This window comes from Hyperolius riggenbachi, chromosome 2 (assembly GCF_040937935.1).
Source record: "Hyperolius riggenbachi isolate aHypRig1 chromosome 2, aHypRig1.pri, whole genome shotgun sequence".
Taxonomy (NCBI): domain Eukaryota; kingdom Metazoa; phylum Chordata; class Amphibia; order Anura; family Hyperoliidae; genus Hyperolius; species Hyperolius riggenbachi.
In genome coordinates this window covers 474,824,372-474,968,550 of record NC_090647.1, presented here as the reverse complement: position 1 = coordinate 474,968,550, position 144,179 = coordinate 474,824,372, and the positions used below count along the sequence as shown (strand labels likewise).

General features: G+C 45.0%; 4 protein-coding genes across 5 annotated transcripts in view; 3 read left to right on the top strand and 1 right to left on the bottom strand.

The window, feature by feature from the left end:
* NLK (nemo like kinase) overlaps positions 1–34,674 on the top strand; it is a 293,044-nt gene extending 258,370 nt beyond the window's left edge. The window contains exons 7-11 of the mRNA XM_068270246.1: positions 3,896–3,997; positions 17,545–17,631; positions 19,549–19,747; positions 23,873–23,966; positions 26,489–34,674. Of these exons, the coding sequence (XP_068126347.1) occupies positions 3,896–3,997; positions 17,545–17,631; positions 19,549–19,747; positions 23,873–23,966; positions 26,489–26,543 (537 nt within the window). The 3' untranslated portion in view covers positions 26,544–34,674. The remainder of the gene's footprint in view (positions 1–3,895; positions 3,998–17,544; positions 17,632–19,548; positions 19,748–23,872; positions 23,967–26,488) is intronic.
* A 27,171-nt stretch (positions 34,675–61,845) lies between these two features.
* On the top strand, positions 61,846–72,925 carry TMEM97 (transmembrane protein 97). Its single transcript, XM_068270245.1, has 3 exons — positions 61,846–62,013; positions 65,010–65,154; positions 70,110–72,925. Exons 1-3 carry the CDS (start codon positions 61,894–61,896, stop codon positions 70,358–70,360), a joined length of 516 nt encoding a protein of 171 aa, XP_068126346.1. The 5' UTR covers positions 61,846–61,893; the 3' UTR covers positions 70,361–72,925.
* A 7,858-nt stretch (positions 72,926–80,783) lies between these two features.
* IFT20 (intraflagellar transport 20) lies at positions 80,784–107,132 on the bottom strand. Of its 2 annotated transcripts, none has more exons than XM_068270243.1 (5): positions 107,025–107,132; positions 102,532–102,663; positions 101,060–101,145; positions 96,589–96,692; positions 80,784–86,712 (listed from the first exon to the last, which is right to left on the bottom strand). In XM_068270243.1, the coding sequence occupies exons 2-5, from the start codon at positions 102,656–102,658 to the stop codon at positions 86,631–86,633; spliced, it is 399 nt and encodes a 132-aa protein (XP_068126344.1). In that variant the 5' UTR covers positions 102,659–102,663; positions 107,025–107,132; the 3' UTR covers positions 80,784–86,630. The 2 variants fall into 2 exon arrangements, with proteins under 2 accessions (XP_068126344.1, XP_068126345.1); XM_068270244.1 differs by having other exon boundaries at positions 107,014–107,113.
* A 147-nt stretch (positions 107,133–107,279) lies between these two features.
* On the top strand, positions 107,280–143,679 carry TNFAIP1 (TNF alpha induced protein 1). The gene is made up of 7 exons (XM_068270242.1): positions 107,280–107,407; positions 120,897–121,238; positions 125,782–125,951; positions 127,660–127,749; positions 132,080–132,132; positions 133,212–133,407; positions 139,394–143,679. Exons 2-7 carry the CDS (start codon positions 121,025–121,027, stop codon positions 139,628–139,630), a joined length of 960 nt encoding a protein of 319 aa, XP_068126343.1. The 5' UTR covers positions 107,280–107,407; positions 120,897–121,024; the 3' UTR covers positions 139,631–143,679.
* The last annotated feature ends 500 nt before the right edge of the window (positions 143,680–144,179 follow it).

The following is a 144,179-nucleotide window of genomic DNA, read 5'->3' as shown; positions in this document are numbered from 1 at the left end:
CACACCGCTGACAGAACGATCAATTTCCGTCCGAAATCGATCGTTCCCGTCGACCCATCCGTGCGGAAGATTTTTCTCGGTTGCCGGCGGGTCGAGAGTGCGTCATTAGCGGCGTTCGAATGCCCGTACACCGACGCAATACATTACCTGCTCCAGCCGGCGCGACTCCCCTGATCTTCTTCTCCGCTTCGGGCTCCAGACCGTTTCTTCTCCGCTTTGGGCTCCAGAGCTACACAGAACTTCCTGTCCCGGCAGGAAGTTTAAACAGTAGAGCGCCCTCTACTGTTTAAACTTCCCCTGGACAGGAAGTTCAGTAGCCGGAGCGGAGCAGAATACAGCGCGGACTCGCGCCAGCCGGAACAGGTAATGTATGTGGGGGGGGGGGGGGGGGGGGATAGGCAGCAGCAGCTCCACAGATTGTGATCGGTTTCAGGCTGAAATCGATTCACAATCTGTTTGCAGTAAAGGCAGCCATACGATCCCTCTCTAATCAGATTCGATCAGAGAGGGATCTATCTGTTGGTTGAATCTGATGGCAAATCGACCAGTGTTTGGCCACCTTTAGTGTCTAGAACTCTAGGGAAACAGGAACCAGCATGGTGGTATTTCAGATATATGAATGCTTTTATAATCTGGATCTAACACTGTGATCTGAAATAGGTGGACATATTCATACCTTTCTGAAACCAGAAAGAGGGAGCAGTTTTAGTGCAAACGTGTCTGCACAGAAAACACGTCGTAGTCATGGCACCATCACACCTCCAGGGTACTAGAAATGGTCATGAAAAGAAAAATGTTAATTTTGTGCAAATGTATGCATTGTGAAAATGGATCAATCAAATACTATAGATGATATTTTTTGCACTTTGGAATTGGACCTTTAAAAATCAACATAAAATGTGCATGGATTCGAAATGATTGACAGCTCATTGACCTGCTCTACCAGTCACTCTAAAGTAAACCTGAGGGAGAAAAAAAGGTTACCAGATATACTTGCCTCGATCATGTATAGCCTATGTTGGCACCTCCCGGCTTATTACTGTGTCTTGATCTCTCCTCTGCTTAAAAACAAGAAGAGAATCGAGAGCCCAATATGGTGCAGTATTGTCAGGTAAAATAAGAGTTCAACACAATTTTATGTATATATATATACTCACAAACACGGGTTACCCATAGGCAACCACTTTAAATGCAGGTGGGGAGCATTAGGACCTGACCCCACTCAGGTTAAGACGTCGCTCTCTGTAGATAGTAGATGGGGATGCACCCCTCCACCCAGGGTGGACTAGAAGATCAGCAAAAACTCTGTATACAGAGGCACCAGAGTAGAGTAAAATGTTTTAAAAACCACTTAAAAGGAGAGGAGGATGTTAAGGTGGACTCACCTCCCTCTTACAAAAAAAGAAAACTCACTTGAGTCTCAATAAAACAGAATTGTCAAATAATTTATTCAACTCCACAAATGCAATGCGTTTCGCGGGCGTGACCCCGCTTCCTCAGGCAAAAATGGGAGCACAACTCAGTGGGTCAAGCAATAGGTTTGAGCGCCTCTGTCTTGCTGCTGTAGCCTCCTTTTGGGGATGTCCAGTGCACGTGCACAGTTTATCTGCGCACCCTCTATGTATGCGCTCCCACATGGCTGTGTGTAGGTTTCCGAGCCGTCACCAGGAATATCCCAGCTGGGCATGCACAGCTCCGATGTTTTTGAACTGCGCATGCCCAGTACACTCGGCCAAGATTTCTGTGCAGGAGCTTGGTACATGGAGGTGCGCAAAGTGGACTGCGCATGTGCCAGGCTCCAATTGGTTCCAGTTGGAGCTAGGAATGGGCACTACAGCAGCAAGATGAAGGCGAGTGGGTGTCGAGAGATCCTATACATCAGTGAGGTAAGTATATCTCATAAACCTTTTTTACCCACTAATGCACTTTTATCATGCCTCCAGTCACACTTTTATCATGCCTCCAGTCACACTTTTTTATTATGCCTCCCGTCACACTTTTTTATTATGCCTCCAGTTAGGCGTACTATGGAGAATGCATGATCAAAAGACACGGTAATATTTCAGAGCACACTGGTCCTTTATTCCATCACTAATTTTCCCTTGTATTTTACTATCACCGGCCTTAGGAGGGCAGGCTGACATTCAACAGCATATCAAAATCAATGGTTTTCATTAAATTCTACAGTTTTAATTTAAAAAATAAAGAAAGAACTCCTGTTAAACTATGTATGATCCTTTTGTGGTTTCAGTCGAGATTCTGTTTGAATGGAATACATTAGGGGAACAGAACAACCTTTAGATTCACCTTTGACTGTATGTTCTGCTTTGCCTGTTATCTCTTGTGAATACCTTCACATAACTGTAGCCTGAATAGGTATGAGTGCTCTCCCTAAGCTGCCTGCTTCCTTTGTAATAGGGGTGACCGAAAACCCCAAAATCTCAGTAGGGAAGGGGGCAGGTAATCTAGAGTATTGAAGACGGATAGCCCTGTAAGACAGAAGATTTGCTGAGCTCTGCTAAAGCCACATAAATAATTTTGGTCACAAAGCTCTTTTGAACCTGCCTTTCCACCTTCAGATGATGTTGTATTTGTTTTATTCAGGGGAACAGGAGTATAAAAGAAGAAAAAAAAATATTTGGAAAGAGTCATATATGTTAAAATGAACCTCTACTTTGGTTGAAAGAAAAATCAGTCAATTTAGTTGAGCTCAACACAACTGAATTAATAGCAAACATTATTTCAAATTGCCTGCATTGTTTCTGCATATAAATACCCAGAGGATGATCTATTAGGCTAGTTACACACCAGGACGTTGCGTTTAGGGGACATTATAGGGCACATAACGTGCCCCTAACGCAACGCCTGGTGCTCTCTGGTGTGGACGTCGGAGTAAGCCGCGTTGTGCAGCTCACTCTGGCGTCCGTGATGCGTACTCTTGGACGCATGCGGCATCACGTGGTCCCGCTCGGCCAATCGCCGCACAGAGCGGCCCGCTCCAGGAAGTAAACACTGCACGTCACTGAGTGCAGTGAATATTAATTAGCCATGTGCCCGGCCGCTCTCCCCTCCTCCCCAACATGACTGAGCATGTGCAAACAGTCTAACGCGGCTTAGCTGCGCAGAACACACAGCATGCAGCACTTTGCTGCGTTACAATGTAACGCAACGTGGGCAGTGTGAACACCCCACTTGTGTTACATTGGTGTGTGTTGGGGGAGCGTTACAGGCTGCACTAACGTGCGCCTGTAACGTCCCTGTGTGCAAGAAGCCTAAAGTAAGATGCAATTAAAACTGTGGCGAAAGCAGAGTAGTTGTCCAAAGCAGCCAATCAAGTTTGTTGTTGAATTCTGACTGATCGCTCTAAACAACTGTTCCACTGCTACCCCAGCTTAGAAGAATCAGCCCCACAGTCATGCCACAATGATCCTACAGACTGCTGCTGCCAGTAACTAGGTGCAGGTGTAACTAATCATTCACTTTCTAGTTCGACTTTCTGGGAATGTAGTGGTAGTGTCAGTCCTGTTCCTGGGTCTCAGGACGTTTGTTGCAATTTAGACATTTGACTGGGCCTTGACCTTCCCAACTGCCTGTGTTCCTTCTCCTACAAGAGCCACTTTCCTCTTCTCGGTTTCTTTCTTTTTTTTTTTTCTTCTGTATGTCTTTCTCTTTATCGTTATAGTATGCCATATGTTTCCTATTTGATTGAGACACAGATGAATGCATATAATCTATGTGAAGTATGGCTGATTCTTGGACCAGTTGCCTCTGGTTATTTGAGTTAACTTCCTAAATTATAAAAAAAAGAATCCAATAATATTTTTTTTTTTAAATTGACTTTTAAAAAATGTTGCTACTGTGCTTATCGTGTCCATTATGTTTTTTATGTTTCCAGTTGGACTTGATAACAGATTTGCTGGGAACACCGTCACTTGAAGCGATGAGGACGGCTTGTGAAGGCGCCAAGGCACATATACTCAGGGGTCCTCATAAACAGGTAATACTGACTTTTCGCTGAATAATAATTTTGCCTAATGCTTGGATCCGTTAAAGAAAGTCTGTCCTGAAAAGATGCCTTTGGTGTAAGCCACAGTCTGCAGCCTGACTTCTGACTTATAGCTCAAACTGTTTCCATCGACCATATGTCTGGAAGTCTGATATTTGTACGTATGAATAAAGCGCAACGCTAAATTTATGATTTGTTAAACAGTTGCACCAATTTTAGGCATCTTTACACATTTAGAGATTCTTTTCTCTATAGAAAAAAAAATTGAAATTCCAGATTAGTTTAATGGTCATTAGTACCATCTCTACATGGGTTTCATCTAAGGAGGACCTGTTATAAGGGTTGCACACATAACCCAATATTTATGTATAAACCCTCTGATCAAAATGATTGCATTGCTTGTGAATCATAAGTAAATTCTGTACAGAATCGTATGAAAAAGAACCTGTTTCTTAGGTGGTTAACACCTGGATGTGCTGGTAAATATGGGACTGCCCTGCTCATGTTGCACTGCGTACATGCGCTGCTGGCTGAACAGTAGTAATAACTTATAAGTTATATACAGTATAAGGCACTGTTCTGAAGCCCATCATATGCATGTGTGCAGTATGTTGGCATTCCGGATCGTCCCTAATGATTGCTTAAAAAGTTGGATCGGCTTATTTGTAACAGGCCTTAAAGGGAACCCAAACTGGGAAGGATATGGATTTTTCCTTTTAAAATAATACCAGTTGCCCGACTCTCCTGCTGATCCTCTGCCTCTAATACTTTAAGCCACAGCCCCTGAACAAGCATGCAGATCAGATGTTCTGACTGAAGTCAGACAGGATTAGCTGCATGCTTGTTTCAGGTGTGTGATTCAGCCACTACTGCAGCCAAAGGGATCAGCAGGACTGCCAGGCAACTGGTATTGTTTAAAAGGAAACATCCATATCCCTCATAGTTTAGGTTCCCTTTAAAGAGGAACTGTAGTGAAAATAACATAATGAATAAAATTTGCTTATTTTTTACAGTATGCATTTATAGATTGTCAGTGTTTGCCCATTGTAAAAGCTTTCCTCTCCCTGATTTACATTCTGAAATGTATTACTGGTGGTGACAGCTTTTGTTCTGCCAGGTGATCTGTACAGAAGGTTCGTTATGGAGAGTTCTATGCACAGAGGGAGATATTGCTTACTTGGTAGTTGGAAACCGCTGTTATTTCCCACAATGCAACAAGGCTCACAGCCAGCAAACTATCAGGGTCTTGGTCATGACATGACACTGTTGGGAGGGATTTAACCACAATATCAGCCATACAGACATCCCTGATGATCTATTTGAGCAAAGATAGATTTCTCATGGGAAAAAGGGGTATCCGCTACTGATTGGAATGAAGTTCAATCCTTAAAGTTCCTCTTTAAAGAACAAGTGACACCCATGCTAACCTAGAAATAAAAAACACATATAAAAGTAGATAAATAATAAGCGCCCTAAATCCTATGGTTGAAAAGCACTATAGAAATGTTATTGTATTGTATAAATACTAGTTCTACAGATGTATTGCACTGTTCACGTTATGATTCCTGTGAATTTTATAAAGGAAAAGCAGAGAATCCTATTCTAGGCAGTTTCCATCTTGGTTAGCTTTGAATGAAGCTAATCCTGACATAATTTTCTCTTTATTTTTTCTTGCTAATTGCGTATTCGTTAACTGTCCTCCTCCCAGGGTCTTCAGACACTCCCACTGAGGTGTATACTAGGAAGTGCACTGTCTTATGTCATTAGAATGAGGGGGGAATAAAGGGAAGAGGAGGAATATATTATAGATAAAAAGATCCCCCAGCATGCAACTGTTTGGCAATGGCAATTAACCACCCTGGCGTTCTATTAAGATCGCCAGGGCGGCTGCATGAGGGTTTTTTGTAAATTAAAAAAAAACTATTTCATGCAGCCAACTAAAAGTTGGCTGCATGAAAGCCCACTAGATGGCGCTCCGGAGGCGTTCTTCCGATCGCCTCCGGCGGCCAAAATTAACACGGAAGGCCGCAATGAGCAGCCTTCCGTGTTTGGCTTCTCCTGTCGCCATGGCGACGAGCGGAGTGACGTCATGGACGTCAGCCGACGTCCTGACGTCCGCCGCCTCCGATCCAGCCCTCAGCGCTGGCCGGAACTATTTGTTCCGGCTGCGCAGGGCTCAGGCGGCTGGGGGGACCCTCTTTCGCCGCTGCTCGCGGCGGATCGCCGCAGAGCGGCGGCGATCGGGCAGCACACGCGGCTGGCAAAGTGCCGGCTGCGTGTGCTGCTCTTTATTTCGTCAAAATCGGCCCAGCAGGGCCTGAGCGGCAGCCATCGGCGGTGATGGACGAGCTGAGCTCGTCCATACCGCTAAGATGGTTAAAAGGGCCAGTGCTCCTAAGGTATGTGATAACTCCAAACCATAACAGCAGAAAACGTTTTGAATGCAGGTTTAGCATCTTTATCACTTAATACACTCAGACCTGTCGCTGTTGAAATCTGATTTTTATGGTGACAATTCCGCTTTAAGGAGAGCTTTACGTGAAGTTAAGTTACAGGGTTGTCTGGATGGGGCTGGCATGGATCCATTTACACAGCATACTGGACTCTCACCTTCTAACTGTGAGCACAGATACTGATCTGAGTTGCAGACATCAACACTGTCAGGTGCACACTTACCAGAATCTGCAAAGTTTCACATATAGATTAATTACCTGGTATCACATTACACCCCTTGGGATTCAAACGCACATGTGTTCCTTCTGATTGGGAGTTTATTCTATTCAAAACCATCTCCCGTGAGACTTGACAGTAGCAGCTGCTTAGTTTTTTTTTCTGTCTTTATATATTATAAGTATGAGGTGTGGAAAGGTCTGTTACCATTAGATTCAACAAGTGAATGAGCAATACAGAACGACAAAGAACCTTCCAGGTTTTGTGGATATCCACTTTGATGTGAGATTACTGCAGAATGAGGACTGTTGTGGAGACTCGTGTGGCTATAAACGTAGCAATCTGATTTTGGATGCAATAAAAAGAAAATTAACAGAAGATTAATTTACAGGATGTGTACAGTTGATATAAAACAGTGTTTCTCAACATTTTATCGGTATGTACGCCTTTTAAAGCCCTGTACTCACCAAGTATACCCTAGCATAGTAAACATTGTCACAAGTACCTCTTGTCAAATATATATTTAATCGTAGTACATAATTGGTTCTAAACAATTTCAAAGTATTTACTATTGCTTTTAATTAGCTAAAACACTAATTTGGTGTTTAAATAAGATTTGTCATTTTCTAAAACTCTAAATTTGTTATTCTTGGTCGAGTATATCAAGCCCCAGTACACCCCTAGAACGATCAAAAGTACCCCCTGGGGTACCCGAACCACACGTTGAGAACCTAGGATATAAAATGATAGGTTTTAATAGATCAAATTGAAAATGATCTCTTTGTAACATTTAGATAGATTGAATTTCATATCTGAATGATTTGTTGGGGTTAGTCTAGTTTAGGGGATCCAGCAGGAAACCTCATAGAGAAATTCCACTAACCTGATTGGGTTGACAGTACCCTCTGAAACTGCTGGGTTTTTAATAGGTTGTAGTGATCTATGCCCACACTATTTGGCCAATCACAATGCTTCATGCTGTAGAGCTATACTTTGATTGGAGAACTGTTCCCTATGAGGTTTCCTGCTGGGTCCCCTAAAGTAGACTAGTAGGGGTGACCCGGGGGGGTGTCAGACCTTGCTGTGCAGGTCTGACAGTACAGCACTGACAGTACAGCACTGTGCAGGTTTGCCGCAGCACTGACGGTGACTTATGGGAGTAGGGGTGACCCAGGGTATCCGACCTTGCACCGCAGGTCTGATGATACAGCACTGTTAGTCCCCTATGGGGGTTGGCAGGGGTGGCCCAGGGTGTTGGGCTTTGCAGTTCAGATCTGAGAGGAAGGCATAGAAGTGGCCTAACTTCCTAAGTCAAAATACATATATTTATATTTTATTTTTATTGCAGGCACCTTATTCACTTTTTTTAATACAGGATTTTGAAGCACAATAATGTGGAGTTTATGAATGCAGAGATTCAGTTTTCACCCTGTTAAATTATTCAGCAGCTACTGAATAATCTTCTGCACTTGTGCAGATGTGCAGCTGCTGTCCAAAATTCTTATCCGAACTGCCAAGATTCTCTTTTGCAATTTTATCATAATGTTCCTGGTTTCAGAATCAGAAAGACTTCCTATATCCATATATTGGTATTGTAACCCCACCTTCCCAAGAATGCTTAGCCCAAGTCAGGTATGTTAAACTGGTCCTCCGAGGGCCGAGGTCCTCACACATTTTTGACACAGCTCAAATGAATTGATGGGTCTGAATCAGGAAAGGTGTGGTCCATCAGGTAGAACACATTCCTTTCTTTCTCAGTCCATCCTAAACACTGGCATGGATCTGGCACCTGTGGGCAAGGCTTGTTTAGGTATGCAGAATTCTCCTCTCGGAGATTTCTGGGAGACCAGGCATTATTATTACCGGCTTCAGAATTCTCAGAAACAAACATTCTGCAGAGCTGCAACTGACAGGAGTAAAGATGACTACACCTGTTATACATTTTAGAATGTAAATCTTGATTAGGAAAGATTATACAATGGGTACGGAGTAGATAATTATAAATAAATATTGTTAAAAAAAAATGCAATTGTATTCATTACAATATTTTAACTAGTTCCTCTTTAAAAACCACTTAACTACCAGCCAACGCCGATAGGCAGCGGCTGGTCGCATGTGGGTTTCCATGGAAACGGCTCGAGCGGCCGTTTCCTGTCAGTTCACAACGGGGGGCTCCGTGAACAGCCTGCGAGCCTCCGATCGCGGCTCGCAGGCGAAATGTAAACACCCGGGGAATAAATCCCTGGTGTTTACGTCGTACGGTAAATGAGATTGGCGATCCCCGGCCTCTGATTGGCCGGGGATCGCCGGCATCTGATAGGCTGAAGCCTATCTGAGGCGGTACAGGACGGATCGCTGTCCTGTACCGCCTCTAGTGAGGAGGGGAGGGAAGAAGAGAGAGGGGGGAATAGCGCTGCGGAGGGGGGCTTTGAAGAGCCCTCCCCGCTAGGCACAGCAAGCCGGCGGCGATCAGACCCCACCAGCGGGACATCCCCCTGGGGGAAAAAAGGGGGGGGATGTCTGATCGCCCTGCCTGAAACCTGATCTCTGCTGGGGGCTGAAGAGCCCACCCAGCACAGATCACAGAAAAATGCGCCGGTCCTTAAGTGGTTAAAGCGGATCCAACAGGGGGTGATTGGTGAGTGATCAGTGGGTGATTAGAGGCGAGAACAGATGTAAACAATGCACTTAGGAGGTGATCTGAGGGCGATCTGAGGGTGTGGGCGGGTGATCAGATGTCCGCAAGGGGCAGGTTAAGGTCTGATCTGATGGGTAGCAGTGACAGGTGGTGACGGGGGTGATTGATTGGTGATTGACAGGTGATTAGTGGGTGATTACAGGGGAGAATAGATGTATACAGTACACGGGGGGGTCTAAGGGGGATCTGAGGGTGTGGGGGGGGGGTGATCAGGAGTCCCTAGGGGGCAGTTTAGGACCTGATCTAAAGGATTGCGTTGACAGATAGTGACATGAGGATGATTGATGGGTGATTAGCGGGATGATTGGGTGCAAACTGGTCTGAGGGGGTGTTCGGGGGGGGTCAGAGGGGTGCTGTGGGCGATCAGTGTGCAGGGGGGTAGGATAAGTGTGTGTGTGTTATAACTCACAGTGCTGCCGTCCTCTCTGGTGGTCGATCAATCACTGTGACCACCAGGGGAGGAGGCAGCCTCTATAATGCACTTTGTTTACCTAACAAAGTGTATTACACACTTTCTATTGGCTCATTTAAACATTTACAACCTGCCGGCGCTGCTAATTGGCCAGCGGGTTGATGTCACAGGTGGGCGGAGCCTAATGCCGGCAATTGCGCGCGCATATCCCCTCCCCCAGGTGCCGCCGCCGATCGGCGTTATGTGGTCCTGGGGGTGCCACTTTGCCGCCACCAATTTGTAGTGGGCGGTCGGCAAGTGGTTAAGGTCCGATGTAGTTTAAATCGATGCCCTGTTTTGATGGCTATCTGGCTGCCAGGGCGTAGATTTGAACTCACTGTTGCTGCGCGCATCTGCCGTTTTCGTTGCTCTCGTCGCTGAATCCTCGCTGTCTCCTGCCGCAGCTCACTTGCTCTGCAAGTCTCTATGATGGCAGAGCCCTGTGAGAGCGGGTCAGGAGCCGATTTCATTGGCTCTTGGCCCTGTCTTTTAATGTAAGCAACTCCCATTGGCTTACATTGAAAGACAGTGTCAGGAGCCAATGAAAGCGGCTCCTGACCAGCTCACAGGAACTCTGCCATCATAGAGACGGCAGAGTGGGTGGCTCAGGTTCCCGGCGGGTATGTGCAGCGATCATCGGTATTCCACCATTTCTGTACCAGCTGTCTCTGGTCCTTAAAGAGTAACTGTCAGGCTGCAGAAGCTAATTTAAACCTCTAGTCTCCTGTGTTAAACAGTTTAGAAGGAAGCCAAAAAGACATTACTGAAGATAAAGATCTCTCTTACCTTTGATGTATGCTTATCAGCAAAGCTTAGAGCTAAGCAGGACGCAAGCCGCATAACATACTGCAAAGCATTCTGGGGCCCTCCCCTCGGCTGCTAAGGAGAAGACGGGATCAAGTTTCAGCAGCTTCTAAAACTCAGTCCAGCCACAGCACAGATAAATCTCGGGGCAGCGTACACTGCAGGAGTCCGCTATTGTTCCTAGCCACATGGCTCATTAATATTCACTGCAAACTAGTGTTATTCAGTATGAGCTGTTCTGTGATCAGAAGCAGGCAGGACATGACGACACATTTGGCTTCACAAACATGGAACCTGCCATGAGCTGTCAGGAGCATCATTCTCTGCATATACTATATACAAATTCTGTGAAATCCAAACGTGGACAGTGAAATGCATATGTAATGTAAGTACAGCCAATCTTTAGCTACTGATATGTGTTTATTTTCTCTGAGACCCTATACCTAACAGCTCCTCTTTAAAGAAGTCATCAGGCAACATGTTACAAAATGAGTGCTACTTACCGGGGGCTTCCTCCAGCTCCAAGCTCCCAGGACGTCCCTCGCCGCAGCTCTGCAGCCAGCCGGAGCTCCGACCTGGTCCCAGGCGATGACGTCAGAGCGACCTCGAGGTCGCTTTTTACTGCGCCTGCGTGAGCGGCGCTGTCAATCACCGCCACGTGGGCCAGAGCGGACTGCGCAGGTGCAGTAGTTCTGCGCCTGCGCAGTCTGTTCCGGCCCACGTGGCGGTGATTGACTGCGCCGATCGCGCAGGCCCAGTACAGAGCGACCTCGAGGTCGCTCTGACGTCATCGCCTGGGACCGGGTCGGAGCTCCGGCAAACGGCTGGCTGCAGAGCTGCGGCGAGGGACGACCTGGGAGCTTGGAGCTGGAGGAAGCCCCCGGTAAGTAGCACTCATTTTGTAACATGTTGCCTGATGACTCCTTTAAGGGGGCAGAGACCGCTGGTACTTAAGTGATTAAAAAAAATATAATTAATAAAAAAAAGTGGCAGCAGCACTCAGATGCCACCAACAGAAAGCTCTGTTGGTGGCAAGAAAAGGGGGCAAGGTTCATTTGTGTGCTACGTTGAATGGCCGTGCAGCACACTGTTAAAGCTGCAGTGTGCTGAATTGTAAAAAATGGCCTGGCCACTAGGGGGTGTAAGCCTGTGGCCCTCAAGCAGTTAAGATCCTGTCAAATGGCTTCAGACCAAACACGACACAAATGTCCATGTACACAAGCCCTTTTACTTCCATTGTCCCGGTTTCAGGTGTAAATCAGACTTCTTATAATATTACAGATACTCTTTTTCCCCTGTAAGTACTGTCATGTTTCATTAGACTAATTATGGCTTCCATCTATGCTTTTACAATTAGTGAGGCTAAGCCATTTTCCATGTGTCGAGAATAATACTCATGGCAGCTTTAGTGGCGTCTATTTATATACCATGTCTGCTAATGGCTTTTGTTAGATCCGCCTCCAAATTAAAGCTGTTAAAGGCTTTTTCACTCCACTACTTCAAAGCCCTTTTACGTCACTGTCCTCAGCGTTAGCTGCTCTCTCCATACACATGTTCTGTACCCTACATCACTGACTGGCTGAGTGTTCTCCATGGAACACTGCAGGAAAAAGTGTCAGCACTGGATGAATGAAAAAAGATGAAATCCATACACCTCTGACCTGATCCGCTAGAACTAATAAGAGGGTTTTGCTGCTGCGGGGTAATCTCTCTGCAGCATTCGAGCAGACATAACTCCCGGCCAGGAAATGAACATTAAAAAAATAGCCTGGGTTCCTAATTATAGATCCGTAATCACGTTTTCATCTCAGTAAAAACTTTGAAGTGGAGATGCTCCGGATGGCTGTCTAAAGGGTGCTAAGTCCCCAGTGTTATATTATTATTGTTGTTTTTTAGCTGACCTAGTTGTGCCTCACTGTGGAATGCATCACGCTGTCACTTTCATTTATCCTGATCCGTTTCCATTAATACTCAGACAGGGCAAATAATGCAGGACATCAATTTGGCGCCTCGCCCAAATGACAATATCCCCGCGCTGGAACCAGAAGCCTTGTCATAAGCCGAGCATGGGTCACTCGCTACACAAAAACATGGTTGCAGGGGAGGAAGGAAAAAATCCATTTCCCAGCAGGCAAAGCAAATCTGAGTATTACTAACCCCTAAGCCACAGTTCCCATCTGTCAGTGGCACAGAGCTGCGAGGTAGAGCACTAACCTACAGCAGAGGAATCGCTGCCACACAGTGTCTGTGCCAGCCATGCCTTTCATTTAAAGTGACATTGCAGCGAAAAAAAACGTATGATACAATGAATTGAATGTGTAGTACAGATAATTCATAGCACATTTGTTTATTTTAAGTTTTATAGCTGTTTTTCTATAACATTGCATCATTCTCTAATATTTGCAGTTTACAAACTACAGTTTGTATTTTAAATGATGAAACAGAGCAGAGCTAATGACCGTCTGAACTTCCTAAACCATAAACAATCAAAAAACAGTGCGAGACAGTGAGATACGTGCTTCAGAAAGCAGCACTATTGGAGAACTCAGAGAAGCTCTTTTGCATAGATAACTAGTTTAACTCTTCCTGTACTGGAAACAATATGAGACTCATATTAATGTTCTATTTCTTAGCTGTACTACACATACAAATCATTATATCATAGGATTATTTTCACATCACATTATTTTCACATCACATTCCCAGCACAAGAAAGTAGAAATTCAATAAGCCAGTTAATTTCACTTGGACATAAAATGGTCTGTTACTTTAGCCGATTATTAAAGCCAATGAAAAGAAGCAAATCTATTACTTTTCAAATTGAGCGGTAGTATTCTAGCCATGCAAAGCTATTACAAGGGCATAAAACCTGGAATAAGAGAAATGTGGTCTTCAGCAACTAGATTATTCAAACTGTTCTACGTGGAGTAATGATTATATATTGATTGAGGTAACCAAGCGATGTGCTATAGCATATAACCAGGGCTTTAAAATGTTTCACTTCTGGTTGTAGGTAAATATTTAGTACAGGGAGTTGCTAAGACTTGCTTACTTCTTGCTGCACTCAGTATAGCATGACAAGGAGCTAGTGGGATTGGTTGACATGTGTATGATATACTGTACATACACCTGATCCTTTTTCCTCAGTGCTGTGTAAAGCATCTGGATAGGTTACGTTCCTTTTTAGCAGCTTTTGCTGATTACCCTGGGAGAATGGGGCAAATGTCATTGAAAATAACAGGATCACTGATCCCAATAAAATGCAATGAAGTCTGATGTCAGTATTTGAAAACTAAGCATTTTCCAGCTCAGGGTTTACCAAAATTTTAGGCCAAAGGCCATATCACCATTCTTGAGTGCTAGGGGACGGACCTAGCGGCATTAAACAGGTACACTATGGGCTTGGTTCACAAAAGAGTGCTAACTGTTAGCACGGCTGTTTTCGTGCGAATTTTCGCATTGCACGCGATCACGAATTTTCGCGCGAAACGATAATGTTTTTGCACGCAAACGCGAATTTTCACGCGAAAACGTTATCGATTTCGCTGTAAAATTCACATTTGCGCGTGAAACCGTTATCGTTTCACGCGAAAATTCGCGATCGCGCGCAATGCGAAAATTCGTGCGAAAACGGCCGTGCTAACAGTTAACACTCTTTTGTGAATCAAGCCCTATGTACACTATGCCTGTGACATTTTGTCAAATAAAATTTTTCCACAGGAAATAACACATATACCACGTACAGTTAGCACAGGGGCAGCTGTTAATCAGTAGCTGTTCTTCTTCTGGCACAGTGGTAGCTGCTAATCAGTGGCTGTTAGGCCTGGAACCCACTAGCAACCCTTTTTTTTGTAAGCGCCTGTAATTTGTAACGTTCTTGCTAATGCAATGCTAAAAAAAATTACATCCCTCAAGTGAGATCACACATATAGCATTACATTAGCAAGAGCTTTCCAAATCACAAGCTCTTAGAAAAGCGCTGCTGGTGGGTTCCAAACCTTAATGGTGGTGGCCTCTGCATGCGGTACTGCAGCTATGCATGACGGTAACTACTACACAGAACTTTGGGGGGGGGGGGGAGGGAGACAAGAAAAATGGCTCAGCAGGACGCATTTGGCCCCCGGATTGGACCTTGGACATGCTTGTTGTAGCTCATGATCTGGTATTGCTTAGCACTACGAGAAAAAACAAAATCACAGGTTGGATTCTTTTCAAAGGAAGCTGAAAGTGAAAGAATCATGAAGGCTGCCATCTTTGAGAAAAAGTACTGGCGTCTTCTAAAATGTAACAAACAGTGGCTATGTAGCCATAGAGTGAGTACGCATCCTCTCAGTGCTTCTCAGTGCAGCAGACAGTGCAGTGGATTCTTGAGCAGTACAGTGCATCCGTATTATTCAGATACATTACCACTGCGGGTAGTATTGTGTGGCGAGAGGTGTGGTTTTCGATCGTTATGGAGGTAGTGATATGGGAGCATTGCAGGATTTCTGGGTACGTTGCAGAAGACTGGAGGAGGAGTCAGGATCTGTGTGACACAGTTGCTGCTGTTTAGCGGATCACGAGCGGCTACACCCAGAGCATTTTTTTTTTTTTGCAGGCGTCTCATTTACATGTATTTGACGGGGGCATGTGGGAAGTGCTTGTTAGGGGAATTTTGTGGTCATTAGACTCTCTAGTAAAGACTCCGTACACACACATCCAATTTTATTCTGCAGATGACTGGCCAATTTTACCACCTCCGTGTAGTTTGAAGACCCACAGATTTTTAATACTATGAAAAGACAGTATTATGCTCTCATACTACACGGAAGTGGTAAAATTGGCCAATCATCTGCAGATAAAAATTGAAAGCGGATACGGACCTTTAGACTTTGAGAACTTTAGCACAAATGCTTGGCTTCTGAAAAACACTGATAACCTTCAGTCAGATGAATAATGGTAGCAACTAATGTTTGTCGAAAGTCCTCCCAAATGCAAGACTATTGGTAGTGACTAATCCAATGGCGTAGCTAAGGAGCTTTGGCTCCCAGTGCAAGTTTTACATTGGGCCCCCTAAGCACTCTATACATAACAATTAATATTTGAGAGGTGTAAGCAGGGGATGGAGGTCAGTTTGTTAATTATTACCACTAATAAAAGCATCTATAGAAGTGATCATTACCACCAGCACAGGACCAATAAAGAGACAATATCTTCATTGAGGGAGGGACCTTTGGGGGCCCCTCTGGCCCAAGGGTTCTGGTGCGGTCACAACCTCTGCACCTCCTATTGCTACACCAATGGGTATGGCTATGTGACTTTACCTAGCCACAATCAGTTCTGTGCAGGATTCTATGAAAGGTGCAATGCACACATTAGAAATCTGTTATAAATAATAGCAATGTTGTACACCTATATACCCTATGTGAATGACGTCAGTCAATGTATTTATTTTTAAAAACGCGAACGCAATCGCTGCACAAAGTAATTTTGTGAGCGTTGTGTTTTTCCTATACCTTCCATTGTAGGAAAATCGCCCCAAAAATGGTCCATGCAGCGCTTCTCTGAGCGGAAAGCGGAACTAGCGCATAGGGATGGCATGGTGTAAGTGCTTTCAGGGCGATTTTGAAAAGGTGCTTAAAAAATTCCAAAAAATGCCTCCAGTGTGAACGAGCCCTAACTGTGCTTAAAAGCCACCTGATATGAGAGGAACACGGAGGCTGCCATATGTATTTCCTTTTCATCAATGCAAATTGCCTGGCTGCCCTGCTGATCCTCTACCTCTAAGGGCCAGTGCACACCAATAACCGCTAGCGTATCTGCAAACGCTATCGGTTTCAGAAGCGTTTTTTTTCAGAGAGATTCTAGGCTTTTTATGTGTAGCGTTTTTATATTTTGTTACAGTACAGCTGTAACTGAACAGCTACTGTAACAAAAATGCTTGGAAATCCGCTCTGATCCAGAGTTTTTCAGTGCGGTTGTCCATTTTCCTATACTTAACATTGAGGCTGAATCACCTCAGAAATCAGCAGAAATGCTGCAGGACACGAGTTTGCGTTTGGGGAAAAAACAAATCGCTCTGGTGTGCACCATCCCATTGAAATACATTAGCCAAGAGGTTTTCAACCCACAAGCTTTTTTAAAAACGCTCAGAACCGCTCTTGGTGTGCACCAGCCCTAATACTTTTAGCCATAGACCCCGAACAATGCATGCAAATCATGTTCTTAAAAAAATCTGACAAAATTAGCTGCATTCTTGTCTCGTGTGTGATTCAGACACTACTGATGCATGAAGGATCAGCAGGACAGCCAGGCAATTTGCATTGGTTAAAAGAAATAAATATGGTAGCTTCCATATCCCTTTCACTTGAGGTTCCCATTAAAGGTCAGGTTATGCTGTCAAAATGCTGCAGATCCTCCCAGTTTTTACTCTTTCTGAATGAGAGCAGAAATAGAAGGAAGAGGGTGATGACTGCGCTGCTGTACAGTACGGCTGTCTATATGGATGGAGGTGCTTCCTCTTGCGGCGGAGACTCTGCTTCTGAGCGCTTCCACCTGCAATGCTGCTCAGATGTTGCGCACATTTTTATCCTCTTGTAAAGTGCTGAAGCTGTCCTCCCCCCGACATGCAGCTTGTAGGATTTATACAGTCTCACAACGAGACTTGCAGCAGTATAAATATTACAGAACCTTGGTGTTTCATTTCAAGGGCAATTTTGTTTTAAAATAAGATAAGATTTTCCCAGCGATATGGTGCCTGCATGACAGTAAATTGAGCAGACAGAAGTGCAGTGTTAGCTGACTGGGTGCATCCATCACCCAGATTGGTAATTTCAGTCAGCTTGCATAACAGGAGGGATTCGAGGCAATTCAGCACTTTCCCTGCATAACTCAGGCATGTAACCTCTCCTGTGTGTGTCTCTCTTGTTGTTGCAGCCATCTCTTCCTGTTTTGTATACACTGTCCAGCCAGGCCACTCATGAAGCTGTTCATCTACTTTGCAGGATGTTAGTCTTTGATCCAGTAAGTGCCATACTATATTATTCTGCCTTTCATGTGCCAGATGTGCTTGTTGATATGTTCAAAGGGAAAATGATTGTGGTGTGTGTATATATCAATTTTATGTAATGTATCTGTGACTCTGTATACATGTATATTGTGTAAAGGGTCACATTTGGCAAGGCAATGGGATATTCAAGGAAAAATGAAGTAATGGCTGGTTTTAAAGGACTTAGTCACTTAGCAGCAGTGATGAAATGTCCATTAGAACAGAAAAAGTGTCCAGCTGAAGCTACTTTATTTTTCTGTGGAGATGATGTATTCCCCGAACAGGAGTGGTACACGTTCAGTGCGCATGCCCAACATTGATCGCCATGGAAACAGACTGCACCATTGCCCTGCGATGCTATTGCTTGCTGCGGTACTGAAGTACAGGTGCAGTCCGTACAGAGAATGAAGCCCCCGTATGGAGAAGTGGTGCAGTCCATTTCCAGCTTTCAGTGTGCTGGCAGCTCAAAATGATCGGCCAAGTGTGCAGGTTTCCGACACAGCTGATAATCAGCTGGTTCAGAGCCTGTACATTCCATCACGCTTGAGTGATGCTGCGCTAGTGTAATGACATGAGATAGCTATACAAAAAGGAGCTGCTGCTAATGTAACGCATGCTGATACCACACTGCCCTGCTTCTGGCTGTCGCTATCCCCTCCGTAAGATCCCAACCCACGGCTGGGTCATGGTCTTGTGCGCGCCGCGTGCCTCTCATGATCATGCTCCCGTGGCCAGGATCGTTCTGCGCTTATGCAGTTCAAGTCTATGTGAACTGTGCAAGCACAGGGCACTCCCGGCAATGGGACCATGATCACAAGAGGCACGCATGTGCAGAAGACCACGACCCAGCCGCCAGTCGAGATCTTGCGGAGGGGACAGCGGCAGCCAGAAGCACTGCGGAACTGTGGCTCTGAACAGAGAGACTTCTAGGGGCTGGTAGAAGCACCAGGTGAGTAAAGCTTTTTTGTATCCTTTTCATGTATCCTTTAGAAGAAACCTCTGAGCAAAAAAAAAAAAGTTAGATAGTTACCTAAGTAATTGGAAGACTGGGAAGCATGGGCAGTACCGCATGTCCTGGACTGCAGCGCTGCTCACCAGGATCCTCTTCTGTAGTACGAAGGCACCAGTATTGTTCGCACCTGCGCAGTATGGCCACGGACAGTACTGTGGCCATGCGAATATATTCAACAAACTTGTTTGTGGAAAAATGACATATTTCTTCCTCTTGCGATTTCATTGACTTCTTGTCACATTGGCAGGGTTACTGAGGGCACAAACTGAGTGTAAGTGCACTAATCAAATCACAAACTGCTATAAAAAATAAGTTTACGGGTTAGGAGGGCGATGTAACCCTTCAGCCCGTACATCTTCTTATATGCTGATTTTGAGGAATGCGTGATAACCCCTGCCATACGGCCTAAGTCAGTGTACTAAGCTGCAGCTACTTGTTCATGTCCACTTTGCACACTGCATATACACTAAAGCCAGCTAAACAGAGCTTTCTGTGTCTGGCCTGCTGTATAAAATCCCCCCATCACTCTGCCTCCCACCATTTTTATACAAGACCCATTTCGATTATTTTAATGTTTTCAGACAGCTATAAATAGTAACGGTGAGGCACAAGTGAATTTGTTCATTTAAAACCCAATAGACATTAAGGTGGTCTCAGGGGCACTATTCTTCTTTTCTATTAGAAAGTGCTATAAGCTGTCAGACGACTCACTTGTATTGCTGTTATCCATTTGTGTGTGCCTAGCTCCCTCTAGTGGTCAATGTATTCATATTGAAGTACAAATACAAAACACACAGTAACATTAAAAAAAACATAAGTACTGTATCTATGCACAAACCATGTATGTAGAGCACTGAATACACATTGCTTTTTGTTGCAGTCTAAAAGGATATCTGCTAAAGATGCCTTGGCTCACCCATACCTGGATGAAGGCCGCCTGCGCTATCACACCTGTATGTGCAAATGCTGCTTCTCCACATCGACGGGCAGAGTCTACACAAGTGACTTTGAGCCAGTCACCAATCCAAAATTTGACGACACATTTGAAAAGAATCTTAGTTCTGTGCGGCAGGTGAAAGGTGAGTTGAATTTTCTAGTTGGTTTTACATACGACTAGAATAAAGCCTATCGTAAGTGTTCTTCTATCTAACATTGTAAAGGGAGAGTATCTGAGTTCCTATGTATTTAAACCGTGTACTTATATTCTGTTTTCTGTGTTTTTTTTTTTTTTTACTTGCTTGATTTAAGACTGTGAGAATTTATTTTTCCTATGGCAGAAATTTCATACTGTGTTTTAGACAAGGGTCTAACAGCACATAAGGATAGAATGAGCACAGGTAATTAGGATTTGTAAACATTCTGGCATTTAGAGAGAGTCCTCCCTAGGAGTAGTCCCTGGGAGTGTTCTGCACCCGCACAGAAGTACTGCGCAAGCGCAGAACGCTCCCAACCGTGGGAGCACACTGGGCCGTGCATGCGTGACGAAGCATGACTCGGCCAGGCTTTTGGGGACTATTGTTGGTGACAGGTGCCACCTGGGGAAACGGCGAGGGATGAGTGGCCTCAAGGGGGCTTAACTAGTTAAGCCTTTTGGACATAGCTGCTACGTCCAAAAGGATACCTCTGCTGCCGCTCCCCGCCGCGGCTGATCGCGCGCTCCCACTGCCGCCCGTTAGCCCAGAGATCAATGAATGGTAATGCGGTTCCCACTCATTGGTGTAAGTCCCCGTTAGAAAGATCGCTGGCTTCTATGAGAAGCCGCGATCGTTCTAAGTCACACACTCCCTCTTCACTTCCTCTAAATGTAAATAGTACGCTTACAGGACATCTAAAAAAAAATGACAAAGGCCATCTTGTAGCCAAATAGTAAAATTTCACTTACATACATTTTTTTTTAATAAACATACCCACACTTATATTTATAATTAACTACTTACTTCCCACACTCTTGCAAAAATACCTAAATAAAAAAAATACAATAAAAAAAAATAGTTACCTTAGGGTGTGAACTTTTTTAATATGCATGTCAAGAGGGTATATTACTATTATTTTTTTTAAAATTATGAGCTTGTTAATAGTAATGGAGACAAAACTGAAAAAAATCACTTTTATTTCCAAATAAAATATTGGCACCATACATTGTGATGGGGAAATAATTTAGATTGTTTAATAACTGGGACAAATGGGCAAATAAAATACGTGGGTTTTAATTATGGTAGCATGCATTATTTTAAAACTATAATGGCCAAAAACTGATAATGTTTTTTTTTCCCATTTTTTTCCTTAACCTATTTTGGTTTCTGGACGTAGAAACTACGTCCAGAAACCATGTGCGGTACCGCGCGCCCCCACGGCCGATCGCGCGCGTGCACACGCACTCCCGGCCGCGGATTCGGTAGTCAGGGAATCAATGTATCGGACTATGAAGTCCGATCACTGATTCCTCTCCCCCGCTGAAAAAGCGACAGCTTCTCTCGGAAGCTGCGCCTTTTCTGGCCATTCACTTCCTGATGCGCCACTCTAAGCATATGTTACGCTTAGAGTGACGTCATGTAAACAAACTCATGGCCGCCATCTTGTGGCCAAAAAGTAATACTACACCTGAAAATAGAAATGAATTAAAATCAACACACATTTACATTATAAATCTATTGTTTACCCCCACCCTCCCAAAACTACCCAAATAAAATGTTTACTATAAATAAAAAAAACCATTACAATATAAAAAAAAAAAACATGTAAATATTTACCTAAGGGTCTAAACTTTTTAAATATCAATGTAAAGATGAAATATTTCTATATTTTTTTTATTTTAAACTTGTTAATAGTGATGGATGCAAAATGGAAAAAATGCACCTTTATTTCCAAATAAAATATTGTCGCCATACATTGTGATAGGGACATAATTTTAACGGTGTAACAACCGGGACATATGGGCAAATACAATACGTGAGTTTTAATTATGGAGGCATGTATTATTTTAAAACTATAATGGCTGAAAACTGAGAAATAATGAATTTTTCCATTTTTTTCTTATTCTTCCTGTTAAAATGCGTTTACAGTAAAGTGGCTCTTAGCAAAATGTACCCCCCAAAGAAAGCCTAATTGGTGGCGGAAAAAACAAGATATAGATCAGTTCATTGTGATAAGTAGTGATAAAGTTATAGGCTAATGAATGGGAGGTGAACATTTCTCTCGTGAAAACCACGGAACCTGAATGGGTTAACCTCCTGAGCGGTATGCCCTGTCGGGCAAGGAATTTTTGCTGAAAGCAGTATGCCCGACACAGTGTCGGGCGGGCATGCCACTCAGGAGGTTTCCATAGCTACAGGTGCCCCACAGTATTAGTTAGGTAGGTGCAGGGGCTCCTGTACAATGTAGCCAGCATTAGTAAGGTTAGGCAGAGTGCCCCCTAATCCCCCGATCCACCCTAATCCCCCAATCCACCCTAATCCCCCAATCCACCCTAATCCCCCAATCCACCCTAATCCCCCGATGCAGCTGCTGGATACATACCAAGCCTACGTCAGACGTCACATGACTTCAGCCCCGATCCTCCGCATACCGGAAGATATGCGGAGCTGTGCTGGGACGAGGCTTGGTATGCATCCAGCGGCTGCATCGGGGGATTAGGAGGGATTGGGGGGGGGGGCACTCTGCCTAACCTTACTAATGCTGGCTACATTGTACAGGAGCCCCTGCGCCTACCTAACTAATACTGTGGGGCTCTTGTACCTAGCTAGCCTATTCAGGGGGACATCTAACCAGCCTTTCCTGGGGGCACCTACCTAGCCTATCCTGGCGGTACCTACATACCCTATCCTGGGGGGCACCTACCTAGCTTATCCTCTGGGCACCTACTTAGCCTATCCTGGGGGTACCTACCTTGCCTATCTCGGGGGGGCACCTTACCTAGCCTATCTCGGGGGGGCACCTTTCCTAGCCTATCCGGGGGTACCTACCTAGCCTATCCTGGGGGGGGGGGGCACCGACCTAGCTTATCCTGGGGGACACCTAACCAGCCTATCCTGGGGGACACCTAACCAGCCTATCCTGGGGGACACCTAACCAGCCTATCCTGGGGGACACCTAACCAGCCTATCCTGGGGGACACCTAACCAGCCTATCCTGGGGGACACCTAACCAGCCTATCCTGGGGGACACCTAACCAGCCTATCCTGGGGGACACCTAACCAGCCTATCCTGCGGGACACCTAACCAGCCTATCCTGGGGGACACCTAACCAGCCTATCCTGGGGAACACCTACCTAGCCTATCCTGGAGGACACCTGCATCTACCTATCCTATCCCGGGGGACACTTGCGCCTAAATAGCCTATCCTGAGGGACACCTGCACCTACCTAGCATATCCTGGGAGATACCTGCACCTACTTAGCCTGTACTGAGCGACACCTGTACTTACCTAGCCTATACTGGTGGACACCTGTACCTAGCTAATCCTATACTGGGGGCACCTAGACCTGGATACCTACCTACAATAATCTGTGGGGGATTCAGAAGACAGATGGGCACCACGCGGTGGGCGACACAGGACATGTAATGTATAAATTCACACACGAAAATACATTTTGACATTGAGGGGGCAACGGGTGCGGCCGATTTCCAAGCGATTTCATGTTGAAATTTATCGGGAATCAGTCTGCGGAGTATGGGTAGCCGACTGATCTCTCTCTAATCAGATTTGATTAGAGAAAGATTACTCTTGGTCAAATCTACCCATCATCTCTAGATGTATGACCACCTTTACTTTTTGTATTCGTGCAGATTGAGCAGCTGCAGCTTGGAAGTATAAATGATCAGAAATTTTGGGAAGTAATTTTGAAATTTTGTTTACATTTTGTGTTTCAAGCTTTTATTGGACTCAAAATGTATCTGTAATCTAAGTAATTTCCACCGAATGTGCACCATATCCCCTTCTTGTCCACATCCCCGAAAGCATCTCTGGTCTCCACCATTGAAGGATTAGGCTAGTCTGGTTGAAACCAGGCACCACCTTGTCCATAACCTTGTGTGCTGCATCCACTGTGTGGAAACTCTGGAAGCGCTTTGACAGGTAGTGGATGTGTGATTGTACCTTTTACTCCCTATGAAATAGGTGCTTTTAGGGGTGGTTACACCTCTTTACAGTTGTAATTGACCTATATACCCTGCTTATCATGTCTGTGCTGTGTTCTGTTTTGCAGAAATTATCCATCAGTTCATTCTGGAGCAGCAGAAAGGAAACAGAGTGCCACTCTGCATCAACCCTCAGTCTGCCGCTTTTAAAAGCTTTATAAGGTGACTTACCCTTTCTAGATTAGTATTGTGTGTCTTACAGGTATTCAGTCCTCCATGCTCACCAAAGCTGGGGCGACAAGCGCTTGTCAGATTTCTTTGAACTTGCACATTATTTATATCCTACATATGAAGGCAATAGTTTGGTGGAACAGAAATGTTGTTGTCTTATGAAAAATATATTCTCAGTTTGAATTTGTCAACAAATAACGTGTATACCCACGCCTAGACTGATCCATGCATAAGCTGATCGCTAACATGATCTGGTATAAAAAGAGCATCCCAGAGATGCTGTGTCTTTCAAAAGATTTTTTTTTGGGGGGGGGGGGGGGTACCTCTTTAACAGTATAATGTGGCCAAAAACAATTTCAGGAAACTGTTCTTTGGTGTAAAATTACACAGAATTTGGGAATTCTATTATGAAATGTTTCCGGAGATCCAGAGAAATGTCTGAGCATGAGGGAGAAGACTGAAAGCCATTGTTGGATGGCCATAATCTTCAGTCCCACAGATGACTTTATGTTAAAACAAAAATTCCTTTGTAATGGAAATGACTGCATGTACTCAGGAACACTTTCAACCAAACCTTTAACAGAAACACAGTCCATCGCTGCATCCAAAAATGCAAGTTAAAGGGAACCTAAACTGAGAAGGATATGGATGTGTCCTTTTAAACAATACCAGTTGCCTGGTATTCCTGCTGATCTCTTTGCTGCAATAGTGGCTGAATCACACACCTGAAACAAGCATGCAGCTTATCTAGTCTGACTTCAGTCAGAGCACCTGATCTGCATGCTTGTTCAGGGGCTGTGGCTGTATTAGAGACACAGGATCAGCAGGAGAGTCAGACAACTGGTATTATTTTAAAAGGAAAAATACATGTCCTTCTCAGTTTAGGTTCCCTTTAAAACACAGCAGATTTACAGCATATAATATACTACCAAAAATCAAAGGGTTAAAACACAGGACTTACTTTTTAAATAGAAAGTTCCCTGCAGGGAGATCCACATCGGAACTTGTGATAACATTATCTTGTGTTTACTTAATTGTAGCAGAGAGGAATGTAAACATTCCCTGGCTGTGCAGAAACTTCTAATGTGCCCAGAACAGATACACTGCTCAGAAATTACTGGGTACATTACAATATAAATACACTAGTTATGAATAAAATGCAATGGTAGCTTCCAGAGCAAATAAAACTGTACTTTGAGAACTTGTAATTTCTAAATGAATAATAATACTTATGCACAAAAGCAAATATATGGGATATAAAAAGTAGGAAAACACCTTTTTATTGAATATTATGTCAGAGTTTAATACTGCTTTAAGCATTTTACAATGGAACATTTTGAGTATTTTCTTGCTTACCTGTGCTTTTAAGGACTTTTTATGACAAGGTGTAAAAATATCACCTTGGAGAAAACTCAGGAGAAAAAGTGAATTGCATATGGGCACTTGTTTTCTCTTCTTAGAACTCTGCACTAGCCCTTCCTGCTTTTATACAAACTGTTGAGAGCAACTCAACAACAAGCAACATCTCTCCCTGTCTTGTGAATTACAGGAAGTGTGCGGCAGACCAACAGCCTTGAAAAGTCCACGGCCCTTATTAATCTTTTCTTTTTTTTCCTAAGTTTTCTCCTAGGTGATATTGTCACATATTATCAAGAAGTATTTCAAGCCACCAGGAAGCAAGAAATTACTCAGAATAATTTTGACAGGAACGTGTCATCTACTGTATATTTTGGTGTTTTTACAACTGCAAAGCACTGCAAAGTTATTTTAACCCATTTGCAGCTTCAAAGGAATTATCTCGTTGGAGATAAGCGCACTGCTTTTGACCTCAGCCAGCAGAACTCATTGTGCTGTAAATTCTTGGAATGCTTTGCTGTCTCTCTGCTAGTAGATAATATTGAGACTGAAAACAGAAGTCCTCTGTTATTGCCTCACACTTCCCTCTAATGATAAGTGGCCACAAATACACAATAAATCAGTACTAACTAGCAGCAAGGAAATGTAACAAAAAAAGTGCTTAAATAAATTGGCATGGAGCACTTGCAAGCCTTTAAATAAATTTCCTGCTAGAGGGTTAAACAGAAGATGGATCTGCTAGGAGAAAACTCAGGAGAAAATTTAAATTGCATATGGTCCCTGGTCTGTATAGAGTTAACACCGGTATATAAGGCTCCCAGAATCACAGGAAACATATGGAAGTTTACCATGAAGTTAAATTTTAGCTCATTTTCTCTGTAATACTAATCAATTGATTGTGAAATAGTTTGAGATCAGCAGCAGTTATACCACTTGTGCCTGTCGAATGACACCTCTGCACTTTAAAATGTATGTGTGTTTTACATGTATTTGCGATGTGCCCTCCGCCAGTTTCATATTTGTAACAATGATTTATGTATTAGATGCTTGATAGGAGCCATGATCCTCCTCCTGCACCTATAAGTGGGAATTGGCCATCACTGCAGATCATCTTTCATTTCAAACAAGCATTAACCTGAGACTGTTTGTATTTGCAGTTCCACTGTTGCTCAGCCGTCAGAGATGCCGCCATCTCCTCTGGTTTGGGAATAAGTGTGGAGGACTTACTACTACTGAAGGTTTCCTGTAGCTTTCCACTGGAGTCTGGGAATTTGCATTACCGAAGTCTGATCATGCTTGTACTGTCATTTTTCTTAATTAATATTTAACTTATCAACCACTAAATGTAAATCTATATTCTATTTAAAACCGATGGTGTTTTAGCCACTTTTAGTCCAATGAGTCAGTGGTTGTATTTTTGGCCTATTTTTATCCCAGAATTTGCTAACTCTGTGAATTTTAAGCAGTTTTAAGGCTCAGAACAAATTGAATCGCACCAAATTTTGCTGATTTATTTTTTTTCCCTAGTAGGGGCGGTTTGAAGTCTTTAAATATTATTTTATTTATTTTTAATTAAAGAGACTGTGCAATTATTCTTTTTTTTATTTTACACTGAGCCATTCCTAAAACCTCGTCTTTATTTTTTTTGTTTTAATACAAGCAATTAGTTTGAGGAATACAAACGTGTAGTCTGGCTGGCGGCCAATCATGAAGTACTTCCTGGAAGAGGAGCCAACCACAGGATGGTCAAGGCCTCTGGTGCGCGTGCGCCAACGCTGCTCAGCAACACTGTGTTAGAGGAGCAAATTGTGCTGTTTGCGGCACAAGTGAAGGCAGAAGGTTTGCGCTTAGGAAGAGTGCATCTGTGACTAAAGGGAAGGGAACTTTTGATTTCCTTTCCAATATAAATATATTAAAAATATAAATATATATATATTTAATCTATTTTTCTTAGACTTCCTTTCTTACCTTTAATTCCTGGGCATGCATCACTATTCACTGGTGTAAATAATTCCATTGATGGTCTCATTTGTATAGTTCCTTTTCATGGCTCGTTGTATAAAGGTGCATTAGTTGCCACAATTTAACTTTTTTTTCCCCAAACTTGTGTTTTTTTTTCCGTTTCTTTCTTTTTTTCTTTTGTGTCTTGCACTGGACAGTTTGAACCTGAGAGAACACAAGAATATAGGTGCAAGTATCGCCCATTCACAATCATACCTCCAAACTGGCTCAGTTTAGAGAAATCCAGAGGGGTGGGGTTTATATAAACAGGTGTGGCTCCGACCAAATATGGGTGTGATTGGGTAGCTTTGGGCAGGTCTTTACTATGCTTTTTCTTGTATTATTGTTTTTCTTTTGTAAGGTTTGGAGGTATGGACAGTTGAGGCTTCTATTTTGTGGATAGGACCAATAATTCAAAGCATGTCACGGATAGCCATACAAATGAAATAAGTGTGGACTGGTCATACCTACAAAATGTATTATTCTGTTCAACCAATTTTAACGTGTACCTGAGATAAACCAATGGTATAGATTTATACTTACTTGGGGCTTCTTCCAGCTCACTGTAGACCATCTGTTCTATCACTATCCTCCCAGGTCACAGTGTGGCCTGGTGAATTCCCCAGTTGTGCTCTATTACGCATGTGCGATCCCAGCCGTGCGTATCCCCCAATTGCACACCCGTGGCTGGGAGCTTTGTGTGCATGAGCAGTTCACTAAGACTGTTATTGCTCTTTGCGACTGAGCGTGACAGGGGAATTTACTGAGCCACATTGCGGGAGGAGGGTGATCAAGTAGACAGTCGGGGGGAGGGGGGGGGGAGAATCTGGAGGAAGCCCCAGATAAGTATAAATCTATACCCTTTAAAAGCTTGGCACAGCTCTTCTAGGACACCCCCCATTTCCAATGTCATTCCTTTTTGCTGCTTGTCATCTATCTACTTATTGGCATCTTCCTATGATGGAATCAGTCCAGTGGGAAGGAGACACAGCAAGCAGATTGGAAATGGTGGTGTCACCAGTCTGGTTATACAGTGTGGCAAGAGCTGTGGACATGTGACTGAGATAGAAGTATACATTTGGAGGTGAAAATATCTTTCAAGCCAGTTAGCCTGTCACAAACTGGCATTTGTAATAATCTGAATCTCCACACTTAAAGAGGAACTCCAGTGAAAAGAATGTAATAAAAAAAGTGCTTAATTTTTACAATAATTATGTATAATTGATTTAGTCAGTGTTTGCCCATTGTAAAATCTTTCCTCTCCCCGATTTACATTCTGAAATTTATCGCATGGTGACCGTTTTACTGCTGGCAGGTGATGTCACTGGACAGAGATGCTGCCTGCTTTTTTGGAAGTTGGAAACAGCTGTAAACAGCTGTTATTTCCCACAATACAACAAGGCTCCCACAGTGTGATGTCAGGACTTCAGAGATGTGAGGCGATTACATCACACTGTGGGAGGAGTTTCACCACAATATCAGCCATACAGAGCCAACTGTTGATCGGTCTGAGAAAAGGAAAAGATTTCTCATGGGAAAGGGGGTATCAGCTACTTATTGGGATGGAGTTCACTTCTTGGTTGAGGTTTCTCTTTAAGCTGCCCTTAAGAGGAGTTATACTTGCTTGGAATGTCTCCTTTTTATGGAGAAGTCTGATTACAGTACAGTGTCCAGCTCCCGTTATGTCTCTAGCACTAGGTAGTGGCTGTACAGGTATGGGTTTTGCCCTGGGATTGTCAGTGAGATGCTAATGATTACGACTTGCATGCAGATTTAATGAAAATTTTAGGCAGCTGGAAAATGATAGGAAATGCATTTGATTGGGCCTTTTCCAAGTTGCATAAAGTTTGCATTCAATTTATTTGCAAGCCAGAATTGTTAGGCTATTATTGGTTAGCTCTTGTGTAATAAGAGCACAGGATCCCTGTTGCGGCTAAAGGGTCGGTTTACAGAGGCTTCTGCCAGCGTCTTGTTTCACCAATGCAAGCAAGCAGAAAAGCGCTTGGAATAATTTTCCATCGTTGTGTTTTGAGCATCCTAAGGGGAAAAGTAAATGCAGAACTTGAACAGACGACATGATCAAGTGTGATGAAAAACCGGAACCATTAATTTAAATGGACAGTACTTCAACGACTGTACAACCACCGTGTTTAAAGGTGCGTACACATCTTTGACGGAAGTCGCACATCAGGGATCAGAACCTGATCCTCTTGGAGCGACATCGCTGGGCTGTGCTCCACACACACACACGTGTCAGATGTGTAACGGTTGACACGTTGTGTTGCTATGTGGGGGAAGGGTGAGTTGCCTTGTGTGACACCACACGGGGGAGGTGTGAAATCAGTGGGGGATCAGCATTGCTGGGGTTGAGTAGATCCGCCCTGCAGATCGCTTGGAGTCAGGGTTGCCGGCTGCCGTACAAGTCAAGCTTGAGTGCAAGGCTTGACACCTGTGTGAAACAGTCCTAAGGCCTCAGATAAACTGTGAGCGCTTTTCTGACCATCACTGCTGTCTGAGCATTTTTTTTGTTGTTTTGTTTGTTTGGTTTTTTTTTTTTACTCTCCCAATGACGCACATTAAAATCGCCGCAATCGCGTTTTTTTTTTTGTTGTTTTTTTTCTTTTAAATCATGATCACAGCAATTTTAATGCAAGTCAATGGGAGCTTTTTTTCAAAAACGCTCAGACAGCGCTGATGATCAGAAATGCACTCAGAAAGCCCTCACAGTGTGTCTCAGGCCTAAGGGTGTGTTTGCATCACAGGCTGTCTTTGTGTATGGCTTTTCCATTAAGTGAAACGTCCATTCATCAAACATTGAGGTGTCCAAGGGAAACACATTCATTCTTATGTAGCTGCTGAACATGGTGGTTTTCTGTCCACGGGGAATAGGAACAGCTAAGCAGTGCAATGTCTAGATTTGAGCCCCTCTGCGGGACAATGAACGTTTGAATTTTTATCAGTAAAGTGCTGTGTATTAGGTTGCTTCATATAAATACAGAAAAAAAAATAAATGCATGTTTTACAAGAGAGTAGGGCTGCGCAAGATCAGTTAAAGCATATACAGTGGTGTGTAGGTTTACTGTAGCTGTGTGAGACAGAATAACAACAAAACAATACTCACAAAGTCAGAGCTTGATGAGCATTGTAATAAGTTAAATAAGTATTTTAAAAGATCAATATTACAGTATACTCACTGTGTGCAGGTGACAAACTGATATTATGAGCGTCCTCTGTACGGATGTGCTCCTAATCCTACTTGTTACAGGACCTGTATAAAAGACACCTCTCCACAGAAGCAATCAATCAGATTCCAAAGTAGCCACCATGGCCAAGACCAATGAGCTGTCCAAGGACGTCAGGGACAAGATTGTAGACCTGCACAAGGCCAGAGTGAGCTACAAGACTAGCGCCAAGCAACTTGCTGAGAAGGTGAAAATAGTTGGCGTGATAATTCTCAAATAGAAGAAACACAAAATAACTGTTAATCTCCCTCCGGTCTGGTGCTCCATGCAAGATCTTACTTCGTGGAGCTGCAATGATCATGAGAACAATGCCAAAGCAGCCCAGAACTACACAGGAATCCATTATCTCGGGGCAGCGGGGACAATGGTCACCAAGAAAACAATTGGAAACCAACTACTCCATGAAGAACTCAAAACTTGCAGAGCACACAAGGTCCCCCCATTCAAGACATTACATGTACAGGCCCATCTGCCAATGTGCATCTGAATGATCCAGAGGAGAACTGAGGCAAAATGTTGTAGTCGGGTGAGACCAAAATTCAACTCTTTGGCATTAACTTGAAACGCTGTGTTTGAAGGAAGAGGATTGTTGCCTATAACCCTAAGAACATCATCCCCACTTCAAACATGGAGGGGTGTACTCATTATACTTTGGGGGTATTGTTCTGATAAGGGGACGGGACACTTTGACCGCATCGAAGAGTCAATGGACGGGGTGATGTACCGGCAAATCATGGGTGAGCATCTCCTTCCCTCATCCAAACGAAAATGAGTCATAGATGGGTATTCCAGCATGACAATGACACAAGGCCAAGGCAAGGAGTGGCTCCAGACAGGGCACATGAAGGTCCTGGAGTGGCCTTTTCCAGTCTACAGACCATAGGTGGATTTACCATAAGGCACTGTAGGCACGTGCCTACAGGCACCTGATGATGGAAAAGGAGACTTGCTCCCCTCCCCGAATGTCTCCCTCCCTCCTTCCCTATGCAGAGTCCTGATGATAGGGTAAATGAGAGGTTACGCACCTTGCTCTCGGCATTCCACTAACAAGGCCTCCATTCAGTCAGGGGTACTTCTAGCTACTTAATACTGAGGTTCCTTTAGCTACCTAATACTTGGGGGCACCTCTAGCTACTTAGTATTAGGTAGCCACAAGTAGCATCAAGATTAAGGGGCACCTGTAGCTACCTATGACGGGTAAGGGAGAAGTGACAGGCAGCACACTTGTGGTGCAGTTTGGTGGGGGTTTGTAATTTCATGGAGGGTGAAGTCTAAGGTGCCAGGACGTCTGTGCCTATAGGCTCCTGTGACGTAAATCCGGGCCTGCTACAGACCTTAATTCAGGCTTCATCAGCCTCAAAGCTTTTGAGCGTTTTTAAAAACACTAGCGCTTTGAAAAATGCTTGGCTAATGTATTTGAATGGGATGGATCCCACCAGAGTGCTGTGATTTTTTTTATTTTTTGCCAAACGCAAACGCGGGTCCTGCCGCATTTCTGAGCTTTTCTGTGGTGATTCGGCCTCAATGTTAAGTATAGGAAAGTGGAAAATCGCTCTCAAAAGCGCTAGATCAGAGCGATTTTCCAAGCGTTTTTGTTACAAAGCCAGTACACTAGCAGTTGTACTGTACCTGAAATAAAAAAATGCTACACAAAAACAAGAATCATCTTCAAAAATCACTTCTAAAAGCGCTGGCTTTTAGGTTTTCATTGGCCCTTGGAGAGGATCTACAAAGAGGAGAGGGACAAACCTCCTCCTGAGATGTGTGCAAACCTAGTGGCCAGCTACAGGAAACGTGACCTTGGTGGCAAAAACCTTGTTGGCAATCACAAAGTACTAAGTCATCTTTTGATTGAGTGGATCGAATACTCATTTCACTCATTACAATGCACATCCTGCTCTGACTTTGGGGCACTTGGTTTTTGAAGGTTCTTTTGTTGTCATTCTGTCTCTCCAAGCTACAGTAAACCCACCATGACAATTATAGACTGAACATTTCTTGGACAGAGGGCAAACAGCAAAATCAGCAGAGGGACAAATACTACTTTCCCTCATTGCATCTTTTAATACCTGTTTAACTTTGACACGTTTGAGCATTCAGATTATTATAAATGTCCATTTTACCCCCATTTATGTCTACCAATTGCACTTTAAATAACTAGTGACAAAAAACCTTAATGATCATATGATACAAATGCTAATAATGACTATAGTAAAGTATGGCTATTCACCCACCCACAAAATGGCAAACTTCACTGTTAGGCTGGGTTCACACCTATTAAAAGTAGCATGCGTATTTCGGATGCGCAAAAATGCATTTGCCACACATCTAATGACAGTCAATGGAAAAGCGCACTTCCGATAAAATTGACGTTTGCGTTTTCGCATGCGTAGAAAAAAAAATTCTTGCAGTATTACCCTTCCTGGCGGTAAGCCCGAGCTGAGCTCGGGCTATGCCGCGCAGGAGGATATCTCAGCCCCTGGTGGGGCGACTCACCCCATTCAAAGTGCTGTACGCACAGCTAGCACTTTGCTAGCCGCACGTACACCTTGATCGCCGCCGCTCTGCGGCGATCGCACGCAGTGGCGGAAGAGGCCCCCCCGCCAGAGCCCTGCACTGCCCGGACCAATGAGTTCCAGGCAGTGCTAAGGGCTGGATCGGAGGCGTCTGACGTCAGGACGTCCATGACGTCATTCCGATCGTCGCCATGGCGACAGGAGAAGCCAAACAGGGGAACGCGTTATATACGCGTCCCTCTGTTTGCTATTGATGCCGGCGACGATCGCACTAGAGGGACACATGCGCCCTCTAGTGTTTCATGTAGCTACCACTCTGGTAGCTTTACATGAAACAAAAACAACAACAAAAAATAAATATGTATTTCTACCTATTTGCCGGAATAAATAAACCGCCAGAAGGGTTAATTTGCATGTGATTTTCTATAGACTTTCATTAGGTATGCTGAAAAACCGCATACAAATATTTGCATACAAATGCAAATTTTAATGCAAAAAAACATTGTTTTCCGCAATAAGTGTGAACCCTCCCTTAGAGATAGTTAATGAGACGCAAACAATCCCAGGTTTCGTGCGAGTTCAATGCAAATGATATGCAACTTTGAACTGGGACAATCAAATGCACTAAATTGGTCCAATTCCCGTCTGCATACAATTTGCATAAACTTTGCATGCTAGAATAATTTGCATCTCATTGACCTTCTGTATTCAGTCTTTTGGTGACCAGTACACTTTGGAGCGTAAAGTGTGGCGTAGCTTTCACCCTATTTGTATATTTGGACAGGGACAGCTGTGGAAGGTTGAAAAAATGTCACAGTTGAAAAATATTTTTTCAGAATTTGTTTTTTCTTTCTTTGAAACACTGAATATTCTGTGTATATGTACATAAAAACTGATGGCCTCTACCTCCTGGAGTTTACAGCTCAGCTTGTTTCACTCCAAATTATTATTTTTAGGTTCAGTGTGCAGACTTTAAAACTTGAATGTTCCTTCCAACTTTTATATGTAAACATTACAATACAATAAAATGGAAGATTTGCTTTTCACCGATGCCAAGGCATTTTGATGGATTGACCTTGTATGTATCCAGGAAACAACAATTTTTGGGGGTGGGGAAGGCAGAGGTATTTGTAATGGACTATTAATTGTTAAAGTTATTGTAATTTATCTCTAGAATATTTTTTATCCTGAATGAGCTGGATTGTAATAGGAGGAGAAAAAGCTTTTTTTTGTTTTTGTTTTTTTTAAGCTTACGGGAAGTTTTGACTTCAATGAAGTAATTTCTTTTGCTGTGAAAGACACTGTGTATATTGGAATTCCAGATTTTACAGATGGTATGGTATTTTTTTTCTACTTTTGGTTTTCTTATCAGAAGTGGCTCATGAAATACAGAGTTCCTGCGAGAGGTTTCCAGCCAAGGTTTTTGCCACCAAATAAAAGCGACTGAGAGGACTCTGCAGACTGGAAAGGCTGTATCTTAGAGTATGGTTCTATGAGACACTCGATGGTCACTTTGTAAAATGTAGATTTGAAGTAAAGTGGTGAAAACATTAAATGTGATAATAAAAAGATCTGTTGTTTTTATTTCTTCGTTTCGTTTGCCTCTTCATTAGTGTACAGTCAGTATACGATCCATGCACACTGGGAAAAAGACAACTGAGTACTCTGTCAATGTATCCCCAATACACAGAAAAAGAGCAGAGTCTCCGGGCACCTTCCGTCCAATTGTTTTATTGCAGTGTATAGATCGTGCGTCTACAATACAGCCATGTGACTGTTCCTCAGGTGACGGTGTGGTGGAGGTGGGGGGGCGCCGAGCACCAGTTGGGGCCTGCGACGGCCGTATCGCGTCTCAGTGGACGCTTGGTCACGCTATGCTCCAAATGGAGCATAGCGTGACCAAGCGTCCACTTGGCCGTCGCAGGCCCCAACTGGTGCTCGGCACCCCTCCACCTCCACCACACCGTCACCTGAGGAACAGTCACATGGCTGTATTGTAGACGCACGATCTATACACTGCAATAAAACAATTGGACGAAAGGTGCCCGGAGACTCTGCTCTTTTTCTGTGTATTGGATGTACTGATGGCTTTCTTCACCTACCCCGATATGCACACGTCCCAGCAGCAGAAGCGTCGATGATCTGGTGAGAATAGTGGTTTATTTTGCCCATATACACCTACACTGCTCCAGGTTAGTGTAGGGAGTGCCACTCACATCTACCTCTCCTTGGCAACATACTCTGTCAATGTACTCTGACCTGCTTGCTCTTCCTAGAATGACTCATCATCTGGGACGCCCATGTTCCTCCACTGCCACAGCTAATACTGCATAGCTTGTCATAGGAACAGGTGTGTCCATAGCAGTCATGTGGGGCCTCTGTTTTGTGGGGGCATCCTCCCATCTCTTGCACCATCAGATTGTCCGATAGCAAGCAATGATATTGCACTTATGGAAACTTTAGACATGAAAAGTTGGGCTGATCAATAAGATGCAAATTCACACAGCTTAAAAATAGACCAATTAAATCCCATTAGCTGCATTCGACTGGTCCTTTTTCAAGCTGCATATAACCGTGTACAGATCTGCACAGTTCTGTATGAGCTCTGAATTGGGCTAGGTTTACAGTGGGCACTGCATTCCCTGTAACAGCAGGAGCAAAACAGAATGAGAAAGTGGCCCATAGCCGAACCTGTCACCCTCCCCCCGCCCCGAATGTCTTCCCCCAGTGTAGGAAGTCCTCCACCCATAGTTAGCCAAAGCTGTGTTCCCTCAGTATAGGTAGCTCCCCACCCATAGGTACCCAAAGGTTTCCCCCAGTATTGGTAGCTGCCCCCCCCCCCTAATAGGCAGAAAAAGGTATCCACCTATATAGGTAGTTCCCCCCCCCCCCCTCTCCAGACAACCAATGGTGTCCCCACATAGGTACAGCACCCCCCCCCCCCCGCAATGGGCAGCCAAATGTGTCCCTGCAATACGTAGTGCCCCCTCCCCATGAGCAGCCATAAGTGGGACCGTATAGGCATTACTCACCTCCTGACACCCTCCCCCCCCCCCCCCCATAGGCAGTCAAAGAGGTGTCCCTGTATAGGTGGTACCCCCCACACACCTCCTCCGAGAGTCTTATCTCCTCCACCAGTGTGCTACTCTGCATAGGCCCGACAGCACTGGAGTGGGGCCCAGGGGAGGAAGGAAAGAAGTCTGATACTCAGTATCCACCATTGGCCCCACAATGCTGCTAGGACCGATCACTGATTGCAGTTAGAGAAAGTCTGCTATAGCAATCACATGTGTAGTTACTGTCTATGGTTGGCAGGCAGCCCGCCTCACTGTGACACCTGAGCCTGGTGAGTACCTTTCGAGGAGGGATCTTGCCTGAAAAGACCAAGAGTCGCTGCTCTAGTAGAATTACAGTGGCTTGCAAAAGTATTCGGCCCCCTTGAAGTTTTCCACATTTTGTCACATTACTGCCACAAACATGAATCAATTTTATTGGAATTCCCCGTGAAAGACCAATTCAAAGTGGTGTACATGTGAGAAGTGGAACAAAAATCATACATGATTCCAAACATTTTTTACAATTTAATAACTGCAAAGTGCGGTGTCCGTAATTATTCAGCCCCCGAGTCAATACTTTGTAGAACCACCTTTTGCTACAATTACAGCTGCCAGTCTTTTAGGGTATGTCTCTACCAGCTTTGCACATCTAGAGACTAAAACCCTTGCCCATTCTTCTTTGCAAAAAAGCTCCAGCTCAGTCAGATTAGATGGACAGCGTTTGTGAACAGCAGTTTACAGATCTTGCTACAGATTCTCGATTGGATTTAGATCGTTGTCTTGCTGGAAGGTGAACCTCCGCCCCAGTCTCAATTCTTTTGCAGACTCCAAGAAGTTTTCTTCCAAGATTGCCCTGTATTTGGCTCCATCCATCTTCCCATCAACTCTGACCAGCTTCCCTGTCCCTGCTGAAGAGAAGCACAGTGGGGATGGTGTATTCAGAGTGATGTGCAGTGTTAGTTTTCCGCCACACATAGCGCTTTGCATTTTGGCCAAAAAGTTCAATTTTAGTCTCATCTGACCGGAGCCACACCTTCCACATGTTTGCTGTGTCCCCCACATGGCTTGTGGCAAACTGCAAACGGGACTTCTTATGCTTTGCTGTTAACAATGGCTTTCTTCTTGCCACTCTTCCATAAAGGCCAACTTTGTGCAGTGCACGACTAAAAGTTGTCCTATCGACAGATTCCCCAACCTGAGCTGTAGATCTCTGCAGCTCGTCCAGAGTCACCATGGGCCTCTTGACCAGAGCAGGGACAAGGTCCTCCAGCACCCAAGGCTGAGACACCAAAGTGCGCCCCTCCATCCCTCCCACCTCAGCAGTCACACACGGATTGCTATTAGACTAAGAGGGACACAGGGCCCACAACCTCCCCAACACCCTAATATCTAGTTATCTGGCTTGCAGTCACTGCTATGTATCCCCTTTTCTTATTTCTTTCTGCTTCATACACAATTAGGAATGACAGCTGAATGAATTGTGCACCCCCCTCCTACACTGCACCCTGAGGCTGGAGCCTCTCCAGCCTATGCCTCGGCCCGGCCCTGCTCTTGACTGCATTTCTGATCAGCGCTCTCCTTGTTCGGCCGGTGAGTTTAGGGGGACGGCCTTGTCTTGGTAGGTTTACAGTTGTGCCATACTCCTTCTATTTCTGAATGATCGCTTGAACAGTGCTCCGTGGGATGGTCAAGGCTTTGGAAATCTTTTTGCAGCCTAAGCCTGCTTTACATTTCTCAATAACTTTATCCCTGACCTGTCTGGTGTGTTCTTTGGACTTCATGGTGTTGTTGCTCCCAATATTCTCTTAGACAACCTCTGAGGCCATCACAGAGCAGCTGTATTTGTACTGACATTAGATTACACACCGGTGCACTCTATTTAGTCATTAGCACTCATCAGGCAATGTCTATGGGCAACTGACTGCACTCAGACCAAAGGGGGCTGAATAATTATGCACACACCACTTTGCAGTTATTGATTTGTTAAAAATGTTTGGAATCATGTATGATTTTCGTTCCACTTCTCAAGTGTACACCACTTTGTATTGGTTTTTCATGTTGAATTCCAATAAAATTGTTTCATGTTTGGGGCAGTAATGTGACAAAATGTGGAAAACTTTAAGGGGGCCGAATACTTTTGCAAGTCACTAAATCTAAAGCAGCAGGTATTTGCAAATATTCAGCTTCAAAGGAGCTAGACGTAACCCCATAATGCATCACTTCAGGACAATTATTAAGTAATTTCTCTGCCCTGAGTAGCCAAGCATGAATCCAGAATGCAGTAAACCCATTGAACGGTGATGGGTTTGGCTACAGGTTAGCCAATCTCACTGCACGACCAGTATGTTAGGCCTCTTTGTGAGTGGCTTGTTTGTCAAGCAGTTCAGTGTTCCATCTGCCGCCCACAACTGCCGTTTGAGTGCAATTAAAATGTACCTGAATGGCAGTGGTTGTAACACCACACGTGTCAAGCGCTGACACACGGCGTTACCATGAGGTTACCAAAACCATTTCATGTTGCATCTGAGCACTGCAACTGCCGTGCTCAGGTGCAACTATATGATGGGGGTGCGATTGTTCACCGCCCATCCTAGCAAGCGCCTGGCCAGTAGTCAGAAGCAGCTGTCAAGCGGTGAATTCACTGCCTGTCCGATGCTTTTAGGAAAAGAGAGCTTAGGCCTCGTTTGCATTGGGACGCTTTCCGACTGCGTTTTGCTGCAGCACATGTAATCCTACGGGATTAAGCACACTGCGGTATTTGCGATGTCTGTTAATTGCATGTGCGCTGCATGCACCATTTTCTAGGCTAATGCATTGCAATTCTAATTTACTGCAATGAGAATTGCAAGACGCAATTGCGGCAAAACCACAGAATATATCAATGCAAGGCTGTGGCCATGCATGGCTATTGGGATTCTTTTCTTCTGTGTTCCTAGTTAATGTTTCAGGTCTGTGACCTATTTCCCCTTTTTTTATACTAATAGTGGTTTTACTAGCAATATTAATTGCTGTAACTATGCATGCTCTTCCCTCCTTTGTTTGAAAATGGCTATTGGGATTTGGCTGCGTGCTATATTAATCTGCAGCATACCACCCAGATTCGCACAGCAGTGCTATCTGGACAGCAAGTCACTAGATAGATAGGCGGCATTTCTCCATCCCACTCGTATGCGGGAAAACGCTGATTCGGCCCGCATTCAGGTGTAGTGGAAATAGGCCCTTAGTGTGCGGGTAAAGGAATGTGGTATGACTGTGATTGGGTTTGGCCTCTACCTTGAGGATTGGTGTTAAGCAGGTTAGTGTTAGGCGGGTGGGGGGGTTAGTGTTATGCATTTTGAAGAGAAAGGTACGTGTTGAGGGGAGGGGGGTAGTGTTGGGCATTGATTGGGAAGTTAGCGTTGTAAAGGCGAGTGGTGAAAACTTATCCCATATTATACTCATCGGTAATGTCTTGTGCTCTCATTACTTGCAGCAATAATAACTGTACCGTCTTTATGGTCCTTCCACAAAGCAGTTTTGTTTGTCTATAATGTAACTATGGTCTCTATAACCTTTGTCTTCAAAGTCCTACCATGGAAAAAGATCACTCCAAAACAGCCTGCTGTCTGCCTGGAATACATGGCTGTGTAAAATAAATAGGTTAGAAGTGTGCTATACGTTAGCCATTGTGGATGTATGTCTGGCATCTCATGGACATAAAGTAATGCCTTGCATATTCATTCAGTGTCCTGATATGATGCAATATGGGCAGGGTTACTTCTGGTAAGGTAACTCCAATTCAGTCACACTTCTGTGAAATGAAACTGTGCGCTTAGGTAGCAACACTGACAATTTCACATGCTGTTGTGCAAATGGAATACATAACAGGTGGAAATTATAGGCAATTAGCAAGACATCACCCATAAATGCTTTCTGGCTGATGTTTTAGTCACTTTTGGGTGCTGGCAGTGCTTTCACTCTAGTGGTAGCATGAGATGGAGTCTACAACTCACACAAGTGGCTCAGGTAGTGCAGCTCATCCAGCATGGCACATCAATGCGAGCTGTGGCAAGGTGGTTTGCTGTGTCTGTCAGCGTAGTGTCCAGAGCATGGAGGTGCTACCAGCAGTGGCGTAGCTACAAACCTCTGGGCCCCGATGCGGAATCTGGATGTGGGCCCCCCCGGCAACAACAGCCCCCCCTACCCCGGCAACACCCGACGGACTCACACACATATCAAAATCCCTATAGCCAGCTATAGGTCCCCCCAGTATAGGTATCCAGGCATAGGTAAGCCAGTATAGTTGCCCCCGGTATAGGTGAGATAGGCAGGCGCCGCCGGTATAAGTTAGATAGATAGGTGCCCCCAGTACAGGTTAGCTAGGTGGGTGCCTCTAATATAGGTAGCCAGAATAGTTGCCCCCAGCGTAGGTTAGGTAGGTGCCCCCAGTATAGGTTAGTTAGGTAGGTGCCTCCAATATAGGTAGCCAGTTTAGTTGCCACCTGTATAGGCTAGCTAAGTGCCCCCAATACAGGTTAGATAAGTAAGTGCCCCCAGTATAGGTTAGATAGGTAGGTGCTCCCCAGTATAAATTAGATTAGGTCGGTGCCCCCCAGTATAGGTTAGATTAGGTAGGTGCCCCCCAGTATAGGTTAGATTAGGTAGCTGCCCCCCAGGATAGATTAGGTAGGTGCCCCCCAGTATAGGTTAGATTAGGTAGCTGCCCCCCAGGATAGATTAGGTAGCTTCCCCCCAGGATAGATTAGGTAGGTGCCCCCCAGTATAGGTTAGATTAGGTAGCTGCCCCCCAGGATAGATTAGGTAGCTGCCCCCCAGGATAGGGCAGGTAGGTAGGTGCCCCGTCCCCATAATGGAGGGGGAGGCGCAGCCGCGGGGAGGGCAGCCCGACCTCTCCCTCCCTTTCTCTCCCCGGGCCCCCCCCCCCCCCCCCCTCAGATGCAGAGTGAGCGGCTCACGGAAGCGCTGTAGGCAGAACTCACCTCCGTCCCTGGTTCCAATCGCCGCTGGTCTCCTCCCGCTCTGCATAGATGCTGTTACACACGCAGCTTCCTGTTTAGCCGGAAGCTGCATGTGTAACAACATCTATGCAGAGCCAGCCAGAGAGGAGATCAGCGGCGAGTGGAACGCAGGGAGGTGAGTTCTGCCTACAGCGCTTCCGTAAGCCGCTCACTCTGCATCTGAGGGGGGGGCCCCGGGGAGAGGTCGGGCTGCCCTCCCCGCGGCTGGGCTCCCCCCTACCAGCGCGCACGGGCCGCATGGCCCTCCAAACGGAGATGGGCCCCCCGGGCCCCTCCCCCGCCTCCTCAGGAGCCGGGCCCGGTCGCCAAGGCGACCGCTGCGACCACGGGCCCTACACCCTTGGCTACCAGGAGACTGGCTAGTACATCAGGAGACGTGGAGGGCAACAATCCAGCAGCAGGACCACCACCTCCGCCTTTGTGCAAGGAAGAACAGGAGGAGCACTGCTGGAGCCCTGCAAAATGGGCTTCTCCGGTGGAAACTTGCATGTGTCTGCTCAAACTTTCAGAAACTGACTCCATGAGGGTGGTATGAGGGCCCAGCGTCCAAGTGGGGGTTGTGCTTACAGCCCAACACCATGCAGGACGTTTGGCATTTCCCAGAGTACACCAAGATTGGCAAATTGTGCTCTTCACAGATGAAAGCGGGTTAAAACTCAACACGTGACAGTCTGGAGACGCCCTGTAGAATGTTCTGCTGCCTGAATACAGTGCCAGAAAAAAAATCAAGCCAAGCCAGCGTTAGAGGTGCTTCTAACGCTGGCTAAGACCCACGAAACGCATTGCCAAGTGCACATTGAGGGCCCATTTCCACTATCGCGAATTCGCATGCGTTTTTCGCATGCAAATTCGCATAGCAATACAAGTGAATGGGACTGTTTCCACTTGTCAGGATTCCTTTGAGGTTTTCTATGCAGAAAAAATTTGCATGGCAGAGCCATCAGAATTCGCATACCGCAAACCGCTATGCGAATCGCATACAATGTATTAAATAGGAAATTCGCATGAGGTTTGGGTATGCGAATTCGCATAGAAACAATGGAAAAGCACACCAGCACTGCCATGGTTAAATTCGTATACATCGTCATCCATGCGAATTCGCATGGACCCGCATGCGAAATTCGCATCCGCATGCAAATTTTTACCGCGCCGATTTGCACCGCACAAGTGGAAATGCAGCCTAAGGCTACGTTTCCACTATAGCGTTACATTTTCGCCTGCAAAAAATCGTCTAAGATTTTCCTGATTGGTGAAAATTCGCATGTAAATTTGTATGCGTTTTATGCGAATTTTCGCATTAGTTAAATATAGATAATCTGCCTAGTAACAGCTTAGTCATGACTGCTGGCAACTTCCTGTAACCATGGATCTAATGAGAATTTTCGCGTAAAAACGCGAAAATTCGCATTGCCTATACAAAGCATTGTACGCGAATCGTATGCGATGTCCGAAAATCTGATGCAGGACCTCAGATTTTTTCACGCGGACGAACGCTAACGAAAATTCGCATAGAGTGGAAACGGCTACATTGACTAACATTAGTTACAAAATCTATGCAAATTTTCTGACCAAAAAAACTGACACAAAACGCACAAGTGGAAACATAGCCTAAAAGTATGTTACAAATTATTTGAATGTGTAATCCTTGAGATAAGCCTCCTCAAACTTTTTTCATTTTAGTTTCTTGTAACATAGTTTTATCATACCCTGGGCTCCTCTTTCTCCCCCTTTGTGTTGCCTGCAACATACTCTACCATGACCGGTTTGGCAGTTGGTCATTAATGGTGTGGGGTGGCATTTAAAGGGCCGCACAGCCCTCCATGTGCTCGCTGGAGGTAGGCTGATTGCCATTAGGTACCGAGATGAGATCCTCACACCCCTTGTGAGACCAAATGCTGGTGTGGTTGGCCCTGGGTTCCTCCTAATGCAAGATAATGCTAGACCTCCTGTGGCTGTAGTGTGTGTCAGCAGTTCCTGTAAGACGAACGCATTGATGCTATGGATTGGCCTGCCCGTTCCCCATACCTGAATCCAACTGAGCACATTCGGGAGTTGGCGGATGCTTAAAGTGGTATAAAACCCTGGAATAATATTCAATAAAAACACGTTTTCCTACTTTTTATATGCCATACGGTTATCATATTTGATTTTGTGCATAAGTGTTATTCATTTAGAAATTATACGTTCCCAAAGTACACTTTTTTGCTCTAAAAGCTGACTGAAAATGTATTCATAACTGCTTTATTCATCTTCTAAGGTAAGCAGAAATGCTTTCTGATTGTCTTCAGGAGAGTTTGCAGTGTCAGTGAAGGGTTTGTTTACATTTCTCACTTGACACAATTAAACACAAGATAACATTATCTCTAGTTTGGATTTGTCCAGCTTTCCCTGCAGGGGAGCGTCTAATGCTGGGATTACACCATACAATTTTCTGTTAGATTTTTCTGTTAAGGGGTCAATACACTCAGCCGATTTTTGATCGATCAAAATCGATTGGTCGATTGCAGATCGATTGACCAATTTGCGGCCGATTTCTATCGATTTCAATCGATCTGGCAGGCTGGAAAATCTAGGCTGATCTGTTGAGATTGCTTATCATTTTGCATTGGCCCTAATGGAAATCTGATGGCAAAAAATGCCATCAGGCCGATTTTCAATAGATTTCAAACTGAAACCTATTGGAAATCTGTTCCTAGTAAAAAATGTTCCTAAACACATCAGATCAGAAATCAATCTGATGATCTATCTGCTGCTAATCTAACGAGTGTATGGCCACCTTTAGATTCTCTAAATTCAACATGTTGGAAATGTATCTATCTTACCATCTATCCGCCGAGCAATTAAGCATTGTTCTACACAGCAGGAGATAACCAGAAGACAATGCACCAGAGATAATGACCAGTCTCTACAGAAAATCTAATTATGCATTCTAACAGAAAATCTAAAGGTGGCCATACACTGGTCGATTTGCCATCAGATTCGACCAACAGATAGATCCCTCTCTGATCGAATCTGATCAGAGAGGGATCGTATGGCTACCTTTACAGCAAACAGATTGTGAACCGATTTCAGCCTGAAACCGTTCACAATCTGTTGTGGTGGTGGTGCTGCTGCTGCTGCCCCCGCTCCCCCCCCCCCCCCCCCCCCCCCCCCCGCGGCCGCATACATTACCTGCTCCGCCGGCGCGACTCCAGTCCCCCGGTCACCGCTGCTCTGTCTGCGCTCTGGTCTCCAGGTCCGGTGTTGTGTCTGATTACGCTGCCTGTGGATTCGCGCTGCCCCGCATGCGCAGTAGGAGACTGTGCGGCCACATTTCCTATAGAATGATGCTGCTGGAGGTAAAATACTAAATATCTCCGATCCCACACCTCTTACACTCCCCAAATTTTCAGGGTAGGGAGGGGACCCCCCGAACGACCTCTATGCCAAATTGCTGCCCCCGAGACCCGCTGGTTCCCGAGATAGATTTCTCTAATCTATCTCCTGAACCAGCGGGTCTCGGGGGCTGCAATTTGGCATAGAGGTCGTTCGTGGGGTCCCCTCCCTACCCTGAAAATTTGGGGAGTGTAAGAGGTGTGGGAGCGGAGATATTTAGTATTTTACATCCAGCAGCATCATTAACTTCACACTGAGCATGCGTGCTACTCAGTGTGGAAGGGAGCTTCCGGGCAGCGCAATCAGACATTACACCGGCATGCCTCACTTCTTCTAGCCCGGCAGGAAGTTTAAACAGTAGAGGGCGCTCTACTGTTTAAACTTCCTGCCGGGCTAGAAGAAGTGAGGCATGCCGGACCTGGAGACCAGAGCGCAGACAGAGCAGCAGTGACCGGGAGACTGGAGTCGCGCCGGCGGAGCAGGTAATGTATGCGGGCTCTATTGCGTCGGTCGTCGGGCACTCGAACGCCGCTAGCGATGCGCTCTTTACCCGCGGGCGATCGACTTATTTTCTGCACGGCGCGATCGACGGGATCGGACGAAATGGATCGAAATTCGGCGTGTAGCGTGAACGATTGGCAGCAGATTCGATCCCAGTGATCGAATCTGCTGTCGAAACGGGCGCAAATCGGGCCAGTGTATGGCCAGCTTAAAGGTAGCCATACACTGGTCGATTTGCCATCAGATTCGACCAACTGACAGATCCCTATCTGATCGAATCTGATCAGAGAGGGATCGTATGGCTACCTTACTGCAAACAGATTGTGAACCGATTTCAGCCTGAAACCGTTCACAATCTGTGGTGGTGGTGCTGCCGCCGCTCCCCCCGCCCGCATGCCCGCATACATTACCTGCTCCGCCGGCGCGACTCCAGTCCCCAGGTCACCGCTGCTCCGTCTCCGCTCTGGTCTCTACTGTTTAAACTTCCTGCCGGGCCGGAGGAACTGAAGCATGCCGGAGACCAGCGCGGACACGGAGCAGCGGTGACCGGGCGTAGACGTGCCGGCGGAGCAGGTAATGTATGCTGCTCTATTGCGTCGGTCGTCGGGCACTCGAACGCCGCTAGCGACGCGCTCCCTACCCGCGGGCGATCGACGCTAATTTTCCGCATGGAGCGAGCGACGGGATCGGACGAAAAGGATCGAAATTCGGCGTGTAGCGCGAACGATTGGCAGCAGATTCGATCCCAGTGATCGAATCTGCTGTCGAAACGGCGGCGAATCGGGCCAGTGTATGGCCACCTTTAGGGCTCTTTCACATTAGGGCAGATTTTCTGCGTTTCAACGCAAAGGGTAAAGTTTGCGTTACCTAAGGTGAAATGAAAGTCCATAGACTTTCATTTTAGCTTTCACATATAACGCAGCCTTTTTGTGCGTTGCGTTACACTGCACCCAGGCGCAGTTTTTCGGCCGACGCTAGCTGTATGCGTTACAATGTTAGTCAATGTAAAACGCACACTATGTGCGTTTTTAATCCGTTAACGCAGGCAATCAGTCCCAGAATGCAACAGAGGAACAATGTAGAAAGTTGAAAACTAAAAGAAAAAAAAATTACCTGCGTTTTTCTATGTGCTGTAACGCATTGCAACGCATATCAAAACGCATTAAACACTCACTGCAGTGCAACGCATATCAAAACGCATTAAAACGCATACAACAAAACGTATGCTTTGAGCGTTCTCCAACGCAAGCTCTGATGTGAAAGAGCCCTAAAAGAAAAATCTAACGGAAGAATCTAACAGAAAATTGTATGGTGTAATCCCAGCATTAAAGGGAAGGTTCAGGGAGGGTGGTTAAAAAATAAAAATCAATTTCCACTTACCTGGGGCTTCCTCCAGCCCGTGGCAGGCAGGAGGTGCCCTCGCCGCCGCTCCGCAGGCTCCCGGTGGCCGACCCGACCTGGCCAGGCCGGCTGCCAGGTCGGGCTCTTCTGCGCTCCAAGGCCCGGCACTTCTGCGTCCCACGCCGGCGCGCTGACGTCATCGTACAGCCCGGCGGACGTCCGATGACGTCAGCGCGCCGGCGTGGGACGCAGAAGTGCCGGGCCTTGAAACGCAGAAGAGCCCGACCTGGCAGCCGGCCTGGCCAGGTCGGGTCGGCCACCGGAGACCACCGGGAGCCTGCGGAGCGGCGGCGAGGGCACCTCCTGCCTGCCACGGGCTGGAGGAAGCCCCAGGTAAGTGGAAATTGATTTTTATTTTTTAACCACCCTCCCTGAACCTTCCCTTTAAGGCCTGTGTTTAACCCTTTGAATTCTGTTCTAGTAAAAAAAAAAATGCTGGTTGTATATAATATGCTGCAAATAATTATTAGAGCAAAGAAGTAATGCGGGTTTCATTCAACTTTAAGTCCAGGGATGAGATCCCTCAGGAGACCATCCACAACCTTATCAGGAACATGTCCAGGCATTGTAGGGAGGTCAAACAGGTACGTGGAGGCCACACACACTACTGAGCTTCATTTTGTCTTGGTTTAAAATGTACCCGAGACGATATATATATAAAAAAAAAAGTTTTATACATACCCGGGGCTTCCTCCAGCCCCATGTGCACGGATCACTCCCACGCCGCCGTCCTCAGCCTTATGTATAGCCGGCACCGGGTCCCGTAACTTAGGCCCGTCTGCACAAGAGAAGTTAGCTGTATGTATCTCTCCAGTGGCTGGGAGGAAGCCCCAGGTATGTATAAAATGTTTATTTTATATCGTCTGGTTTCCTTTAAGGACATCACATCAAAGTTGGACCAACCTGTAATGTTTTTTGTCCACTTTCATTTTGAGTGTGACTCCATGGGTTGATAAATTTGATTTCCATTGATCATTTTTGTGTGATTTTGTTGTCAGCACATTCAACTGTAAAGAACTAAGTATTTAATAAGAATATTTCAGTCATTCGGATCTAGGATGTCTTATTTTTGTGTTCCCTTTAGTTTTTGAGCAGGATACATGCAATACCTCCTGCTTTCAAAATATATTTTGAAGAAGCAGTTTGAAACACTGTTATACAAGCAGGATTCAGTGGTGAAGTTCTTAAAAGGACAACTAACCTGCGAGGGATATGGAGGCTGCCATATTTATTTACTTTTAAACAATACCAGTTGCCTGGCATCCTGCTGATTTCTTTGGCTGCAGTAATGTCTGAATCACACACCTGAAAAAAAAGCATGCGGCAAATGCAGTCAAACATCTGATGTGCATTCTTGTTCAAGGGCTTTGGCTGAAAGTATTAGAGGCAAAAAAATCAGCAAGTCTGCAAGACAACTGGTATTGTATAACCAGCTGAGCGGTCTGGACGAGCTCAGCTCGTCCAACACCGCCAGCGGCTGCCGCTCAGGCCCTGCTGGGCCGATTTTAATGAAATAAAAAGCAGCACACGCAGCCGGCACTTTGCCAGCCGCGTGTGCTGCCTGATCGCCGCCGCTCTGCGGCGATTCGCCGCGAGCAGCGGCGAAAGAGGGTCCCCCCAGCCGCCTGAGCCCAGCGTAGCCGGAACAAAAAGTTCCGGCCAGCGCTAAGGGCTGGATCGGAGGCGGCTGACGTCGATGACGTCACTCCGCTCGTCACTATGGCGACGATATAAGCAAAACAAGGAAGGCCGCTCATTGCGGCCTTCCTTGTTTATTCTGGGCGCCGGAGGCGATCGGAAGATCGCCTCCGGAGCGCCCTCTAGTGGGCTTTCATGCAGCCAACTTTCAGTTGGCTGCATGAAATAGTTTTTTTTTTATTTAAAAAAAACCCTCCCGCAGCCACCCTGGCGATTTAATCAGAACGCCAGGGTGGTTAAAAGGAAACAAATATGGCAGCCTCCATATTTCTCTTAGGTCAGTAGTCCTTTAACCTCCTTAGCGGTAACCCCGTGTGTGACACGGGGTAAGCCGCCGGAGGGTGCCGCTCAGGCCCTGCTGGGCCGATTTTAATAATTTTTTTTTTGCTGGACGCAGCTAGCACTTTGCTAGCTGCGCCAGCACTCTGATCGCCGCCGGCCCCTTTGCGATCGCCGCTATCTGCTGCGGCGCGGGCCCCCCCCCCCCCTCCAGACCCCAGCGCTGCCTGGCCAATCAGTGCCAGGCAGCGCCGAGGGGTGGCCCGGGACTCCCAATGACGTCCCGACGTCAGTGACGTCGGTGACGTCATCCCGCCCCGTCGCCATGGCGACGGGGGAAGCCCTCCAGGAAATCCCGTTCTTTGAACGGGATTTCCTGATCGCCTATCGCCGGAGGCGATCGGCGGGGCTGGGGGGATGCCGCTGAGCAGCGGCTATCATGTAGCGAGCCCTCGGCTCGCTACATGATAAAAAAAAAAAAAAAAAAAACTGTTGCGCTTCCCCCTGGCGGTATTTTTCATACCGCCAAGGGGGTTAAAGTGTACCTGAGTGAAGCTCAGGTACAAAATTAGATACTTACCTAAAGAGACTGAAGCCTCAGGATCCTAATGAGGCTTCTCTTGGTGCTCTGATGTCCCACGTAACAGAGGAGTAGAGATGATCATAGATATGCACATTTTTCTGAGTTGATGCAAATGTTTATGCAAATATATGCAATGGACCAATCAATTTAAATCTGGGTTGCAATTAATTGGTCCATATTCAAACTGCATATATTTGCATAATTTAGGAAACTTTTGCTAGAGAGGAGGAGCGCTGCCCCACTGCGCTTGGTGATAGGAGACATTGGGCCACCCGCGGGAAGCCTCAATAGGATCCTGAGGCTTCCCTCTCTTCAGGTTAATTTATTTTGAACCCGAACTTCAGTTCGGGATCGCTTTAACGTGAACCTGAACCAAGAAACATTATTTAAAATAAACACAAGATGTACCTACAAAGGAATATTACATATTTACCTCGCCATCAGTTCCGCTTAGAAGTTCATTATTTCTTCTAACAATGATTCCTTCCAGTTCTAGCAAGATCTTGTCAGACTTGTCTCTCAGGAAGCGGAAAGCCTCACTATATCAGTTGCTATCAGTTATAACTGAAAGGACAACTGCTGTGCAAGGTAATGTCCATGTTTCCCTATAGCTTAAGCAATATTACTGGTCAATGGACTGCTGACCTGGAAGCTGTTATGTAGTCATCGCCATAGGGGGCTGAGAATTCCATTGATTACAGTGGACAAACAGTATGAAGGAGAGGAGAAAGAGATTGATGAGTAGACTATGGTATGTGGGAGGTAAGTATGATGTGTGGATGTTTATTTTGACTTTTATTTTTCAGTTTAGGTTTGCTTTAGTCACATCCAGAAATCTGGATCCAGGAAAACTGATGCAGAACAAGTGAAAATAGGCCCTTAAAGAACAAGTGCCACCCATACAAACCTAGAAATAAAAAACACATATATAAGTAGATAAATACTAGTTCTACTTACATAACACATGTATTGTGCTATCCACGTAATGATTCCTGTGAATTTTATAAGGGAAAAGCAGAGAATCCTATTCTAGACAGTTTCCATCTTGCTTACCTTTGACCTCCTGACATCATTTCCTACCGCCCTCTTTTTTTTTTCCTTCTTGCTAATTGTGTATTCATTACCCGCCCTCCTCCCAGAGTCTTCAGACACTCCCACTGAGGTCTATACTAGGAAGTGCACTGTCTTATGTCATTAGAAGGAGGGGGAAATAAATGGAAGAGGAGGAATATATTATAGATAAAATGACCCCTAGCATGCAACTGTTTAGCAATGGCAATTAAAGGGCCAGTGCTCCTAAGGTATGTGATAAGTCCAAACTATAACAGCCGAAAAAGTTTTGAAAGTTTTCAATGCAGGATTAGCATCTTTATCACTTAATACACTGACCAGTTGCTGTTGAAATTTGATTTGTATGGTGACAATCCCACTTTAAAGAGAGTGCAGCATTTTAAAATACCTGTTTTTATGGTGCAGGCCGTTCAGCATTATAATCCAAACTAATTCGGCACATCCCAGCGGCAAAACCATGTCTTTATACCCACCAAATCCCGGGGCAAAATTCCACGACTTTCCAGGTCGTGGAGTTTGCTGCCTGGGGAGGCAGAGCTTTGCGCTGCAGCTCTCCCTCTAGTCCAATCAATTTCCACCTCTCCCCGCCCCTCTCAGTGAAAGAAGACTGGGAGGGGTGGGGAGAGGCGAGATTGATGCGAGCAGAGGCAGAGCTACTGCGCAAAGCTCTGCTTCTACCAGGAAGGAGTCACGAATTTTGCCCTGGGGATTTCGGGGTGATTAAGACCTCTTTTTGCCAAGGGCATGTGGCAAATCAGTTTGGATTATAATGCCGAAGCGGCCTGCACCATAAAAACCGGTATTTTAAAATGCTTTAAACTCTCTTTAAGCTTGAAGGCCTGTAACAAAAGAAACTCAGCACCATACTTGGCATAGTGTTAGTTGCAATGTATTTCAAAACAGGCAAAGGGTTATTGCATAGGTAAAGTTCAATTTCTGACCATGAACTGTGAAACATTACTGAGATACAAGCAATCGTCATTAGACCTTGATTTATTTGCACATTGGATAGATGAGGCTTGCTTCATGAGTACAGATAAGTTGTGTCTGCTGCCACGAACATGCAGCTATTTCCATGCCATGTCTCCCCTCCTGTTCCATACTGCTTACTATTTATTTTTCTTTGTTCAGTATACCATATGGTTGCACCCTTATGCACCTTATTGGAGGTGATTTAGCATATTAGTTCACAATTTCTTTACAAGCTGTAGCTGGTTGCTTATTTTTTTTTTCTTTCAAATATTTTATTGAACAGACTTGTCTCTAATCTTACAAATGCTCCTTCCCGACATGGGTCATCAGCAAAAACATCATCCGTTTATACATGGTATAGGTCACCACACCCTGCAGCAAACGCCGTAAACTTTTTATGAAATAAAGAACCTCCACTTAATGTCTTGGTAACTGTGGGTAAAGGTAAAACACAGCAGTAAGGCAGGGTTCATGCATGACACTGCAAAACAATTGAACTTTTTTTGCATGTGGTTTTTCGCATTTGTATGCAAATTTTCATGCATTTTTTTTATTTTATGACAGTGGTCACACTTGCAAGACTTCTGTGCGGTTTCCTGCAATGCCAACATGCACAGAATGCTTCCCTATGGAGATGTGCAGGGAAGTGGGGATGATGTGTGTTTCCAGCTGTGGGATAAAAAATACCAGCTGTTTTTTTTCTAGCTGTCAGCCAAAAGTATGGCGAGACGGCAGAATTATCAGCTGTTTTCCATCTACTCCAAAGTAAACCCAGCCCCATGAAAGTTAATGGGCAAGGCTTTTGCCTTCTTGTCCTAAGGCCTTTTTCAGACAGGCAGCTGAAAGCAATGAATTAACCTGTTGCCGACCGTGTTATGCCGATGGGCGTGGCTGCGGCGGCAGCAGCCCCAGGACCGCCTACCTGCGTACCTGTTTTGCAGGAGATCGCGCGCGCGCCATCTAATTAACCCGTACATCGGTGCAATCTAAGGTAGCGCTGTACTGGGGACAAGCCGTGTGACCTGGCTGTCCCCTCCAGAGGCTCAGGGGTGATCGGCTGTCATAGGTCATAAGTTGAAGCCTATGGCAGCTGATCACGGGGATTGGCTGGCGGGGGGAGGGGAGGGAGGGGGGGAATACAAAAATAGGGAAATTTGATTTAAAAAAAATAATCATATAAATATTTACAATAAATATATAAACAATCTTGGGGGTGATCAGACAAGGAGGGGGGTGGGGGGGAATCACTTGTGTGCTGACATGTGCGGACCTGCAGCGAGGCCTTAAAGCTGCAGTGGACTATTTCTTGAAAAATGGCCTGGTCTTTAGGGGGGTTTAACACTGCGGTCCTCAAGTGGTTAAAGGGCAACTGAAGCAAGAGGGATATAGGGGCTGACATATTTATTTCCTTTACAAAAATTGTATTAGGCTTTTCAACGTCTGGGGACAGAGACAGTTTTTGCACCCTCCTGTGGATGAAAAAGGGGTGTGGCTACACAACAGAATGTGGGCGTAGTCATGGGTAGAGCCAAGTGTACAAATGCTGTTTAGATAGTCAGATGTGCCCCCATTAGTCAGATGTGGCCCTATTAGGCAGATGTGCCGCCGCTTCTCCCTCCACCTTTGCAGAGGAGTGAAGATGTAACAGAAGACTCATCAGTTCCGAAGTTTCAGCAATGATGTAATCTCTCCTTTGCAGGTTGCCTAGCAGCCTCTCCTTGGTTACAGGTGTGTCATGCCTAGAAACGCTGCTGTTACCAAGGAGTGGACGCTGGCCGCGCTGCAGAGGAGAGATGATGTCATCGCTGGAACGTCGGAGCCGGTGAGTCTTCTGTTACATCTGCACCCTTCTGCAGAGGTGGAGGGAGAGAAAGAAGCAGCGGCCACAAGCTGCCTCTATGCCCCTTGCAGTGCTGCGCAGTGGGACACATGTCCTCCCCTCCCCCCACTACATCCCTGGCGGCCGGGTGCTTTTTAGCGCCTGGCACTGGACAGGTTCCCCCTCGTCAATGGAGTCACATCTGAGCGCGGCCACAGTCAGGTGTGACATGTTTTCTGCAACTGGGTAAAACCAACGCGTTTTGAACACTTGTGGCCGGCACACGGGACGCTGAAGTGCTCCTAAACCACGCAGTTCATCCCTACATCTGAAAGAGGCTTAGCTGAGCTGGACCTCACTTTTTTTTTATTAAAGACTTTATATTATCACAGTGTGCAGTCAAGGCAATTTTGTAATGAAGATTAAATCCTGTGAAATGTGGATAATTTCAACACATTCCTGTACAAAACAGTCACAATGACCTAATGAGCAAACAGCTGTCTATTCTACAGTATATCTACCCTCCTTCTCACAGTCATCCTGAACTAACAAGCTCATCTAATGGGCACTCAATCCAAATTGGACTTTGCACTATGATAATGCTGACTATAACAGTTAACATGACCTAATAAGCGAAGAGTTGTCTATCTAGGCTTCCGCTCGCAGGAATTCTGTACTAACAAGTTCATTTAATGGAGATTCATTCCAAATTGGACAGTTAAAAAAAAAGGAAAGCTTACAAGTGCTGACAGGATATAAGACAAGTGGTACTGAAGGTGGAAATTTCTGTGAGTCTGCAGTTAAATGTTTCATGCCTTTAAAGCGAGATAAAATTCAAACATACCTTCAATAAAAAATGTGTTTTCCTACTTTTTAATACCCATACAGTTGTCATAGTTGCTTCTGTGTACAAATTCCCAAAGTACAGTTTAGCTGCTCTGAAACCTGGCACTGTATTTTATTGCATAGCTGCTGTATTTCACTTCTCAGCTTTTTCTGCTTCTCAGCTTAGTACAGCTCAGTTTCGGCAGTTTGCTAATGTTTACTGAATGTATCTGACAAAGGAATGTAAATAAAAGAATGTTATCACCTCTTCAGATGCGGCCAAAAGCTTTCCACTAAAGCAGTGTTCCCCAACCCTGTCCTCAAGGCCCACCAACAGTGCATATTTTGTGGAAATCCACAGAGGTAGTTACCGTATATATTCGCAAGCAAGCCGACCCCCAAACTTTTACCCGAAAAAACAGGAAAAAATGATTGACCCTCATATAAGCCAGGGGTAGGAAATGCTGGCCGCGTGATCCCCCCAGTGTGTCCCAGTATAGCTAGCATAGTGCCCAGTATGGGTAGGTAGTGCCTCAGTATAGCTAGTAAAGTGCCCGGTATAGCTAGTATAGTGCCCAGTATAGCTAGTAAAGTGCTCAGTATAGCTAGTATAGTGCGCCAGTATAGTTCCCCAGTATAGCTAGTATAGTGCCCAGTATAGATAGGTAGTGCTCAGTATAGCTAGTAAAGTGCCCAGTATAGCTAGTAAAGTGCCCCAGTATAGCGCCCCATTATAGCTAGTATAGTGCCCCGTATAGCTAGTATAGTGCCCCATTATAGCTAGTATAGTGCCCCGTATAGCTAGTATAGTGCCCCAGTATAGCTAGTATAGTGCCCCATTATAGCTAGTATAGTGCCCCGTATAGCTAGTATAGTGCCCCGTATAGCTAGTATAGTGCCCCATATAGCTAGTATAGTGCCCCATTATAGCTAGTATAGTGCCCCATTATAGCTAGTATAGTGCCCCATATAGCTAGTATAGTCCCCCATTATAGCTAGTATAGTGCCCCATTATAGCTAGTATAGTGCTCAGTATAGGTAGTGCCCAGTATGTGTAGGTGGACCCCAAGAACACCCCCCCCCCCCCCCCGCTGCAATTAGCTTACCCGGCGGCTTCCTCTATTCCCCTCTTCGTGCAGGCGTGTAAATAATTCACAGCAGCTCGCCCCATGGCGGCTGCTGTGTGATGAGGGAGGAAGCAGGAGGGCGGCTTCCTGTAGCGGCGATGTGTATCGCCGTTACTATGGGAACCGCTCTCCCTACAGCTTCCTCCCTCGCCGTGGGGCGAGCTGCTGTGAATTATTTACATGCCTGCACGAAGACGGGAATAGAGGAAGCCGCCGGGTAAGCTAACTGCAGCGGGGGGGGGGGGGGGGGAGACCACGGACCAAATCACTCGCAAGCAAGCCGACCCCCCAACTTTTGGCACACTAATTACCTCACCTGTGCATGTTTGTGGTTTTCTGCAAAACATGTACTGTTGGTAGGCCTTAAGGACAGCGTTGAGGAACTCTGCACTAAAGAACAAAGTGTCGTGTTTAACTGTTTGGATGCTGTTCTGCTACAATTTGTTTTTGTTGTGGTAGTAGATTTTATGCTGTAAGTAAACTTTTAGATCAAAGAAGAAATGCTGAGTTTCATACCACTTTAAAGTACTTTATTGATTTGTATTTGACTGGCACATGCCCTGTGCAGGCCTTAGGGTGGCACACAATATTAATTTTGATGTACTCTGAAACCACATATAAACTGAGTATCATCAGAAAGAGGGCAAACAAGTCACATTTCCTGTAGCTTGTTCTAAATAAGTCTGTTCAATAAAAGGTTCTGTCAGAGAATGTGTCACATTCCTTACTTGATACATTTAAGTAAACACAAGATAACATTGTTTAACATTCCATGCGCAGCTCTGCTGGCAGGGAAGCTTCTAAAGCCTGTGTTTAACCCTTTGAATGATGTTCTAGTAAAAAAAAAAAAATGCTGGTTGTATATAATATGCTGTGAATAATCTATTAGAGCAAAGAGGAAATTCTGGATTATATTCCGCTTTAAAGGGGTTCTTTCGCGAATGAGGAAAAAAAATAAAAAGTGGTTAATGCATAAACTATTAACCTCCTGGGCGATAATCCCGAGCTGAGCTCGGGGTATGTCGCGCAGGAGGATTTCTCAGGCCCTGGTGGGCCGATTTGCATAATTTTTTTTTGTTACACGCAGCTAGCACTTTGCTAGCTGCGTGTAACTTCCGATCGCCGCAGATCCGCCGTGCCGCGCAGCCCCCTCCCCCCCCAGACCCCTTGCGCAGCCTGGCCAATCAGTGCCAGGCAGCGCTGAGGGGTGGATCGGGACTCCCTCTGACGTCCATGACGTAGTGACGGCATCCCGCCCCGTCGCCATGGCGACCGGGGAAGCCTAGCAGGAAATCCCATTCTGAACGGGATTTCCTGCTTACTCTGATCGCCAAAGGCGATCGGAGTGGGTGGGGGGATGCCGCTGCGCAGCGGCTATCATGTAGCGAGCCCAGGGCTCGCTACATGATTTAAAAAATAAAAAAAAAATTTAAAAAAAGTGCTGCGCTCCCTCCTGGGCGATGTAATTGTATCGCCCAGAGGGTTAAACATCCTTCTAAAATAGTGTAAAAAGATTTTTTTAAAAATGAATGGTTTCATCAATACAACATGTAATGTAAACAGTGACGGATGACAGACTGGGAGGCTAATCCATTTGTTAGGGGTGGGGTTTTTTTGCTTTCATTTCACAACCATAACACCTGCCTATCTAGTTTTCACTGGTATAATCTACTTCTGGCAGGAATTGCCACTATAGCTGTAACAGCTGAGCTCCTCAGCAGGGGTGTAGCAATAGGGGGTGCAGAGGTAGCCACCACATCAGGGCCCTGAAGGGCCCTCCCTCAACTACAGTATTAGCTCTTTATTGGTCCTGTGCTCATAATAATCAGTTCTATACAGGTCCTTCTCAAAAAATTTGCATATTGTGATAAAGTTCATTATTTTCTGTAATGTACTGATAAACATTAGACTTTCATATATTTTAGATTCATTACACACAACTGAAGTAGTTCAAGCCTTTTATTGTTTTAATATTGATGATTTTGGCATATAGCTCATGAAAACCCAAAATTACGATCTCAAAAAATTAGCATATTTTATCCGACCAATAAAAGAAAAGTGTTTTTAAAACAAAAAAAGTCAACCTTCAAATAATTATGTTCAGTTATGCACTCAATACTTGGTCAGGAATCCTTTTGCAGAAATGACTGCTTCAATGCGGCGTGGCATGGAGGCAATCAGCCTGTGGCACTGCTCAGGTGTTATGGAGGCCCAGGATGCTTCGATAGCGGCCTTAAGCTCATCCAGAGTGTTGGGTCTTGCGTCTCTCAACTTTCTCTTCACAATATCCCACAGATTCTCTATGGGGTTCAGGTCAGGAGAGTTGGCAGGCCAATTGAGCACAGTAATACCATGGTCAGTAAACCATTTACCAGTGGTTTTGGCACTGTGAGCAGGTGCCAGGTCATGCTGAAAAATGAAATCTTCATCTCCATAAAGCTTTTCAGCAGATGGAAGCTGACATGGCACCCCAGACCATCACTGACTGTGGGTATTTGACACTGGACTTCAGGCATTTTGGCATTTCCCTCTCCCCAGTCTTCCTCCAGACTCTGGCACCTTGATTTCCGCATGACATGCAAAAGTTACTGAACAACAATCTAGTGCTGCTTCTCTGTAGCCCAGGTCAAGCGCTTCTGCCGCTGTTTTTGGTTCAAAAGTGGCTTGACCTGGGGAATGCGGCACCTGTAGCCCATTTCCTGCACACGCCTGTACACGGTGGCTCTGTATGTTTCTACTCCAGACTCAGTCCACTGCTTCCGCTGGTCCCCCATGGGCTGGAATCAGTCCTTCTCCACAATCTTCCTCCGGGTCTGGTCACCTCTTCTCGTTGTGCAGCATTTTCTGCCACACTTTTTCCTTCCCACTGAGGTGCCTTGATACAGCACTCTGGGAACAGCCTATTAGTTCAGAAATTTCTTTCTGCGTCAATGATGGCCTTCTGGACAGCAGTCAGGTCGGCAGTCTTACCCATGATTGCAGTTTTGAGAAATGAAATAGGCTGGGAGTTTTTAAAAGCCTCAGGAATCTTTTGCAGGTGTTTAGAGTTCATTAGTTGATTCAGATGATTAGGTTAATAGCTCGTTTAGAGAACCTTTTCATGATATGCTAATTTTTTTAGATAAAAATTGTGGGTTTTCATGAGCTGTATGCCAAAACCATCAATATTAAAACAATAAAAGGCTTGAACTACTTCAGTTGTGTGTATTTGAATCTAAAATATATGAAAGTCTAATCAGTACATTACAGAAAATAATGAACTTTATCACAATATGCTAATTTTTTTAGAAGGACCTGTAGGTACGTTGAATAGTGGTAATCACTAACAAACAGTTCCCCATCCCCTTCTTGCTCCTCTGACACTGTGGTTGTCCTTGGCAAGTTTTGGTGCACCATATCAATTGTTATTTATAGAGTGCTTGGGGGGCCCCATTGTAAAACTTGCATCAGGGCCCACAGCTCCTTAGCTAGCCACTGCTCCTCAGCATGTGTTTACATTATTGCTAGGCAACCAGACAGTCTGTGCAGAGAGTTGTTTGTGCAAAGAGTCATAAGCTGCTGGGAGAATCAGCCAGAATCAGTCCCATCTACACCATATGATTCTTTGTCAGATTCGATTAAATTTGATTAATTCAATTCAAATTGAATCGAATCATGAATCGGACATGTCAGATTGAATCAAATCGAATCAATGAATCAAATCAAATTGAATCAAATCTGACAAAGAATCATATGGTGTAGATGGGACTGATTCTGGCTGATTCTCCCAGCAGCTTATGACTCTTTGCACACTGTCTGGTTACCTAGCAATAATGTAAACACATGCTGAGGAGCTCAGCAGAGCTCAGCTGTTACAGCTATAACAGCAATTCCTGCCAGAAGTGGATTATACCACTGAAAACTAGGTAGGCAGGAGTTATGGTTGTGAAATTAAAGTAAAAAAAAAAAAACACCCTTAACAAATGGATTAGCCTCCCAGTCTGTCATCCATCACTTATATTACATGTTGTATTGATGAAACCATTCATTTTTTTAATAACTTTTCACACTATTTTAGAAGGATGTTTTATTATTACTATTATTATTTAGTATTTATATAGCGCCGACATCTTACGCAGCGCTGTACAGTATATATATATATATATATATATATATATATATATATATATATATGGTCTTGTCACTAACTGTCCCTCAAAGGAGCTCACAATCTAATCCCTACCATTGTCATATGTCTATGTATCTATTATGTAGTTCAAGTACTGTAGTCTAGGGCCAATTTTAGGGGGGATCCAATTAACTTATCTGTATGTTTTTGGGATGTGGGAGGAAACCGGAGTGCCCGGAGAAAACCCACACAGACATGGGGAGAACATACAAACTCCTTGCAGATAGTGTAGTGCCCTGGCTGGGATTTGAACCGGGGACCCAGCGCTGCAAGGCGAGCGGCGCTAACCACTATGCCACCATGCTGCCCATTTTAAATGATGTTTAACCATTTCTGCCACCCGGACGTGATCCTCGCGTCCGGGCGGCTGCTCTGCTGCAGTGCAACGCTTTGGCGCGCTCCCCGTGCCCCGGTGCTGTCCCACGGTAGCCCTGGGATCAGACAGTGAATGGGAACATGGCTCCCGATCACCGATCCATGTCCCCAGCAGATAAACCGAAGCGCTCTAACTAAAGGCTTCAGTATTTTTGCAAAAAAAATTTTTACCCGTCCCCCTTGTGCTTCCGGTTAGCGTGAAGCACAAGGAGAGAAAAAAAACCTCAAGGTGGCCAAATAGTAAAAACTACATCTACATATTTTTTACATTACAATTTACACATATAAGAACATTAAAAATTAACTGTATTTCCCACACCAAAATATTACCCAAATAAAATTTTTAATGGAAAAAAAAAATTACAATAAAAAATAAAAAAAAAACATAGTTACCTAAGGGTCTGAACTTTTTAAATATGCATTTGAAGGGGGTATACTATGAACATTTTTTAAATTATAAACTTGTATATAGTGATGGATGCAAAACGGAAAAAAATGCACCTTTATTTCCAAATAAAATATTGGCGCCATACATTGTGATAGGGACAAAATTTAAATGGTGTCATAACTGAGACAAATGGGCAAATAAAATGCATAGGTTTTAATTATGGTAGCATGGATTATTTTAAAGGTATAATGGATGAAAACTGAGAAATAATGAATTTTTTTCCATTTTTTTTTCTTATTAATCCTGTTAAAATGCTTTTATAAAAAAATAATTCTTAGCAAAATGTACCACCCAAAGAAAGCCTAATTAGTGGCGGAAAAAACAAAATATAGATCAATAAATTGTGTTTAGTGATAAAGTTATTAGCGAATGAATGGGAGGTGAAAATTACTCTGATGTATAAGGTGAAAAATCCCCGCAGGCTTAAAGAGACTCTGTAACTTGAAAAAGATCCCCTGGGGGGTACTCACCTCGGGTGGGGGAAGCCTCCGGATCCTAATGAGGCTTCCCACGCCGTCCTGCGTCCCACGGGGGTCTCGTTGCAGCCCTTTGAACAGCCGACGACAGGCTCGACTGTAATTTCAATATTTACCTTTGCTGGCTCCAGCGGGGGCGCTGTGGCTGCATTCGGCTCGGAAATAGACGGAAATACCCGATCTCCGTCGGGTCCGCTCTACTACGCAGGCGCCGGAGACTTGCGCCTGCGCAGTAGAGCGGACCCGACGGCGATCGGGTATTTCCGCCTACTTCGGAGCCGACAGCCATCAGAGCGCCTGCGCAGGAGCCAGGAAGGTAAATATTACGTCACGGCTGTACGAAGGGCTACAGCGAGACCCCCGAGGGACGCAGGACGGCGTGGGAAGCCTCATTAGGATCCTGAGGCTTCCCTCACCCGAGGTGAGTACCCCCCAGGGGACGTTTTACCGTTACAGTTCCTCTTTAAAGAGACTTTGAAGCGAGAATAAATCTCGCTTCAGAGCTCATAGTTAGCAGGGGCATGTGTGCCCCTGCTAAACAGGGGTCCCTTCACCCCCAAACCCACCCCCGCAATAGTTGGTCGCTCCTGGAGGCAGGGCTAACGGCTGCAGCCCTGCCTCCAGTCGCGTCTATCAGCGGCGCATCGCCGCCTCTCCCCCGCCCCTCTCAGTGAAGGAAGACTGAGAGGGGCGGGGGAGAGGCGGAGATATGCGCTGACAGATGCGCGTGGGGCAGGGCTGTGGCGGTTAGCCCTGCCCTAACCAGGAAGCGCTCCCCCGCTGCACCGAGGGGATTTAGGGGTGAAGGGACCCCCGTTTAGCGGCGCGATAGCGGCGGTTTAGCAGGGGCACACATGCCTCTGCTAACTATGATGTCTGAAGCGAGATTTATTCTCGCTTCAGACTCTCTTTAAATGGTTAATAGTTTACGCATAAACCACTTTTTATTTTTTTTCTCATTTACGAAAGAACCCCTTTAAATATTAATGATTTTCGCGACAGAGATCCTTTAAATGTGCTACAATGTTTCAGATCACCAGTATTGTATATCACTAGCACACCCCTCCAGGGGCGTAGCAATAGGGGGTTCAGCGGTAGCGACCGCATCGGGGCCCTTGGGCCAGAGGGGCCCCGAAGAGCCCTCCCTCAACTACAGTATTAGCTCTCTATTGGTCCTGTGCTCATAATAATCACTTCTATATATACTTTGAATAGTGGTAAACATTAAAAAGCTCTTCCCCATCCCCTTCTTACACAGTCTGACACTGTAGTTGCCATTTTCAGATTTTGGTGCGCCGTATCAATTGTTATGTATAGAGTGCCTGGGGGGCCCCATTGTAAAACTTGCATCGGGGCCCACAGCTCCTTAGCTACGCCACTGCACCCCTCCCTCCCTCCCTCATATCCCATAGGGGATATGAAGCTCAGCGGACAGGTAACAGCTCAGGTTTGACGCTGAACAGAGAGGTCACGTGACTGTAGATATGGCAGAGCTGTGGCGTGATTGGCTGCCCTGAGCTGGAGGCGGGGTTGTAGTATCTGGTGTGAGTTACGCTGAATCGCATTGTGGCCAGTCAGTGCAGACTCAGAGCGCTGTGCTTGTAGAGTGACATGGCTTCTGTGGTGCGGCTGCTGGAATGGCTCTTCTTCTGCTACTTCTTCTCCCACATCCCCATCACCCTGATGGTGGATCTGCAGGGCATCCTCCCCTCCAGCTGGTACCCGCAGCAGGTCGGTATAGAGAGCAGCTGCCTCCGTCACACAGCAGAGTAGCGAGAACACGGCGGCCAATCAGCGCTCGCTTTCTGAAAGGACAGAGGAGAATGGGCACGAGAGAACGTTTGTGATTGGTTGCTGTGGGGTGTTTGCTTTCCCTGGTACGCTTGGCTTGTACAATGGCCCAGTAATGGTGCTTTTTACAGAGACTTGTCACAGTGCACTATAGGGGCTTATTCACATTGCAAAATAGAAAGCACCTATAAGAACATATGCAGCTTATGCACTATTACATGTGGCTCTGTGTGCATCAATGCATAGTTGTGTGACTTGTATGTGTTTTTGGAAATGACATTCAGGTGGTAAATAAAATGGAAGTGCTAATTCAGGCTTATGTGCAGGGGCGTAGCAATAGGGGGTGCAGAGGTAGCAACCGCATCGGGGCCCTTGGGCCAAAGGGGCCCCGAAGGGCCCTCCCTCAATTACAGTATTAGCTCTCTTTTGGTCCAGTGATCATAATAATTACTTCTATAGATACTTTGAATAATGGTAATCATAAACCACCTTCTCCCCATCCCCTTCTTGCACCTCTGCCACTGTAGTTGCCATTGGCAGGTTTTGGTGCGCCGTATCAATTGTTATGTATAGAGTGCTTGGGGGGCCCCAATGTAAAACTTGCATCGGGGCCTGCAGCTCCTTAGCTACGCCACTGCTTATGTGCATGATCAATAGCCTTCCAGTGGTATGGGGCCCATTGCAACAATGTATACAGTGGTATGTTCATAAACTGTTAGAGCTCGTTCAGACTATACGCGCTGCCGTGCGCATATTGGCAGCGCGCATAGTGTGCGACACGCACGAACGGTTGAAGGGCATAGACAGCCCTTTTACTGTTCCCATCATATGCGCTGCGCAGCAGTGCGATGCGCTATCGCACTGCTGCATGCATTTTCGGGAATCGCAGCGCAGATTCCATTCACTGTAGCGAATGGGATCTGCAGCGCATAGTAGCGCATATGGCATGCGATCGTACGCTTAGCGTTCCGATCGTACAGCAATCTGCGCTGAATGATGTGAATGAGGCCTAAATGTACAGGTAGTCCCCAATTATCAAATGAGATAAGAAGAGTAGGTTCATTCTTAACCTGAATCTGTTTGTAAGTTGGAACGCCTCCCCTTGTGCCTCACTGTGCTTTCTTGTGTCCCCATGAGCTGCATTCGTGTCCCGCCTGGCATACATATGATTCAGCCGTGTTTCATTTGGGTGCAAAGAGACACTGCAAGACTGCTCTCTCTGCGCTAGGTAATCTCGGGGAATGTGATAAATATACCCCCCCATTACCTGATTTGTCTCTTGGCCACGTATTTCTTGGCCTGGCTATTGCTGGGGCTCAAATTGCTCAGTTAGCATTAAAGTCTATGGGGCGCCGGAAACCGAAATAACGTGACTCGTCCCCCCATGCCTCCTTCCGCCCCCTAGCATAGCGCAGCTGGAAGATCCTGCCCATTTCTATCCATTGTTCTGTATTAAGCCTAAGGCCACATACACACATCAGACCATAGTCTTTGGAAAATTAAAGATCACAGACCAATCTTACCACCCTTCATGTAGTATGAGAGCCATACTCTACACAGTCTTTTCTATGGAGCTGAACTCCCCATCAGAAAAAAATCTTTGCAAGATGCTGCACACACAGATGCTGTACAGACACAAAAGATCAGTATCTGCAAAAGATCTGTTCCTGCCAAAAATCCATTCCTGCAAATTGCAATGATAGTCTATGAGATCTGCAGATCATCATACACACATGATTTAACTGACATTCATCTGCAGATCAGATCCACCAGGATGGATGTTCAGATCTGCAGATGATTGCTTGATCTGCAGATGAATGTCAGTTAAATCATGTGTGTATGATGATCTGCAGATCTCATAGACTATCATTGCAATTTGCAGGAATGGATTTTTGGCAGGAACAGATCTTTTGCAGATACTGATCTTTTGTGTCTGTACAGCATCTGTGTGTGCAGCATCATGCAAAGATTTCTGTCTGATGTGGAGTTCAGCTCCATAGAAAAGACTGTGTAGAGTATGGCTCTCATACTACATGAAGGGTGGTAAGATTGGTCTGTGATCTTTCATTTTCCAAAGACTATAGTCTGATGTGTGTATGAGCCTTAACACCAAGCTCAGATCTAAAAATACAATCTGATAACTTACTAAGCAAAGTAATAGTTTTTATTGTACAAGACAAGATTTTTAGCAGCATAAGTCACATTTTACACAAAAAATATGTAACATCTGAGCTCTCTGATTACGAAAGATATTGAAAAATAAATTTTTGGTCTGTACCTGAAGATGAACTTTAAAAGACAACTGAAGTAAGAGGTATACGGAGGCTGCCCTATTTATTTTCTTTTAAACAATACCAGTTGCCTGGCAGCCCTGCTGATCTATTTGACTGCAGTAGTGTCTAAATCACACCAGAAACAAGCATGCAGCTAATCTTTGTCAGATCTAACAATAATGTCAGCAACACCTGATCTGCTGCAGGCTTGTTCAGGGTCTATGGCTTATTAGAGACAGAGGATCAGCAGGATAGCCAGGCAATTGGCATTTCTTAAAAGGGAATAAATATGGCAACCTCCATATCCCTTTCCTTACAGTCACCCTGAATTGAGAGGGTTATGGAAGCTGCTATGTATATTTCCTTTTAACAAATGTAATTGCCTGGCTGTCTTGTTGATCCTCTGCCTCCAATACTGTAAGCTATAGATCCAGAACGAGCATGCAGATCAGGTGGTCTTGCTGGTTTAACCACATGCTTGTGCCCAGTGTGTGATTCAAATACTACTGAAGCCAGAAAGATCATCAGGACTGCCAGGCAACTGGTATTGTTTAAAAGGAAATATGGCTGCCTCCATATCCCTCTCACTACAGGATCAGCGAGAGCGTTTGGAGAAAAGTGCTATAAAAGTATATAATTATTTATCTGAATGCTTCTTTGCAGTTGCTGGATTTGATGAAATGGTACACAGTCAGTTTTAAGGATCACCTTATGGCGGATCCTCCTCCCTGGTTCCAGAGCTTTGTGTACTGTGAAGCCATATTGCAGCTGCCTTTCTTCCCCGTGGCCTCCTATGCTTTCTTTAAAGGTTAGTATGGATTGAAATGTTTGTTATCATTAAAGCTTTGTTCACAGTGGAGCGTTGCGACTTTATGGAGGCATCTTAATGAAGAAAGTCGCACTGCATTGGTAAATCTATGCAATGATCAGAGTACATGCGGTGCCTTGAGGTATTACAGTAGCCCAGTGTGTTATCGTATGACTTGGGGTTGCAGAGCCAGTGAAGCATAGTTTGTAATAACTGTATGCTTCCTGCTGTATGCAGCCTGAAGGTCGCATTACCTGTGGTGCAACATTTTCCTTCAAGTGAGTTGCATTTCTGGTTTTATAGGGAATGCAATGCAGCTTCCACTGTGCATCTAGCCTAAAGGTGCATACACACATGCGACTATAGTCGTTTGAACCGATCGTTCCCTGATCATTTCAAACGACGATCGTTTAAAAAAAAAAGCCGCAAACAACCATTAAGTCTAACGACGGACGAGCTAAATTGTTAAAAACGAACGATCTAGCTTGGCGGATTTTTTCCAACAACGATAGTTTGCAAAAGTAGTACATCGTTGGAAAACGGTCATTCGTACTAGGCTTAACATGCGCATTTTGCTATTTCTCCATGGAACTTTTAATTTTTTGCGCAAGCGCAATAAGTGCTTTACGGGATGTAACGTTCATTCTAACGATCAGATCGTTACACACCTTTTAAAAGCTAACTTTACTTAGGTCATTCTTTCGTCAATTAACCACTTGCCGACCGCACACTCATAACGTGCGTCGGCAAAGTGGCAGCTGCAGGACCAGCGACGCAGTACTGCGTCGCCAGCTGCAGCCTAATTAATCAGGAAGCAGCCGCTCGTACGAGCGGCTGCTTCCTGTCAAATCACGGCGGGGGGCTCCGTGAATAGCCTGCGGGCCGCCGATGGCGGCTCGCAGGCTAGATGTAAACACAAGCGGAAATAATCCGCTTTGTTTACATTTGTACGGCGCTGCTGCGCAGCAGCGCCGTAAGGCAGATCGGCGATCCCCGGCCAATCAGCGGCCGGGGATCGCCGCCATGTGACAGACCACATCCTGTCACTGGCTGCACAGGACGGATAGCGTCCTGTGCAGCCCGGAACACCAGGGGGAGGCAGCAGGTAGGAGAGGGAGGGGGAATTTCGCCGCGGAGGGGGGCTTTGAGGTGCCCCCCCCCCGCCACCCACAGCAGGCAGGAGAGATCAGACCCCCCCAGCACATCATCCCCATAGGGGGGAAAAAAGGGGGGCAATCTGATCTCCCTGCCTGCACCCTGATCTGTGCTGGGGGCTGCAGAGCCCACCCAGCACAGATCAATCAAACCAGCGCTGGTCCTTAAGGGGGGGTAAAGGGTGGGTCATCAAGTGGTTAAAAGTTCGTTTGTCGTTCACAACGAACGATCGTTGTCGTATGTGTGTACGTTGCTTAAAGAGACTCCGCAACAAAAATTGCATCCTGTTTTTTATCATCCTACAAGTTCCAAAAGCTATTCTAATGTGTTCTGGCTTACTGCAGCACGTTCTACTATCACCATCTCTGTAATAAATCAACTTATCTCTCTCTTGTCAGACTTGTCAGCCTGTGTCTGGAAGGCTGCCAAGTTCTTCAGTGTTGTGGTTCTGCTATGAACTCCCCCTTCCAGGCCCCTCTATGCACACTGCCTGTGTGTTATTTAGATTAGAGCAACTTCTCTCTTCTCTCTTATCTTTTACAAGCTGGATAAATCGTCCTCTGAGCTGGCTGGGCTTTCGCATATTGAAGAATTACAGACAAGGGCAAAGCTGTTTGCAGGAAGAAAAGAGCAGCCTGAAACTTCAGTGCATGAGAGATGCAGGGGGAAAGAAACACACAAATGATCTCTTGAGATTCAAAAGGAAGGCTGTATACAGCCTGCTTGTGTATGGATGTATGTTCTATGTGTGGACATAATGTACATCAACCTACTTCCTGTTTTGGTGGCCATTTTGTTTGTTTATAAACAAACTTTTCAAAACTGTTTTTAACCACTTTTAATGCGGCGGGGAGCGGCGAAATTGTGACAGAGGGTAATAGGAGATGTCCCCTAACGCACTGGTATGTTTACTTTTGTGTGATTTTTTAACAATACAGATTCTCTTTAAGATCTGTTTACACCTAAAACCACAAAACGCCAGCAATTACCGCTAGCGTATAACAGGCTGTTATTATTTTTGTCAATGTTACACCTCTGCAATACTACATTATTGAAACATATCCTTCCTTTACAGAAGGGATCTCACTTTAATCTGTGGAAAATGTCAGCAGTTTTTTCTGCAGATGATTTTTGTTTTTAGTGTAGCTTTTCTGCACAAATCACTAGGCAGTCAGCTGACTGTCCTCAATGGGAATCACATGGGGTGTGCGAAAAATAGTGCATCCAGCAACCTATTTCCCCGCCTTTGAGATCTGCACTAATGTAACCAGCACAGAAGTCGGGGAACTAGCATTGTTTATTAGATAATAAGAATGGAGGCCTCCGGATCGCCTCACTTCCCTTTAAAAGATCCTTTAGGTATTGATACAGTAAGGCTGGGTCCACACAAATCTGTACATGTCCAGTCCTAGTCCTGTACTGTCAGTTTTACCTGACTGGACTGGAAATGTACACCTTTTGGGTGTGAACACAGCCAGAAGGCCTTGTTCACATTATAAATCGCCAGTGCTATCACAAGCGCGGAGCGATTTTGAACACGATTTTCTAAGCACTTTCAGAGCGATTTGCGCTTAGAAAAGCGCTTTTGTGTAGCAATGTTTCTTTCACTTCCTGACGTCAGTCAGGAAGTGAACTCTTTGCCAGGGGTGCAGCTAAGGTTTTGGTGGCCCCAAGCAGTCAATAACTTGAGGCCCCCATCCACAGAAAAAAAATGGATAGCCACACCTCAGTGGAAAAATGGGCATGGCCAAAATGGGTGTGGCTAGTATTTAGTGGGTGGAGCCAAATACTAGCAGTTTCTAGGCTAAATTGCTCCCAGGGCGAGGCGTAAAATGTGCCCCCATCGTGGAGACAGGTATAGGTGCCCACAGTATAGGTAGCCAGCTATAGGTCCCACCCCAGTATAGGTAGCCCATATAGTTGCACCAGTATAGGTTAGATAGGTAGGTACATCCAATATAGGTAGCCAGTATATTTGCCCCAGTATAGGTTAGATAGGTATATGCCCCCACTATAGATTAGATAGGTATATGCCCCCAGTATAGGTTACATAGGTATATGTCCCCAGTATAGGTTACATAGGTATAGGTTACATAGGTATATGTCCCCAGTATAGGTTACATAGGTATATGTCCCCAGTATAGGTTACATAGGTATATGCCCCCAGTATAGGTTACATAGGTATATGCCCTCAGTATAGGTTAGATAGGTATATGCCCTCAGTATAGGTTAGATAGGTATATGCCCTCAGTATAGGTTAGATAGGTATATGCCCTCAGTATAGGTTAGATAGGTATATGCCCTCAGTATAGGTTAGATAGGTATATGCCCTCAGTATAGGTTAGCTAGGTATATGCCCTCAATATAGGTTAGATAGGTAGATCCCTACACCCCCCCCCCCCCCCCCCCGGTCACCCTATAGCCAGGAGGATGTGCGCAGCGACAGGGAGTTTCCACTTACCTGCCTGGATCCTGCACACAGCTTCAATCTTCAGCCTCTCCCGGCGCGCATTGCATCGGTAAGAGCTCATCCAGTGATGACATGCTGTTACGTCATCACAGGGGGTGCTGTTACCATAGCGACAGACGCCGAGACAGGAAGTAGATAGAAGCTGGCAGGATCGAGGAAAATAAGTGGGAAGTTCTCTCTCACCGCTGCTCCGCCTGGTGCCCGCACGCCCACCGCCCGCAGCAGCAGAGCGAGGCCCCCCGCAGTGTGAGGCCTTGGCTTGCTTGTATGCTGGCGGCACCCCTGCTCTTTGCCCTGATAATGAATAAATACAATGTATTTATTCATTAAAAGCGCTCTGGAAATCGCTTTTCAAGCGCTTAGCGATTTCCCTATCCTCTCTACTGAATCGCGAACGCTGTGAAAATGGTGCAGGAGCTGCATTCACAATTGGATAGAAAGCTCATCACTTATGTGAGAACACTCATATAAGCTTACATTGCACAAGCGCTTTTAAGGTGATTTTTAAAATCACAAACACTTTATAAATTTGCGAAAACGCTCTTAGTGTGAACAAGCCCTTAGTCAATAGAACAGTTTACATTGACGCGAATTTCCCGACGCGAAGCGACATGATGCATAGAGGGTGAAATTATAGATAGCATGCTGCTGATTTCCGCAACACGCATCCGAGTCTCCATTGCCACTAACATGAAGCTGCCTACATTGCATTCCAGTTGTTCTGACGACAACTAAAAGTACCTGCGGGGGGATGCGAGGCGATGCGGCGATCGCCTCACATCCCAAATGCCAGTGAAAAAGGGCCCTTAAAGGAATTATCAGGCATTATTAGTCAAAATAATAGCTACTTACCCGGGGCTTCGTCCAGCCCCAAGCATCTCCCTCGCCGCAGCTCTGCCCGCAGCCGTTCGCCTCCTCTCCCTCCCGGTCCGTGGTGATGGCGTCCGGCTGACCTGGAGGTCAGCCTGTACCGCGCACGCGTTTTTTAGGTCAGCACCAGTGAAACTTCACACGCAAGCGCACAGATTTTCAAAGGTTTTGTGCTGAAATCAACTGAAAATCTGTGTAGTGTGGAGGGATTCAAGCAGGTAGTGGGCAATTTTCCAAGAGTGAATTGTAAACCCTTATCACGAGCGTCTTCCCCATATCACTGATGTACGATAGGGCAGGAATGCTTTGTATCTGTTGCTGCTGTAGCAATGTGAAGGTTTACAGCAGGATGCTGTGATCTTTGTACCTTGTCCTCTATAACTAACGATCCTTGACTGTCAAGGCTAAATTGATACGTGTAAGTTGATATATTCTCTTTATTTGCTTGTATTGCATTCAGGTGGTTGCCGGTGGATCCGAATTCCCGCCATTGTCTATTCCAGCCATGTTGCTACCACAGTAGTGGCCATCCTGGCGCAGATTCTTTACGGCGACTTCCCGAAAACCAGCCAGATAGACTCACCAACTGAGCAAGACCGCCTCGCACTACTAGCTGTATACGCCCCCTACCTGGTGGTCCCAGTGCTGATCCTGCTCACCATGCTGTTCAGCCCACAGTACTGCAAGGAAGAGAAGCGGAAGAGGAAATAGATACACGAGGAATTCATGTGTCCTTTTTTAATCGAATTGTTGTCTTCAACAACCTCCTCTATTTTTCTTTTTAAGTGCCCACTGCTGGTTGAGCAGCCTTCAAAATCCCCCTTTACTGGAGATCACTGAAATCTTTTAGCCTAATAAGACTGTCATCGGCAGTTCCATCATCTCACACAATGGAATGATTAGGCTTTCTTGGATGACACAATTTTTTGGGACTAACTATGATAAAATCATCATGATCTCTTCTAGCTCTGGGGCCTTGGTTACCAAGGAAACTGGTAGCCCTGGTATGAGTCGTAAACAGTCTGATTTAAATGCAATTAAGAAAAAAGATTCCAGGCATCAGATGAGTTGCAGCTCACTCACTTTATTGCATTCCTCTGAGGAAGCAAGCAAGGCTTGCGAAACGGCTCTCAGGCCCCCTGCACACCATGTATGTGTCTGTTTTTGTCTGGGGATGCAATAACGTGGTGAGCTGCTACTCATCTGGTTCCCAGAATCCTTTTCCTTAATTGCACGTATTGTACGGTTTGTGTTGTTTGTAGGCACAGCAAGTCACCGACCTAACCCCCATAGGCTGTCCAAGTATCATCTAGTGCCAATCTTTCCTTCTCTTCTATTACGGTGATCGATTATAGGCTGATATAAATACTGATTCACTACACTTCTCTTTTATGGAACCTGTGTCAGTTTATATAAACTGGCAACTGAAGGCAGCATTATGTGATGGAGAAAGATCATGTTAGGTTACAGTTACAGTGCTGCTTTGTAACACCGCTTACCGCACTGCAATGCACCACCTATGGAATGTTCACAGAGCAGCGAATGGGATGCGGTATAATGGAGTCTGGCATCAAAACGTTACTGCAAAATGCGCACGTTAAAGAGACTAACAACATTTTTAGCCTTATTTCTGCTCTTCCATCCTATAAATTCCTGTTCTAATGTGGTCTGTCTCACTGCTGCCTTTCCTAGTTGCACAGTGGCTGTATTATCTCTGTTATATAATCTTCTTTCCTCTGACGGCTTTGTCGGACTCAGGCAGGATTCTGCTGCTCTGCTGTGATAGGATAGAAGCTATACACACCCTCTCCACGCCCCCTGCAGGCTCTGTGTGAGTCACAGAGAGCTTCTCTCAGCCTATCATAAGCTTTTAGCAGCCATGTCTTTTTGTTTGTAAACACTGCCTAAAACTGGCAATTACAAGCCAGGATTGCAGCAGGGAGTGGCAGAAACAGCACAGAGGGGCACAGGATAATATAATGAATATAATGTTATGCTTTTTATTGTAAGAATTTCGGAGTACAGATTTTATTTAACAGTGACAGCGAAGCACACGTTTTCAGTGATTTGTATGCTTCGCTGTGCCCAATGCAACATGCGGAAAACCTTAGTTCCTGCTGTTAGAGGGAACACACACGGGTCAAATCAATTTCTGGCATGTCTGATCTGCTCCCGATTGAAAACGGGTTTTAATTTTCAGATCAGTACTGCGCAACATTGATCCCATTCTCAATCAGCAGCAGATCGGGCATGCAGGAAATTATCGATTCAACCCCCTTAAAGTGAACTTGAGATGAAAATAAAGAAGCAATTTATACCTGGGGCTTCCTCCAGCCCAGTCGGGTTTAGTACTCATGCGCGGCTCAGGTGCATTAATGCTCCCGGCCGTGGTAGAGCAACGGGAGTATGCGTGGCCATATTGCGCCTGCACTGACCGGATTACAGGGAGCCGTTGCGGAGCATTCAGGAGGCGGAAGAGGACGGGGAGGGAGCGATCAGCCTGAAGTGGGCTGAAGGAAGCACCAGGTATATATAAATTTCTTCTTTCCTTTGATCTCAGGTACACTTTAACTACGTTAGGTAGCACAAGCATTGCCAGGGTAATGCACATTACACCAACTATGCTCGCGTTACCTAGGTAACAGGTTGCACTGCTTGCGCAATGTGCTACACTGCAGTGTAATGGTAAAATTGCCATGTGCTCCCTGTGCACAATTTCACCAATGTTTTTTTGTTAATCAAGCCCAGTGGTCTTCATACTAAGGCCCGCGGGCCAAATGTGGCCCCCTGAGGCTTTAACAGTCCCCCCACACAAAATGTATTATAGATGTGGTCAGCTACATCTTTAAATATTGGTGGTCCGCATATAGAATAAAGCCAGAAAGTAATCATTCACTGGTTTCCAATCAAATTCCACATCAGGTGACACAGTTGTCCAATTGGGCTGCAGGTTGTCACCTGGGTATGCTTCACTGTCTGGCCCGAAAAGACGTCTAAAGCATCTTATGTATACTCCGGCCCCCCAGCAGTCTGAAGTATGTTGACCCAAAACATTTGGGGACCCCTGATCTAGCCCATTGTCTTGAACTAGTTCTGGTCTCTACCATAAATGTCATTCCTGCCAAGATTTAGCTTTTAGAAATCTAAACCATTTTTATTTCTAATGAAATTGACACTTGCCAATGTTTTATTATGGTTGTAAAGTGTTCCTAATTTCCCTTTTAATCATCATCACATCTTTCTTTTAATTTACTAAATAAATTTATTTTTCAAGTATCTGTAAACCTCATCATTTGAAGAGTCACAATTGAACATTCTGGTTGTCAAAAGGGAAATCCAAACGCTCTGAAAACACTCATCAATGTACTCACTGGTGCAGGATCTGGTGAGCTAAACCATATTGAACAGCAAGGAAGAGATCCGCAGACTTCAAGTGACTTTATAAAAGCCGGTTATCTTTATTGCAAAAAAATCCACACATAAGACCAGGACATCCACAGGGTCATCGTTTGATTCTGTGGCTGTCCTTGTCTTATGTGTGGATTCTTTGAAATGCAGTCTCCCCAAACTTGTGCTCCGTTTAGCAGAATGGATCCCTTGGACCAAGCAATCTAAACTGATCCTGTTGATTAACATAGGATTCAGGCCGTTTAGTTCTGCTAAACAGTCCATTTTTATGCCAGTGTGAACAAGACCTAAAGCACACCTGGAATGTGAGCAATAAGGAGGCTGAAATGTTAACAGTACTTCCCTTTCATTAATCAAATTGCCTATCTGACCTTCTGCCTCTAATACATTTAGCCGTAGACCCTGGACAAGCATGCAGATCAGATGACTATGTATGGTCCATGAGGTGCCAATATTTCCCACCAGGTAAAAAAAAAGTTGGACATTTAGGAACCTATTTTAGAAGAAAAAAGTCCACATTTTTTTGTGGGCACTATTTTTAGGCAAATTTTTTTTCTTCCATGTTACAAACCCCTTTAGGGTCTTCACACACTGGCCTCGATTCATCATTGTCTTTGAGATAACTTTTTCCAGTTTGTTAAATTACCGAATTCGAAGTTTATCGATTTCTAGTTGTATTCATCAAGCTTTTTCTGCATTCGGTGTGAATTCGGTAACCATTCGGTAACGTGTCGATATTTCCATTTTACAGCGGTAATTTAACACAAGGCCATACGATTCCCGTGGAATTGTGGGTAAAAGGCAGTCCTTTGAACACCACATAGCAACATTCCGAATAGGGCTTAACACCTGGACCAGGTGTCTGGAAGTGGCTTGGGATAATCCCACCATTTCACCAGCTGCGGCTTGATAGGAGCCTTTTCTGAAAAAATATAGTGCAGCTAGCAAATTAGTTAACCCTGGAACTGCCTGTGTTCTCTTACAAGATGATTCAGGAGAAATGCAGATGTCCTGTTATAGCAAATAAATCTATTCTCTTACAAATTTATATGGTTCTAGACCTTATTCTTGCTCTTCTGCGCCTTTGAATCACTCTCAGCTAATACATAACCACTTCAAACAGCTCCATCTTCTCTGTCAGCAATGATCTGACAGGAATAACGACAGAGCAGTGAAGGAGATAACTAATCCTAAATGCAATGCTAAACCACGCCCACTTTCATTTTCATGAATTGCACTTGCACGCATCACTAACGAATGATTACCGAATGCTCGCTAACAGCTGTAGATAAATTTGATGAATCCTGAAATCAACTTAACGAATTCGGTATTTTACCAAACTGTCGTTAACCAATTCGATAAGTCTTGATGAATCGAGGCCTCTGTGTTCGTTGAGTTACATTGCAACGTGATACAATGAACATTCCTATGGTGCCTTCTCATTGATTGTGGTGGGTTCCGGTAGCGTATACTACATACTATCATTGTACTGTATGCTTCACTGTATGGCCGCGCCACACATCTCACATGCAGTGGGGCTTTTTGGCACTATTACTGCAACATGCACAGTGTGAAAGGACCCTTAAAGCTCACTGCAACCGATTTAGGGCTGGAACCCACTACAAAACGCTATCGCTAATTGCAATCGCTAGTGTTTTGTATGAGCGGTTTGTAAGCTATTTCATGAGCTTTTTCAGGTAGCGATTTTAAAAAGTGTAATCAATTTGCCAGCGGTTGTGCAGCGATTAGAAGTTTAAATTCTGATTGGTAATTTTAATTTTGTTACAGCATGCAGTAATGTAAAAACGCTAGCAAAATCGCTCTGTGTAGGTTTTGACAAGCGATTATGCCATCGTTTATATATTTGCAGAAATGCTAATCCCTAAAGATGCTGCATGTCCTGCGTTTGCGATTTTGGTAATCCCAATCGCTCCAGTGGAATTTGGCCCATCTATTAATATTAGCTGAACGTTTAGGGAAATCACTAGCGGTTCAAAGTCGATCTAGTGGGTTCCAGCCCCTTTTCCGCATACATTTGAAATTGACTTGGGCGCAGGATACAGCCGGTATATGGCTGATCCTGCTGCTGCACAAGTCCCGGCTGTGTACTATTCCCCCTCCTGGCCACCATGGATGGTGGGGAACGATATAATTCGGCTTCCAGCTATTGCGGGAGGCTGAATTATTGTGTTTTAAAACATCAGCTCCGTCTTCTGACAGCGCCGATGTTACTCACTGAGGGAATATATAAATGTAATTCCTATTATAGTCTATGGTGGCGCCGGCTGCACCCAAATCTTCCTGCGCTGAAAAGCACTGCTCTGCCTTTTCCTATGAACAGCTGATTGCAGTTAATTCCCCACCTTTCAGCTGCTCCCGGTCACCGGCCGTATTGGTGGACAGGCAGCACCTCCCCATTGGATTTGCACCTGAGGCCGTGACACACGTGACCAAACGCTACCATTCGGCTGCATGTAATTGCAGCTGAATGGCGCTTGTGGCTGGTAGCCGGGGAGGCTGAATTCTCAGACAAACAAGCAGTTCAGCCGTGGAAGAGTTGTATTTTACAGAAAATGTGCCAGTGCCATATAAATACATGTAAATGACATACACTCCCTGTACTACAGGAGTATATAAAATAGAAGCATTTCTGTGCAAGTGTTTTGCCAGTTTTTACGCACCAGGAGTTGAAATAAAAAAACCAGTTGGCACACAGCTCGATTCCCTGTCATGCATCTTTCAAACATCACAGATTTGTTGTGGACGTGTTTCCATAGTTCTCCTACATAACATCAAATGTTGACAGTAACAAAGCAAAACATGTATTAGAAACACTTTTTCTATCATCAGTATTCTGATATGATAAAAATTGGGACACCTTTTAGCTGAAACATATTTGGGTAAAAGGCACACCTTGATACACCTGAACGTGAAGCATTCAAGTACAACTATAGTCACTCCGCGATGCAACTTTTCGGCAACATTGTATTGAGATTGTGACGTAACCTACTGTGTGAAAGGACTCTAATTGCAATGCTGAAAATCTCCAGTCAGATTTTTACCAGGTGATTGGCGAACAGTTTAAAGAAAGATGAACTGAAGCGTACGAGAGATAACGGTGCTGGAGACTTGGGCGCAGGATACAGCCGGTATATGGCTAATCCTGCTGCTGCACAAAGTCCCGGGCGTATTAAATACTATTCCCCCTCCAGGCCGCCATGGATAGTGGGGAATTAAATAATTCGGCTTCCAGCTATTGCTGGAAGCCGAATTATCATGTTTTAAAAGTAACTTCAGCTCCGTCTTCTGACGGTGCTGAAGTTACTCCCTGTGCGCTGCTATAGCCGTAGTTCCTACTATGGCCTATGGTGGCGCTGGCTGTGCCCAAATCTCCTGCGCTGGTTTCAGCGTGTTCGGAACTGAAGGCTGCCATTCTGCTTGTTACCCCACTGTTATGATGATTTGCTGCCCTAAGATATAATTAGCTTTTTACCTAGAATAAAGGCTCATACACACATCAGACCATAGTCTTTGGAAAATGAAAGATCACAGACCAATTTTACCCCCTTCCATGTAGTATGAGAGCCATACTCTACACAGTCTATTCTATGGAGCTGATCTCCCCATCAGATAAAAATCTTTGCAAGATGCTGCACACAAACATGCTGCACACATGCAACAGATCAGTATCTGCAAAAGATCAGTCCCTGCAAAATGCATTCATAGTCTATGAGATCTGCAGATCCTCATACACACCTTGTTTAAAAGGTGCATACACACATCAGACCATAGTCTTTGGAAAATGAAAGATCACAGACCAATCTTACCACCCTTCATGTAGTACGAGAGCCATACTCTACACAGTCTTTTCTATGGAGCTGAACTCCCCATCAGAAAAAAATCTTTGCAAGATGCTGCACACAAAGATGCTGTACAGACACAAAAGATCAGTATCTGCAAAAGATCTGTTCCTGCCAAAAATCCATTCCTGCAAATTGCAATGATAGTCTATGAGATCTGCAGATCATCATACACACATGATTTAACTGACATTCATCTGCAGATCAGATCCACCAGGATGGATTTTCAGATCTGCAGATGATTGCTTGATCTGCAGATGAATGTCAGTTAAATCATGTGTGTATGATGATCTGCAGATCTCATAGACTATCATTGCAATTTGCAGGAATGGATTTTTGGCAGGGACTGATCTTTTGCAGATACTGATCTTTTGTGTCTGTACAGCATCTGTGTGTTCAGCATCATGCAAAGATTTTTTTCCTGATGGGGAGTTCAGCTCCATAGAAAAGACTGTGTAGAGTATGGCTCTCATACTACATGAAGGGTGGTAAGATTGGTCTGTGATCTTTCATTTTCCAAAGACTATAGTCTGATGTGTGTATGCACCTTTACTGACATTTATCTGCAGATCAGATCCACCAGGATGGATCTGCAGATGATTGTCCGTTAAACAAGGTGTGTATGAGGATCTGCAGATATAGACTATGAATGCATTTTGCAGGGACTGATCTTTTGCAGATTCTGATCTGTTGAATGTGTGCAGCATCTTGCAAAGATTTCTGTCTGATGGGGAGTTCAGCTCCATAGAATAGACTGTGTAGAGTATGGCTCTCATACTACATGGAAGGGGGTAAAATTGGTCTGTGATCTTTCCTTTTTTTAAAAGACTATGGTCTGATGTGTGTATGTGGCCTAATGCTTCATACACACTTGAGATAAGTCTTTGGAAAAGGCAAGATCAGACAAATTTTACCCCCTTCCATGTAGTATGAGAGCATACTCTACACAGTCTACTCTATTGAGTTGCACTCCCCATCAGATAAAGTCTTTGCAAGATGCTGCACACAAAGATGCCCGTACACACTCAAAAGATCTTTATCTGCAAAAGATCTGTTCCTGCAAAAGATCCGTTTGCAGGAACAGATCTTTTGCAGATAAAGATCTTTTGAGTGTGTACGGGCATCTTTGTGTGCAGCATCCTGCAAAGATTTTATCTGATAGGGAGTGCAGCTGTGATCTTGCCTTTTCCAAAGACTTTTATCTCAAGTGTGTATGAAGCATTAGTGTGAAGAGCAGGTGTTCTGACATCATGCATGTTCCAGGGCAAACGATCAATAAGTACTGAAGTGAAACCAGCAGCTTTATGGCCATGCAAGTAACATTTAAAAAAAAAAAAACAGCAGGTCAGCAATGGCAGCCTTTTTGTTACTCCTCATTGCAAATTTTAATTTCAACAGATGTGGAAGAGACATGGAAGTCATGTGACATTGTTGAACGACTCCACACTGTTAAGGGGCCCATACACCTAAGGATTTTCCCGCCGATATACAGCCGTTTCGATCACAGTGATCGAAACGGCTGTGAAATCGCCGCACACACCGCTGACAGAACGATCGCTTTCTGTCCGAAATCGATCGTTCCCGTCAACCCATCCGTGCGGAAGATTTTTCTCAGTCGCCGGCGGGTCGGGAGTGCGTCGTTAGCGGCGTTCGAATGCCCGACGACCGATGCAATACAGCGGGTAATACATTACCTGCTCCAGCCGGCGCGAGTCCCCTGGTCTTCTTCTCCGCTTCGGGCTACACAGAACTTCCTGTCCCGGCAGGAAGTTTAAACAGTAGAGCACCCTCTACTGTTTAAACTTCCCCTGGAAAGGAAGTTCAATAGCCGGAGCGGAGAAGAAGAAGACAGCGGTGACAGGAGACTCGCGCCGGCCAGAGCAGGTAATGTATGCGGAGGGGGGGGGGGGGGGTGCGGCAGCAGCAGCTCCACAGAATGTGATCGGTTTCAGGCTGAAATCGATTCACAATCTGTTTGCAGTAAAGGTGGCCATACGATCCCTCTCTGATCAGATTCGATCAGAGAGGGATCTATCTGTTGGTCAGATCTGGTGGCAAATCGACCAGTGTATGGCCACCATCAGTTGTGGCAGGTGAGCTAGGTTCACTCACTAGATTAACATCTCGGCTTAGGAGGCTGATAAGGCCCAGCGGCTGATATACAGCTCTCAAGTCTAGTGTGAAACAGTGCTTATGCCTGGTACACCATGCAATTTCCCGCCAGATTAATGGGTCAAATCCATTATTTCCGACAGGTCCGATCTGATTTCCATTTTTCTGATCGATTTTGTATGGAAGTATCCGAAAACCGATCAGAAAAGCTATCGGAAATCAGACCGGACCTGGTGGAAATAATCGATTCAACCCATCTGTCTGACAGGAAATTGCATGGTGTGTACCAGGCATTAGTCTGCAACAGAAACCTGCGTTATTTTTCTGGTGCAGTTCCTGTGTTGTACATATGGCTGCATCTCTTACATACCGGTTCCCCGAAAATAAGACAGTCATATTAATTTTTGCTCCAAAAGATGGGCTAGGGCTTATTTTCAAGGGATGTCTTATATTTCTATCAGGAAGTGTCTCTCAGCAAAAGATTTCCTGTTCCTTTGTACTGCGCTGTTCCTGGATTTGAAGGTATGCTCTGTACTGATCAGGCACCTGCCCTGTTATCCCTGCACACAGCTGAGAACCTTGTTGCGTGTTGGGATAGCAGGACTGGTGCCTGTTCAGCACTGCACTGTACTGTTGTGTCCCCACTGGCTGGCCGCCCTTTCTCCTGTGCACTGTTCAGGCACCTGCCCTGTTATCCCTGCACACAGCTGAGAACCTTGTTGCGTGTTGGGATAGCAGGACTGGTGCCTGATCAGCACTGCACTGTACTGTTGTGTCCCCACTGGCTGGCCGCCCCTTCCTCCTGTACAATGTACTGATCAGGCACCTGCCCTGTCATCCCTGCACACAGCTGATAACCTTGTTGCGTGTTGGGATGGCAGGACTGGTGCCTGAGCTGCACTGTACCGGTGTGTCCCCGCTTGCTGGCTTCCTCTTCCTCCTCAACTTCCGCTAGGGCTCATTTTCGGGGTAGGGCTTATATTTCAAGCATGCTCAAAATTCAAACTAGGGCTAATTTTCAGGGTAGATCTTATTTTCAGGGAAAGAGGATAGACACCGTGTTGGCTTGTAATTACACCTCAGGATGATAAGTAATGAGATGCTAATTTTTCTGACTTTGTGTAAACTGTTGCAACTTGTATGCATCTTAAAGGACAACTGAAGTGAGAGGAATATGGAGGCTGCCATATTAATTTACTTTTAAGCAATACCAGTTGCCTGGCAGTCCTGCTGATCGTCTGCATCTCATGCTGGGAATACACCATGATTTTTTTTTCCCGCAGATAGATGGTTCGATAGATAATTTCCAACAGGTCCAATCTGATTTTGATTACTTTTCTGAACAATTTTTGATAGAAGTGAACAGAAATCGATCTAAAAAAATCAATCGGACAGTAAATCTGACGAAAAAAAACTTGTGTATTCCCAGCATAATGCTTTTTAGCCATAGACCATGAATACACATGCAGCAAATCAGGTGTTTCTGAAATTATTGTCAGATCTGACAAAATTAGCTGCATGCTTGTTTCTGGTGTTATTCAGACACTACTGCATCCAAATAGACCAGCAGGGCTGCCAGGCTACTGGTATTGTTTAAAAAGGAAAAAAAAATGGCAGCCTCCATATTCTTACTTCAGTTGCCCTTTAAATTTGGACAAATCAAATGCAGCTGCAAACAGCAACAAAACTCTGATAGTTATAAAAATCTACACCTTAACATTGAATAAAACAAAAACATCATACAGTAGAGAAGATAAAATTGATGCATCTTTATACAGTCCATGCAAATTAAATAATACACATAAGGCACTCCATTATAAAATGCAGCCAAATACACTCACATAAAATAGGTCAAACTAACTAAACCAGTTAACTGGTTAGATGATGGTCTGTGATGTTACTTGTAGAGACCAGACCTTGAAGAAGGCAAAACGCCCCTCATTGCAGCATCACTACAAGTAACCATCACAGGAGCAAATGTTATACATACCTGACAATGAATAGTGAGATGTACATGGTACACGCATATAAGCACAGCAAATTAATAAAATATAATGCCATTTACTACAACACTGAAATGCAAAATGCAGTCTGCTTAAATGACAATGAAAGAAATGTTATGCAGTAACCAAAAACAGCCAATCACAGTTCAGTTTCCCATAGCCTTGCTGATGTGGACCAGAGCACACGAGAAGCATCTAATCACAGCCTTACAAATGCATCCCTTGGCTGGACTGATCACATGCATCTCTGAGAGTTCTGCTTCCAGCAACTACACTTCTGGCTGCTGATGCACAACAGAATTGCTCTCTTCAATGCATTATACATAAATAAGTTGCAGGCTCATGATTTTCAGTCATATTCCAGAACCCAGTTTTAAAAGTATTTTTTTTCCTTGCATGTTAATAAAACTTAAACCAAATGAACATTTGTGGTTCTACCAATGAGCAAAGTTGGTCTAGATTCTTGGCCAGCCAGTGACCAGTTTTTCCAAAATAAAATGAGTCTGCTAAAGACAAATCAGGTGAAAGATGTACAGTATTCATATGCAGCTGAATGAGAGGAATCCTTGTCTGTCACCTCTCTGTAAGGTGCCTGTATACAAATGCCAGGTACACTAGAGTGGTAGATGTCTATGCATATGGTTGGATCTCTAAGGGCTGGCTCACCTTGGGGTGTTTTTCAGCAACATTTCAGCGCTTTTGCTGATTGCCAGCGAACAGCAAAGTGTTGTGACAATGTATGCGTATGGGACCAGTCTCACTGCATTGTGTGAGATTTGTAAAAATTTCAAAACGCAGAATTTCAGGTACCATCACATTGTGGTTCTCGTTCCCCCGAACAAGATCGCTACTCGCAATTGCTGATAGAATCACAACTCAAGTAATTGCGATTCTAATGTGAACCCATCCTAAAGCCCCGGTCACAAGTATGAGAAATGTCAACCGGACGGGAAAGACTCCTGACATCTTAGGCGGCATTGCAGGATCGAGGCATCACTAGCTTACAGGCTAGCGATGTGTTTTGTACCCATGCAGGGGAAAGGAGGACCGATGAAGTGGGGCAGGAGTGATCTCATGTGGCAGGTAGAGTAAGTAGGAGGACCATGCTCTCAACTGCTGTTGCACGGCCACATGTTGCTGTACAAACTGGATCCTTGGCAGGGGTGGTCATTATTGGCCGCTTCAGCCAAGTTTCATCTTGCGTATGTACAGAGCTTAACACATGGCCATGGAGTCATTGGACAGGTACAGCAATGTCAAAAATGAATTCACCAAGCACATGTCAATTTTCCCAAGAAAATGAAGTGGTTTACTGATGTATAAAACTATGTTTAATTCAGGATAATCCTTTGTGAAATTTAATAGGTCACCATCTCATCCAAGAGATCAGTTTGACTGCTGTGGCGCCACCTGTAGTTAAAATCTGGCTGGACCCTGACAGAATAGATGTAACTACACCAACTCTTGCAGCCATCGCGTGCACAAACCGCTGCTAGACCAGTGACAGCTGACTTCTGTGCACTAATCAGGAGCCAATGAAGTCACAGAAGTCATCACAGTGATCACAGAGTGAAAATGAAAAAAACCCAAAACATCTGGTCCTTAAAGAAAACCTGAACTGAAAATTAAAAGTCAAAATAAACATACACAAGTGTCCCATTTGTCCACTGTGATCAATGGAATTCTCCATCCTCCATTTTGAAAATGGCCATTACCCCATAACAGCTTCCTGGTTAGCACACTGTTAAACTGTAACATCACCCACCTGAACCATAGAGAAACATGGACATTACCTGGCACGTCAGTTGTCTTCTCAGCTATAACTGACAGCAACTGATCTCTTTCAGTTCTGACAAAATGTTGTCAGAATTGGAAGGGATTATTGCAATAAGAAAATGGTGAGCTTCTGAGAGGAACTGATGGCAAGGTAACCATGTAATGTTTATTTGAAGTTACTTCATGTATTTTTTTTAAATAAACTTTTTACTCAGTACAGGTTCCCCTTTAAGGGGGCAGAGCCGCATGGCCCTAAGAAAGGGGGGGGGGGGGTGGAATAAAGGAGATTTCTACCCAGTGTTATCAGACTGTGACCATCAAGAGTTCTGTAGCATGGAAATTCCTGGGTTTTTTTTTGGCATAGAAGATAGTCACCAGTGCCCTATATTAGACTTCTAAGGAACTAATAGTGGTACCCTTTAAACTGGATGTACAGTGGAGCACCAATGCCAGGTCTTCAACACTTCAGAACCCCCAATAGCTGAGGTAAAGGCAAGTATAGCTTTTAGCATCACTCTTACCACCCAAAGCCCACCCACTGATAGAACACTGAGAAGAATTCCTTTTCAAAGTAAATTGTTACAAAACGCATGCTTCAAGTAAATTACCTTCTGCATCTCAGAGTAACAGACATGCTTGCCACAGAATGCTAATATGGATTCTTCTTCTTCTTCTTCTTCTTCTTTCCCATAGTTGGGCTCTGCTGCGTTATCTGCTGCATGGGAGCTGCCATCTTGTTGATGGTGTCAGCACTATGCATAGAATCAGCAGAATTTCCAGCAAATGTAACCAACTCTACTCTGCAGTTACATTAGCCTGTCAGTAGGAACAGTTAACAAGAAACAGCTTCTGTCTGTTAGTTAGTTGTTCACAAAACTACCGGTCAGATTTAATGTAATCATGAACAGACCATAAAAGATAATTAGCTCTTCATTTTTGCTCAGAACAATCTTAATTCTCCTACTTATAAAATGTTACAGTTTCCACCGGTTCTGGGAATGAAATGTCTTTTGATCCATAAAGGCATTGAAGAAATTGATAGACTTCACCTATCGTCTAGGTAAAGTAATAATAAAACAAGCATTTTTTTTTTTTAAAGGCAGACATATTGGATTAAAAAAAATAAATTCTTGCACCCAATGGCACTGCTATGTAGTCCATAGCAGCCAGTCAGATTCCAGTAAATAAAAGTCAGCACAGTGATATAATAATTCTGGTTGTTATGAGTTACCACATATGGATCTGGACCTTATGTCCTCAGACAAGACAATATATATCGCGCTTTTCTCCTGGCGGACTCAAATCGCCAGAGCTGCAGCCACTAGGACACGCTCTACAGGGAGTAGCAGTGATAGGGAGTCTTGCCCAAGGTCTCCTTATTGAATAGGTGCTGGCTTACTGAACAGGAAGAGCCAAGATTCCCACTCAACCGAAACTGCTCTCACCAAAGTGGTCAACGACCTTGCCTTAGCTAAAGCTGAAGGTAAATACTCCATTCTCCTCCTCCTTGACCTGTCAGCAGCTTTTGACACAGTAGATCATCCCCTACTCCTCCAGTCCCTCCAGTCCTTGGGCATTCACGATCTTGCCCTGTCCTGGCTTTCATCCTACCTCTCCAACCGCTCCTTCACGACCGTCTTCAATGAGTCCTCTTCCACCCCCAACCACCTCTCGATAGGAGTCCCCCAAGGTTCGGTCCTTGGCCCCCTACTGTTCACCCTATACACATCCTCCATTGGCAAGGTTATCTCCTCCATGGGTTTTAACTATCATCTGTATGCAGATGACACCCAGATCTACCTCCACACCCCTGACATATCCACCACTACCATGGACAAGGTCTCCTCCTGCCTATCAGCCATCTCCTCCTGGATGTCCGCTAGGTTCCTGAAACTAAATCTAGACAAAACTGAATTTATGATCTTCCCACCCGGCCATCCACGAACCTCCCAGATGTGCATGTCACTGTTAACCACACTACCATTCGCCCTACCTCTCAAGCCCGCTGTCTGGGTGTCACCCTGGACTCCGCACTCTCCTTCACTTCCCACATCCAAAACCTCACTAAGTCCTGCAACTTCCACCTTCATAACATCTGTCAGATTCGCCCTTTCCTGACCTCTGCCACCACCAAACTCCTCATCCATGCCCTCATAATTTCCTGCCTTGACTACTGCAATGACCTGCTGTCTGGTCTCCCTATGACCCGAACAGCCCCACTGCAGTCCATCATGAATGCGGCAGCCAGAATTATCCACTGCTCCCATCACTCCACCACGGCGGATCCTCTCCTAGAATCCCTCCACTGGCTTCCTATCCAGTCCAGAATCAGATTCAAGATACTGTGTCTGACCTACAAATCTGTCCACAAAACCTGTCCAACCTACATTTCCGATCTTACTCAGAGGTACACACCTAGCCGCTCACTCCGCTCTTCCAATGAACTTCGCCTAACCGCCCCCCGAATCACCCAGTCCCATGCACGCCTCCAGGACTTCTCAAGAGCTGCTCCAACACTATGGAACTCCCTACCTCCACCCATTAGGGCAGCCCCCTCCTTCAACATCTTCAAGAAAGCCCTCAAAACTCACCTTTTCACTCTGGCCTACCACCCCTCACAAGTGCTCTAAACCTACAGCTGAACTCTGGTCCCCTACCATTCGTGTCCTTACCTCTCCCTCTAGATTGTAAGCCTTTGGGCAGGGTCCTCCTCCTTTTGTGTCCTACCTGATCTTGCACCTCCATTACTGTGTACCCATGCACCTCCATTACTGTGCACCCATGCTATGCATCTAAGTGAACCTAACCTGCCTAATCTCCATGCTCCATGCAGTGACTGACTAAGCAATACCTTGTACTCATACTATGGTGTGTGATCTGGTTTTCTAGTATTCCTGTATTGTCATATTGCTGTATGTCACCCCTAAATATTGTCTGTAACCTAAATTAATGTTCAGCGCTGCGTAATATGTTGGCGCTTTATAAATACAATTATTAATAATAATAAGATTCAAACCCTGGTCTCCTGTGTCAGAGGAAGAGCCCTTAACCATTACACTATCCAGCCAATGGAGTCATGTGACCAGAGCTGGAGGGGAAGATGCAGAAGCAGAAAGGCAAGTACTCGATCACTTCCTTTCTCCGCTAACTTGCTAGTGCGCTGCATAAAACAGAAGGGTGTACATGGCATGAATCTATAGGACCATAGTAGGCTAGACTACCGCTGCGTACATATCTAGGAATGTTGCCAGAAACCTTTGTCTGATTATGTCGGGCAATGGTTTAAGAACAATTCTTGTACAGACACACTGCTTGGTAAACTGTGGGCCATTCTATTCTGTTCTATGCAGAGGGGAGGATAAGCAGGAGCACGCCTCTGTGCGACTACCATCGCATCAGCCCGGGATAGTGCAGCTTGACCAATCACTGAAGGCAGCCACCAATGTTGGAGGAGGGAATGTCACCTCACCTGTACACATCCTAGATTTTCAGCCACAACAATCACAACTTGTTTCAGGCAATGAAAATCTGAGATGCATTTGTAGCTTAACACTCGATGAACAAACATACAATCCAGACCAGGGTATGTTATTATATTACAGGAATAAAGCTGAGTGTCTCAGATTGTAGAAATGGAGGACACCTTTCCAAGCCACTGCAATAAAAAAAAAGGAATATTTCATAACCAGAATGTCCGGTTTTAGAAATGATCTGGGTCCCATTAGGAAAACATGGGAATGATACAAGTTTGTGAGAAAAATTCCAATAAAAAAACAAAACAAAACAAAAAGCTCTTGTCATGTCTATAAAGGGTAAGAAGTGCTATTTCTGTAGGATGAATTGGTCGATGAATTCATTCTGCTCAGCTTCCACTTTACACAGAGCTTCATACTCTATCCGGTACCTGCAGGAGCAACAAGCAGAGTGTTAAGCACAGTTCAAGATCAATACGGCATGCATTGTGCAACACCATTGGCCAGAAGATGTCACAATTATTGTTGGTGTTCAAATTTGGCATATCGAATTTAGAACACCGAATACTCCTGAACCCCACACCTCAGCACCATTCAGTACCGAACAAGCAGACAGGGGAAGGGGCAGTGCACTTACTTGCGCTTCACGCGTATCACATGGCCCCAAAGCCGGAAGGAAGTATCGGAGTCACGCAAAGCACCACTAACTGAACTGCCCCTCCCCCCCGCCCATTTGTTTGGTGCTGAAATGGTGCCGGAGAGGATTCCGGTGTTCCAAATTCGATATGCCAAATTCAAACTCCAATGCTAGTCACACTATAACTCCTGGGCCCCTATTCCATCAACGTTTCTCCTGAGATGCTTTCACACGATATCAGTAATCAAATACCTTTTAAACCCCTAGCAAAGAAATACTCAAAATAAGTTTTATATTACATTTTTCTTTCCTACATTTTACTACTTTTTCATTTGTTAGATCTTGAAAAGTTATTTTGTAGGCAAAATTAAAAACTATCTCCAAGGAGAAAGCTCACAAGAAAAGATTTTCTCATTGGAGACCTTGTTGAGTGCTGAACAAAAAAACAAAACAAAATAATTGGGGCTTTTGAATAATAAGCAGCACACTCCTACTCCGTGCAGGTAATTATTTGTGACCAAAAATAGAACATTTTTGGGACATAGGTACTCCACAAGGGGTCAGGCAGATGAGCAGAAGCACCACCACACAGTAATTCGTGCATGAGCGTTACAGGATATAAACAAACAAAACTGCTACTAATTTCAAGGTCCTGAATATCAGCCTTAACACAGAGGGGGAAACTGCCAGCAACAGGAAAAGCATAATGCCAGCCCTTCGCCCCTCAGGTAATAAACGGTATCCTGTGCCACTGTGTAATTTGGATGACATTATGAGATACGCCCCCTGCTGTCCGTGTGTGGTGCAGCAATCTCACAACTCAACAAGTAGTAATTCTAGAAGAGTATCTGAATTTAAAGAGCAGCCACCCTTTATACAATAGAATTCAGATATGGATATCTCCTCCAGAGAAGGCTCTCTATCACTTCCACCAGGTCTGTAGCCTGAAGTCAGCAAACAAGCTGTTGTATGCAGCGTGGTTGTAGCAGGAATTTATATACTTTTATTAAGTTAAAAAAAAAAACAATATTGCCTTATTGTGTGACCACAGGTGCACTTTATAGGCAGTGGCTGTCACAGGGCATTGACAAGTCCCACAGCCGAGTTTTGGCATCTGCATATGGACCTCCAATCTAAGCACAGTGGAGCCAGCAATAGGTAGCTCTTCTGCACAGTTAATCAGGAAGCCCACTGGTCTTGAACAGAGGAGAATGCTGCAGCAAAATCCCCCACTGTCACAATAAATGAGTACCTGTCATGGCTGCTACCGTAAGGCATAGTTATAACAAACCTTTGTTTTTTCCGCAGCTCCATTTTCACTCTATTAGGGCTGGGGCCCACTAGAAAGAGCAAAATGTTTAGTGCTTTTTGTAGCGATCTTAGCATGTTCTGGAGTGATTTCTAATACGCCTTTGAATTTAATGCTAATGATTTGTCCAGTAATTGCGATTTCCTTTTTTGGCTCTGGCTAGTAAAATCACTGCACAATCTTTTAGTACAAGCAATTGAAAAAATGATTTTGCAGCGATCCTATACTTTGTATCAGAGCGCAATCGCTCAAAAAATGCTGCTGGACCTGTGACTGTGATTTGGGGTAATCGCAATCATTCCTGTGGAATCACCTCCATCGACTTTCATTAGCCTCCAACTTCCATTTCTCACACACAGCAATCTATATGGTCAGAGTGATCAGAGGTTGGTGTATTATTGTATAGTACTTACTATGGCATTACCATAAATTAAACTTCCTAAACAATTGCATATAATCATGTCCCCTTGCTAAGTGTAACAGTCACAAAGCATCACTTCACAACAGTGGGCAGTCATGCAAATACCCAACTCCAAGTTAGGAAATAAATCCAAAGCCAGTGGATTTATAGCACACCGACAGCCTTTGCATACTGAGAATTATACATTCACCTTCAGTACAGCGGTGTTGGGGATTTGTACCATTCTGTGTGCAGAGAAGTGATATGGGGTACACAGCTGCACTGGGGTAACCATGTGAGTGACAGCAGAGGGACTGCGAGGGGGCACCAGTCTGTCAGTGGTGAGAATCTGCCATTTGCTGCAACTGGTACATAGCTTTTCATTGTTAAAAGTTTTAAACCAAAAGAAATGTTCTCTCACATTTCCCAGACACTGACACAACATTGGGCCAGAGTTTATCACACTGACACAGCCCAAGCAAGGTTATCTGGTGACCACACAGCTTGGGCTGCACTTTGAGCTCTATTGTAGTTCAATATTTCTCTGTGTAACACATCAAAGGCTAATTGCAAAACAGCAATAGCAGAACGTGCACAAATTCCTCCCTTTTCACAGACTGGATTCACAACCACCAAGTCATGGTCAGTGCTGTAACAATAGTAATCGGTGGCACTCAGAGTATTTTAATAACAAGATAAAGTACTTTAAAAACACAACTATTAAGTCAATATTTCCCCTCTGCTCCAAAAGGTTAGCCACAACCAAGTTCAAACAAAAGCTTGTTTAACTACCTAACGACCGTGTCACGTCAATAGGCGTGGCCGCGGCGGCAGCAACAGGACCGCCTAACGGCAATTGGCGTCAAGTCCTGGAGCTGTGATTTCCCAGGGACGGCCGCGCACATGCGCGATCGTTCCCTGCCGGTTCACGGAGCTCCGCTCCATGATCAGCCTGCTAGCTGCCGATCGCGGCTAACGGGCTGTTTGTAAATTAAAGGGGAAATAAATCCCCTTTGTTTACATCCGTACAGCGCTGCGCTCTCCAGAACGAGATAGGGGATCCCCGGCCTCTGATTGGCCGGGGATCGCCGTCCTCTCATAGGCTGATGCCTATGACGCCGTCCTCTCATAGGCTGATCGCCATCCTGTTCAATCCTGTAGGCGGAGGGGAGGGAGGAAGGAGAGGGAGGGAGGGAGGGGGATGGAGGGAAAGAGAGCCTCTATGAGGCGAAAAAAAAAAAATAAAGTGCAGCAGCGATCGGACATCTCTGGCGGCATGTCCCCTTAGGGACAAAAATAGGAGGCGAGTCCGATCTCCATACTTCTTAGCTGGGCTGTGCAGGAGGCTGAAAAGCCTGCACAGCCCAGTGAAGCAAAAAAATTACCTGGTCTTTAGGGGAGTTTAACACTGCGGTCCTCAAGTGGTTAAAAAGTGCTTGCAGGGTTTAATAGTGTTAATTCTCTGCTAAAATCATCATTGGTCCCTGAAATGTGCAGTGCCGAGCTCCTTATGCTTCATACACACTTGAGATAAAAGTCTTTGGAAAATGCAAGATCACAGACCAATTTTACCCCCTTCCATGTAGTATGCGAGCCATACTCTACACAGTCTATTCTATGGAGCTGCACTCCCCATCAGATAAAATCTTTGCAAGATGCTGCACACAAAGATGCCCGTACACATTTAAAAGATCATTATCTGCAAAAGATCCATTCCTGCAAAATACATTCATAGTCTATGAGATCTGCAGATCCTCATACACACCTTGTTTAACAGACAATCATCTGCAGATCAGATCCACCAGGATGGATTTTCAGATCTGCAGATGATTGCCGGATATGCAGATGAAGTCTGTTAAACAAGGTGTGTATGAGGATCTGCAGATCTCATAAACTATGAATGCATTTTGCAGGAATGGATTTTTTGCAGGAACAGATCTTTTGCAGATAATGATCTTTTGAGTGTGTACGGGCATCTTTGTGTGCAGCATCTTGCAAAAATTTTTTCTGATGGGGAGTGCAGCTCCATAGAATAGACTGTGTAGAGTATGGCTCTCATACTACATGGAAGGGGGTAAAATTGGTCTGTGATCTTGCATTTTCCAAAGACTTATCTCAAGTGTGTATGAAGCATTAGGCTGCAGGCGATTGTTCTTTTATCTCTGAATGCAGGAGATACAGCTTCTGAGTGAAAAGAAAACCGTGCAGACTGAAAACAGCAGTGCTCTGCTTACTGACTGAACTGTATATTACAATTTTATGTAAGTTGGCAGCTTTCACCCTACCGCATGTGACCAAGGGAGGAGGAGGAATTGTGATTTTTACTTGCAAAACTTCAAGGCTCGGCTCAAATCAGAAGACACAAATGAACATTTTTGTCTGTTTTACAGGATCCTAATGGATCACAATTACTGCACACTGATTCTACGTTAGTAAAAGGATCCGTTCTCACTTGTCAGTCCGCAAAGCAAAAATCTGACCTGCATAATTCCAGAAAGTGGATGTGGTGGAAACGCATCTGGACTCCAACCGGACCACAACTCACCATTGGAGAGGAAACTGTACTGCCCGCTCCAGCTGGCTGTTGGCATTCTGGGTTGATGTGGAGATCATTAAAGGGAACCAGAGACTTTGGGGGAAAGGTTTTATACATACCTGGGGCTTGCTCCAGCCCCATAAGCCTGGATCGCTCCCACGCCGCCGTCCTCCGCTGCCTGGATCCGCCGGTACCGGGTCCCGTCATTTCCGCGAGTCGGCCAGTTGGCTGGCGGACGCGGCCAATTGTCCGCATCACAGGGCCTCCCTCCATATACCTACGCGTGCGGCTGCAAACTGCGCAGCCGCATGCGTAAGGGTATGGAGGGAGCCCCTGTGCATGCGGACAATTGGTCGCATCCGCCGGAAGTGACGGGGCCCGGTACCGGCGATACAGGAAGCGGAGGATTGCGGCGTGGGAGCGATCCGTGCTTATGGGGCTGGAGGAAGCCCCAGGTATGTATAAAACCTTTTCCTATTTTTCCCTATCCTTCCTCTCTGGTTCCCTTTAAGTATCATATATACAGTACCTCCTCAAAGTAGCTGTAAAGATACAGCCTCCCACAGATGTTTCAGTAGCAGCAGAGTATTGTACCGTGTTAGTTGTTTCAGGGGAGCTTTACAGTGGTATTCTCATGTTCACCTTCATTATCTGCACATTAGGTTTGATTAGTCTAATTCGACTGACCTGATGTGCAGAAAACGGATCACTGGTCACGCATAAGAAGAGGCAACAATTGCTTTGTACAGATTTCTTATTTAAGGTATGTTCTCTGGAAGATCTCTGTAGAGGACCATTGCTTAGAGAAGGGGTAGGGAGCCAGATGTGGCTCTTTTAATGGCTACATCTGGCTCACAGACAAATCAGTAGGGGTCGATTCACTAAGCTGCACTGCTCAAGCAGCGCGGCTTAGTGTGGCAGCGCAAGTAAAACTGTTGTAGCCTGCACTACTAACTTACTCGCACTCCCCCCAAAACTAACAGCTGCCCCAATTGTCCCACTCTGAACCCTGTCAGGTCCAGTGACTTTTTAGACCGAGATCCCCACACTTTCATTGGCCCAATAGGCTGCCTGTCACTTGACACGCAGCCTATTGGGCCAAGGTGCAAGGATCTCTAAAAAGTGAATCAACCCCCAAGCTAGCTAATTGTACAAGCTGTTAGTCGGTATTTCTCCTGTCTGGCTCTCGGGGAAATTGCTGTTTTCACAGGTGCGGTAGAAGTACGGTAAATTACCAAAGCCTTTTGACAAAAACCTGTTCTTAAAGGACTGAAGTGAGAATATGGAGGCTGCCATATTTACAGTGGGTTGCAAAAGTATTCGGCCCCCTTGAGGTTTTCCACATTTTGTCATATAACTGCCACAAACTTGAATCAATTTTATTGGAATTCCACATGAAAGACCAATACAAAGTGGTGTACACATGAGAAGTGGAACGAAAATCATACATAATTCCAAACATTTTTTACAAATAAACAACTGCAAAGTGGGGTGTGCATAATTATTCGGTCCGCTTTGATCTGAGTGCAGTCAGTTGCCTATAGACATTGCCTGATGAGTGCTAATGACTAAATAGAGTGCACCTGTGTGTAATCTAATGTCAGTACAAATACAGCTGCTCTGTGACGGCCTCAGAGGTTGTCTAAGAGAATATTGGGAGCAACAACACCGTGAAGTCCAAAGAACACACAAGACAGGTCAGGGATCAAGTTATTGAGAAATTTAAAGCAGGCATAGGCTACAAAAAGATTTCCAAAGCCTTGAACATCCCAAGCGATCATTCTGTTCAAGCGATCATTCAGAAATGGAAGGAGTATGGCACAACTGTACACCTACCAAGACAAGGCCATCCACCTAAACTCACAGGCCGAACAAGTAGAGCGCTGATCAGACATGCAGTCAAGAGGCCCATGGTGACTCTGGACGAGCTGCAGAGATCTATAGCTCAGGTGGGAGACTCTGTCCATGGGACAACTATTAGTCATGCACTGTACAAAGTTGGCCTTTATGGAAGAGTGGCAAGAAGAAAGGCATTGTTAACAGAAAGCATAAGAAGTCCCGTTTGCAGTTTGCCACAAGCCATGTGGGGGACACAGCAACCATGTGGAAGAAGGTGCTCTGGTCAGATGAGACCAAAGTGGAACTTTTTGGCCAAAATGCAAAACGCTATGTGTGGCGGAAAACTAACACTGCACATCACTCTGGACACACCATCCCCACTGTCAAATATGGTGGTGGCAGCATCATGCTCTGGGGGTGCTTCTCTTCAGCAGGGACAGGGAAGCTGGTCAGAGTTGATGGGAAGATGGATGGAGCCAAATACAGGGCAAACTTGGAAGAAAACCTCTTGGAGACTGCAAAAGACTTGAGACTGGGGCGGAGGTTCACCTTCCAGCAGGACAATGACCCTAAACATAAAGCCAGGGCAACAATGGAATGCTTTAAAGAGACTCTGTAACATCAAAAACCTCCCCTGGGGGGTACTCACCTCGGGTGGGGGAAGCCTCCGGATCCTAATGAGGCTTTCCACGCCGTCCTCTGTCCCACGGGGGTCTTGCTGCAGCCCTCCGAACAGCCGGCGACAGACCCAACTGTAGATTCAATATTTACCTTTGCTGGCTCCAGCGGGGGCGCTGTGGCTGCTTTCGGCTCAGAAATAGACGGAAATACCCGATCTCCGTCGGGTCCGCTCTACTGCGCAGGCGCCGGAAACTTGCACCTGCGCAGTAGAGCAGACCCGACGGCGATCGGGTATTTCCGCCTACTTCGGAGCCGACAGCCGTCAGAGCGCCTGCGCAGGAGCCGGGAAGGTAAATATTGACGTCACCGCTGCACGGAGGGCTGCAGCGAGACCCCTGAGGGACGGAGGACGGCGTGGGAAGCCTCATTAGGATCTGGAGGCTTCCCCCACCCGAGGTGAGTACCCCCCAGGGGACGTTTTGACGTTACAGTTCCTCTTTAAAACAAAACATATCTATGGCTATCATTCATAAAGGAGCTGTCGGTACGGGGAATCAGTGCGGGAAAACACCGCTGGCGGTGTTTTAGACTTCTGGGTGGGCATTCATAAAAAAACATCCAGGTGCGGTGGCAGTGCGGAGATTCCCCGAACTAGGCAGGCGGTAGGCAGGCGGAGACACGGAAGCTGCCGAGTTGATACATTTCTCCGTGTTCCGCTCTGCTGCAGCTGCCTGGGAGGTCTGTGTGTCTCCATTCACTTGCATTGGTATTGCCACATCACAGGGAGCGGTACTTCCCGACCTCTCACCGCTTGCGGTGATCTTTATGAATGAACATTTTTCTACATTTGTTCGGATAATCACCGCACAAGGCGGTGATTTATCACTCTGCTCGGTAGTGTCATTTTTTTATGCGGAAAGAGGCTTTATGAATACTGACTTTGCCGAGTGGTCGGTAAAGTCAGCTGTTTTTAGCATTTCCGCATGCGGAAATGCTTTATGAATGATATCTATGTGTTAGAATGGCCCAGTCAAAGTCCAGATCTAAATCCAATCGAGAATCTGTGGCAAGATCTGAAACTTGCTGTTCATAAACGCTGTCCATCTAATCTGACTGAGCTGGAGCTGTTTTGCAAAGAAGAATGGGCAAGGATTTCAGTCTCTAGATGTGCAAAGCTGGTAGAGACATACCCTAAAAGAATGGCAGCTGTAATTGCAGCAAAAGGTGGTTCTACAAAGTATTGACTCAGGGGGCCGAATAATTACGCACACCCCACTTTGCAGTTATTTATTTGTAAAAAATGTTTGGAATGATGTATGATTTTCAATCCACTTCTCACATGTACACCACTTTGTATTGGTCTTTCATGTGGAATTCCAATAAAAATTATGCATGTTTGTGGCAGTAATGTGACAAAATGTGGAAAACTTCAAGGGGGCCGAATACTTTTGCAACCCATTGTACTTCTTTTTAAACAATACCAGTTGCCTGGCTGTCCTGCTGATCTATTTGTCTGGAGAAGTGTCTGAATCACACCAGAAATAAGCATACAGCTAATCTTGTCAGATCTGACAATGTCAGAAACACCTGATCTGCTGCATGCTGGCTCTGGGTCCATGGCTAAAAGTATTAGAGGCAGAGGATCAGCAGAATAGCCAGGCAACTGGTATTGCTTAAAAGGAAATAAATATGGCAGCTTCTATATCCCTCTTGCTTCAGTTGTCCTTTAAAGAGGAACTCCAGTGAAAATAAGGTAATAAAAAAGTGCTCAATTTTTACAATAATTATGTATAAATGATTTAGTCAGTGTTTGCTCATTGTAAAATATTTCCTCTCCCTGATTTACATTGTGACATTTATCACATGGTGACATTTTTACTGCTGGCAGGTGATGTGACTGGAAGGAGATGCTGCTTGCAGTTGGCAGTTGGAAACAGCTGTTATTTCCCACAATGCAACAAGGCTCCCACAGTGTGATGTCAGTACCTCAGTGCTGTGAGGCGCTGATATCACACTGTGGGAGGGGTTTCACCACAATATTAGCCATACAGAGCCCCCTGATGATCCGTTTGAGAAAAGGAATAGATTTCTCATGGGAAAGGGGGAATCGGCTACTGATTGGGATGAAGTTCAATTCTTGATTACGGTTTCTCTTTAACATCAGAGCAGTGTGGGGTGTCTCTGTGTTGTTACAAGCTGTTCCATTCAGTGAGGGCATTGCGAGGCATCCTGACACCCTTTATGTACATGTTTTGTTATACTGTCTCTGCTTGCTTTGAATCTGCTCTGAATCTGTCTATTAGTCTTTAACATTCTATTTAATTGCCACAGCTTAGATTAACCTCCAAGAAACTTTACACATGCTATGCTTAGGTGATTTTTCGTCCTAGCTCCTACATACCTTCAAACAGGTACCCAAGAGGTTAAACAGACACACAGCCTGAGGGATTCAGGGGATGCCTGTTTTGTTCCGCTCTTGCTCTGCTGCTGCCTGGAGGGTTGAAAAGCATGTCCCGCCGGTGAAGGCTGCGGGTCCTATTAGATTCCATCATACAGACTTGCAGAAGACAGGGGCCGTTCCTATTGGCTCCCTGCTCCTGTCAGTCACAGCTATCACTGCTTTTGCATGCGAATCACACCCCCAGCACAGTCTCCTCACACAGACTCCGCACTCTTTTCACTACTTCAAAGCTGACGATATTTCTTTGTGGCTTTACTGCGTGTTGGCTGTATAAATTGACATTTACTGACGTGTTGAGGTAATTACCGCACAAGTCTGTAATTTACCTCACTGCTTGGTAATTTCAGCTTTTCATGTGGTAACAGCTTTTATGAATTTACATTTTCCTAAGGGCTCTGTAACATCAGCTGTTTTCTGCATTACCGAATGTAGTAATGCTTTATGAATTGTCTTTTAGTACTCAAGGCACAGCTATAAAATTAATACCAAAAAACAGGCTCCCACCTCTCTAGCTGCAGCTTCTTCTCTGCTATAAGTGCATGCAGTTGTTGCTGCTGTGCTTCCCTTTGCTTAGCAATGGATTTCAATAGATTACGGGCACCGATGGCCTAAACAAAACAAAAAAACAAGCAAATACCATGTTACATGAGGATAAGAACATCTTCCGCGCCAAGACGAATCTATCCCCATCTTCAGTGGAGTATCATATAACTGTGCCTGCTACATACAACAGTACACACAGCACCTCTCTCCACCACTCCACCACTGTGCCTGCAACATACAACAGTACATACAGCACCTCTCTCCACCACTGTTCCTGCTACATACAGCAGTACACACAGCACCTCTCTCCACCACTGTGCCTGCTACATACAGCAGTACACACAGCACCTCTCTCCACCACTGTGCCTGCTACATACACCAGTACATACACACCTCTCTCCACCACTGTGCCTGCTACATACAGCAGTACATACACACCTCTCTCCACCACTGTGCCTGCTACATACAACAGTACACACAGCACCTCTCTCCACCACTCCACCACTGTGCCTGCAACATACAACAGTACATACAGCACCTCTCTCCACCACTGTGCCTGCTACATACAACAGTACACACAGCACCTCTCTCCACCACTCCACCACTGTGCCTGCAACATACAACAGTACATACAGCACCTCTCTCCACCACTGTTCCTGCTACATACAGCAGTACACACAGCACCTCTCTCCACCACTGTGCCTGCTACATACAGCAGTACACACAGCACCTCTCTCCACCACTGTGCCTGCTACATACAACAGTACACACAGCACCTCTCTCCACCACTGTGCCTGCTACATACAGCAGTACACACAGCACCTCTCTCCACCACTGCGCCTGCTACATACAGCAGTACATACACACCTCTCTCCACCACTGTGCCTGCTACATACAACAGTACATACACACCTCTCTCCACCACTGTGCCTGCTACATACAACAGTACACACAGCACCTCTCTCCACCACTGTGCCTGCAACATACAGCAGTACATACACACCTCTCTCCACCACTGTGCCTGCAACATACAGCAGTACATACACACCTCTCTCCACCACTGTGCCTGCTACATACAGCAGTACACACAGCACCTCTCTCCACCACTGTTCCTGCTACATACAGCAGTACACACAGCACCTCTCTCCACCACTGTGCCTGCTACATACAACAGTACACACAGCACCTCTCTCCACCACTGTTCCTGCTACATACAGCAGTACATACAGTACCTCTCTCCACCACTGTGCCTGCTACATACAACAGTACACACAGTATCTCTCTCCACCACTGTGCCTGCTACATACAACAGAACACACAGCACCTCTCTCCACCACTGTGCCTGCTACATACAGCAGTACACACAGCACCTCTCTCCATCACTGTGCCTGCTACATACAACAGTACACACAGCACCTCTCTCCACCACTGTGCCTGCTACATACAACAGAACACACAGCACCTCTCTCCACCACTGTGCCTGCTCCATACAGCAGTACACACAGCACCTTTCTCCACCACTGTGCCTGCTACATACAACAGAACACACAGCACCTCTCTCCACCACTGTGCCTGCTACATACAACAGAACACACAGCACCTCTCTCCACCACTGTGCCTGCTACATACAACAGAACACACAGCACCTCTCTCCACCACTGTGCCTGCTACATACAACAGAACACACAGCACCTCTCTCCACCACTGTGCCTGCTACATACAGCAGTACACACAGTATCTCTCTCCACCACTGTGCCTGCTACATACAGCAGTACACACAGCACCTTTCTCCACCACTGTGCCTGCTACATACAACAGAACACATAGCACCTCTATCCACCACTGTGCCTGCTACATACAGCAGTACACACAGCACCTCTCTCCATCACTGTGCCTGCTACATACAACAGAACACATAGCACCTCTCTCCACCACTGTGCCTGCTACATACAGCAGTACACATAGCACCTCTCTCCACCACTGTGCATGCTACATACAACAGAACACACAGCACCTCTCTCCACCACTGTACCTGCTACATACAGCAGTACACACAGCACCTTTCTCCACCACTGTGCCTGCTACATACAACAGAACACACAGCACCTCTCTCCACCACTGTGCCTGCAACATACAGCAGTACATACACACCTCTCTCCACCACTGTGCCTGCTACATACAAAAGAACACACAGCACCTCTCTCCACCACTGTGCCTGCTACATACAACAGTGCACACAGTATATCTCTCCACCACTGTGCCTGCAACATACAGCACCTCTCTCCACCACTGTGCCTGCTACACACAGAACACACAGCACCTCTCTCCACCACTGTGCCTGCTACATACAACAGAACACACAGCACCTCTCTCCACCACTGTGCCTGCTACATACAACAGTACACACAGCACCTCTCTCCACCACTGTGCCTGCAACATACAGCAGTACATACAGTACCTCTCTCCACCACTGTGCCTGCTACATACAACATTACACACAGCATCTCTCTCCACCACTGTGCCTGCAACATACAGCAGTACATACAGTACCTCTCTCCACCACTGTGCCTGCTACATACAACAGTACACACAGCACCTCTCTCCACCACTGTGCCTGCTACATACAACAGAACACACAGCACCTCTCTCCACCACTGTGCATGCTACATACAACAGAACACACAGTACCTCTCTCCACCACTGTGCATGCTACATACAACAGAACACACAGCACCTCTCTCCACCACTGTGCATGCTACATACAACAGAACACACAGCACCTCTCTCCACCACTGTGCCTGCAACATACAGCAGTACATACAGTACCTCTCTCCACCACTGTGCATGCTACATACAACAGAACACACACAGCACCTTTCTCCACCACTGTGCCTGCTACATACAGCAGTACACACAGCACCTCTCTCCACCACTGTGCCTGATACATACAGCAGTACACACAGCACCTCTCTCCACCACTGTGCCTGCTACATACAGTACAGTCCTGGCCAAAAGTTTTGAGACTGTCAAAAATATTCGTTTTCACAAAGTTTGCTGCCAATCTGCTTTTAGATCTTTGTTTCCGTTGTTTATGTGATGTACTGAAATATAATTATAAGCACTTCATACGTTTCAAAGGCTTTTATTGACCATTACATGAGATTTATGCAAAGAGTCAGTATTTGCAGTGTTGACCCTTCTTTTTCAGGAGCTCTGCAATTTGACTGGGCATGCTCTCAATCAACTTCTGGGCCAAATCCTGACTGATAGCAACCCATTCTTTCATAAATCACTTCTTTGAGTTTCTCAGAATTAGTTGGTTTTTGTTTGTCCACCCGCCTCTTGAGAAATGACCAAAAGTTCTCAATGGGTTTAAGATCTGGGGATTTTCCAGGCCATGGACCCAAAATGTCAATGTTTTGGTCCCTGAGCCACTTAGTTATCACTTTTGCCTTATGACATGGTGCTCCATCGGGGTGGAAAATGCATTGTTCTTCACCAAACTGTTGTTGGATTGTTGAAAGAAGTTGCCGTTGGAGGGTGTTTTGGTACCATTCTTTATTCATGGCTGTGTTTTTTTGGCAAAATTGTGAGTGAGCCCACTCCCTTGGATGAGAAGCAACCTCACTACATACAACAGTACACACAGCACCTCTCTCCACCACTCTGCCTGCTACATACCCAGTATACACAGCACCTCTCTTCACCACTCTGCCTGCTACATACAGCAGTACATACACACCTCTCTCCACCACTGTGCCTGCTACATACAGCTTTACACACAGCACCTCTCTCCACCACTGTGCCTGCTACATACAGCAGTACATACACACCTCTCTCCACCACTGTGCCTACTACATACAACAGAACACACAGCACCTCTCTCCACCACTCTGCCTGCTACATACCCAGTACACACAGCACCTCTCTCCACCACTGTGCCTACTACATACAGCATTACACACAGCACCTCTCTTCACCACTGTGCCTGCTACATACACCAGTACATACACACCTCTCTCAACCACTCTGCCTGCTACATACCCAGTACACACAGCACCTCTCTCCACCACTGTGCCTAATACATACAACAGAACACACAGCACCTCTCCCCACTACTGTGCCTGCTACATACAGCAGGACACACAGCACCTCTCTCCACCACTGTGCCTGCTACATACACCAGTACATACACACCTCTCTCCACCACTGTGCCTACTACATACAACAGAACATACAGCACCTCTATTACTTTGACTGCTGCATACAAGAGATTCCCACAACACTATATTGGCTGCATATGATATCAACACAATATACATGCAGCAGAAATCAGATACACTGACTACAGCAAACATAAACCCAAAGCTTCCTGATTCTGTCATTATGTGTGAGAGAAAAATCACAGTACTGACAGATGATAACAGCTCACCTTCATCTTCTCATTCTCCGTCTCTTTAGCAAGCTGATCCACAAGATCAATCAATCCGCCCACTATTTTCTGAAAATCGCCTATTTCTGAAAACACAAGAAATATTTCTTTAAAAAAAATTACACGCTACAAATAAATAAATGCCGAATGTGACAATCTGTAATGTTGAAGACTCATATAACCTTATAGGATAAAACACAGAGTATTAGCATCAGAGAGAATGTTGGTACTGGAAGTGGTGCAGGGTCTACTATATGTTTTATATGTTCTATTCAACACAAGAGTTTAAAGGTGCACTTTCTAATGCTAGGTACACACTATGAGCTTTTCTGGCAAATTTACTGTCAAAATGATTATTTACAACATGTCTGATCTGATTTCTGATTGATTTTTGATCATCTTCCAATCGATTTCCAACTGTTTTCCATTCACTTCTATTGGAAATCAATTGGATAATGATCGGACATGTTGGAAACAATCGATCTGACAGTAAATGTGCCAGAATATCTCATAGTGTGTACCTAGCAAAATACATTAAGTTGTCCCAGATCAACTTAAAATTGCATTTCTGTCACAAAAACTACTTCTGATCTAACTTTTCCCCCCACTACTTCAATATAAAAACTGGCGATATTCAAATCTAATCATGGACTGTAACTCTTTTTCACCCTATAAATTTTTTTTTTATCAGTTGCTGCCACTGTCAACCTAGGTGAGAAGTCTCCATGTTTCCTATCTGGAGAGGAAGTGAGAGAAATTCCTACAACTGGAGGGTACAGGACAGCAAAACTAATCCAAGAGAGGTTGTAGCCCCTTATACACATTAATGTGAACTTAACTATTTTTTGCAGTCAAATGGGATTTAGGGGCTTGATTCACTAACTGGCGCTAAGTGTTAGCGCTGGAGTGAAAAGCCTTTTTCCCCCTGGTGCGCGCAAAGCTACTTTGCGTGCATCCAGCTTTGCGCGCATCCCCGCTCACTACACGCACAGCGCGGGGGTGCCTTTATTAGTGCGCGGTGTGACGATAACGTCGCACCCGCTGCCCCTTAAACATCGCACCATAACGGTGCATCGGGTGCACCTGAAACGACGCATTAATGCGCCACTTCGGGGGCACCCGATGCGCTGTTATCAAGGAGCAACGGGTGCGACGATATCATTACACCGCGCACTAATGTAGGCGCACCCGCACTGCGCACGCAGTATCCAATGTGTGTGGGCGCAAACCACCTAACGCCGTGGTTTGCGCACACTAACCGGCTTAGCGCCAGTTAGTGAATCAAGCCCTAGGTCTCACAAGTATGTTTATGCTCACTGTAGCCTGAAAAGGTACATTACTGCTATGGTGCAAAATCATCTCCCATGAGAAAATGTATTCTTTTCTTAGAGCGTCCCCTGAAGTGTATGTCATCGGTATAAGCATGTGGGAGAGCCATTGTCATTTCTGTGTGTGCAGAACAAGTGACTTACTGTCTACAAACTCTCTGCACTCTTCTTTCAGTTCTGCTGTTTGCTGGGCCACATCTGGATCCAAGATGCGCAGTTTGTTAAGCTCATCGAAGTGCAGGCCGGCTTCTGACAGTGAGTCTTTGGCCATAGTTCCTGTAAATAGCATGTGACGATTACAAATAACACAGAAAGGCCACAGATGGTGGGAAGACAGACATCTGCCATGCCTACAGTCTCACCATAATCTCCTCCCCAGTAAATCCAATAAATGTTGGCAGAGCTCCATTGATGAAAGCTTAAAGAGAACCTGTACTGAGTAAAAATATCTAAAATAAACACATGAGGTAACTTTAAATGAACATTACATAGTTACCTTGCCATCAGTTCCTCTCAGAAGCTCACCATTTTCTTCTTACAATAATTGCTTCCAGTTCTGACAATATTTTGTCAGATCTGAAATACCATATCAGTTGCGGTCAGTAAAATATCAGTTGCTGTCAATTATAGCTGAGAGAAAAACTGATGTACCAGGTAATGTCCATGTTTCCCTCTGGCTCAAGTGGGCGATGTTACAGTTTAACAGTGTGCTGACCAGAAAGCTGTTATAGGGTAATGGCCATTTTCAAAATGGAGGACGGAAAATTCCCTTGATCACAGTGGACAAACAGGACGCGAGAGAAGACAAAGAAATTGAGGAGTAGACTACACAGGAGGCAAGTATGACTTGTGTATGCTTATTTTGACTTTTAAATTTTCAGTTTAGGTTTTCTTTAATTTACTCACCTCAGTTGTTCAATGAAGTGAGCAGAGCAATGATAAAATACAGTTACCCATGAAAACCATATCTCAGATACGTGTATCTGGTCAAACACAGCTATATAGCAAAACCTTCCTGCTGGAGATAAAAACGCCCCAACTGCAACAGTGACTGGCTTGTAATGGCTGACACACCCAGTTTAGCAGCAATGTTGATCCAGTTTCTGCTAAAATCAATCATATCCACCACGATCAATGTAGTAAAAAAAATTAAACCAACGTAACAGACTTTTAAACGATTCTTATCACAGTACTAACTATTTTCCCTTTGGCGTTAAACATTGATCAATTCAGGGTTAAGCAGGAAATCTTGGTCAGATTATCCACGATTATAAAACCTTTTTAATATTTGTAGAAAACATTTTTCGGGCTGGAGCTCAAAAATGATACACTCAGCACTATATTAGGAACCCTTTACTAAACTGGGCCTCCCTTTGCCCTTAACCTCCTGAGCGGTCTGGACGAGCTCAGCTCGTCCATCACCGCCGGAGGCTGCCGCTCAGGCCCTGCTGGGCCGATTTTCTTCAAATAAAGTGCAGCACACGCAGCCGGCACTTTGCCAGCCGCGTGTGCTGCCTGATCGCCGCCGCTCTGCGGCGATTCGCCGCGAGCAGCGGCGAAAGAGGGCCCCCCTAGCCGCCTGAGCCCTGCGCAGCCGGAACAAAAAGTTCCGGCCAGCGCTAAGGGCTGGATCGGAGGCGGCTGACGTCAGGACGTCGGCTGACGTCCATGACGTCACTCCGCTCGTCGCTATGGCGACGATCTAAGCAAAACAAGGAAGGCCGCTCATTGCGGCCTTCCTTGTTTATTCTGGGCGCCGGAGGCGATCGGAAGAACGCCTCCGGAGCGCCCTCTAGTGGGCTTTCATGCAGCCAACTTTCAGTTGGCTGCATGAAATAGTTTTTTTTTTATTAAAAAAAAAACCCTCCCGCAGCCTCCCTGGCGATCTCAATAGAACGCCGGGGAGGTTAAAACAGCTACAATTATTCATGGCATGGAATCCACAAGATGTTGGAAACATTGCTGTGAGATTCTGCTTCAGGGTAGGAACACACTAGGCAGTGCGTGAAAGGTCGCGTTTTGTTGCATATGCGTTTGCCGTGCGTTTTCTGTGCGTTTGCGTTATTTTTCCCGCACATGCGTTTTTCTTGCATTTTGTGTGCATTTTAATGCATTTGTGGTTCCCATATATATTTGTATATGCGTTTTGCATGCGTTTTTTTAAAATGCGTTTTATGAAAATCACTAGGAAGTCAACAGGAAGCGGAAATACCAGGGCTGTGGAGTCGGAGTTGTAGCAATTTTGGGTACCCGGAGTTGGATTCGGTGATTTCCCAAACTGAGGAGTCGGAAGTCGGATGATCTTGTATAAAATCCACAAGATCCCAGAGGACCATAGCGTGACCTCCAGCTACTTTAAGTGGCCCTCCCTCTCCTTTAGGTGAAACTGGAGCACATACACTCTGGACTTTGTTCAGATATCACTTCAAACAAACCTGTACAATACTTCAAACAAATGTGACATCATCTTCATATGTAGGTAAAACAGATGACTATCACAGTATTTTACTCACAGTTTATGTCTGCTGCCTGTTTGGAGCCTTTTTGAAGCTGGTTTAGGCAGGGATGTCTGCAGTCTGGCATTCTACATTACCCTAACTATTCCCAGATCTCCCATTTAGAATAGAAGTGTGCCTAGAAACCTCAAAACTCTACCAAGGTCCTTGATGTCAGGTCCACCAACTGCATAGGAAAGGTACTGGTACTTTCATCAGTGTTAGCAGTAGTATCACTTCTCAACACATCTTCCCAGCAGGCTCTATGTCAAACTTACATACATTATACCGATCTTCCTGTCCAATGAATTGGCCTTCATCATCAAGCTAACATACATTACACTGACTTTGCTGTCTGTATTTTCACTAACACTAAACTTCCTCCTGATATGCCTAACACTATCCTCACCTCTCCTATGCCTAACGCTAACCTCCCTATCTTGTGCCTTACACTAACCTCCCCTCTCCTGTGCCTTACACTAACCTCCCCTCTCCTGTGCCTCACACTAACCTCCCCTCTCCTGTGCCTCACACTAACCTCCCCTCTCCTGTGCCTCACACTAACCTCCCCTCTCCTGTGCCTCACACTAACCTCCCCTCTACTGTGCCTCACACTAACTTCCCCTCTCCTATGCCTAACGCTATCCTCTCCTTTCCTGTACATAACACTAACCTCCCCTCTCCTGTGCCTAAAGCTAACATCCCCTCTCCTATGCCTAACACAGGGCTGTGGAGTCGAGGAGTCGGGGCAATTTTGGGCACCCGGAGTCGGAGTCGTTTATTTCATAAACTGAGGAGTCGGAGGTCGGATGATTTTTGTACAAAATCCACAGCCCTGTTAAGTATTAGAGTAAGGAGTCGGCGTCAGAGCCATTTTGGGTACCCGGAGTCGTGGTTTCATAAACTGAGGAGTCGGAGTCGAAAGATTTTTGTACCGACTCCACAGCCCTGCACTATAACAATAACATTTCTATAGCGCTTTTCTCCCATAGGACTAAAAGCGCTTAGGCCGCTCTCTCAGATTCAGTAGTTGGTACTAACCTGTCTTCTGCCAAACACTATCCTCCCCTCTTCTGTGCCTAACACTAATCTCTCCTGTGCCTAATTCTAACTTCATCTCCTGTGCCAACCACTGACCTTCTCTCCTGTCCCATAAACAAAAAGGCCTAGATTACACTGAGGCAGGGGACACACTTGTCTATTTTCGTGTGTGTCCCTTCCCTGAAGCGGTTTTCAGCAGCAATTGCCACTGATCAGCAAAGTGCTGTAACAAGATATTTCTATGGGTTCGTTGTCACTGCAGCATTTGCGGTTTGCATAAATCACACATGTGCATCACACATGCGCTGCACACAGAACTTTGGCAGTGATCACAAAGTGATTCTTGTTCCTCCTAACAAGAATCACAAAACGGAATTGCAAAAAATTAGTGCCACTCAATCGCCTAGCAATCTCTATGCATGGGCAGCATGGTGGTGTAGTGGTTAGCACTCTCGCCTTGCAGGGCTCGATTCTTGGTTCGTATCCCAGCCAGGTCAACATCTGCAAGGAGTTGTATGTTCTACCCATGTCTGCGTGGGTTTCCTCTGGGTACTCCGGTTTCCTCCCACATCCCAAAAAAATACAGATAAGTTAATTGACTTCCAACTAAATTGACCCTAGACCACGATACATACACTACATGGTACATAACATAGACATATAACTATGGTAGGGATTAGATTGTGAGCCCCTCTGAGGGACAGTTAGGTGACAAGACAATATACTCTGTACAGCACTGCGTAAGATGTTGGCGCTATATAAATACTAAATAATAATAATAGCAATCTATGCATCAAGTGGGAACCAGCCCTAACTTTTCCCTATGCACATAACCTGAAATGTGGGGGGTACCATGGGGGGTACCATGTGTCTGCCTCTATGTACTGCACACGTGCAGGGTACCTGAACTACAACAGGTACCCATTGAGGGGGGGTTAGGAGTGGTATTATAAGTGTTTCCAGAGAGACAGCTGCCATAATTGTCTCTCAGTTGGACCTCCAATTAGTTGTTGCCCCTGTCTGCAGCTGCTGTGGAACAGACAGTACTGTAGGCTGGTAGTGTATAACCTCATCCACAGCACAGCAGTACCTGCTTCTCACCTGATATCCCGGCTATCAGGCGCGCTGCCTCTCATCCAACTCCAGCTGCCACGGAGACAGCCGGCTAATGTTTACTGACGTCACTTCCCAAGATGCGGAGAGCTACCATAGAGACAATACCGGAAGTACTACCTTGCTGTAGCCATTTGATGAATGCTAGATCCTATGGGGCTGAAGGACCCCAGTGACGTCACTTGCCCACATGACAATCGCAAACGTCACCACGTTACCTCCGCACTGCACCGGAAGGAGACGCAGAATCAGTGCTGTCTGTTCTATGGTAAGGGCAGCAGAAGCCGGGGAGTGAGTGGTACGCCGTGCTGTCCCGTGGAGAGGAGTGCAGCTTGCGCTGGAGGCTTGAGATGCCGGGATAGCTCGGCAAGGTAAATAACCCATTATTCTGCTGCTGATTTCAACATAGGGGAAGAGGGAGACCCGCTAAACCACTAGAGAGAGTGAAGGGGACCACTAAACCACCAGGGAGAGCAAAGAGAGATCACCAGGTAGAGCAATGGGCGACCACTAGACCACAAGGGAGAGTATTGGGGGACCACTAGACCACCGGGGAGAGCAATGGGGGACCACTAGACCTCCGGGAGAGCAATGGCGGACCACTAGACCAACAGGGAGAGCAATGGGGGACCACTAAACCACTGGGGAGAGCAATGGGGGAACACTAGACCACTGGGGAGAGCAATGGGGGACCACTAGACCACTGGGGAGAGCAATGGGGGACCACTAGACCAACAGGGAGAGCAGTGGTGGACCACTAGACCACTGGGGAGAGCAATGGGGGTCCACTAGACCATTGGGGAGAGCAATGGGGGACCACTAGACTATTGGGGAGAGCAATGGGGGACCACTAGACCATTGGGGAGAGCAATGGGGGACCACTAGACCATTGGGGAGAGCAATGGGGGACCACTAGACCATTGGGGAGAGCAATGGGGGACCACTAGACCATCGGGGAGAGTAATGGGGGACCACTAGACCATCGAGGAGAGCAATGGGGGACCACTAGACCATCAGGGAGAGCAATGGGGGACCACTAGACCATCGGGGAGAGCAATGGGGGACCACTAGACCATCGGGGAGAGCAATGGGGGACCACTAGACCATCGGGGAGAGCAATGGGGGACCACTAGACCATCGGGGAGAGCAATGGGGGACCACTAGACCATCGGGGAGAGCAATGGGGGACCACTAGACCATCGGGGAGAGCAATGGGGGACCACTAAACCATCGGGGAGAGCAATGGGGGACCACTAGACCATCGGGGAGAGCAATGGGGGACCACTAGACCATCGGGGAGAGCAATGGGGGACCACTAGACCATCGGGGAGAGCAATGGGGGACCACTAGACCATCGGGAAGAGCAATGGGGGACCACTAGACCATCGGGGAGAGCAATGGGGGACCACTAGACCATCGGGAAGAGCAATGGGGGACCACTAGACCATCGGGGAGAGCAATGGGAGACCACTAGACCATCGGGGAGAGCAATGGGAGACCACTAGACCATCGGGGAGAGCAATGGGAGACCACTAGACCATCGTGGAGAGCAATGGGGGACCACTAGACCACCGGGGAGAGCAATGGGGGACCACTAGACCATCGGGGAGAGCAATGGGGGACCACTAGACCCTAGATTCTCAGCGTGTGGTACATGTACCCCAGGGGGTACATCTGATGGTTCTAGGTGGGGGTACTTTGGCTTGATATATTTAACTAAGAATAAATGATATCATCCTGGTTTAAAACTTCTTGCTTTAACTAAGAATAACAAATTGAGTTTTAGAAAATTATAAATCTTATGTAAACAAAACCAAATTAGTATTTTAGCTAATTTAAAGCAATAGTAAATGCTTGGAAATTTTTAGAACCAATTATGTACTACAATTAAATATATATTTGTCAAGGGGTACTTGTGATAATGTTTACTATGCGAGGGGGTACTTGATGTGTACAGAGTTTTAAAAGGGGTGCATGCCAATAAAATGTTGAGAAACACTGCACTAGACCACCAGGGAGAGCAAAGAGGGACCACCAGTGAAAGCAAAGGGTGTCCACTAGACCACCAGTGAGAGCAAAGGTGTCCACTAGACCACCAGTGAGAGCAAAGGGTGTCCACTAGACCACCAGTGAGAGCAAAGGGGGTCCACTAGATGAGAGCAAAGGGGGACTGAAGCTGTGGACCTGACCAATGGTGTGACTGGAGCAGAGGACCGACTCATGGAGTGATTGGAGCTCAGGACCGCCCTATGGTGTGACTGGAGCTGAGGACCGACCCATGGTGTGACTGGAGCTGAGGACCGACCCATGGTGTGACTGGAGCTGAGGACCGACCCATGGTGTGACTGGAGCTGAGGACCGACCCATGGTGTGACTGGAGCTGAGGACCGACCCATGGTGTGACTGGAGCTGAGGACCGACCCATGGTGTGACTGGAGCTGAGGACCGACCCATGGTGTGACTGGAGCTGAGGACCGACCCATGGTGTGACTGGAGCTGAGGACCGACCCATGGTGTGACTGGAGCTGAGGACCGACCCATGGTGTGACTGGAGCTGAGGACCGACCCATGGTGTGACTGGAGCTGAGGACCGACCCATGGTGTGACTGGAGCTGAGGGCCGACCCATGGTGTGACTGGAGCTGAGGGCCGACCCATGGTGTGACTGGAGCTGAGGGCCGGCCCATGGTGTGACTGGAGCGGAGCTCCCCCGGCCCATGGTGTGACTGGAGCGGAGCTCCCCCGGCCCATGGTGTGACTGGAGCCGGGGACCCGGCCCATGCTGTGATGAGAGCTGTGGATTGACTCAGTGTTGTGGACTGATGCTGTGACCCTGTTGCTTTTAAGCATAAAAAAAAATTATTCTTGGGAGCAAATATTTGCAAAAGAAATACTAGTTTGTCCTTTCACGTAGGTGTCTTATGCTGGGAATACACGGTTCGTTTTTGCCTTCGTTTAAACCTTCGATTCGTTCGGTAAACGAATCGAGTGTTGAAAACGTATGTGAAAATAGTCATAATCTCATTATAGTTTCGATTAATAGACCCCAAAAACGAACGACTAGTGATCGAACATGTTTGATATTATCTCTCTTTATCCATCTAATCGAGCCATTGGTAGGCTTGATGGCTGTTCAGATCGATTATATATTCGTTTATGCTAGTCCGTCCCTGTAAAAAGGAATTTTCGTTTCGTTTCTTTGCAGCCTTCGATCATTGGAAAAACGAAACCATCAGAATCGAAAAAAAAACCGAAACCGTGGGTGGTGATATTAACCGTATGACCGATTATTTCGGGATCGAAAAGGACAAAAGGCACAATCGAAACGAAGGTTTAAACGAAGGCAAAAACGAACCGTGTATTCCCAGCATAAAATTGGTGCATAGCCAAAATGTCAAAACTGCTGTGGTCCTTAAAGAGAACCTAAGGAGAGTCTACAAGTAAAAGAAAAAGTCTGTGGGGGTTTCTGCACCAGGCAGCGCTCATTACCTTCTATCCTCTCCACTTCTGTCTGATGCCATCCAACATTTTCACTTCGGTGACCTTAGGAGTCACAACGCTGGAGAGGAAGTGTCTGTGCTCTCCTGTGAGAGCACAGTGCTGATTGATGTGGTGGCAGAGGAGGGGAGCAAGCAGCGAAGCGCCTGTTAGAAGGCTCTGATAGGTGGGGAAGGGGCTGTTTGCAGGCGTTCCTTGGCCTGCAGTGGGAAGCCCCTTCCCCATAGTCTGTCTACATTCAGTATGTTGCCAGATTCCAGGGGGAGAGGGCAGTGGGGTGCAGCGATCAGGGCACACAGTCATGTCCTGCAGATGGGAACATGCCTCTGTGTCCCTTTTTTTTAGATTTAATAACCCACTTTGGGTTTTCTTTAATGGAGATTTCTGTTTAGTTACTAAAGTGGTTAAACTGATCGTTTGGCGCAGGGTAAAGCCGAAAAAGTCTCACCATACTTCTGCTAAAGGTCAGGCGGTGTTAATTACTATTCCCCCCTCCAGGCCGCCGTGGGGTAAGACGCAATTTGCCTGCAGCCGAATTACACATTTTTATAGTAATTTTGAGCTCCATCTTTTGCCGGGGCCCAAACTGCCTGAGCGCCACTTTTGTCGTAATTCCTGTTATGGCCTCTGGCGGCGCCTGGTGTACGAATTTCCAGTGCTGTTTTTGCCTGACTCAGTTTAGCCTCCCACCTCTGCGCATGGAGGAAAAACGTTTTAGCCATTTATTTAGGAAAGGGTTCTTTACATTAAATGTAATGCAAAATGTGGAATGCATTGCCTCAGGAAGTCGTTATGGCAAACTCTATACCTGCATTTAAAGGGGGCTTAGATGCTTTCCTTGCTTTGAAAGACATCCATGGCTACAATTACTAGGTAATGCCTAATGATGTTGATCCAGGGATTTTATCTGATTGCCATCTGGAGTCGGGAAGGAATTTTTCCCTTTTGGGGCTTATTGGACCATGCCTTATAAGGGTTTTTCGCCTTCCTCTGGATCTACAGGGATATGTGAGGGAGCAGGCTGGTGTTGTACTTTATACTGGTTGAACTGGATGGACGTATGTCTGTTATCAACCAAAATAACTATGTAACCTGCTGGTCACAGAATGCCTTCTAGCTGAAATTGTGTGCAACCGAAAGCCTTTGTAACTCTACAGCTAGCATTTGACACACTATGCAATTATTACCAGGCAGCAACAAAAAACACACATCTTGTTTTCGTTTGAGCTCAGGCCACACTCGGATATGATGTTGGCTGCCGCTCCACAACCTTTGTTCAACACTAGCTACCGCCTGGCCTCAGCACGGGAGCAGCTGACAGGCATAGAAGTGTGCAGATATGTAGTTTGAAAGCTCCTGATCACCATGTTTGTTTCATATGACTAATAGGGATGAGCGTGAACCGTTTTGTGAAATGCAAAACTGTCCTGTTATGTATGAGGGAGGAGTCTGGCAGAAGGAGTTAAATTACCCATGTCACCACTGCGCTGCACACCACTCCCCATAACCCCAACAATTTCTCCTTCACAACTGAAAGATTGACTTTGAAGTTGGAATTGTCAGGAACAGCAATAACAAAACTTTTGTAAAGTGCCCTTTTCTCCCATAAATCCACAAACACATTGCTTTGAAACATGTGAAATGGAGATCGGCACGCAACAGTGAGAGGCCGCGACATAGGTAAAATAGCACCTTCTGCTGCACACTACTGTCCCATACATGCCAGGGAAATGTTGCATTTATCAAAACTGTTACTACTAATCCCTGATGACTGATTTTAGAATTGTTTATAATTTAGTAGTTCAGCTTTACAAACAAAAAATACCCGTATATACTCGCATATAAGCAGACCCGGGTATAAGTCGAGGTACACCCTTTTCCTTCACACTAGGAAACAGTGATTGACTCGCGATTAAGTCCCCTCCACAGTAGACAGATAGTCCACAGTAGCCAGTCTCAAAACGCCACTAAATGGTGTCATAGATGTGAGACACAGTGATTGCCACACAGGAAGAATCCCTGATAATTGCAGTGCTGACACGTTGCCTGCACGCTTCACTCCACAAGCCAGGGGACACAGGTAGTCTTGAGCAGTGCACTCTTCACACCATGTTGTAGGGGATGGGGGCCACGGACCCAGCAGGTAGCCAGCTGGCAAGATCTTAATAATAATAGAGGTGACTAAACCTCATGGATCTGCATGACCGTGCGTGCTGCAGCATCTATTTCCTATGGACTCACTGTCCCTTTATAGTACTTATATGCAAAGATTGCAACACTGCACTTCAATACACAACCAGTCTGTATCATATATATAATAATAGTAAATGGTCTCATATGTATTTTTTCAAAAAATATCAAAATCTTTATTTTTCAAGAGTTATCAATTCACTAAAAAAGTTAGGAACAGGGAATGTAGGGGAAAAGGGGTTAAATAAAACCAGTAAACACGTTGCGGAGCTATATTCCACTTTGCTGGCCAGCTTGCAGTTCTAGGGAACCATTCATACGTTAATACACACAGACATACCAGAAATGAACAGAATTGATCTAGGGTGGTACCACCAGACTGTCTTAAACACACTATATGATTGAATAGTATTTGACTGATCAGTTTTTGGTAGTCTGCTGTTTGCATAGTCGAGCTGCTAGATCCCATACAGCGTTTAAAAGTTCAGTTCAGTTTATAGCAATAGGCAGATGTTAAGCAGATATTAGTGCAGGATAGCTTTAAAGCAGGGGATGTCAAGCAGTTTTCTTATTTGTTAGAGAGTAAGCATAGCAACTAAATGCAGTCCAGTGTTACCGACAGTGAACTGTGGGCAATTATCTCACCACTCCCTCCGGTTTCTGTTCATCACGGACGGTTTGTCTGCTGGCTGTAGCTAGCTGAGGGGTTCACGCTGAGCGGCGGTGTGCGGACCCTTTGGCGGCTGCGTCCAGCCTGCTTGTACGCCGGGTCTCCGCTATCACCTCTCCTCTCCGCTTCAGCGTCTTCCGCATCTCAGGCCTCCTATGCTGTACGTAGGGTTTCCAGTTCTGGCTACACCACGTCTGGCCAGAACTGGAAACCCTACGTACAGCATAGGAGGCCTGAGATGCGGAAGACGCTGAAGCGGAGAGGAGAGGTGATAGCGGAGACCCGGCGTACAAGCAGGCTGGACGCAGCCGCCAAAGGGTCCGCACACCGCCGCTCAGCGTGAACCCCTCAGCTAGCTACAGCCAGCAGACAAACCGTCCGTGATGAACAGAAACCGGAGGGAGTGGTGAGATAATTGCCCACAGTTCACTGTCGGTAACACTGGACTGCATTTAGTTGCTATGCTTACTCTCTAACAAATAAGATAACTGCTTGACATCCCCTGCTTTAAAGCTATCCTGCACTAATATCTGCTTAACATCTGCCTATTGCTATAAACTGAACTGAACTTTTAAACGCTGTATGGGATCTAGCAGCTCGACTATGCAAACAGCCTAGGACTACCAAAAACTGATCAGTCAAATACTATTCAATCATATAGTGTGTTTAAGACAGTCTGGTGGTACCACCCTAGATCAATTCTGTTCATTTCTGGTATGTCTGTGTGTATTAACGTATGAATGGTTCCCTAGAACTGCAAGCTGGCCAGCAAAGTGGAATATAGCTCCGCAACGTGTTTACTGGTTTTATGTAACCCCTTTTCCCCTACATTCCCTGTTCCTAACTTTTTTAGTGAATTGATAACTCTTGAAAAATAAAGATTTTGATATTTTTTGAAAAAATACATATGAGACCATTTACTATTATTATATATATGAGCCAGCTGGCAAGAGCAGGATCACTAGAGCACGATCCTTACACTCCTCTGCCAGTAACAAAACCTGCTCCGCCATCCATTCTGCTCCAATGACTCGCATATAAACTGAGGGGGTAACTTTTCAGCATATTTTTTGTGCTGTGAAAATTAGGCTTATACGCAAGTATATAAGGTAACTATTTACCAAAGTGGGTTAGCATTGGAATGTTCTGTGTTTCTGCCATAAAAAATGCACTTATAGCAGCGTACACACGCCGGACTTTAGGCAACGACGGGTCCGTCGTTGCCTCCCGCTGGGTGGGCGTGCCAGCGACAGTCCGGCGTGTGTACGCTCTGTCGTCAGACTGATACGGCTGTTTCTGAGCGATCCGCCGGGCGGATCGCTCAGAAACAGCCGTATCAGTCTGACGACAGAGCGTACACACGCCGGACTGTCGCTGGCACGCCCACCCAGCGGGAGGCAACGACGGACCCGTCGTTGCCTAAAGTCCGGCGTGTGTACGGACCTTAAGACAGCATTCACACTTTTCCATGCAAGTTCTGCATGAGATCATCAGTGTTTTTCCACATGTACAATTCTGCATTTTGGGGGTTTTTTGGGGGGTCTTCGGATTTTATTTTTTGTTTTGTTCCCCCCCCTCTCTGATTTCATGTTTTTGTGTGCATTTTCTTTGTATACAATTTTTTTTTTTGGGGGGGGGGGGGGGGGAGGGAGATGGGGATTGGGATTGTGAGTCTACTGTGCATATCAATGAAGTTAATTTTCATGAAAATGGAACTAATGCAAAATCGGATGCAATTTTCGTATAACTGATGCAATTTTTCTGCCTTTCCATTGACTTACATTACATGCGATTTTGTTTGTGGAAAAGTACATCACTGTCGTGCGATTTAAAGTAAACCTGGGAGAATCTTCAGGGGAAAAATAGATACTTACCTAGAGAGTGGGAAACCTCTGGATCCTTCCCCTGTCCCTTTATTCCAGTGCTGGGACCCCTGAAGTTCCACGGAGCTCGTCCGCACTGCGCTGGCACGGCTAGCTCACCCCTGCGCAATTCTGTCTTAGTGGAAAAAGCAGAGTCTGGACTGGTGCACACCTAGAGTGCTTCTGAGCGCTTTTTTTTTTTTGAAAATGCTAGCTCTTTGAAAAGTGCTTGGCGATGTGATTTTTTTTTTTTTCTTAATTTTATTTTTTTTCCCCAAACACAAACGTCGGTCCTGCAGCATTTCTGAGGCGATTCACCCTTAATTTTAAGTATAGGAAAGTGGAAAATCACTCTACAAAGCGCTAGAACACAGCAATTTTCCAACTCTCTCTACTTTCTTCCCGTACTCTAAAAATATATTTGGCTCAAGTTGCTATACAGGGAATTAGCATTGTTGCTGCTACCCATAATATGAGATTTCTTGTTTATTTTCCTGCTACAGAAGGTTGGTTTATCGGGGCAAAGAAAACTGGAACAGCAGTTGTTGCTAGGAGCGCAGCCATTTGGGTTTCATGTGTTATCGGTTATGGATAGACTAATCGGATCTGCCTTTGCGCTTGTTTTCTTTACGCCTCATTTTGGCTAACATTCTATTGTTGCTCCAGTCCTTAACAATGGGCCTAGTGACAGTTGAAGGACTGAAGTCGTTCTTCCTCATCTTTCTGTTCTCAGTAGTCTTGGAGATATATTGGGCTTATGTACCCATGCACCAGATGCACCCACTCTGCACATATACATGCAATCGTCATCTACCACCGATCTTTTTGGGGCTTCACGGGGTAATCTTTGTCAAGCTATCTCATACTGAAGACAACTTGACAAAGGGGGACCCTGCGAGACCTCTAAACGATTATTGATAGGCGAAGATTGTATGTATATGTACAGCATGGAACAATAAAATAATTGGTCCTAGTATCAGTGTGCGGAACCTGCTCTTTAGTTCTTGGACTGTGTAGGGTTCCAGCACCTGACTAATGCTACACTGTGTACGATCTTTTTGACTTGGTCTACTGGACAAGGCAGACATCAAGGTTGGGGCTTGGGTTGCTGTATATCTAGTGGATGATTTTGTGTGTTAATTTTCTTCAATACTTGTGACAAGGTCATTTATGAGCTGAAGCAATAGTGCTACCTGATAGTAAAACACATAATTCGTTCTCTTCTCCCGTTCCTTTGTGTAGTCTGAGTCATTCATACAAAATTGTCGGAAACAGGATGACCGGTTAATCTGATATTTGATGTCCAATTCTTAAATTTAGCGTAAAATTCCTCCCGCAGGAGTCTGGTGGAAACGTGGATGCAGAGAGGGAGGACATTTCCAAATGTGGTTGAACCTTGACACTACTTGGCCGGCAATTTATTCTCTGCTATATTCACAGAAATGTAGCCTTAAAAAAAAAACCCTATGTTTTGTGTTTGGAATCAGAGGAGCTGGCTCTTAAGTCACTCGTGAGAAACACTGCTAGCAGTCCAAAACTGTCTTGAATCATTTGGTAGTAGGGATTGATATAATACATGTTTGGTTTCACACATGTACGGTATTCATTTATGTGCAAAACTCTGTTTTATACAGAGGCAGCTATGTAAACAAATGTAAAAGTTAGTGCAGAGGGTTAGTTTTGGAATGTTGGTTGCAAAAATGAGGTCACTTTACCCCTGGTAGCACCCCGTACATTTTACTTTTGTTAGCACCCTCTGCATTTTACTCCTGGTAGCTCCTCCTACAGTTTACTCCTGGTAGCACCCCCTATATTTTACTCCTGCTAGCGCCTTCTACATTAACTCCCTGTGCACTTACCTGTCACTTATTCGTCAGCCACTTTGGCCAAGTTCCTTCTAGCATGTGTTTTAGTCTTGCCCTGATGTTTTCTTTCAACAGAAATGGTTTGTGTTGGCATGTTTTCCATGTAGATCTAGTTTGTGCAGCTCCTTACTAGTAGACTCATGCATTACCTATAGGTCATGAGCTGGAATGCTAAATTACTGCCGTCTTTAGAGACGTTTTGCTGGTAGGTTGGCCCGGGCTGGCTGGCAGTTGTGTGCAGTATTTTCCACTTTGTAGATGGTCTTCTGAACAGTGGAAAGTTTGATGTCAAATTATTTGGCGATCTTTCTAAGTGCCTTTCCAGGTATCAGGAATATATAACTTACTTCAAGGTCGCATTCCCAGTGCCACGTTGCGGAGCTGCGTTAAAAAGTCTTATAACGCAGCTTACCGCACTGCAATGACAATCCTATGGGCCGTCCGCAGTGCGACGTTATCATCCCGTTGAAAATGTTGCGTTGTGGTAACTCGCTGCTTGCAGTGCGTTACCTGTAACCACAGGCATGTTGGGACTTTAACGTCACATTAAAACGCACCGTCCCCCTTGTGAATATGCCCTAAGCCTGAGAGACCTCGGTCAATTTAGGCTTATAAGGACAACACCAGAACAACAAAGAGCAAATCAAGAGATTTTCTATAATTGCTCCTCATCTGGTGCCCATAATTGTAGTTTTAAGGCATGTTTCCACTAAGTACGAATTTGTGTGTTTTTTTTCAGCACGCAAATTTGCACAGCAATGAATTGCCATGATAATAAGTGACCACTGCGCTCTCACATTTGCCTTCAGCCTAGAAAACAAGCAAATAAACTGCACATCGCGTGATTCTGCTTCAATAATAAACACACTTCCACTCCATGTAGTGCTAAACAAGTGCTCTTCACTAGTGATACCGACACCCACAATCACAGAGGCTCACCAGATCAAAGCCACCTCAATTTTCAGGTGGATCTTGCACTTTATCACGTATGCTTCACTAGGGCACTTCAGTGAACCATACCAGGAAACTTCTTAAAATTGTTTTCATCTTCAAGAAACTCCAGATAAGAATTAGGCATATCATAGCGGTGTTTCCAGGGCCCTCTTCGGCTATGCATTGGCTCCCAAACAGCGTCCCGCTCTCCGTAGTTACCACGCTGTTCGGGCTCCCTTCCATGTGTTGCCGCTACCTCCAATGCACGCGATGTGCAGTTTGTTTGCTTGGTTTCTATGCTGAAGGCAGATGTGAGAGCGCACTGGACAATTATTATTATTATTATTATTATTATTATTACTCTACTGGATGGGATAACCCATAGCAATCTCACTGACTTGGACTAAAGTTTATTGATAAGTATTAAGTAAAGTGGCGCAGCCTGTTGTTATATTCTGAATTGCTATGGGCCTTTTTCCATTAGAAGTGAAAATTGCATCTGAAAAAAAACCCTGAGAACCCTGTTGCTATTTGTTGGACGTAGCATGTTGTGCAACGTGTGTGTTTTTGCATTTGTGTTTGTGTGCATTTTTAAATGACTTACTTCCTGGATGTACCTGGTCAAAAACTCGGCCGAACTTTTTTTTTTCCAAGTAAATGCGTTTGCAAATTTGCATGAAAGAATCACATGCATGAGATTTTGCATGTGAAAAATCACATGCTTCTGGTGGAAACATAGCCTTAAAGATTTTAGCTGGTTTCAGATGAGGGCTCTACTTACTTTTTCCCTAGCCTGAATTCCAGTGTCCTGTCTGCTGCTACAGTAATGCTGGGAATACACGTTACTTTAGATAGATGGGTTCGATAGATTAATTCCAACCTGTCGCATCTGGTCGATTCTACTTTCGTTTCGATTCTCCTCATTCAAGTGAATGTAATTGATAAGAAAAGATAAGGAATCGAGAGTAGAATCTATCGAAAGCGAAAACGACGGCAAAAACGAACGCAAAAACGCATTGTGTATTCCCAGCATTAGGCACCTTTTACACTTAATCAGTTGCTCTCAGTTATAACTGAAAGAAAACTGATTTTCAAAGTAATGCCCATGTTTTCTATGTCACCTTTCACACTTAAAGAGAAACTCCAGTGAAAATAATTTAATAAAAAAGTGCTTCATTTTTACAATAATTATGTATAAATGATTTAGTCAGTGTTTGTCCATTGTAAAATCTTTTAAATCCCTGATTTACATTCTGAGATTTATTACATGGTGACATTTTTACTGTTGACAGGTGATGTAGCTGCTGCATGCTTTTTTGGCAGTTGGAAACAGCTTTAAACCGCTATTTCCCACAATGCAACAAGGTTCACACACAGGAAACTGCCAGGAGTACCAAGGTCCTCAGTTTCTTGTGGGAGGGGTTTCACCACAATATCAGTCATACAGCACCCCCTGATGGTCTGTTTGTGAAAAGGAATAGATTTCTCATGTAAAAGGGGGCATCAGCTACTGATTGGGATAAAGTTCAATTTTTGGTCGGAGTTTCTCTAACGCATTTTAACTGAAATATTCTTCCCAATACACTGCTATGGAAAAAACACGTACTAACGCAAGTGTAAACTGAGCCTTAGGCTCGGTCCACACTAGGTGCAGTTGCAGAACGCAATGCGCAGTCCGGGCTTCGGTCTAGAACAGCCTTTCTCAACCTTTTTACCCTGGAGGAACCCTGAAAATAACTTGGATCTCGAGGAACCCCTGCAAACAATTTTTTGATCTCGAGGAACCCCTGCATTTATTTTGCAGGAGGCATGGTCTTTAAAAGTATGTGTGGCTGTTTATTTCACTACTCCCTATTACACTGCCACTCATTATACTGTCTCCTGAGCCCCCAATTTAGTGCTTCTTGTTACAGTACCACCTATTATAGTGTGCTCTATTATACTTCACCCCCCCCCCCCCCCCCCCCAAGATAGAGGAAAATACCAAGGAACCCCTGCAGAGTGCTCAAGGAACCCTGGTTGAGAAAGCCTGGGCTAGAACGTAAACGGATCCGTGCTGCAAAAGCACATTTCCAGTCTGTTTTACGTTTTAAAAAACGTCTTGTGTTTTGTCTTAAAAATAGGTGTGGGGGCACCATGCTGGAGGGGGTAGCAGCCAGGTAAGGGGAAAGCAGGGGGGGGGGGGGGGCTGCTGGGGTCAACCTAGGTCCCCCTCCCTGCTCCGCCTCCAGGGGGGCGGCATTGCAGGAGGTCAAGTGGTGCGCAGAGGAAGGAAGGTAATGCTTCCCTGCTCGCTCACTCATTACTTTTGCTATAGCGGGCATAGCTGGAAGTGGAGGAGGGGTCGGCCCCCCCTCTCCGCCATTGTACCCGCTGCCCCCTTTCCTGGCTGCTACCCCCTCAGACTACATGGGGACACCTATGGGGGTGAAGTTGAGGGGTGGAGCAGGCAGTAGGTAATCCGGATCTCCCTCCATTTTCTGTGTGCAAAATAGCCTGTGTAGAGGGAGATGCGTTTTTGTAATGCCTTTCGCTACCTTTCCGTGTATCGGGTCCGGACTCTCCGTTCAGTTTTTCAAAACGAATCCCACGGATCTGTTTTTGAAGTGTGTGAAGATGGTCACTATTTTTAACATTGGTATCCGTGGCTCTGGTTTTGGTCCGGGCCAAAAAAAACGGAACCACAGATACGATTTAAAACAAATGTGAACCAACCCTTACAGGGAGGTTCCGCTGCTTTTGGTAGTAGCCCGTTTCATGACACTGATTGGGTATAGTTGTGCTGATCTTCTCAGGTAAGACTGTTCCAAGTATATTATAACTCTTATTTCTTTTCCTTACAGAAATCATATTACGTTAGCAGGCTTCCAATTCCTGCTAACTGGGACTGGCCTTCCTGTTGTCCCCTCCCACCACGGCGGCACACGTGAAGCCCACTGTGTGCAGAGTCATTGTGTATTTGCAGCGAGAGATGTCCGGAGACACTTGCCTGACAGCGATGTGCCCTGCCTCCGGGGCCAAGCCAAAAACCTACACCTTTAAAGGGGGATGCCTGGGGAACAAGTATGTGCGGCTGAATGTGGGCGGGTCATTGTACTACACCACAGTACAGGTGCTCACAAGGCATGACACCATGCTGAAGGCAATGTTCAGCGGCCGGATGGAGGTCCTCACTGATAAGGAAGGTGAGATTCCTGTTCTCTCTGCAGATGCCAGAGTCCTGTATAGAAGCTTCGGCTGAACAATTCTCCTTTCTTGCTTTATGTTACTGGACGTATGCTATGCACCTTTTTATGCAAGATGCAGGTGTTCTATAAATCCTGGTAGAGGTATGCGGCCATGATTCAAACATCTGTGGATAAACTGACCTTTCCCACTTTGTGGGATGTACTTTCAGCTCTATACATAGATTATTTAATGTCATATATGTAACCCTTGGCAATGTATCTGTAGAAAGTAGCTGACAAAAGGGTCTTTGTAATACATCCCAGTGACCATTGCTCGACAGTGGGTTTGTAACTGTCATGAAATGCTGCTGCTAACATCTTTTCCCATCTTGGAGTAACTATTATGAAGATTATTGTGGCAGCCTCTTTCTATGGATACAAACCTTTTGATCCCTTGTGTACTGTGGAGCACAGAGGTTTGGGATCCACTTTGATTCACTTACCTATAACAGAGTTCCAGATTGTCCAGCAAGCACATGGTGAACCAGAACTCCTAGGAGTGTGTAAGGGGCTAAAAAGGACCAAAACGCCCTCTTTCTAACACACTCCTAGAAGTTCTGGTTTCCATGAGCTTGCTGGGCAATCTGTAACTCTGGGTGTTTCAAGTCCTATCCCATAGAGCCACAGTAATCCATGCCATGCACTGATGAGTATCAACAAACGACACTGAACAGTCTGTAGGCATGTTGGATTAGTGTGGCTCTGTACAGTTAACAAGCTGACCCATTATTGCATTCCAGCCGTTCTGGAGATGTTTAGCTTACAGATCAATAAAGTAGTGAAATTCAGCAGTGATGCATTGCGGGACACCTAATATGCTTGTTGCGGTCCTCTGCTGCCAGGTAACGCCACAGGGTGTCAAGCACTGACGTGTGGTGTTACAATTGCTGCCATTCGGCTGCATTTAAATTGCACACGAATTGCAATCGTGGGCGGCAGACCAAACGCTAAGCTGCTCCGCAAGTGCGCAGTTCCATCTGAAAGAGGTCTCAAAGGCAAGCTTTGCCGCTTGAGTGCTTTAAAGGAAACCTGAGACATAAAGAAATAAAAGTCCTTAACATACCTGGAACTTCCTTCAAGCCCCCCCCCCCCCCCCCCCACTGATACTCCCACGCCGTCTTCCTCCGCCTCCTCATTCGCCTGATAGAAGCCCTGTTAGCTTGGCCAGTCAGGGCGCACTGCACATGCACGGCCCGGCAGTAGCCGAGAGAGCTCTGCACCTGTGCAGTACTACTGCAGAGGTGCAGAACACTCCCAGCTGCAGGAGCGAGACGGGGGTGGGGGCGATTTGCGTCTGCGCCGAATGGCCCAACTGACGGGGCTTCTACCGTGCGAACTAGGAGGTCGGAGGGAAACAGCGTCTGAGTGATCGGTGCAGAGGGGCCTGGAGGAAGGAGAAGTATGTATAGAACTTTTTATAACCTTAGGTCTTAGGTACACTTTAAGACCATGCTCCCCAACCCTGTCCTCAAGGCCCACCAACCGTACATGTTTTGTGGATATCCACAGAGGTTAATCGGCGCTACTGAGAAACTAATTACCCCACCTGTGAATGTTTTTGGTTTTCTGCTAAACATGTACTGTTGGTGGGCCTTGAGGACAGAGTTGGGGAGCTCGGCTTTAAGACCACCGAAAGCCTGTGTTTCATTTTATTGCCACACTGTTTTCCTGCATCCCTCTGGTATCCCAGCAGAAATATACCCTTCTTTCTTTCTCATACATGAATACGGGGGATTATTCAGTAAATGGTGCAAGGGGCAAAGTAGGATCCATAGCAGCCAAGCAGAATTCACGTGAGTGTAGACACACTGCTGTAAAAAGGTTTCTGTGTAGTTTCTTAAAAGGTGTATTACTCATCAGTATGTTCTTTGTAGTACGAAGGGAGGTGGTAATAGCAGAATGAGTTGACGGGGTAGTAAGATATTTATTTATTTTAATAGCGGTGAAGGAAGCACGCAGACTTGAAAATAATGCTGACATTCAGATAGCCTTTCGAAAAACTATACTTTAAAGGGAACTATTACACCTCTCCTGACTGGGAGAAGTAATCGCATCAATTAACATCTCCTGGCATGTATCTTGCACCCCTGTCATTCATTGCAGCAGCCAGGGACATAGGAAAACAATGATTAACCCTCTGAACTCGCACTTCCAACAAGCTGGAACTCTAGTAATGCTAAAAACAACTTTGTATGAAACTTTAATTCAGATTTCAAACAAACTTGTTTGTGCCCCCCAAAAAACCCACACAAGTAACAAACCTGCCTTAGGTAGATGTTCATTTTAGACATTTTCCGCGTTTAGGGGCACCCAGGTGCCCAGTATACTTAAAGCACACCTGACCTTGGATCACAAACCAACCATCTGCATTCCGGTGTGTGTGTTTGCCATTCTGTGAGGTCTGATATTAGAGATCGTCAATGGGATGCTAATAGTTCTAAGGCAGATTGCATGCAGCTTGGGAATGGGCTAAAATTGTGAAGAGGTGCTTTAGGACCCATTTCCAAGCTGCATACAGTTTGCAATACATTTGCATGGCACCTGGATCTGTTTGCTGACCATTGGTATCTTCTATTTGAAATAATACTGCACTGCGTTCCTGTAGCAGAGGAGAGACAAGGCTTTTCTTTATCCTGCCTCTTTCTCCCTTCTGTGCTCTGCACTAGTGTATTATGTGAGGGATTACCTCAGAAGGCGGAGTGCATACCTTCCAATACCACAGCTACAGGTAGCACTCCATACCAGTATTTTGCAGAATAGATGCCAGGAAATGGCATCTAACACTTAGGAAAATACAGCCATACTGTCAGTTTGACTGTTCTTTTATTCAAGCACAGGTCTTCTTTAAGCAGACTTACTTTTAATAATCTGAATGGAGAGGAGTGAGCTGGCAATGCTGTCAGTAGGACGGAGGTGGATATGATGACAGGAATAATTCTACACACTGTAAGCGTGGTAATTGTTTTATTAATAGAAGCCTGCCTCTTCATACATTTTTTTTTTCTGCATGACTCTCACAGGCCTTAGAGGTGTGACTGATTTAATCTCATCACAAATACAATGCTATAGTGCTGACCAAAGACATTTGAGGTAGGCTGGTGTGCCGCTGTGATTCACACAAGCCATAAACGTTCATCCTCAGGCTGTTTGGGTCCTTCATGTTAATTTTGTTGGGAGGTAGGATACTGTAAGTGCATAACTAATTCTAGGTGCATCATGCAGTATGGCAGGTAGTTTCCCCTGAGAATGGTCAGTCAGCATTGGGCTGCTGCTCAATATCATTTCAGTTTGAGTACCTTAAACCAATCTAACTCCCAAGAATTCATGGTCCGTGTTGGATAGAAAGGGATTGGGTACATCCATTGTGAGTGAGTTATTGATATTTGCCACTGAAATGGGGAGGTTTTCTCTTATACACTGCAGGGTGGCCTCTTGAGCGCGTCCCAGTGGCTGCAGCTCTTGAGCGCTTTGAGTCCAACAGGAGAAAAGCGCTATACAAATATTCGGATTATTATTATTATTATTATATTTTTCCCCATAAGGGGGACAGGAAGTGAGTGACGTTTATCAAATGATGCAACCTACGTCATCAGATGATCGTTTCAAGTCCTTGCAGGGGTCCCCTTTGTCAAGGTGTCTTCTTGGATTATTACATATTGGCTCTAGCACCTAGATAGTGCCTAAGGTGTGCAATCCTGCCGGCTCTTCATGGATTATTGGCAGAGGCTGTCGGTTATCTGCTTTACGAGCCATGTGGATGGGCCTTTAAACATTGTTTATAATCCTCAAGCCCTCCAAAGCCGCAACTAAATTGTCTGGCCACCCTGATATATTGGTTCCGGCCTCATTTAAAGAGAATCTGTACTGTTCTATCATGTTACAGTATAGTACAAGGTTGTTTTTTTTTACATAGTGAATTATCCGCACTCCAGTCTGGGATTCTCACAGTTTCTCAGCATGTGACAGGCAGCCCCTCCCCCAGCCTCACAAACTGCATCACAGAAAAGCTGAAGCTGAGAGCAGACGTGCTGTCTGTGAGGAATAAACATAGCACACAGGAGTGAGCCTAGAGGGAGCGAGCATAACTTGTATTCATTGCAACAGAGGCAGCCCATTCCTCCCTGGGTCGACAAAGCTTGACAAAGAAAAGATTAGATATATTACAGAGACAGTGCAACTAGAAAAGGCTGCAGTAATCCAGACCACATTAGAACGGGTATAGGAACTTATAGGATAGAAGAAATAAGGCTGAAAATGTTGTTACAGAGTCTCTTTAAGCAGGCTTACTCACACACCAGCTTTGTTTGTCTATTGGCTACTGCTTCTGCAAAATCTTTTCTTCTGAATCTCCAATCCAAAATGATGTTTGGTGGTTGAACTTCCAGTATTTCTCTGTAGAAATAAGTTTTGGGAAGTATAACTCTAATTTTCCTAGCACTGTCTCGAACGTTTCACTTTGATCAGTGGTATGCCCTAAAGTAAACTTCTGTCTCCTTCACAGGCTGGATACTCATTGATCGATGTGGAAAGCATTTTGGGAGTATTCTGAACTATCTACGAGATGACACCATTGCACTTCCAAAGAACAGACATGAGATCAAAGAACTCATGGCAGAAGCTAAATATTACCTAATCCAGGGGTTGGTAGAGAAATGCCAAGCTGCTTTGCAGGTTAGCAATTCCATACTGTTATGCATACTGCACTTTGTATGTAGCTTTATAAAAAGGAGCGCGCAGCCAGGCAACGCATACACAGGAGAGTGCGGCTGGCTGGATTAGCGACGATGTCTAGTGAACGAAGGGACCAGAGAGGACAACGAGGTAGGCCACAGATCTCATGGGACTGGAGGAAGCCCCAGATAAATATAAATGATGTCTCAGATTCCCTTTTAAAGGGAACCTTAACTTAGAGGGATATGGATGTTTCCTTTTAAACAGTACCAGTTGCCTGGTATTCCTGCTGATCTCTTTGGCAGCAGCAGTGGCTGAATCACACACCTGAAACAAGCATGCAGCTAATCCAGTCTGACTTCAGTAAGAGCAGCTGATCTGCATGCTTGTTGAGGGGCCATGGCTAAATGTATTGGAGACACAGGATCAGCAGGAGAGTCAGGGAACTGGTATTTTTTTAAAAGGAAAAATCCACATCCTTCTCAGTTTAGGTTCCCTTTAAAGCAGGATTGTCAACCACAAAATCAAATTCCATTTACCCACTGCTCTGAGTTTATTATGCAGCATGCAACCTAACCCTGCATTGAAAGCACTCAATCTTAGAAAATGTTCTGCTATAATAAATCTTACCTCAATCAGCCTGGAGGTTGCTGTATTTATTTCCTTTTAAAGAGAACCCGAGGTGGCATATTGTAATCCTAATAGGACCCAGAGGCATGTGGTGTGCACAATGACATGCCTCTGTGTCATTCTATAGCCGCTGACAGCTCCCCCTGCGCTCTGCGTCAATGTAAACAGCGTAATACCTGTATACACCCCTGGTGCTGAAGTGAAGTCCACAGGGGGCATAGATACTAGATGCTGCAGTGGGGAACTGGTTATTCTCTGTAGCATGGGTAAGGAGCACCTACTATAGAGAATAAAGACACTGTTATTAACCTGAAGAAGTGGGTGAAACCCAAGAAATGCATTGTTTATTTTTGGTGTCCAATAAATTACTCTTCAACCTCCATATTGAGGTAAGATTGTTCCTTATTAAAGGATGGCTGTAGTGAGAAGAATATGGAGGCTGCCATATTGATTTCCATTTAAACTATACCAGTTGCCTGGCAGCCCTGCTGATCTATTTGTCTGCAGCAGTGTCTGAATCTCACACCAGAAACAAGCATGCAGCTAATCTTGTCACAAAACACCTGATGTGCTGCATGCTTGTTCAGGGTCTATGACTAAATGTATTGGAGGCAGAGGATCAGCAGAATAGCCAGGCAACTGGCATTGCTTAACAGGAAATAAATATGGCAGCCTCCATCTCCCTCTCACTTCAAGTGTCCTCTATCTCTAGAATTGGTAGTTTAGGCTCACACTGGGGCGCCTCCTCCCACCCAGTATAGTCTAGTGCCCATCTTAGGGGTAATCCTGCAACCGATATCCAGTGGTTCCAGCGGACCGTTTTGATTGGCGTTCGATCCAAGCCAAGGAGATGGTTTCCTCTACATGTTCTTAACAGTGGTTACCTAAAAGCAATCTGTGTTTGTAAGAAGTATTGTGGATTTATTCTCCCTTTTTGTGAAAATACTACACTATTGGTGCTTCTGGTCTGTTTCTCTGTCTTCTTTTTTTTTTTTTCTTTCCAGTCACCGGAGTTCCACGCGGACCTCGTTATACCAGACACCCTCTTACTATTCTTCTCTATTTATCCTATTTTCAGGACAAGAATGAGTCATATGAAGCCGTATGTAATATCCCCATCATCACTTCTCCAAAAGAAGAAGAGAAGCTGATTGAATCATCCGCTAAGGTGCATACATTATTCTGCTTTGTCCCAGACCGCAATTAGATTAGCCTGCTGTTGGTCCCAGGCAAAGAAATGTGCCTGCATCTCATTTATTTTACTGTTAAAGGCTGATCTTCCTTTAGTAAGGTGTTACCTAGCCTGTTATCTGTTTTTGTTTAAGAAAATGAGTACAGTGGATTACCAACCTTTACAACTTAGACCTCAAAGCCCTTAAAGTGTAAATTTACAGTTATACAGTTATAGAGTGTTCAGTGGAAATGTGTTACGGAGCTGTCGTAGCAATATACCTGCTGTGTTGTGGAGCTGAGCGTATAATGCGCGGCAATAACTTCCTGGCAGGAAGACGTGAGTGACAGTGATTTGTGTGAGGAGAAAAATAGGGCATCGCCACAGACATTTAGTCTCCTTCCCTGCGTATTAAATGGGTCACCGCAGCGAATCTGGAGACTCTAAGATGCCGGAAATGTAACTTCCTGATATCTGCAGGTTTCTTTGGAAGTCTCACACTAATGATACAGAGAAAATACATTTCTGATCAGTACTGGATACCAGATTATCTACTGTTGCCATGGTTTCAAACAAACTTAGTTTAAATGCTCTGTTGATATTATGCAGCTACAGACTAAAGTGCCAAGTCATTTCATAATGTAAAAATTATAAAATGGTGTTTGTATCAATGACATGTCGTCAGGTTTGTAATATCAGTGTAGTTATACTTAATGTGGAATAGCGTAGTGCCTAATTTCATATTGGGTGGGTAATTCCCAAAGTAGGTAATTTGGGTGCCAGCAGCCAACTGGTAAAATGGGCGCCTCATAGACCAGGCACCTGATAATTATTGTAATTAGACGATGCAAGGGGAGTTTGTAGCGGCAAAGGCGAAACCTCAGCGGAGAATGCAGCTCAGAGAGTAGGTTAGGGTTAGGCATTGTAAGAGGGAGGGTTTAAAGTGAATGTAAACTGAAGTAAAAAATAAACAAACCAGATACTTATCTATGGAGAGGGAAGGCTCTGGGTCTATAGACCACAGTTCCCAACCCTGTCCTCAAGGCCCACCAATAGTAAATAGAAATCGCAAACGCAAGCGTTTTGCAGTTTTGTGCGCAATTTTTTTTCCAGAGTGATTTTTTTTTTTATTCACCCCCCTGACACAAGTCAGGAAGTGAACTCTTTGTCCCAGAAAAGAATAAATACAATGTATTTATTCTTAAAAACGCGAATGCAATCGCTGCACAAAGCGATTTTGTGAGCATTTTGCGTTTTTCTTATACCTTCCATTGAGACAAAATTGCCTCAAAAATGGTAAAGGTAGTGCTTTGCTGAGCGGATCGGAAACGAACCGCTCAGATGTGGACTCTCTCATAGGGAATCATTGCACAAGCGCCTCTAGGGAGATTTTGAAAATCGCCTACGCTTGAAAAAAATGCTGAAAACACCCTAGATGTGAACGAGCCTTATAGGTGGGGTAATTAGCGGCTCAGCAGAGCTGATTAACTAACCTCTATGGATTTCCACAAAACATGCAGAGTTGGTGGGCGTTGAGGACAGGGTTGGGGAACATTGTGTATAGAGCCTTCCTGTTCCTTTCGTGATCCCTTCATTCCAGCGCTGTCACCCCCAATAGCAGAATTCGACCGACCGGTACAGCAACAGGAGCCTTTTGGAAGAAGTCTTTGGGAGCCAGAGTGCTCCTGAAAAGGGGCCGCTCCGTATTGCGCATGCGGGAGCACGGTTTCTCAGGCGCATGCGCAGTATGGAGACGCCCCCATTTAGGAACATGCAGGCTCCCGGTGACTTCTGAAGCCTCCTATGGTGGTAGATTGCAAAAAGGTGACAGCGCTGGAACAAGGGGACCCATGAGAGGAACGAGAAGGCTCTATAGGACCCAGAACCTTCCGACTCCATAGGTTAGTATGTTTTGTTCTTTCTCTTTTTTTTTTTTTTTTTACTTTAGTTTTTTTTTATTATGTATATAGCGCTGACATCGTCTGCAGCGGTGTACAGAGTATATATAGTCTTCTCACTAACTGTCCCTCAAAGGAGCTCACAATTTAGTCCATACCATAGTCGTATGAATATATTTTGTAGTGTATGTATTGTAGTCTATTGTAGTCTAGGGCCAATTTCGGGGGGAGGACTTAACTTATCTGTATGTTTTTGGGATATGGGAGGAAACTGGAGTGCCCGGAGGAAACCCATGCAGACACAGGGCGAACATACAAACTACTTGCAGATGTTAACCTGGCCGGGATTCGAACCAGAGACCCAGCGATGCAAGGCGAAGGCGCTAACCACTACACCACCGTGCTTCCGGTGTTTTTCAGTTTACATTGGCTTTAAGATATAGGGTCACTTTTTTTTTTTTTTTTTACGGTAATCCCCGGCACTCAAATTACTATGGCGCCCTTTTTTGATGTATGCAGAGATTCCTAGATCAACATTTAAGAAGATCTGCAGGATAACATAGCTACTTAATTGATTTAGCTGTACTAATTAGAAATATGACCCCTTCTTATTGCTTTGCATTTGCTGAATCTAAAAGTACACCTTTCTCTTTTTCTAAATTAAGCTCCGAATATTGATGTAACATCAAACACTCCAAATACTGCACTTATGTGCTAGAAATCATTACAAGCATTACACTTGAACACACTCATGCTAAGAGCAATAAGAATGTAAACAGCAGCCTACTCAGATTCATCCCATAAAGAGTCTGTCTATGGCTGTCATTATCAGAAAGAAGCTCCTCCATTCTTGCATGATGACTTACCCTCTAGTAAAACAAAATGTAGAGGAAAAAAACCCAAGCCCAATATAGTGTAGTATGTTGAGGCAGATGAATGATGTAAATCGTAAAATAGGAGTAATAGGATAAGCAGATAACATAACAGAGACGCAAAGTAGGATAAAATACGTTAAACACAGTTTAAAAGAGAGGTCGCGGTGGACTTGCCTTCTGGTAATAGGGCACGAAATGTTTAGATTTAAAAAAAAAAATATCTTGTTCATATGCATATTACAAAACAAATGGGAAAAAGACTCCCCTGCGAGGCGTTTCTTGGGACAGAGGCACAAAACTTGGTTACTTGGAGGGAAAGACGCTCCACAATTTTGCCTGAGGAAGTGTGGGTAGTCTCATGAAACACGTCACAGTGGAGTGTTGTTTTCTTATTTGTTTTGTGAACATGGACAATAAAGATATGTTTGTTTTTTTTAAATCTAAACATCTAGTGTACTACTACTAGTAGTCCACCTCTACTTACCTTGTAAACTGTTTTTAATGCATTTTATCCTACTTTGGTGCCTCTGTTATACATAGGCGTGATATACCCACTAGTAAAGAAAGTGTGTCATGAGAGGATTATGGAGGCTGCTGTAGCAGAGAGAAGGGGGAACAGAGCAGTGCAGACACAGAGGCATGTCATTGAGCAGAGACTATGCCTCTCTGTCCTATTTGTAATATAACCTCTGCCTCTGGTACACTTATTATTATTATTATTATTTTTATTAAGTAAATGCTAAAATACCACTGTAAATGTCTAAGGGATCCAAAGCCTTCCCTTTTCTTGGTTGAGTATGTGACTTTTTATTTTCCTTTTAGAAGGCTACAGGTATCCTTTAACCATGCTTTTATACCTAGAAAGCCAGTTTGTATGGTGGGACATTATTACATCATGCCCCCAGGATAGATTCCACTCCTCAGAGGTGCCTGGCCTCAGTACAGTACATTACCTTGTATTGCTGTTAGCAGAATACATTTTTCACTGATGGAAAGTCACTTACCGTAATTATTCAGGCTACCTCACCAGCTTAAAGCGGGATGAAACCCAGCATTTCTACTTTGCTCTAATAGATTATTTACAGCATATTATATACAACCCGAAATTTGTTTTTACTAGAACTGCATTCAAAGGGTTAACACAGGCTTTAGAGGCTTCCCTGCCTGCAGAGCTGGCCGCTTCCAAACTTTACATAATATTATCTTGTGTTTAATTGTATCAAGTGAGAAATGTAAACAAAGCCTTCTCTCACACAGCCTCGTCCCCTGAACAAAGTCAGACAAGCATAAATGCTTTCTGATGCTTTCTGATTAAGTTAGAGGATGAATAAAGCAGTTATAAATAAAATGCAAAGTCAGCTCTCAGAGTAAAATAAGTGTACTATAGGAACGTATAATTTCTAAATGAATAATAATATTTATGCACAAAAGCAGATATGCTAACCGTATGGCATATAAAAAGTAGGAAAACGTTTTTACTGAATATTATGTCAGGGTTTTATACAGCTTTAAGATAACGTGTCCTTTTTTTTTTTTTTTTTTGTTTCTCCACAGCCTGTTGTCAAACTCCTGTATAACAGAAGCAACAACAAGTACTCCTACACCAGGCATGTATTTCATTTAGCCTGTCCTCACCTGAGAGTCTCTGGTTTCTGTGTCTCTTTCATCATTTATCAGAAGAGGAATGAATGGAGATTTTAAAAACGTTTAGGTTCTTGCTGGTAAAGATGGCTCACTCTATGAAATACGGAGTATCCCCTCTAACTTTAGCATGACTAAACCCAGCAGAATGTGAATAATAGTCATAGCTCTGTACACATTGCTGACTATGAATGATTATCTTCTGCAGGAATCCATCATGACAGTCATTTGAAATGCCCCAGCATCGTCATGGATCGTTCAAGCCATCGCTTGTGTCTTTGATTTTTGAACGACCCCTAAACAATGAGTCGTTCATAGTTCATTTAAAAAAAATTTCCTCCCTGTGTGTATAAGGCTTAGAAAGCGCTGCATCCGATGTCTATCATATAGATGCCTAATAATAATACAAGAAAAAACTGCCCTGCATGTCTTGCTGGCCAGCTTTGCTATTGCCCATGGTGCAGTGGTGTTTAGCCTCCTTTCTCTCCCAGGTGCCCATGTGTCATGATGATGATGGAGCTCTAACACCATCACATCTGCTGCTTCCAGTTTATGTGCACTCCCCATAGATTAACAGTAGCTGGTGCCCACATGCACACAATTCTACTAGCATTAGTGGGCAAGAGCTCTGGTTGACTAGAAGCAGTAGAGGATCTACGATCAGAGCTCTAACATGTCGGAGGGGCACCAGACATTACTGCACTACTGCAGAGAATAGCTGCTCTACCCCCAAAGAGGTTCAGGGCAATGCTGTACCAGTCAGCACTAGCTCTGCTATGGTTTCTTGTTTTGGGCTTTTATCTTGTTGCATCCCTGCGTTCTGCTACATCTATAAATAGATAGCTATACTTTACATGCAGTTTTAATACATAAATACCCAAAGCAATGGCTTCGCATAAATGCAGCCTAAAGAAAAAACTATTTTTTTCTAGAACTCTTCTAATATTTATGGAGAATAACAAGGTTTTGTGACCTTTCTATATATTAGTGCTGTATTTAAAAACCTGCAATCGTTTGTCAATTCCCTGTCTGTTGTTTGTTTCAGCAACTCTGATGACAACCTTCTGAAAAACATTGAGCTGTTTGACAAGCTTTCCCTCCGGTTTAATGGAAGAGTCTTATTCATGAAGGATGTGATAGGGGATGAGATCTGCTGCTGGTCCTTCTATGGTCAGGGGAGGAAGCTGGCTGAAGTCTGCTGCACTTCAATCGTATATGCCACTGAAAAGAAGCAAACAAAGGTAATGTCACTCATTCTCCACTTATATACTTAATGTCTGGATTCATAGAGATGAATGACCGTGACTACTGTGAACGGCTCTCAAAAAAGTGACATTCTAATAACATCAGACATATTTTGCCCTCAATTTTATACAACTATTGGTATATGTGATATATTGTATAGGCTTCCGCCCTATTTACTGCATGCTGCTGATTGATGATCTGTGTATTGTATATACTCAAGTATGAGCCTAAATTTTGGGCCAAAAAAAGTGTCCCAAAAGTGGTGGTCTCAGCTTATACTCGAGTCACTACTCTGAGTAACCCCCACAGTGCCCCCACTACATACACAGAGGTGCATTATCTGAGGGAGACCACACACTTGACATTTCCTTGGGAGGTCCCAGCTAACCTCATCTTGAGTTGTAGCCTTGGAAGGCATAGAGAGACTGTGCCTACTGAGTGGTGAGAATCTTTGCATTCCTATATCAAGTTTTAGATACATGACTATGTGGCTCTGCATTCCTTACTTTATCTTTATGCCAGCTTAAACTTTGCAACATGAGTTCCATCTCTATTGTAGGCCTATGTTCTGGCTTATTATTGCAATCTGCTAAATTTATGCTGCTTTTCTAATATATGGTTGTGGCCGGCTATTGCGGTGAGTGGTGTTGCGGTTGTGGCTTTTGCCACCCTCAGCTTTTACTGAAGTAAAAAAAAATTCCAGTTTTTAAAGTAAAAGTTGGTGTTGGCTTATACTCGAGTATATATGGTAATTTTATTTTGTTTTCTTATTTTGTGTTGTGCAGCCGGAGTCCTGAAGGCCCCCTAAGCAGTTCACATAAGTGCCCCTTAACAAGTCAGAAGTAATAGGTCACCTTGCATGCTCCTGGTACTGATGCCTTTTAATATTGACTGTCTGGTAAATTCATTGGTCTGTGATTGGCTACATTCCACAATCCCCTGAACTGTAATTCGTCATTAAGAGGTAATACTGTATAAGAAGTATGCAGTAATGTAAACAAAGGATTTATTACAAATATATATAAATGGGCCAAAGCTGCCTTTCACAAATACTAGTGTGCTTAGGGGGTTTATTTTGTTTGATTTGAGTAAGTATGCATCTAAATTACACTTTTTCATGTTGTTCTTTAAATAAAAACACATCTTTCCAAGATTCTCCATCCTGTTTTGAGTATAATCTTAGAGACCTATAGTAGAATATAAATCTGGATGAGGAATGATTTTACAATGGGCAAACAATGACTAAATACTTGAGAAATTAATATTGTAATAAAAAAAGCAGTGCTATTAATTTATTATAGTTATTTTTAATTTCACTGCAGTTCCTCTTTTAAAACATTCACATGGTTAGCTAGGAAGAGAGTGTTCCAATGCTGCCATCAATAGAGACTTCATGCAGAGGAAAGATAGGCTGTTGACTTTAACCACTTAACGACCGCCTAACGCCGATAGGCGGTGGCAGGTCGTAAGTGGTATTACATGGAAACGACCACTCGTTCGAGCGGCCTTTTCATGTCAGTTCACGGAGGGTGTCTCCGTGAACAGCCTGCGAGCCTCCGATCGCGGCTTGCAGGCTAATTGTAAACATGGGATCGGCCGGGGATTGCCGGCATCTGATAGGCTGAAGCCTATCAAAGGCGGCACAGGACGCATCGCCGTCCTGTGCCGCCCAGGGGACGGAGCAGAGGGAGGGAAAGAGAGGGAGCCCCGATATCGCTGCGGAGGGGGGCTTTGAGGAGCCCCCCCCACAACACGCAGGCAGCCGGCGGTGATCAGACCCCCCCAGCAAGACATCCCCCTAGTGGGGAAAAAAGGGGGGGGGGGAAGTCTGGTCGCCCTGCTGCAAATACGATCTGTATAGCCCGGTCCTTAAGTGGTTAATAAGATGGATTATTTTGGGGTGCGGTAAATGAAATGTTAGAGCTGCCTACAAAAAACTGGTGTTTTAGTCTAGTGTGTAGACCTGATGCAGCAGTGCTCACAGCTTTGTGTTACCCCAGAGAGCCTTGAACAGCGTTTTTCAGCTGAACAGTTCCTTCAGCTGAGGAAAGAGAGCTGGAAGTAGATAGAACCAGCTTATCTGCAGGGCAAAGAGCAGCAATCTTTAAAAACCTTAAGGGGCCTATACACTGGTAGTTTTCAGCCTTCGATCAATTTGTTCGATCAGAAATCAATTGCCAATCGATTGATCGATCGATTTGCAGCCGATTTCGAATGATTTGATCTATCTGACAGGATGGAAAATCTAGGTCATTCTGCTGCTGGCAGCAGATCGATGGCCCATAGAGATGCATTGGCCACTTTTAGTTCGTCCTGTTTTTTTTTTTTTTTTTTTTTTTATGCAGATACATGTGGAACATTTCCCAATTTGCAGTTCCCAAACTTCTGTGCACAGCACAAAACCATTTATAAAAAGAAGGAAGCTTTTGGATCCTGCAGAAGCTTCTCATTCCCTCCTGGCCCCCACCGTTGCCACATACAGACCCTCGAAAGCCATCCAACAAGAGAGCTTTAATGCATGAGTGCTGCCATACTACTCCTGCGTAAGTGTGGCCATCCTGCGCAGTAAGCCGGAACTGTTCAAGCACGAGTGGCTCTGTGCTACTGCAAGCGCTTTTGCATGAACAGGAGCACGTTTGCGATCTTCAAGATCTTCAGTGTCCCAGACTGTAGCGGTGGTCTCCAGGAGGACACATGAAGTCTCAGGAAGATCCAGAGGCTTCCATCTTCTTAAATATTTATCTGTTTTTTCACCTTAAGGTCACCTCCCATACACGTTAAAGAGAACCCGAGGTGGGTTTGTGAAATCGTATTGGGATACAGAGGCACGTTCTGTATACAATGCCCTGCCTATGTGTCTTTACAGTGTGCCTCCAGGCTCCCCCCAGGCTCTGCTGTCCCCCATTTAAAAAAGCACCAGGCTAGCGACACGCAGATTGTCGCTAGCCAGTTGATTACCTCTGCCCTGTCATTCAGTGCTGCTGCCCCGCCTCCTGTATAGTGCGGCTCCCTGCCTGTGTCAGTTCCCTCCCCGCCTCCGTAAGCCGATTGGAGAAAGCTTACAGAGGCGGGGAGGGAAGTGACAGGTGTGGAGCCGCGCTATACAAGAGGCGGAGGAGCGGCTGTGACTGACGAGTCAAAGGTAAATAACAGGCTAGCGACAATCTGCGTGTCACTAGCCTGACGCTTTTTAAAATGGGGGATAGCAGAGCCCGGGGGGAGCCTGGAGGCACACTGTAAGGACACAGAGGCTAGGCATTGTATACAGAACGTGCGTCTGTGTCCTAATACGATTTCACAAACCCACCTCGGGTTCTCAGTAACCTCCCTGGTGGTATGGACGAGCTGAGTTCGTCCAGCAAAAACTTGCAAAAAGCGTTAATGACGAGCTGAGCTCGTCCATGCCGACGGAGATTTCCTGTTTATCTGTCCCTGACGTCACAAAGTCTCGTAATGTAACTGTACGGAGAACGAGACTTCAGAGATGGAGGAGGGAGTGCGCTGCAGCCATCGCTGGAGAAAGCCCTCGGGTGAGTACACCTAATTACTCAAGGGCTGAGACGGGGAGGGGGGGGGATCAGGAGGGAGGGGGTGAGAAGGGGGATAGGCCACCCAAATAGCCACCATTGAAGGTGGATCCCCCTCTGTGCGGGCGGGCCATCATTGAAGGGGATCCCCCCACCCGCACAGAGGGGGATCCCCCCGCCCACATAGCCACCATTGAAGGGGATCCCCCCACCCGCACAGAGGGGGATCCCTCCGCCCACATAGCCACCATTGAAGGGGATCCCCCGCCCACATAGCCACCATTGAAGGGGATCCCCCCGCCCGCACAGAGGAGGATCCCCCACCCACATAGCCACCATTGAAGGGGATCCCCCCGCCCGCACAGAGGAGGATCCCCCACCCACATAGCCACCATTGAAGGGGATCCCCCCACCCGCACAGACGGGGATCCCCCCGCCCACATAGCCTCCGCATACAAGGGGGAACCCCGCACATTCCCTGCCCCGCTGGCTGCCCAGGGATTCCCTAGGGTGGCTGGATGCTTGTTCTGCACGCTGTGGGTAGCACAGATCACCACCCACAGCGTGCTAGGATGGGAGGGGGGGACATCTGGCAACCTATAAATCTTGCTAAACACCTGGCTCACTATATATCTGGCTGCACAGCTGGCTCACTATAGATCTGGCTGCACAGCTGGCTCACTATAGATCTGGCTGCACAGCTGGCTCACTATATATCTGGCTGCACAGCTGGCTCACTATATACCTGGCTGCACATCTGGCTAACTAGACCTGGCTGCACATATTGCTACGTATACATCTGGGTCTTCTACTCACCATTGGCGTGTTGATCCCTCGTCGCGTACCTGGCTTCCCCAGTGCCTTCTTCCATGTCCCTTGGCGGATTTTGCTTCTCCCTCGGCGATCACATGTCCCCCGTTGATCGGCGTTGATGACACCAAGGGCATCGGCGTTGATCACAACAGTGTCATCAACATCTTGCAGAAAACACTTTTTTTAAATTAAATTCAATACAATAACCTGTATTGAATTCAATTAAAAAAAATTAATTGCAAAAAAAAAAAAAAATGGTTGAAAATTATTGGAATTTAATTGAAACACTTTTTGCACAGAAATCCTGGGGAAATAGAACGCCAGGGTGGTTAATGTCGAAGGAGGTGGGTGGAGTCTGGTGCTCTGCCCTGTGGTGAGGAAGCGAATTCCCATTCCCCTAGCAGCTGACTTTTTTTTCTGAAAAGATTCCTGGGTGAAATAACTGACTTTTCCAAGGGGAGTTTCTCTAGAATGAGTACATCGAATATGAATAGTGTGTGAGTAATGGCAGAGTCCCCTATTCACTTTCACTGCCAGTGAATCATATCTGGGAGGGTGAACTAGGCTTTAATACAGTAGATATACAAACAAAGCTATTCATTTTCTCCATCCTCTGTACTTATTAAAGCTTCATCTAGTTCTCACTGATCATTTTATGAGGAAATGACTATCTAATAGCTGCTCTCAGTACTCCCTCACCAGCGGCTTCATCTGTTCTTATGACTTGTCCTAGAAAACTATAAGGAGAACTCCGTCTGCCATGGTTAGTGCAGAAATGTTTCTCTTACAAGCTGTGCTGGCAGACCCTTTTCACCTGACCTATCCTAGGCTATCCTGGGTATTTTACATGCAAATGTATGCAGAGAACACAACCTGCTTCTCCTCAGTGTTGTGCATCTGGCTGGCTTGTTTTTTGTGAACTACTATAGCTTGCAATGGTTTCTGAATGACTCTAGTTCGTCACTATGGGGAAAAAAGGCTAAAGAAATTCTGAACTCGCAGGGATTTAGAGGATGCCATCTTTATTTACTTTGAAAAAAAATGCTGCTTGCCTGATTCTCATGCTGATCTTCTTCAACAAAGTCTTTGAGTCACTGATGTAGAGTAGTTCTGTAAATCAGGTCATGTGACTGGATGAAGATGTGTGACTAAACTACGTGCAAGAGATCAGTGTGGCACCAGGAAAATAGCTCTGAAAGGTTCATCGGACTACACCATTCCCGTAAAGCTCTAGTTTAGGAACAAGTAAAAATAAGGAGGCAGGAGGTGCCCAAAAAGTTAAGAAAATTATTAAAAACCACTTGAGGCTGGTTTTACATCAAATTTTTTGGTTGCTGTGGGAGATGACCCTGCGGCAGAGTGTGCCATATGCATAATTATTATAAATAATACATTATTTGATAACATTTATTTTGATACATTTTAAGGCAATGGCCATTTAATGTGCTAAAATAAAAGTATTATTAATTCATTCTATAGGCTCTATGCTTTCAGAAAATATAGGATATATTAGGGGGTTTTGAGTATGACTTTCAGTCTGTAATGTGTATTTTCTTGGTGCTATCTGGCTTACCAACTCAGATCCAATCGAGACTTGCTGAATCGCAAAACATTCTCTATAAATGCATTTCTTCTCTTCTAGGTGGAGTTTCCAGAAGCACGCATCTATGAGGAGACGTTAAATGTTTTACTCTACGAGACACCACGTGTTCCTGACAACTCTTTGCTGGAGGCCACGAGCCGAACACGTAGCCAGGCATCTCACAGTGAAGACGATGAGGGCTTTGAGCTGCGTGACCGCGTCCGGCGTATTCACGTCAAGAGATACAGCACGTACGATGACCGACAGCTCGGCCACCAGTCTGCTTACAGGGACTGAATGTAACTACAGCAGAGATGTTTCATAAGAACGCGGGGAAGAACTATTTGCCTAGGGAAGTCTATGGCCAAAAAACTACTCGTAGGAGGATCTAGTTCTCAGTCTGCTACACCCAAGCTCTTATAATCTAATCAGTCATTCAGTCTACTTCAGATGGATGACTATAAATGTAGATAGTGGAGCTAGACTCCTTCCTGGCACAATGTTAGATGAAGACTCATATCTCCATTTTCACAACAGAGGTTCTTTCTTACGAGCTCCAGCAAATATCATCCTTTCTTAATTGCTCAACAAACTCCACAAGCGATATAAGAAAATGTATGCATGCACCGCCTCAATGGACATTTCGGTCAATATCCTATCAATACCTCGGTTTAGAGTTTATATCTGCATCTTAATAAGAGGGTTACTTTGTGTTCTACTGACATCCGCAGATCTATTGCATGGTGCATCTAGTCACATTTTGATTGTTTTTTTGTTGGGATTGAATCATTTGGCAGCTAGGCAGCAATACCTTATTTTCTTCAGGAAGTAGTGACAGATTTCCACCAGTTGTGCCTTATTATGCCAAACGCTTATTCAGAAGCCTCCATTTGTGGCTTATTTAGTAATATGTACTGCTAGTTGTACTAATCCATAGCAAACAATCAACTTAACCTTTCATTTGACCGGCTACAAGAAATGAAAGTTACTACTTGCCATTGATTACTGCACTTTTCACATCCTTATTGCTCCTTGCATTGTTTAAGGGAATGAAACCATTAAAGTTTTTAGGCACATAAATCGGTCAAAGGCACAGTTTTAGGAAGGGGTATATGAAAACAAGGGCCCTTTGACACTTGTGCAGCTACAATAAAGTGCCTACTGTACTTGCTGCTGTGGACGCAACTGCTGTTCCTGTTCAGAAAAGAAAAGTGCAGAGATTTGTAAAAAATAGAAAGCTAGGTATACACTTTACACATTGCTCATCTGAAATTATTATTCTTGATTATTTTGGCCTCCTCCTGTATAGACACACTAATTGGCTGTGTGGCAAAACAGTAATGATGATCATGTCTAGGAGAACTCATGGAGAAGCATGTGATTAATTTGATCAGGTGATAGATATGTAAGCCTCTGATTTGCTAGATCTTGTGCTAAAGCAGGATGTGATCACAGCAAATCAGAGCTTTGCATCTTGTCAGCTGATCAAGCAAATCACATGCTTCTCAGCAATTTCTCCTAGATCTGATCATCACCACAAAGCAGTATATTCTGCTCTATGAAGGGGGGAGGATGAGCAGGAATGAGATGTCAGCACCTGCGGGAAACAATGGTCATAGCAGTTGTGCATAGTTTTTTATTGTCCCTAATTGCTAACGAGCATTTGGCGTGCGCGGGACAACTGTACACACTTTGCAAAGGCATCTGTAACAATCGTGAACAATAATTTCTGAAGACCTAACTTGTATGTACAGGCCTTGATCAGAGCTATTTTAATCTGGAGCTGTGTGCTTAAAGAGAAACTCCAACTAAGAATTGAACTTTATCCCAATCAGTAGCTGATACCCCCTTTTACGTGAGAAATCTATTCCTTTTCACAAACAGATCAGGGGGCGCTGTATGGCTGATATTGTGGTGAAACCCCTCCCACAAAGTAATTCTGAGTACGTACTCTTGGCAGTTTCCTGTCTGTGAACCTTGTTGCATTGTGGGAAATAGCTGTTTACAGCTGTTTCCAACTGCCAAAAAAACATGCAGGAGCTGCATCACCTGCCAACAGTAAAAATGTCACCATGTAATGTCAGAATGTAGATCAGGGATTTAAAAGATTTTACAATGGGCAAACACAGACTAAATCATTTATACATAATTATTGTAAAAATGAAGCACTTTTTTTATTACATTAGTTTCACTGGAGTTCCTCTTTAAAGGTGCGAATGGCGTTTTCTGAATTTTCTTTCAGTTTGGTGTACCTGCAAGATCATAACAGAAGTGTATCGGTTGTATAGAGGTGTTCAGATGCACTATAGGTTTTTAAGTTTGTACTAAATGTAGTACTTGTAATTCACACTAATAATCATGATTTCTTTCAGGATTCTCCCAGTTCGATTTTGAGCTTGGTTGAGCTTTTAGCATGCAACAGTATATTTGTTCCAAACACTATGCAGTGACCTGCACAATGTAAAGCGGCTAGTCTGACAGCACCCTAAAACACTATGTACCAAGCTGTTATTGCCAGGTTGCATGGCTGCAATTCAGCTGCTTGCATAAATATGAGCAAATGATGACTTGCTGCTGAGCCTAGACATGAGGTCTGAGGAGCTCGACCTTGCAATAAGCATTTCTGTTCTACATTCTGCTGAAAAATCATTTTGTATGACAGCTGTAGGGAGATGCATGATTATAAAAATACTGCATCGGAACGCCAAGCAAGCAATACAAATTTTAAGCAAACACAGTACCTGCAAACTAAATTACCTGCAGAAATACAGTAGAGTCCTGGTTATCCAGCACTAAGGGAAATCGGCTGGTGCCAGATAAGTGTGCTTTATGGGTTGCTTGTTAATACAGTACAATACCTCACTCTATATACATACCATGAGCTCTGTATTAAATATTAAAATACAATTACTGAACGTTTATTAACATAGGGGGAGCCATGGAACCCAGTAAAAGCACAGCAGAGCCCACAAACATCCTAAGAAGTTGTTCTTCACCACTGTGAGTACTGCTGGTGATTTGTTCTGGATAATTGAGATTGCTGGCTAGTTAAGTTCCAGGTAACTTGTTGTTACTGAATTTATAATTGTCCAGCTAGTCTTGTAATTCACATACCTCTGCCAGACTGTGCAGCCAGTCATAGAAGAACCGTTTCCTTTTGTATTTTTGCTCATTTATGTGCCTGCTCTGTGCTCACTGGACATTGAACTGGCACCCTTATGCTGCTGATTTTTTTTTATTTTTTTTAATTAAAAGGGACACTGCACTGAAAACCAGAACTGAAACAAGAATCGGGGGTTTGTAATCTGATTCACCCTTAATTGTACAAGTAGTACCCAGTTAACGAACGATATAGGGACTGTAGGTTCGTTCTTAACCTAAATCTGTTCTTAAGTTGGAACACTGTGCCACCTCTGCACCTGCTTATACAAGTTTAAAAGCCATTTTTTCTTTGAATTTTTTAAAATCGATTTTCTCAAAAACTACAAGTCCATTTGAAAAATGTTTTTTGACTTGTTCCCATGGAAACACATAATCCATGCCGTTCGTATCGGCGGGTAGTTCATAACTCGGGCGTTCGTAAGTTGGGGACTACCTGTATTGGTTAATTTTCAGCGCTACAGAAGATTTTGGCGCTATATAAATAAAGAATAATAATTGTAAATGACAGATGTAGCTGGAGAGTATTTCAGTGACTGTGTAATCTAGGGGGTTATGTAAGATGCCATATTGCTTTCCTTTTAAACCATAGCGGTTGCCTCGCTGGTTTCTGGCTTCAGTAGTGTCTGAATCTCATGCATGAAAATTTTGTAATGTGACCTGAACTGCTTTCTCGTTATGGGTCTGACTTAAAAAGGACCTGCAACAAACCTAAACAATGATTTAGGGTTCCCATTTGTATGTTGACAATCCTCGTTTTAGCATCAGAAACCCTTCTCTAACTACATATTGCCATATATTGGTATGTAACCCTCCCAGTTATGTTTACTCTAGGCTATGATGTCATGTAGCCTACTTCCCCAGAGCACTTCACAGGGGAAAAGAAAAACACCCCACAGTGATTCTCCCTTGCCAGCAGTAAAGATGATGGAATCACTGATACATTTTAGAATTTAAATCGGGGTAAAGTAAGATTTTAAATTTCATAGTTTTTATAACCGGTTTATTCACTCAAATTATCTCCTTTGTGAAGCATTTAGTATTAGATGCACAGGATCTGCAGTACAACAAAGAGTTGGCATTGTTTAAAAAGGGAGTAAAAATGGCATCCTTCATTTCCCCTTTACTACAATGGCCTCAATTCACTAAGATCACGCTGGAGATAATAATACAAGAGAAAACTTACCTCAACACAGTGAGAGAGTTAGCTTATCTCTTCATTCCTTAAAGTGAATGTTTACTGTTTCAAAAAAGAAAAAGTCAGATACTCACCTAAGGAGAGGGAAGGCTCGGTCCTAATGAGCCTTCCCTCTCCTCTCCTGGTGCCCGGTCCCGCGCAGGATCCCCCGTAGCAGTATTCGACTAGTTCGGTCAAATACTGCCACTTCCGCATGCCGAAGGGAGCTTTCTAAAGCCTTCGGGAGCACTCGGGCTCCCGAGGACGCGGGCGTTCCATACTACGCATCCGCGAGCGCCCTCTATGACGCGCTCGCGCGTACGTAGTATGGAGCGGCCCGTCTTCGGAAGCCCGAGTGCTCCCGAGGACCTCCGAAGTCCCTGCGGCGGCGGACGCTAACGGGGGAGCCAGCGCAGCACCGAGGGCACCGGGAGAGGAGAGGGAAGGCTCATTAGGACCGAGCCTTCCCTCTCCTTAGGTGAGTATCTGACTTTTTTTTTTTTTTTTTAT

What these genes read in the sequence shown, in the direction of transcription:
- TMEM97 (XM_068270245.1), top strand. Translation starts at nt 61,894, where the DNA reads ATGGCTTCTGTGGTGCGGCTGCTGGAATGGCTCTTCTTCTGCTACTTC. An exon ending in CCAGCTGGTACCCGCAGCAG is followed by an intron (nt 62,014 to 65,009) that starts GTCGGTATAGAG and finishes GCTTCTTTGCAG; the next exon opens with TTGCTGGATTTGATGAAATG. An exon ending in CTCCTATGCTTTCTTTAAAG is followed by an intron (nt 65,155 to 70,109) that starts GTTAGTATGGAT and finishes TATTGCATTCAG; the next exon opens with GTGGTTGCCGGTGGATCCGA.
- IFT20 (XM_068270243.1), bottom strand. Translation starts at nt 102,658, where the DNA reads ATGGCCAAAGACTCACTGTCAGAAGCCGGCCTGCACTTCGATGAGCTT. An exon ending in CGGAGAATGAGAAGATGAAG is followed by an intron (nt 96,693 to 101,059) that starts GTGAGCTGTTAT and finishes TGTTTTGTTTAG; the next exon opens with GCCATCGGTGCCCGTAATCT. An exon ending in AAGAAGCTGCAGCTAGAGAG is followed by an intron (nt 86,713 to 96,588) that starts GTGGGAGCCTGT and finishes TTGCTCCTGCAG; the next exon opens with GTACCGGATAGAGTATGAAG.
- TNFAIP1 (XM_068270242.1), top strand. Translation starts at nt 121,025, where the DNA reads ATGTCCGGAGACACTTGCCTGACAGCGATGTGCCCTGCCTCCGGGGCC. An exon ending in GGTCCTCACTGATAAGGAAG is followed by an intron (nt 121,239 to 125,781) that starts GTGAGATTCCTG and finishes TCTCCTTCACAG; the next exon opens with GCTGGATACTCATTGATCGA. An exon ending in AACAAGTACTCCTACACCAG is followed by an intron (nt 132,133 to 133,211) that starts GCATGTATTTCA and finishes TGTTTGTTTCAG; the next exon opens with CAACTCTGATGACAACCTTC.